Source organism: Hevea brasiliensis, chromosome 17, assembly GCF_030052815.1.
Source record: "Hevea brasiliensis isolate MT/VB/25A 57/8 chromosome 17, ASM3005281v1, whole genome shotgun sequence".
NCBI lineage: Eukaryota > Viridiplantae > Streptophyta > Magnoliopsida > Malpighiales > Euphorbiaceae > Hevea > Hevea brasiliensis.
Genome location: NC_079509.1, coordinates 58,940,092 through 59,084,270, shown reverse-complemented (window position 1 = coordinate 59,084,270; position 144,179 = coordinate 58,940,092). Strand labels below are relative to the sequence as shown.

The 144,179-nt window shown below is 35.5% G+C and overlaps 2 protein-coding genes across 6 annotated transcripts; one reads left to right on the top strand and one right to left on the bottom strand.

Annotated features, from left to right (window-relative positions):
- Positions 1-44,892: 44,892 nt before the first annotated feature.
- Positions 44,893-66,948, bottom strand: LOC131175340 (DNA replication ATP-dependent helicase/nuclease JHS1-like). 5 transcript variants are annotated; one of them, XM_058139158.1, is made up of 34 exons: positions 66,278-66,946; positions 65,921-66,088; positions 65,619-65,837; positions 65,382-65,444; positions 64,979-65,188; positions 64,823-64,876; positions 64,677-64,738; positions 63,300-63,432; positions 63,042-63,152; positions 62,800-62,896; positions 57,336-57,418; positions 56,862-56,927; positions 56,485-56,640; positions 56,283-56,338; positions 56,112-56,169; positions 55,920-56,030; positions 55,773-55,829; positions 55,546-55,680; positions 55,192-55,446; positions 54,020-54,094; positions 53,704-53,825; positions 53,521-53,593; positions 53,277-53,381; positions 52,985-53,152; positions 47,466-47,535; positions 47,234-47,385; positions 46,745-46,825; positions 46,560-46,652; positions 46,333-46,470; positions 46,054-46,093; positions 45,876-45,949; positions 45,569-45,706; positions 45,331-45,450; positions 44,893-45,251 (listed from the first exon to the last, which is right to left on the bottom strand). In XM_058139158.1, the coding sequence occupies exons 1-34, from the start codon at positions 66,839-66,841 to the stop codon at positions 45,093-45,095; spliced, it is 4,266 nt and encodes a 1,421-aa protein (XP_057995141.1). In that variant the 5' UTR covers positions 66,842-66,946; the 3' UTR covers positions 44,893-45,092. The 5 variants fall into 5 exon arrangements, 3 of the variants coding, with proteins under 3 accessions (XP_057995141.1, XP_057995142.1, XP_057995143.1); XM_058139159.1 differs by having other exon boundaries at positions 46,745-46,822; positions 66,278-66,945; XM_058139160.1 differs by having other exon boundaries at positions 65,736-65,837; positions 66,278-66,945.
- A 26,120-nt stretch (positions 66,949-93,068) lies between these two features.
- Positions 93,069-125,764, top strand: LOC131175326 (uncharacterized). Its single transcript, XM_058139061.1, has 2 exons — positions 93,069-93,473; positions 125,624-125,764. The coding sequence occupies exons 1-2, from the start codon at positions 93,069-93,071 to the stop codon at positions 125,762-125,764; spliced, it is 546 nt and encodes a 181-aa protein (XP_057995044.1).
- The last annotated feature ends 18,415 nt before the right edge of the window (positions 125,765-144,179 follow it).

Below are 144,179 nucleotides of genomic sequence, written 5' to 3'. Positions count from 1 at the left end.
AGTCCCTCACTAATTTGGCGAATCATACACTTTCAAACTAGAAAATGGACATCCCAATTAGGGTGGATTTCTAGTGAGTGATTGAATTCTCATACTTATTAATCATCCTCAAGTACATCTATTCTTAGATTCATAATAATTTATAAGTGAGTAATACTTTACTCTTCACATCTCATGTGAGGTTTAATCATTAATTTGGCTCATAATGCTCAAAACCTTAGGTACATTCATTCTTGGTTTATTTTGCATTAGTTAAGTTAAGCCCACTAAGCTAGTAAATATAAAAATTTGAACCTTAATGATCTCAGGTACATCCATTCTTGATCACTAAAGTATTTACATATTCACAACATCACATGTTTCAATATTTATTTTAAGAAAATCTCTTAAATCAAATGCATCATTCCTATATTACCATAACCAATAATGTAAATGTTTAAAATTTCTCAAATAATTGCCTTAGTGGAGAGCCATAATAAAATTTTTAAAATTACACAATTACTAACTTAATCATTTGATTAGAAGACTTCTTGGCCGACTTAATTACTTTTTGGTCTCACTGTGAACATTATCCATTTTTCATGCATATCCCATATACATTCATGAACATTTTCATCAATAAAAAATGTAAAATACATGATCATGGACTATTCTATGGAAATCTAATCCTAGCCACAAGGATTAGATTTAAAGGCATCCTAGGTTATCATCCATTTATTTGAAGCTTGATTATAAATCATCAACTCTTAAAGTCTTGTGCTCCCACAGATCTCCATCAATATCTTGAACTCTATTTCTTCTTGTAAATTCCATTAATGTCATACATTTATTTGCCTTGGCATACCAAGGTGAAATTACAAAGAAATGAGCTCAAAAGCCCAAATAAATAAATTATAATCTTTATGCTCTAAAATAAAATTAATTATTACATTAGAAATCAGTCACATTGGTCTCCTAAGTCCATGATCATCCTTCATGCCATTTTACACATCCAGCTCTTGAATATGAATTTTAATTCTAAATATCCAATATTTAAAATTAAAATTAGCTTCTTATTAATCTCATTCATAAACATGTTATATTTATATTGGGACTTAGATTAAACACTTAAACCACAAAAAAAAAACAAGAAAAACCATAAAAACAAATTTTGATCAAATATGTTCTCAACATGGCTGAATAGGGGCTGGTCAAGATTGATGATTTTTCTTGCTCAAACTTACATCTAATGCAATGTTCTAAAGTCTCAAACATGAATTAAAGTTTCTAATGGTAAATTAGGGTGGCTTTGATACAAATTGAAAGAATAATGCACCAAAGGGTGTAAAAATAGTAATTTTTAATAAAAAATTGTAACTCAATTGCTAACATGTCTAATTACCATTAGGAAACAAAAGCCCTAAAAATTAACAAGTTAAAGTTTAAGGATTTTATCCTTAGGCGCAAAATCAAATCCAATACCTAATATGGGTAGTGAAGGCCGCTAATTGTTGATCCTCTAGCTTGTCCACACAAACAAGATGACCAAAGCTTTTTTGAATAAACCAAATCTCCTTCCTTGTCCTTCATTTGATTTGGCCAAGATTTAAGAAAGTCGAGTTTAGGGTTTTATCTTGGTATAACTTTATGGAAGTGAAGAGAAACAATTTCTCAATCTTTAATTCAAGAGTAACAACTTTTAATTTCTCTTGAATTAAGCAATAAAGGAAGAAGATGAAGAATTGGTTATGGGAGAGAGAAAGGTTCAGCCAATATGGAAGAAGAAGAAAAAGACTTATCTTCTTTTTCTATCTCTTACCTTTAAATATTTTAATTTCCATAAGTAAAATTAGCTTAATAAGTGTCCATATCTAATTCAATAATTAAATGTGTTTTCTAGGGACTTTGTAATTTAATTGCAAACTAAAATATTAAATTTGATTAATTAACTAAACTATTTAATCAATTAATCAAATTAATTTTTGCTTTGGTCATGTTATTCTTATGTGTGTGACTTACTAGGTTCATTACTAATTGATAATGAGAATAATATTAACTCTTTAATATTATTGAAACTATTCTATACTTAAAATGAAATTACCTTTTCATTTATAGTTCTCATAAATAATGGTTGACACCTAGCATAGTATACCGTGATTACTCAATTAGTTATGAATTAATCCTTAACTCATGAACTTTAATCATGCATGCCATGCAATAAAATCTCTCCATTACAAAATCTCGATTCTAGTTAGAGTCATGGTATATGTCAAACTCTTAATGCTTAGAATCATATGTCCTCATTTTAATTCTAATACTTGATTAATAAGACTTTCTAATCAGAAACTCTTTTCTGACTAAGTCTATCTGTCCTGACTAGGAACTTAGCTTATCAAGAATAGTTTAAATGGACATAGGATTTTATTCCTATTTACTTAGGGTAACGAATTCTATCTTGACTAACACTTATCTCCATATATAACTAGTCAGAGTCAACACATGCCCATATACTTATACCTAATACAAGCATGAAAGCATTATTAAACTCAAACCACTTATATACAAGATAACGATGTTATCTTAGGTCAAGAGATTATGTGCACTATTATGATCTATATGACAATGTAGTGACAAGAGTAAACTCCATGTATATGTTATATTCGTATCATTGGTTCAGCTCACTTATCCCACAAGTACCCATCATGTTTGTCATATGACATGAGACTCACTGTTCCATCTCAATAATATCTCATACTAAACTATGGAAACAAACAAGGGTGACAATTTATCCGGATAAATCATGCTCAATGAGGTATCCTAGATTATGAACCAAAATTTATAACACTTGTACTAGAATATTTCGTCACTCATATTCTTAACACCTTAAAAATAGAACATCTAACAAGATGTTAAAGGACATTTTCAATTAAATATAAATAATTTATATTAAAAGAAAATATACTTGCCATTAAAAAGGGAATAAAATTTTACAAGATACAAATATGCTTTAGGGCATACTACTAATAGCTATCACATTCATCTTAAACCAAATGAACCAGCATGAACTTACCATTCCACCCATCAATAATTGGCTCCTTCACTTTAATATTTTCGTAACACCCAATTTTCAACAAACTCCACTCTCTGCATCAGACTAACCTATTCCTTCCTAAGACAAATATTCTGCCAAACCTCCTTAGCTAAATGACAATCCTTGAGCATATGAAGGAAGGGCATCAAGGAATGGAAGCGTGAAAACACAAGTTTATACCATTGAATTCAAAAATTTTCACCTAGGGTCACATGCATCATGCAAGATTTATTTTTATCTTTTGATTTCAATGATAAACAACATATTAAAACTCTTTTAATATGTTTTTGGATCTGTATTTGCCATTTAAGATTTTAAAATTAATCGATTAATTTTAGAATCCTAGATTAAATCAAGAACGATTACACTAATCTCTTGATGTAATCGCAATGTCTCGCGCTTTAAGATTCGTCTTCAGGATACCAGATGTTGTCCCTCTAGCTTGTCCACACCAAGAACACCTATGGCAGCCCTTGAAAATCTTCTAAAGCTTTTTTTATTAATTAGAAATTCAAGTTCTGCTTTTTAAGAGATTAGAGATGTAAACAGGACACTAGAAACAATTTCTAGTGTTCTTAATTCAATAGATTGATGGCTAATCTCTTTGAATTGATGAGAGATAAAGAAGATTAGATGAAAAGCCTCAAAGTGGCATGACAAAGGAGAGGAGTGGCTGCTGGTTGCTTTTCTTTTTCACAACAACACTTAAATAGCTAGGTTAACACATTAAACCCTTGCCACATGTCACCCTTTGATTAGCTCTAGGTTTAAGTGACCCAATCACATTGTGCCAAGTGTCAAACCTATATTTAATCTTGATTTTAATCATCTTACATGATTAAAAAAACATTTGGCAAGCTTATGTAATCCCATGTGTCACCATCTCATGGTGCCACATGTCACAATGTGAAATGACCAAAATGCCCCTGTGTCTTAATTTTGAGTTCTTAATCCAAAATAATTATTTTTCTTCTTCTAATTAATTTATATCAAATATAAATTAATTAATTAATCTCTATTAATTAATTTCTCATTAATTAAATTCATATTTAAACACTTTAAATATAAATTTAATTTATACTACACATCCAATAATCTAGATTTGGTTTCAAGTCATGCTAGGGACTTTGCAATTTAATTACAAACCAAACCTATTTAATTAATCAATTAAACTCTTTAATTAATTAATTAAATCATATTTAAATAGGTGATAACTTGTGTATGTGTGTGACTTACTAGGCTCATCACTAATTGGCAATGAGACATGATATCAACTCTTAATATCATCAGAACTCTTTCTTACCATAAATGATTTCTCTAAATCATTTTATGAACCTCATAGACCATGGTTAACACCTAGCATAGCATGCCATGGCCACCCAATTAGTAATAAGGTTTACCTTAAATGAACCTATAATCATATGTTACCATGCACTAGAATCTCTCTGTTACAAAATCCCAACTCAAGCTAGAGTCATGGTTTATGTCAAACTCCATTTGCTATGAATATTATATTCTCTTTTAATTCCAGTTCTTGATTAAAAAGATTTTCTCATCGTAAACTCTTTCGAATAAATCTATCTGTCTGCCAGAACTTGAAACATCAAGAATAATTAAATGAACATAGGATTTTATCTCTATTTACTTAGAGGAACAGATTCCATCTTGATCAACACATGCCCATATACCCATACATAATACAAGTATGAAAGCAGTATCAAACTCAAACTACCTATATACAAGATAACTGTGCTATATCAGGTCTAAAGATTATACGCACTGATATGATTTATGACAAAACATTGACAAGAGTAAACTCCATGTGCTTGTCATAAGTGTCACTGGTTCGGCCTACTTATCATTTATAAGTGCCTATCATGTTTGTTATATGGCATGAGACTCACCATTCCATCTTATTTATATCTCATATAAATAACTTGGGAACAAACATGAATACAATCTTTCTGGATAAGTCATGTCCTTATTATGAAGTATCCTTGATTGTGAACCTATTTATGATACTTTGTGCTAGAAATATTGTCACTCATATTCTTAACAACTTAAGAATAATATTTCTAATAAAATATCAATGGACCTTTTCTATTACACATAAATATATTATGTAAACGGAAAAGTGGAAATGCCTTTTATTAATAAAAATATGTACAAGATACATACTAAATGATATGCTCTAGGGCATACTACTAACAATCTCCCACTAGCACTAGAGCCATTCATTACAATATCTTAGACCTATCTTCTCAAGATGTCGGTCTAATCGAGTCGTGACATAGGCTTAGTGAATGGATCACCGGATTTTCACCGATGCTATTTTCGCATGGCTACATCGCCGCCCAACTATTTCTCCGATAATGTGGTAGCGCTTTCTATGTGTTTGGATTTCGTGAGACCTTGGTTCCTTAGCTCAGATGATCGCTTCCATTATTGTCACAGGTAGTAGAATCGCGACTCAATGGAAGGAACTACTGTAAGTTCACATGAACTTCTTTATCCAAACAACTTCCTTTGCAAAGATCCGATGCAAAGAATATACTCACCTCAGTAGTGGAATCTGCAATGTGCTCGCTTGGAACTCTTCCAACCGATCGCACCTCCATTACAAATGAACACATATCCAGAGGTAAACTTTCTATTATCGATATCCGATTGGAAATCGTAATCGATAACCATCCAATTGCAAGTCTCCACCACCAAAAATCAACAATAAAACCATATTTCTTATCAAGTACATAAGAATATTCTTAATACTATCCAAAGATTCCAAACCCGGATTGGATTGATTCCTTTCTAGTCAAACTAACAAAGATATGCAATATCCGCCTAGCACACAACATTGCATACATTAAAATTCCAATAGCCAAGCATATGGAATCTCGCCATCTTATCTCTTTCTTCGTGTGTCTTTGGAGACATCTCTTTAGAAAGATGGATACCATGTCTCACTGGTAACAATCCTCTCTTGGAATCAAGCATGTTAAACCTCTTTAACACCTTTTCCAAGTATAGACTTTGGGATAAACCAATTATTCTTTTCGCTCTATTTCTATAGATGCGAATCCCAAGAATATAGGTTGCCTCCCTTAAGTCTTTCATGGAGAATGTATTTGACAACCATACCTTTATAGTTGTCAACATACCTGTGTCATTACCCATCAACAGTATGTCATCCACATATAAGACAAGGAAAGTGATAGCACTGTCACTAACCTTCTTATATACACATGGCTCATCCTTATTTTTGATAAAACTAAAGGATTTAATGGCTTCATCAAAATGGATGTTCCAACTCCTTGAAGCTTGTTTCAACCCATAAATAGATCGCTTTAGCTTGCATACCTTGGAACCATCTTGGGATTCAAAACCCCTAGGTTGTTCCATGAAAATGTTTTCTTCAATGTATCCGTTGAGAAAAGCTATTTTGACATCCATCTGCCAAATCTCATAATCATAGTATGCAGCTATTGCTAATAAAATCCTAATTGATTTAAGCATGGCAACAGGTGAGAAAGTCTCCTCATAGTCGATTCCTTGCCTTTGGCGAAACCCTTTCGCTACTAGCCTTGCCTTATAGGTCTCTACCTTTCCATCATAACCAATTTTCTTCTTGAAAACCCATTTGTTCCCTATAGGTACAATACCTTCAGGTGGGTCAACAAGATCCCAAACTTGATTCTTATACATGGAATCAATCTCAGATTTCATAGCATCAATCCATTTTGAAGAGTCTATATCTGATATATCTTCTTCATAAGTAAGTGGATCATCTCCATGATCTACTTCTTCATGAGTAGACAACTCTTGTTCTTCTTCATGAAGAAAATCATATCTCACTGGTGGGTGAGATACCCTGGTTGTTCTACGAGGAACAGCTGTAGATGTTTCATCAACGGGTATAGGTTGACTAGATGGATCTATATCTATCTCGATTCGTTGGTTAGTCATAAGTCTCCAATTCTAACTCTATTTGCCTTCCTTTGCCTCATTCTTGAACAAACTGTTGTTCAAGAAATGTGGCATCTCTACTTATCACAACCTTTTGTGAAGTAGGCAAATAAAAATAATACCCAAAACTATCTTTTGGATATCCAACAAATCGACCTTTTTCTGATTTGGTCTCCAATTTATCGTTGTTCGCTTTTTGATATAAGTCGACAACCGCAAATCTTAACATGCTTAAGACTTGGTTTTCTTCCATGCCATATCTCATAAGGTGTGGAAGAAATTGATTTTGATGGAATCCTATTCGTAATATACAAAGTCGATTCTAATGCAAATCCTCAAAAGAAGATTGGCATATCAAGATAGCTCATCATACTACGCATCATATCCAATAGGGTACGATTTCTCCTTCTCGATACACCATTCGATTGTATGGCGTTCTCGGAGGAGTTAGTGAGAAACAATGCCATGTTGTCTCAAGTATTCATCAAATTCAAGATTTCAAATATTCACCTCCACGATATGATCAAGAGCTTTAATACTCTTTCTGCTTGATTTTCTACTTGATTTAAATTCTTTGAACTTTTCAAAAGATTCATGTTTGTATTTCATCAAATACAAATACTCAAACCTTGATTTATCATCGCAAAGGTAATAAAATAATGAAAGCCCTCTAGCCATTTCTTTAAATGGACCACATACATCACTATGTATTAGGTCCAAAATATTTTCACTCTTAGCCCTTGTCCAACAAAGGTTGATCTAGTCATTTTGCCTCAAGGTAAGATTCACAAGTTGGAATAGGCTCAGAGCCCAATAAGGATAGAATCCCCATTTTCTCCAGCTTTTCAATCCTATCTTTGCAACATGACATAACCTTAAGTGCCAAATATATTTTGAACTTGAGTTGGTTTTCACCATGGCATTGCATTCTTTTAGATCACTTGCATTCAATTTGTGTTTGTCATTATTATCCAAATAATAAAGACCATCATTCATATAACCGAACCAACATATTTATTTCCAAAATAAATATTGCAAACATCATCTGGAATAAATTCATAGCCATTTCTAGTCAAACTAGATATAGAAATGATGTTCTTAAAAGCATCAGTACATATAAAATATTATCCAAACACAAAACATGTCCAAACATGTAAAAAGATTTAGATCCTATGGCTAAAGCTTCAACAGTTGAGCCATTGCCAATCTGGACTCTAATATCTTGAGAACGCAAGCTGCTACTATTTGCTAGTTCCTGCATATCATTAAAAAAGTGAGAACTAGCACCAGTATCTAAAACCCAAGCTGTAGATGTACTATGAGTATCATCAGAATCTAAATAACAAGATATGGACATACCTTCTGAAGGTGTATCCTTTTTGTCCTTCAGAGAAGCAAGATACTCTGGACAATTCCTTTTCCAGTGCCCATTCTTTTGGCAGTGGAAACACTTTCCTTTGCCTCCATCAGCTTTAGTCTTCCTTTTCTGTTTAGCTATTTTCTTGGAAGGACCAGGAATCTAAGGTTTCTTTTTCTTATTGCCCTTCTTCTTGTTGGACTTTCTAGCAGAAGAAGATGCAACCAAAGCTACCTCTTTTCCTTTATTGCCTGGCATATTCTTTTGGGCAATAACCAGCATGTTGAGTAAACCAGCTAAGGTGCATTCCTGTTTAGTCATATGGAAATTTGTCACAAAATTCCCAAAAGACTCGTAAAGGGATCAAGGATCAAATCCATCTGTAGTTGGAAATCCATGTTGAAGTCAAGATGTTCCAACCGCCAATCACCAATCATCTTATGGACATGATCCCCAACATTTTGTCCCTCAGACATCCTCATGCGGAATAGCTTTCTAGATATCTCATACCTAGTATTCCTGTTGTGCTTACCATACAACTCTTGTAGGTGAAGGAGGATCTCACTCGCACTCTGCATGTTCTCATGCTGCTTCTATAACTCATTACTCATGGAAGCAAGCATGTAACACTTAGCTCTCATATCATGCTCCTTCCACTTGTCCAAAGTTTCATGTTCCTCTTGTGTGGCCTCTGGAGGTAAGGGACCAGGAACATTTGAATCTAGAACATATCCTATATGTTCAAGGTTCAGGACAAGTTTCAAATTTCTTAGCCAATTAGAGATTAGGTCTGTCAACCTATTGTGATCAAGTATGCTTGCAAGGATATTGGATGGTGGTGGTTGTTTTGTGCTCATTTTTATCGTAAAATTAATCGCAGAAAATAACCAGATTAATTAGTAAATGTATCATGTAATTAACCAAAATGATTATGGTCTTTTAATCAAATTGGTCCTCCCACTAACTTAGCAAATCCTACACTTCCAAAGTAGAAAACTGAAATCCTAGTTGGATGGATTTCTAGTGGGTGATTGAATTCTTATAATTATATTGATCATCCTCAGGTACATCCATTATTGGAATCACAATAAACTATAAGTGAGCAACTCCTTGCCCAACACATCTCATGTGAGGTTCAATCCTTTACCTAGCCACTAATGCTCAAAATCTCAGGTACATCCATTATTGACTTATCTTGAATTAGTTAAGTTGATCCCATTAAGCCAATAATTATGCAAATAATTTTAATGTCCTCAGGTACATCCAATATTGGCCACCAAACCATTTACATATTTACAACATCTCATGCTTAACAATTATTCTTAAGAAAATCTCTTAAATTAATTGCATCTTATGCAACTATTTAAAATTTCTTAAAATAATTGCCCCAATGGAGGGCCTATGTTATAATTACTTTAGCATTTCCAACTTAATCATTTGTTTGGAAGATTTTATGGTCATTCTAATTACTATTAAGGTCTCATTTTGCACATTATCCAATTAGCATGCATATATGATAGAATAGCATACATTCCCATACATCTCATGCATTCATGGATAAGCAATAAATATGGTATGATCATGGACTTTCTAAGGGATTCAATTCTGAGCCACCAAGAATTGAATCAGGGCATTCCTAGGTGCATTTCATTCATTCATTCATTTTACAAGAGTTGCTGAAGGAGTACATAATCAACACTTGATCTTCAATTCCTCTCACCGGTCCCATCAATGCTCTTGACCTCCTTGAACTTCTTGCAATCCATTGTTACATGGTAATCCTTGGCATACCAAGGCGAATTTATAAGAACTTAAATAAATAAAATTACAACTCAAAAATTATTACAAACTTAATAATACATGCCCAAAATAAATTAAAATAAATTAATTAATTTACAATCCCAAAGAAACATAAAAGAAATAAATCCAATCACATTGGTCTTTTATAGTCCATGATCATCCATTATGCATATCACTATTTAACAATTAAATAAAACATACATACTTAAATTAAATTGAATATCTCATATTCAACTTAAAAATCCAGATTTGAATATGATACAAACAAATTTAAAATTCAGATTTGAATCTCATTCAAACAAATTTAAAAATTCAGATTTGAATCACATTCAAACAACTTTAAAAATTCAGATTGGAATCACATTCAAACATTTTTTAAAAAATTAGATTTGAATCACATTCAAACATTTTTTAAAAAATCAGATCTGAATTTTATTCAATCAATTTTTAAAAATCAGATTTAAATATGATTCAAACAACTTTAAAATTCGGATTTGAATCACATTCAAATAACTTTTAAAATTCTGATTTGAATCATAATTTAATTGTGTGATTAAAATTACTAATTAAACACTTTAATTAGTCAAAGAATAGGCTTTAGATCATACAACAATTTCAGAATTAAAAACCAAACCTTGAACCACCCATGGTAGCCAAACCATGCGCACCATTGATGGTGTTTTTTTTGTAAATATGCCGCCACCTTGCTTTGCAACTAGCAATGATCTTTTGATCTCATGATCAAATACACAATTAAATCATATAATCAACAATCTAAATAGCAAATATAGTGGCTCTGATACCAATTGAAGGAACGGAAGCGTGAAAAACACAAGTTTATACCATTGAATTCAAAAATTTTCACCTAGGGTCACATGCATCATGCAAGATTTATTTTTATCTTTTTGATTTCAATGATAAACAACATATTAAAACTTTTAATATGTTTTTGGATATGTATTTGCCATTTAAGATTTTAAAATTAATCAGATTAATTTTAGAACCCTAGATTAAATCAAGAACGATTACACTAACCTCTTGATGCAATCGCACAGATCTGCGCATTTGAGATTCGTCTTCAGGACACCAGATGTTGTCCCTCTAGCTTGTCCACACCAAGAACACCTAGGGCAGCCCTGGAACAGCTTCTAAAGCTTTTTCTATTAATTAGAAATTCAAGTTCTGCTTTTTAAGAGATTAGAGATGTAAACAGGACACTAGAAACAATTTCTAGTGTTCTTAATTCAAGAGATTGATGGCTAATCTCTTTGAATTGATGAGAGATGAAGAAGATTAGATAAAAAGCCTCAAAGTGGCGTGACAAAGGAGAGGAGTGGCTGCTGGTTGCTTTTCTTTTTCATAACAACACTTAAATAGCTAGGTTAACACATTAAACCCTTGCCACATGTTACCCTTTGATTAGCTCTAGGTTTAAGTGACCCAATCATATTGTGCCAAGTGTCAAACTTATATTTAATCTTAATTTTAATCATCTTACATGATTAAAAAAATGCATTTGGCAAGCTTATGTGTAATCCCATATGTCACCATCTCATGGTGCCACGTGTCACACTGTGAAATGACCAAAATGCCCATGTGTCTTAATTTTGAGTTCTTAACCCAAAATAATTATTTTTCTTCTTCTAATTAATTTATATCAAATATAAATTAATTAATTAATCTCTATTAATTAATTTCTCATTAATTAAATTCATATTTAAACACTTTAAATATAAATTTAATTTATACTACACATCCAATAATCTAGATTTGGTTTCAAGTCATGCTAGGGACTTTGCAATTTAATTGCAAACCAAACCTATTTAATTAATCAATTAAACTCTTTAATTAATTAATTAAATCATATTTAAATAGGTGATAACTTGTGTATGTGTGTGACTTACTAGGCTCATCACTAATTGGCAATGAGACATGATATCAACTCTTAATATCATCAGAACTCTTTCTTACCATAAATGATTTCTCTAAATCATTTTATGAACCTCATAGACCATGGTTAACACCTAGCATAGCATGCCATGGCCACCCAATTAGTAATAAGGTTTACCTTAAATGAACCTATAATCATATGTTACCATGCACTAGAATCTCTCTGTTACAAAATCCCAACTCAAGCTAGAGTCATGGTTTATGTCAAACTCCATTTGCTATGAATATTATATTCTCTTTTAATTCCAGTTCTTGATTAAAAAGATTTTCTCATCAGAAACTCTTTTCTGAATAAATCTATCTGTCCTGGCCAGGAACTTGAAACATCAAGAATAATTAAATGAACATAGGATTTTATCTCTATTTACTTAGAGGAACAGATTCCATCTTGATCAACACATGCCCATATACCCATACATAATACAAGTATGAAAGCAGTATCAAACTCAAACTACCTATATACAAGATAATCTGCTATATATCAGTCTAAAGATTATACGATCGATATGATTTAAGACAAAACATTGACAAGAGTAAACTCCATGTGCTTGTCATAAGTGTCACTGGTTCAGCCTACTTATCATTTATAAGTGCCTATCATGTTTGTTATATGGCATGAGACTCACCATTCCATCTTATTTATATCTCATATAAATAACTTGGGAACAAACATGAATACAATCTTTCTGGATAAGTCATGTCCTTATTATGAAGTATCCTTGATTGTGAACCTATTTATGATACTTTGTGCTAGAAATATTGTCACTCATATTCTTAACAACTTAAGAATAATATTTCTAATAAAATATCAATGGACCTTTTCTATTACACATAAATATATTATGTAAACGGAAAAGTGGAAATGCCTTTTATTAATAAAAATATGTACAAGATACATACTAAATGATATGCTCTAGGGCATACTACTAACAATCTCCCACTAGCACTAGAGCCATTCATTACAATATCTTAGACCTATCTTCTCAAGATGTCGGTCTAAGCGAGTGACATAGGCTTAGTGAATGGATCACCGGATTTTCGGTGATGCTATTTTCTGCATGGCTACATCGCTCCCCAACTATTTCTCTGATAATGTGGTAGCGCCTTTCTATGTGTTTGGATTTACGGTGAGACCTTGGTTCCTTAGCTCAGATGATCGCTCCATTATTGTCACAAGGTAGTAGAACTGCGACTCAATGGAAGGAACTATGTAAGTTCTGTCATGAACTTCTTTATCCAAACAACTTCCTTTGCAGCATCTGATGCAGCAATATACTCAGCCTCTGTAGTGGAATCTGCAGTCGTGCTCTGTTTGGAACTCTTCCAACTGACTGCACCTCCATTACAAATGAACACATATCCAGAGGTAAACTTTCTATTATCGATATCTGATTGGAAATCAGAATCAGTATAACCATCCAATTGCAAGTCTCCACCTCCATAAATCAAGAATAAATCCTTAGTTCTTCTCAAGTACTTAAGAATATTCTTAACAGCTATCCAGTATTCCAAACCTGGATTGGATTGATTCCTTTCTAGTCAAACTAACAGCATATGCAATATCCGGCCTAGCACACAACATTGCATACATTAAAATTCCAATAGCCGAAGCATATGGAATCCTGGCCATCTTATCTCTTTCTTCAGGTGTCTTTGGAGACATCTCTTTAGAAAGATGGATACCATGTCTCACTGGTAACAATCCTCTCTTGGAATCAAGCATGTTAAACCTCTTTAACACCTTTTCCAAGTATAGACTTTGGGATAAACCAATTATTCTTTTCGCTCTATTTCTATAGATGCGAATCCCAAGAATATAGGTTGCCTCCCTTAAGTCTTTCATGGAGAATGTATTTGACAACCATACCTTTATAGTTGTCAACATACCTGTGTCATTACCCATCAACAGTATGTCATCCACATATAAGACAAGGAAAGTGATAGCACTGTCACTAACCTTCTTATATACACATGGCTCATCCTTATTTTTGATAAAACTAAAGGATTTAATGGCTTCATCAAAATGGATGTTCCAACTCCTTGAAGCTTGTTTCAACCCATAAATAGATCGCTTTAGCTTGCATACCTTGGAACCATCTTGGGATTCAAAACCCCTAGGTTGTTCCATGAAAATGTTTTCTTCAATGTATCCATTGAGAAAAGCTATTTTGACATCCATCTGCCAAATCTCATAATCATAGTATGCAGCTATTGCTAATAAAATCCTAATTGATTTAAGCATGGCAACAGGCGAGAAAGTCTCCTCATAGTCGATTCCTTGCCTTTGGCGAAACCCTTTCGCTACTAGCCTTGCCTTATAGGTCTCTACCTTTCCATCAGAACCAATTTTCTTCTTGAAAACCCATTTGTTCCCTATAGGTACAATACCTTCAGGTGGGTCAACAAGATCCCAAACTTGATTCTTATACATGGAATCAATCTCAGATTTCATAGCATCAATCCATTTTGAAGAGTCTATATCTGATATATCTTCTTCATAAGTAAGTGGATCATCTCCATGATCTACTTCTTCATGAGTAGACAACTCTTGTTCTTCTTCATGAAGAAAATCATATCTCACTGGTGGGTGAGATACCCTGGTTGTTCTACGAGGAACAGCTGTAGATGTTTCATCAACGGGTATAGGTTGACTAGATGGATCTATATCTATCTGATCTGTTGTTTGGTCAGAATTCTCCAATTCTAACTCTATTTGCCTTCCTTTGCCTCATTCTTGAACAAACTGTTGTTCAAGAAATGTGGCATCTCTACTTATCACAACCTTTTGTGAAGTAGGCAAATAAAAATAATACCCAAAACTATCTTTTGGATATCCAACAAATCGACCTTTTTCTGATTTGGTCTCCAATTTATCAGTGTTCAGTTTTTTGATATAAGCTGGACAACCGCAAATCTTAACATGCTTAAGACTTGGTTTTCTTCCATGCCATATCTCATAAGGTGTGGAAGAAATTGATTTTGATGGAATCCTATTCAGAATATACAAAGCTGATTCTAATGCAAATCCCCAAAAGAAGATTGGCATATCAGTATAGCTCATCATACTACGTACCATATCCAATAGGGTACGATTTCTCCTTTCTGATACACCATTCAGTTGTGGCGTTCCTGGAGGAGTTAGCTGAGAAACAATGCCATGCTGTCTCAAGTATTCATCAAATTCAGTACTCAAATATTCACCTCCACGATATGATCGAAGAGCTTTAATACTCTTTCCTGTTTGATTTTCTACTTCAGATTTAAATTCTTTGAACTTTTCAAAAGATTCATGTTTGTATTTCATCAAATACAAATACTCAAACCTTGATTTATCATCAGTAAAGGTAATAAAATAATGAAAGCCCCCTCTAGCCATTTCTTTAAATGGACCACATACATCACTATGTATTAGGTCCAAAATATTTTCAGCTCTTAGCCCTTGTCCAACAAAGGTTGATCTAGTCATTTTGCCCTGAAGGTAAGATTCACAAGTTGGAATAGGCTCAGAGCCCAATAAGGATAGAATCCCCATTTTCTCCAGTTTTTCAATCCTATCTTTTGCAACATGACATAACCTTAAGTGCCAAATATATTTTGAACTTGAGTTGGTTTTCACCATGGCATTGCATTCTTTTAGATCACTTGCATTCAATTTGTGTTTGTCATTATTATCCAAATAATAAAGACCATCATTCATATAACCCGAACCAACATATTTATTTCCAAAATAAATATTGCAAACATCATCTGTGAACTGAAATTCATAGCCATTTCTAGTCAAACTAGATATAGAAATGATGTTCTTAAAAGCATCAGGTACATATAAAATATTATCCAAACACAAAACATGTCCAAACATGTAAAAAGATTTAGATCCTATGGCTAAAGCTTCAACAGTTGAGCCATTGCCAATCTGGACTCTAATATCTTGAGAACGCAAGCTGCTACTATTTGCTAGTTCCTGCATATCATTAAAAAAGTGAGAACTAGCACCAGTATCTAAAACCCAAGCTGTAGATGTACTATGAGTATCATCAGAATCTAAATAACAAGATATGGACATACCTTCTGAAGGTGTATCCTTTTTGTCCTTCAGAGAAGCAAGATACTCTGGACAATTCCTTTTCCAGTGCCCATTCTTTTGGCAGTGGAAACACTTTCCTTTGCCTCCATCAGATACATGGTGACTTTAGCAATATGTAGACTTTTAACTGATAAGGAAAGGGCTTGAATACATATTGCTAAAGTTTCTACATGTGGTGTTTATGTTGCTAATGTAGAGGTGCCTGTTAGTAGTATGCCCTAGAGCATATCATTTAGTATGTATCTTGTACATATTTTTATTAATAAAAGGCATTTCTACTTTTCCGTTTATATAATATATTTATGTGTAATAGAAAAGGTCCATTGATATTTTATTAGAAATATTATTCTTAAGTTGTTAAGAATATGAGTGACAATATTTCTAGCACAAAGTATCATAAATAAGGACATGACTTATCCAGAAAGATTGTATTCATGTTTGTTCCCAAGTTATTTATATGAGATATAAATAAGATGGAATGGTGAGTCTCATGCCATATAACAAACATGATAGGCACTTATAAATGATAAGTAGGCCGAACCAGTGACACTTATGACAAGCACATGGAGTTTACTCTTGTCAATGTTTTGTCATAAATCATATCGATGCATATAATCTTTAGACCGAGATAGCACAGCTTATCTTGTATATAGGTAGTTTGAGTTTGATACTGCTTTCATACTTGTACTGTGTATGGGTATATGGGCATGTGTTGGCTCCTACTAGTTATATATGGAGGTAGGTGTTGATCAAGATGGAATCTGTTCCTCTAAGTAAATAGAGATAAAATCCTATGTTCATTTAATTGTTCTTGATGTTTCAAGTTCCTGGCCATGACAGATAGATTTATTCGTAAAAGAGTTTCGATGAGAAAATCTTTTAATCAAGAACTGGAATTAAAAGAGAACATAATATTCATAGCAAATGGAGTTTGACATAAACCATGACTCCAGCTTGAGTTGGGATTTTGTAACAGAGAGATTCTAGTGCATGGTAACATATGATTATAGGTTCATTTAAGGTAAACCTTATTACTAATTGAGTGGCCATGGCATGCTATGCTAGGTGTTAACCATGGTTTATGAGGTTCATAAAATGATTTAGAGAAATCATTTATGGTAAGAAAGAGTTCTGATGATATTAAGAGTTGATATCATGTCTCATTGCCAATTAGTGATGAGCCTAGTAAGTCACACACATACACAAGTTATCACCTATTTAAATATGATTTAATTAATTAATTAAAGAGTTTAATTGATTAATTAAATAGGTTTGGTTTGCAATTAAATTGCAAAGTCCCTAGCATGACTTGAAACCAAATCTAGATTATTGGATGTGTAGTATAAATTAAATTTATATTTAAAGTGTTTAAATATGAATTTAATTAATGAGAAATTAATTAATAGAGATTAATTAATTAATTTATATTTGATATAAATTAATTAGAAGAAGAAAAATAATTATTTTGGGTTAAGAACTCAAAATTAAGACACATGGGCATTTTGGTCATTTCACAGTGTGACACGTGGCACCATGAGATGGTGACATATGGGATTACACATAAGCTTGCCAAATGCATTTTTTTAATCATGTAAGATGATTAAAATTAAGATTAAATATAAGTTTGACACTTGGCACAATATGATTGGGTCACTTAAACCTAGAGCTAATCAAAGGGTAACATGTGGCAAGGGTTTAATGTGTTAACCTAGCTATTTAAGTGTTGTTATGAAAAAGAAAAGCAACCAGCAGCCACTCCTCTCCTTTGTCACGCCACTTTGAGGCTTTTTATCTAATCTTCTTCATCTCTCATCAATTCAAAGAGATTAGCCATCAATCTCTTGAATTAAGAACACTAGAAATTGTTTCTAGTGTCCTGTTTACATCTCTAATCTCTTAAAAAGCAGAACTTGAATTTCTAATTAATAGAAAAAGCTTTAGAAGCTGTTCAAGGGCTGCCATAGGTGTTCTTGGTGTGGACAAGCTAGAGGGACAACATCTGGTGTCCTGAAGACGAATCTCAAATGCGCAGATACGCTGCAGTGCATCAAGAGGTTAGTGTAATCGTTCTTGATTTAATCTAGGGTTCTAAAATTAATCTGATTAATTTTAAAATCTTAAATGGCAAATACATATCCAAAAACATATTAAAAGTTTTAATATGTTGTTTATCATTGAAATCAAAAAGATAAAAATAAATCTTGCATGATGCATGTGACCCTAGGTGAAAATTTTTGAATTCAATGGTATAAACTTGTGTTTTTCACGCTTCCGTTCCTTCAATTGGTATCAGAGCCACTATATTTGCTATTTAGATTGTTGATTATATGATTTAATTGTGTATTTGATCATGAGATCAAAAGATCATTGCTAGTTGCAAAGCAAGGTGGCGGCATATTTACAAAAAAAACACCATCAATGGTGCGCATGGTTTGGCTACCATGGGTGGTTCAAGGTTTGGTTTTTAATTCTGAAATTGTTGTATGATCTAAAGCCTATTCTTTGACTAATTAAAGTGTTTAATTAGTAATTTTAATCACACAATTAAATTATGATTCAAATCAGAATTTTAAAAGTTATTTGAATGTGATTCAAATCCGAATTTTAAAGTTGTTTGAATCATATTTAAATCTGATTTTTAAAAATTGATTGAATAAAATTCAGATCTGATTTTTTAAAAAATGTTTGAATGTGATTCAAATCTAATTTTTTAAAAAATGTTTGAATGTGATTCCAATCTGAATTTTTAAAGTTGTTTGAATGTGATTCAAATCTGAATTTTTAAATTTGTTTGAATGAGATTCAAATCTGAATTTTTAAATTTATTTGAATCATATTCAAATCTGGATTTTTAAGTTGAATATGAGATATTCAATTTAATTTAAGTATGTATGTTTTATTTAATTGTTAAATAGTGATATGCATAATGGATGATCATGGACTATAAAAGACCAATGTGATTGGATTTATTTCTTTTATGTTTCTTTGGGATTGTAAATTAATTAATTTATTTTAATTTATTTTGGGCATGTATTATTAAGTTTGTAATAATTTTTGAGTTGTAATTTTATTTATTTAAGTTCTTATAAATTCGCCTTGGTATGCCAAGGATTACCATGTAACAATGGATTGCAAGAAGTTCAAGGAGGTCAAGAGCATTGATGGGACCAGTGAGAGGAATTCAAGATCAAGTGTTGATTATGTACTCCTTCAGCAACTCTTGTAAAATGAATGAATGAATGAAATGCACCTAGGAATGCCCTGATTCAATTCTTGGTGGCTCAGAATTGAATCCCTTAGAAAGTCCATGATCATACCATATTTATTGCTTATCCATGAATGCATGAGATGTATGGGAATGTATGCTATTCTATCATATATGCATGCTAATTGGATAATGTGCAAAATGAGACCTTAATAGTAATTAGAATGACCATAAAATCTTCCAAACAAATGATTAAGTTGGAAATGCTAAAGTAATTATAACATAGGCCCTCCATTGGGGCAATTATTTTAAGAAATTTTAAATAGTTGCATAAGATGCAATTAATTTAAGAGATTTTCTTAAGAATAATTGTTAAGCATGAGATGTTGTAAATATGTAAATGGTTTGGTGGCCAATATTGGATGTACCTGAGGACATTAAAATTATTTGCATAATTATTGGCTTAATGGGATCAACTTAACTAATGCAAGATAAGTCAATAATGGATGTACCTGAGATTTTGAGCATTAGGGGCTAGGTAAAGGATTGAACCTCACATGAGATGTGATGGGCAAGGAGTTGCTCACTTATAGTTTATTGTGATTCCAATAATGGATGTACCTGAGGATGATCAATATAATTATAAGAATTCAATCACCCACTAGAAATCCATCCAACTAGGATTTCCGTTTTCTACTTTGGAAGTGTAGGATTTGCTAAGTTAGTGGGAGGACCAATTTGATTAAAAGACCATAATCATTTTGGTTAATTACATGATACATTTACTAATTAATGGTTTATTTTCTCAGCTTAATTTTCCGATAAAAATGAGCACAAAACAACCACCACCATCCAATATCCTTGCAAGCATACTTGATCACAATAGGTTGACAGGACCTAATCTGTCTAATTGGCTAAGAAATTTGAAACTTGTCCTGAACCTTGAACATATAGGATATGTTCTAGATTCAAATGTTCCTGGTCCCTTACCTCCAGAGGCCACACAAGAGGAACATGAAACTTTGGACAAATGGAAGGAGCATGATATGAGAGCTAAGTGTTACATGCTTGCTTTCATGAGTAATGAGTTACAGAAGCAACATGAGAACATGCAGAGTGCGAGTGAGATCCTCCTTCACCTACAAGAGTTGTATGGTAAGCACAGCAGGAATGCTAGGTATGAGATATCTAGACAGCTATTCCGTATGAGGATGTCTGAGGGACAGAATGTTGGGGATCATGTCCACAAGATGATTCGGCTGATTGAGCAGTTGGAACATCTTGACTTCAACATGGATTTCCAACTACAGATGGATTTGATCCTTCAGTCCCTTTCTGAGTCTTTTGGGAATTTTGTGACAAATTTCCATATGACTAAACAGGAATGCACCTTAGCTGGTTTACTCAACATGCTGGTTATTGCCCAAAAGAATATGCCAGGCAATAAAGGAAAAGAGGTAGCTTTGGTTGCATCTTCTTCTGCTAGAAAGTCCAACAAGAAGAAGGGCAATAAGAAAAAGAAACCTTAGATTCCTGGTCCTTCCAAGAAAATAGCTAAACAGAAAAGGAAGACTAAAGCTGATGGAGGCAAAGGAAAGTGTTTCCACTGCCAAAAGAATGGGCACTGGAAAAGGAACTGCCCAGAGTATCTTGCTTCTCTGAAGGACAAAAAGGATACACCTTCGGAAGGTATGTCCATATCTTGTTATTTAGATTCTGATGATACTCATAGTACATCTACAGCTTGGGTTTTAGATACTGGTGCTAGTTCTCACTTTTTTAATGATATGCAGGAACTAGCAAATAGTAGCAGCTTGCGTTCTCAAGATATTAGAGTCCAGATTGGCAATGGCTCAACTGTTGAAGCTTTAGCCATAGGATCTAAATCTTTTTACATGTTTGGACATGTTTTGTGTTTGGATAATATTTTATATGTACCTGATGCTTTTAAGAACATCATTTCTATATCTAGTTTGACTAGAAATGGCTATGAATTTCAGTTCACAGATGATGTTTGCAATATTTATTTTGGAAATAAATATGTTGGTTCGGGTTATATGAATGATGGTCTTTATTATTTGGATAATAATGACAAACACAAATTGAATGCAAGTGATCTAAAAGAATGCAATGCCATGGTGAAAACCAACTCAAGTTCAAAATATATTTGGCACTTAAGGTTATGTCATGTTGCAAAAGATAGGATTGAAAAACTGGAGAAAATGGGGATTCTATCCTTATTGGGCTCTGAGCCTATTCCAACTTGTGAATCTTACCTTCAGGGCAAAATGACTAGATCAACCTTTGTTGGACAAGGGCTAAGAGCTGAAAATATTTTGGACCTAATACATAGTGATGTATGTGGTCCATTTAAAGAAATGGCTAGAGGGGGCTTTCATTATTTTATTACCTTTACTGATGATAAATCAAGGTTTGAGTATTTGTATTTGATGAAATACAAACATGAATCTTTTGAAAAGTTCAAAGAATTTAAATCTGAAGTAGAAAATCAAACAGGAAAGAGTATTAAAGCTCTTCGATCATATCGTGGAGGTGAATATTTGAGTACTGAATTTGATGAATACTTGAGACAGCATGGCATTGTTTCTCAGCTAACTCCTCCAGAACGCCACAACTGAATGGTGTATCGAAGGAGAAATCGCACTTATTGGATATGGTACGTAGTATGATGAGCTATACTGATATGCCAATCTTCTTTTGGGGATTTGCATTAGAATCAGCTTTGTATATTCTGAATAGGATTCCATCAAAATCAATTTCTTCCACACCTTATGAGATATGGCATGGAAGAAAACCAAGTCTTAAGCATGTTAAGATTTGCGTTGTCCACTTATATCAAAAATCGAACATCGATAAATTGGAGACCAAATCAAAAAGGTCGATTTGTTGGATATCCAAAAGATAGTTTTGGGTATTATTTTTATTTGCCTACTTCACAAAAGGTTGTGATAGTAGAGATGCCACATTTCTTGAACAAATGTTTGTTCAAGAATGAGGCAAAGGAAGGCAAATAGAGTTAGAATTGGAGAATTCGACCAAACAACGCATCGAGATAGATATAGATCCATCTAGTCAACCTATACCCGTTGATGAAACATCTACACTGCTCCTCGTAGAACAACTGGTATCTCACCCACCAGTGAGATATGATTTTCTTCATGAAGAAGAACAAGAGTTGTCTACTCATGAAGAAGTAGATCATGGAGATGATCCACTTACTTATGACGAAGATATATCAGATATAGCCTCTTCAAAATGGATTGATGCTATGAAATCGAGATTGATTCCATGTATAAGAATCAAGTTTGGGATCTTGTTGACCCAATTCAAGGTATTGTACCTATAGGGAACAAATGGGTTTTCAAGAAGAAAATTGGTTATGATGGAAAGGTAGAGACCTATAAGGCAAGGCTAGTAGCGAAAGGGTTTCGCCAAAGGCAAGGAATCGACTATGAGGAGACTTTCTCACCTGTTGCCATGCTTAAATCAATTAGGATTTTATTAGCAATAGCTGCATACTATGATTATGAGATTTGGCAGATGGATGTCAAAATAGCTTTTCTCAACGGATACATTGAAGAAAACATTTTCATGGAACAACCTAGGGGTTTTGAATCCCAAGATGGTTCCAAGGTATGCAAGCTAAAGCGATCTATTTATGGGTTGAAACAAGCTTCAAGGAGTTGGAACATCCATTTTGATGAAGCCATTAAATCCTTTAGTTTTATCAAAAATAAGGATGAGCCATGTGTATATAAGAAGGTTAGTGACAGTGCTATCACTTTCCTTGTCTTATATGTGGATGACATACTGTTGATGGGTAATGACACAGGTATGTTGACAACTATAAAGGTATGGTTGTCAAATACATTCTCCATGAAAGACTTAGGGGAGGCAACCTATATTCTTGGGATTCGCATCTATAGAAATAGAGCGAAAAGAATAATTGGTTTATCCCAAAGTCTATACTTGGAAAAGGTGTTAAAGAGGTTTAACATGCTTGATTCCAAGAGAGGATTGTTACCAGTGAGACATGGTATCCATCTTTCTAAAGAGATGTCTCCAAAGACACCTGAAGAAAGAGATAAGATGGCCAGGATTCCATATGCTTCGGCTATTGGAATTTTAATGTATGCAATGTTGTGTGCTAGGCCGGATATTGCATATGCTGTTAGTTTGACTAGAAAGGAATCAATCCAATCCAGGTTTGGAATACTGGATAGCTGTTAAGAATATTCTTAAGTACTTGAGAAGAACTAAGGATTTATTCTTGATTTATGGAGGTGGAGACTTGCAATTGGATGGTTATACTGATTCTGATTTCCAATCAGATATCGATAATAGTAAGTATACCTCTGGATATGTGTTCATTTGTAATGGAGGTGCGATAGTTGGAAGAGTTCCAAACAGAGCACGATCGCAGATTCCACTACGTAGGTCGAGTATATTGTCGCATCGATGTCGCAAAGGAAGTTGTTTGGATAAAGAAGTTCATGATGTAACTTACAGAGTTCCTTCCATTGAGTCGCCAGTTCTACTACATCGTGACAATAATGGAGCAATCATACAGCTAAGGAACCAAGGTCTCACCGTAAATCCAAACACATAGAAAGGCGCTACCACATTATCGGAGAAATAGTTGGGCGGCGATGTAGCCATGCAGAAAATAGCATCACCTGAAAATCCACCGATCCATTCACTAAGCCTATGTCACGCACTCGCTTAGACCGACATCTTGAGAAGATAGGTCTAAGATATTGTAATGAATGGCTCTAGTGCTAGTGGGAGATTGTTAGTAGTATGCCCTAGAGCATATCATTTAGTATGTATCTTGTACATATTTTTATTAATAAAAGGCATTTCCACTTTTCCGTTTACATAATATATTTATGTGTAATAGAAAAGGTCCATTGATATTTTATTAGAAATATTATTCTTAAGTTGTTAAGAATATGAGTGACAATATTTCTAGCACAAAGTATCATAAATAGTTTCACAATCAAGGATACTTCATAATAAGGACATGACTTATCCGTAAAGATTGTATTCATGTTTGTTCCCAAGTTATTTATATGAGATATAAATAAGATGGAATGGTGAGTCTCATGCCATATAACAAACATGATAGGCACTTATAAATGATAAGTAGGTCGAACGGTGACACTTATGACAAGCACATGGAGTTTACTCTTGTCAATGTTTTGTCATAAATCATATCAAGTATAATCTTTAGACCTGATATAGCACAGTTATCTTGTATATAGGTAGTTTGAGTTTGATACTGCTTTCATACTTGTATTATGTATGGGTATATGGGCATGTGTTGATCAAGATGGAATCTGTTCCTCTAAGTAAATAGAGATAAAATCCTATGTTCATTTAATTATTCTTGATGTTTCAAGTTCCTGGCCAGGACAGATAGATTTATTCAGAAAAGAGTTTCTGATGAGAAAATCTTTTTAATCAAGAACTGGAATTAAAAGAGAATATAATATTCATAGCAAATGGAGTTTGACATAAACCATGACTCTAGCTTGAGTTGGGATTTTGTAACAGAGAGATTCTAGTGCATGGTAACATATGATTATAGGTTCATTTAAGGTAAACCTTATTACTAATTGGGTGGCCATGGCATGCTATGCTAGGTGTTAACCATGGTCTATGAGGTTCATAAAATGATTTAGAGAAATCATTTATGGTAAGAAAGAGTTCTGATGATATTAAGAGTTGATATCATGTCTCATTGCCAATTAGTGATGAGCCTAGTAAGTCACACACATACACAAGTTATCACCTATTTAAATATGATTTAATTAATTAATTAAAGAGTTTAATTGATTAATTAAATAGGTTTGGTTTGCAATTAAATTGCAAAGTCCCTAGCATGACTTGAAACCAAATCTAGATTATTGGATGTGTAGTATAAATTAAATTTATATTTAAAGTGTTTAAATATGAATTTAATTAATGAGAAATTAATTAATAGAGATTAATTAATTAATTTATATTTGATATAAATTAATTAGAAGAAGAAAAATAATTATTTTGGATTAAGAACTCAAAATTAAGACACAGGGGCATTTTGGTCATTTCACATTGTGACATGTGGCACCATGAGATGGTGACACATGGGATTACACATAAGCTTGCCAAATGTTTTTTTTTTAATCATGTAAGATGATTAAAATCAAGATTAAATATAGGTTTGACACTTGGCACAATGTGATTGGGTCACTTAAACCTAGAGCTAATCAAAGGGTGACATGTGGCAAGGGTTTAATGTGTTAACCTAGCTATTTAAGTGTTGTTGTGAAAAAGAAAAGCAACCAGCAGCCACTCCTCTCCTTTGTCATGCCACTTTGAGGCTTTTCATCTAATCTTCTTTATCTCTCATCAATTCAAAGAGATTAGCCATCAATCTATTGAATTAAGAACACTAGAAATTGTTTCTAGTGTCCTGTTTACATCTCTAATCTCTTAAAAAGCAGAACTTGAATTTCTAATTAATAAAAAAAGCTTTAGAAGATTTTCAAGGGCTGCCATAGGTGTTCTTGGTGTGGACAAGCTAGAGGGACAACATCTGGTATCCTGAAGACGAATCTTAAAGGCGCAGACACGCTGCAGTACATCAAGAGATTAGTGTAATCGTTCTTGATTTAATCTAGGATTCTAAAATTAATCTGATTAATTTTAAAATCTTAAATGGCAAATACAGATCCAAAAACATATTAAAAGAGTTTTAATATGTTGTTTATCATTGAAATCAAAAAGATAAAAATAAATCTTGCATGATGCATGTGACCCTAGGTGAAAATTTTTGAATTCAATGGTATAAACTTGTGTTTTTCACGCTTCCATTCCTTCAGTGCCCTTCCTTCATATGCTCAAGGATTGTCATTTAGCTAAGGAGGTTTGGCAGAATATTTGTCTTAGGAAGGAATAGGTTAGTCTGATGCAAAGAGAGGAGTTAGTTGAAAATTGGGTGTTGCAAAAATATTAAAGTGAAGGAACCAATTATTGATGGGTGGAATGGCAAGTTCATGCTAGTTCATTTGGTTTAAGATGAATGTGATAGCTATTAGTAGTATGCCCTAAAGCATATTTGTATCTTGTAAAATTTTATTCCCTTTTTAATGGCATATATATTTTCTTTTAATATAAATTGTTTATATTTAATTGAAAATGTCCTTTAACATCTTGTTAGATGTTCTATTTTTAAGGTGTTAAAAATATGAGTGAAGAAATATTCTAGTACAAGTGTTATAAATTTTAGTTCATAATCTAGGATACCTCATTGGGCATGATTTATCCGGATAGATTGTCACCCTTGTTTGTTTCCATAGTTTAGTATGAGATACTATTGAGATGGAATAGTGAGTCTCATGTCATATGACAAACATGATGGGCACTTGTGGGATAAGTGAGCTGAACCAATGATATGAATATAACGTATACATGGAGTTTACTCTTGTCAATACATTGTCATATAGATCATAATAGTGCACATAATCTCTTGACCTAAGATAACATCGTTATCTTGTATATAAGTGGTTTGAGTTTAATACTGCTTTCATGCTTGTACTAGGTATAAGTATATGGGCATGTGTTGACTCTGACTAGTTATATATAGAGATAAGTGTTAGTCAAGATAGGATTCGTTACCCTAAGTAAATAGGGATAAAATCCTATGTCCATTTAAATTATTCTTGATAAGCTAAGTTCCTAGTCAGGACAAATAGACTTAGTCAGAAAAGAGTTTCTGATTAGAAAGTCTTATTAATCAAGTATTAGAATTAAAATGAGGACATATGATTCTAAGCATTAAGAGTTTGACATATATCATGACTCTAACTAGAATCGAGATTTTGTAATGAAGAGATTTTATTGCATGGCATGCATGATTAAAGTTCATGAGTTAAGGATTAATTCATAACTAATTGAGTAATCACGGTATACTATGCTAGGTGTCAACCATTATTTATGAGAACTATAAATGAAAAGGTAATTTCATTTTAAGTATAGAATAGTTTCAATAATATTAAAGAGTTAATATTATTCTCATTATCAATTAGTAATGAACCTAGTAAGTCACACACATAAGAATAACATGACCAAAGCAAAAATTAATTTGATTAATTGATTAAATAGTTTAGTTAATTAATCAAATTTAATATTTTAGTTTGCAATTAAATTACAAAGTCCCTAGAAAACACATTTAATTATTGAATTAGATATGGACACTTATTAAGCTAATTTTACTTATGGAAATTAAAATATTTAAAGGTAAGAGATAGAAAAAGAAGATAAGTCTTTTTCTTCTTCTTCCATATTGGCTGAACCTTTCTCTCTCCCATAACCAATTCTTCATCTTCTTCCTTTATTGCTTAATTCAAGAGAAATTAAAAGTTGTTACTCTTGAATTAAAGATTGAGAAATTGTTTCTCTTCACTTCCATAAAGTTATACCAAGATAAAACCCTAAACTCGACTTTCTTCAATCTTGGCCAAATCAAAGGAAGGACAAGGAAGGAGTTTTGGTTTATTCAAAAAAGCTTTAGTCATCTTGTTTGTGTGGACAAGCTAGAGGATCAATAATTAACGGCCTTCACTACCCAGATTAGGTATTGGATTTGATTTTGCACCTAAGGATAAAATCCCTAAACTTTAACTTGTTATTTTTAGGGCTTTTGTTTCCTAATGGCAATTAGACATGTTAGCAATTGAGTTATAATTTTTAATTAAAAATTACTATTTTTACACCCTTTGGTGCATTATTCTTTCAATTTGTATCAGAGCCACCCTAATTTATGATTAGAAACTTTAATTCATGTTTGAGACTTTAGAACATTGCATTAGATGTAAGTTTGAGCAAGAAAAATCATCAATCTTGATCAGCCCCTATTCAGCCATGTTGAGAACATGTTTGATCAAAATTTGTTTTTATGGTTTTTCTTTTTTTTTTTTGGTGGTTAAAGTGTTTAATCTAAGTCCCAATATAAATATAACATTGTTTATGAATGAGATTAATAAGAAGCTAATTTTAATTTTAAATATTGGATATTTAGAATTAAAATTCATATTCAAGAGCTGGATGTGTAAAATGGCATGAAGGATGATCATGGACTTAGGAGACCAATGTGACTGATTTCTAATGTAATAATTAATTTTATTTTAGAGCATAAAGATTATAATTTATTTATTTGGGCTTTTGAGCTCATTTCTTTGTAATTTCACCTTGGTATGCCAAGGCAAATAAATGTATGACATTAATGGAATTTACAAGAAGAAATAGAGTTCAAGATATTGATGGAGATCTGTGGGAGCACAAGACTTTAAGAGTTGATGATTTATAATCAAGCTTCAAATAGATGGATGATAACCTAGGATGCCTTTAAATCTAATCCTTGTGGCTAGGATTAGATTTCCATAGAATAGTCCATGATCATGTATTTTACATTTTTTATTGATGAAAATGTTCATGAATGTATATGGGATATGCATGAAAAATGGATAATGTGCACAGTGAGACCAAAAAGTAATTAAGTCGGCCAAGAAATCTTCCAATCAAATGATTAAGTTAGTAATGGTGTAATTTTTAAAATTTTATTATGGCTCTCCACTAAGGCAATTATTTGAGAAATTTTAAACATTTACATTATTAGCTATGGTAATATAGGAATGATGTATTTGATTTAAGAGATTTTCTTAAAATAAATGTTGAAACATGTGATGTTGTGAATATGTAAATACTTTAGTGATCAAGAATGGATGTACCTGAGGTCATTAAGGTTCAAATTTTTATATTTACTAGCTTAGTGGGCTTAACTTAACTAATGCAAAATAAACCAAGAATGAATGTACCTAAGGTTTTGAGCATTAGGAGCCAAATTAATGATTAAACCTCACATGAGATGTGAAGAGTAAAGTGTTACTCACTTATAAATTATTATGAATCTAAGAATAGATGTACTTGAGGATGATTAATAAGTATGAGAATTCAATCACTCACTAGAAATCCACCCTAATTGGGATGTCCATTTTCTAGTTTGAAAGTGTATGATTCGCCAAATTAGTGAGGGACCAATTTAATTAAAAGGCCATGATCATTTTGGTCAGTTACATGATACAATAAACTAGTTGGAATCTTGTTATTTTCTATAGTTTAATATGATAAAATAATAACACAACCATCCAATGTTCTTACTAGTATACTAGATAATAATAGGCTAATTGGGCCTAATTTCTTGGATTGGTTGAGAAATCTAAAGATTGTATTGAATTTGGTGCATATAGGATATGTTCTAGATTTTAAAGTTACTAGTCCTTTACTAGAAGGGACACCAGAGGAACGTGACACTTTAGATAGGTGGAAAGAGCATGTCATGCGAGCCAGGTGCTACATGCTAGTTTCTATGACCAATGAGTTACAGAAGCAGCATGAGAAAATGCAATCTACATCTGAAATCCTAGATCACTTATAAGAGTTGTATGGTGAACATAGCAGGAATGCTAGATATGAGATATCTAAATAGTTGTTTAGGATGAGGATGATGAAAGGAATAGATGTGGGAGTTCATGTAGACAAGATGATTAGGATTATTGAGCAGCTTAAGGCACTTGATTTTACCATGGACTTTACTTTGCAAACAGAATTGGTCTTGCAATCCCTTCTAGAGTCATTTGGATCTTTTATCACAAATTTTTATATGACAAAATAGGAATGCACTTTGGCTGATTTGTTGAATTTGTTAGTCATTGCTTAAAAGAATATGCCTAGCAATAAAGGGAAAGAACTTGCATTAATTGCTTCTTTTTCCGAAAAGTCCAAGAAGAAGAAAAGCAACAAAAGGAAGAAAACTTTTGTCCCTATTCCTTCTGGTAGGATTGCCAACAACCAATCCCAAAATAAAAGGAAGACTAAAGCAATTGCTGATAAAGGAAAATGTTTCCATTGTCAGAAGGATGGGCACTAAAAAAGAAATTGCCCAGAGTATTTGACATCTCTGAAAGACAAAAATAATAAGCTTGAAAGAAAAAATGCACCTTAAGGTGCAAGGTTTAGCAATTTAAAATTTTTTAATACCTAGGGTTTCATGCATAGTGCAAACTAATTAAACTATTGAAAATTACATAATTTGATGATAACAAATTATGTTTCAATTGCTAACATGCCTAATTGTCATTAAAAAATAAAAACCCCAAATTTAACAAGTTTTGGTCTAGGAAAAATTACCCTTAAGGCACTAAATCAAATTCTACTACCAATCTGGGGAGTGTAGACCATCAAGTGTTGGCCCTCTAGCTTTTCCATATGAGCAACTTTGATCAAAGCACCTTGATTGAACCAAACCCTTTGATTCTTCCCTTTTGTGATTCGGCCAAGATGGGAATCAAGCAAGGAGTTTAGTTATTCTAGGTTTTTTTTTTATAGAAGTGATGAGAAATACTTTCTCAAGATTTAATTCAAGAGTAACAATACTTATTTCTCTTGAATCATGCAAAGGAATAAGAAAGAAATTCTTTGACTATGGTGAGAGGTGGGTCGGCCAAGATAGAGAAGGAAGAAGATGATAGTTGTCTTCTTTTCCTTTATCTCTTATATATCTAATTTCCTCAATTAAAATTTAATTAACAAGTGTCAACATTTAATTCACTAATTAAATGTGTTTTCCAAATCTTATTTGTCCACTTGTTAACTTGACATAATTAAGAAATTAAAATATTTGATTAATTAGTATTCATAATACTAATTAATTAACTAACTATTTTTCTCTCCATTTTTTACCAAGTCAAAGTAGTCAAAATTTGATCAAGTCAAACTTGTCAAATTTTGACTAAGTCTAATTTCCAAATTAATCAAATTAATTTTCTTCCTTATGCTTAGTTAATCAAGTTTATATTTAAATAATATTAACTTGAATACTTCATTGATAAATTTAGTTTCAAGTTATGCTAGAAACTTTGCAATCTAATTGCAAACTAAATATATTAATTTAATTAATTAATTAAATCATTTAATTAATTAATCAAATTAATTTTGCTTTGATCATATTGCTCTTATATGTGTGACTTACTAGGTTCATTACTAATTGATAATAAGAATAATATTAACTCTTTAATATTATTGGAACTATTCCAAACTCAAAATAAAAATCTCTTTTCATTTAAGTTCTCATAAATCATTGTTGACATCTAGCATTATGTACCATGACTAACCAATTAGTTATGAGTTATTCCCTAATTTATGAACATTGATCATATATGTCATGCACTAAAATCTCTCCATTATAAAATCCAGATTTCAGCTAGAGTCATGGTTTATGTCAAACTCTTATGCTTAGAATCATATGTCCTCATTTTAATTCTAATTCTTGATCAATGAGACTTTCGAGTTAGAAACTATTTTCTGACTAAGTCTATCTATCCTGGCTAAGAACTTCAATCATTAAGAACAATTCAAATGGATATAGGATTTTATCCCTATTTACTTAGAGTAACTAATGGCATCTTAAGTAGCACCTATCTCCATATATAACTAGTCAGAGCCAACACATGCTCGTATACTCATACATATAGTACCAGCGTGAAAGCAGTATCAAACTCAAATCACCCATATATAAGATAATTGTGTTATCTCAGGTTAAGGGATTATGTGCACTATTATGATCTATATAACAATATATTGATAAGAGTAAACTCCATGTACATATCATATTTATGTCACTGGTTCAGCCTACTTATCTCATAAGTGCCCACCATGTTTGTCATATGGCATGAGACTCACCATTCCATCCCATTAGTATCTCATACTAATCTATGGAAATAAATAAAGGTGACAATTCTTTCGGATAAATCATGTCCAGTGAGGTATCCTAGATTGTGAACTAAAATTAAAGGATAATTCTTAACAGCTTAAGAATAGAACATCTAACAAGATATTAAATGACATTTTCAATTAAATTTAAACCATTTAAATCCAAAAGAAAAGAATATTTGCAATTAATGAGAATAAATATTTACAAGATACAATACAATGATATGTATTAGAGCATACTACTAACAATCTCTCACTTGTACTAGAGCTAATCATTACAAAATTTTATACCCATCTTCTCAAGATGTTGATCTAACTGGTTTTGTGTCATGGCTTTAGTGAATGGATCAGTTGGGTTATCAATTGATTTTATTTTCTGCATGGCTACATCGCCTCTCTCAACTGTTTCTCTGATAATATGGTAGCACCTTTCTATGTATTTGGATTTCTAGTGAGATCAGGGTTCCTTAGCTTGAATAACAGCACCATTGTTGTCACAATATAAAGGAATTGGTGACACAATCGAAGGAATCACTCCAAGTTATGTAATGAAATTCTTTATCCAAACAGCTTCTTTTCCAGCATCAGATGCAGCAATATACTTAGCCTTTGCAGTGAAATCTATAGTTGTTGTCTGCTTAGAACTTTTTAAGCTAACTGCTCCTCCATTACATATAAACATAGAACCTGAGATGGACTTTCTATCATCCACATCTGATTACAAATCAGAATCTGTAAATCCATCTAATTGTAAATCACCTCCTCTATAGATCAAGCTTAAATTTTTAGTTCTTCTCAAGTACTTAAGGATATTTATGACAACAATCCAGTGTTCCAAAACTGGATTAGATTCAAACCTTCTAGTCAAACTAACGACATAAGTGATATCTGGCCTTGTACACAATATTACATATATAAGACTTCCAATTGCCAAAGCATATGAAATTCTTGCCATCTTATCTCTTTCCTCTGGTGTTTTTGGAGACATTTCCTTCGAAGGATGGATACTATGCCTTACAGGTAACAATCCCCTCTTGGAATTAAGCATGTTATATCTCTTTAACACCTTTTCTAAGTATAGACTTTGGGACAACCTATCATTCTTTTTGATGTATCTCTATAGATATGAATTCCCGGAATGTAGGTTACTTTCCCTACTTCTTTCATAGAGAAAGTATTAGACAAGCAAATTTTTACTGTAGTTAGCATGCCGACATCATTACCTATTAATAATATGTCATCCACATTCAAGACAAGAGAAGTGAGTGCACTCCCACTAACCTTCTTGTGCACACATGGCTCACCTTCGTTCTTGATAAAACTAAAAGATTTAATGGCTTTATCAAAATGAATGTTTTAGCTCCTCGAAGCTTGCTTTAGACCATAAATGGATATTTTAAGCTTGCATACTTTGGAACCATCCTTGGATTCAAAACTCCTAGGTTATTCTATGAATATGTTTTCCTCTATGTATCCATTAAGGAAAGTAGTTTTGATATTCATTTGCCAAATTTCATAATCATAGTATATTGCTATTGCTAATAAAATCCTAATGGATTTTAGCATGGCTACAGGTAAGAAAGTTTCTTCATAGTCAATTCGTTACCTTTGACAAAATCCTTTCGCTACTAGCCTTGCTTTATAGGTTTCTACCTTTTCATCAAATCCAATTTTGTACAATACCTTCAAGTGAGTCTATAAGATCTCAAGCTTAATTCTTATACATGGAATCCATTTCAGATTTTATGGCTTCAATCCATTTTAAAGAGTCTATATCTAATATAGCTTATTCATAGGTCATATGATCATTACCATAATCTATTTTCTCATGAACAAACAACTCTTGTTCATTCTCATAAAGAAATTCATATCTCTCTAGAGGATGAGATATTATAGTTAATCTCCGAGGAAGTGTTATGGATAAATCATCAATAGGTGTAGGCAGATTGGGTGGATCGATATCCATTTTATCTATTTGTTACTCAGAATTATCTAATTCTAATTGTATATGCCTTCCTTTGCCACCTTCTTAAATAAACTCTTTTTCAAGAAAAATAGCATCTCTACTTATCACAACTCTTTATGATGAAGGAAGATAGAAATAATATTCAAAACTATCTTTTGGATATCCACAAACCGTCCCTTCTCTAATTTTGTTTTCAATTTATTAGTTTTTAGCTTTTTAATATAAGTCAGACAATCCCAAATCTTAATATGTTTAAGACTTGGTTGCTTCCCATACCATATCTCATATGGGGTGGAAGAGACTAATTTGGAAGGGACTCGATTAAGAAGGTACAAAGCTATTTCTAATGTAAATCCCCATAAGGAGATTGAAAGGTCAATAAAGCTCATCATACTTCATACCATATCCAATAAAGTATGATTTTTCTTTTTAGATATATCATTTAATTATGGCATTCCTGGAGGAATTAATTGAGAAATAATGCCATGTTCTTTCAAGAACTCATTGAATTTGGTACTCAAGTATTCACCTCTTCGATCCGATCTAGGAGTTTTAATACTTTTTTCTGTTTGTTTATCTACTTCAGATTTGAATTCTTTGAACTTTTCAAAGGATTCATGTTTGTATTTCATTAAATGCAAATACTCATACCTTGATTTATCATCAGTAAAGGTAATGAAGTAATGATAATCACCTCTTGCCATTTCTTTAAATTGATCTCATACATCACTATGTACCAACTCCAAAAGATCTTTGGCCCTTAAAACTTGTGCAATAAATGGTGATCTAGTCATTTTGCCTTGAAGGTAAGATTCACAAACTGGAGTTGGTTCAGAACCTAATGAAGATAAAATCTCTATTTTCTCTAATTTTGTGATCCTATCTTCTGCAATATGACCTAATCTTAAGTGTCAATGATGTTTTGGACTTGATTTGGTTTCAATGATGGCATTAAACTCAATTTGATTGCTTGGAATTATTTTATTTTCATTATCCAAATAATAAAGACTATCTTGTAAATAACCCATGCCAACAATTTTATTTCTAAAATACATATTAAAAACATCATCTATGAATCAAAATTCATATCTATTACTAGTCAAACTAGATACAGAAATAATATTTTTAAAAGCATCAGGTACATATAATACATAATCTAAATACAAAGCATGTCCTTTTAGATACAATAATTTAGACCCTATAGCTAAGGTTACAACATTTGCTCCATTGCCAATTCGGAGTCTAACATCCTGTGCATCCAAGCACTCACTACTTGCTAGTTCCTGCATATTAAACATATGTGAGAACTTGCACTAGTATCTAAAATCCATGTTGTAGATAAACTATGAGTATTATTTGAATCTAAATAATAAAATATGGACATACTTTCTGAAGGTTTATCCTTCTTGTCTTTCAAAGACACCAAATACTCAGGGCAATTTCTTTTTCAATGCCCTTCTTTCTGATAGTAAAATACTTTCTCTTGTCATGAACAGCTTTTATTTTCTTCTTTTTCTGTGATTGGTTCTTGGCTATCCTGCTAGATGGACTAGGGACATAAGTCTTCTTGTTACTTTTTTTCTTCTTGGACTTTCCAGAAAAAGAAGAAGTAACCAAAGTAACTTTCTTTCCCTTATTGCCAGGCATATTTTTTTGTGCTATGACTAGCAAATTTAACAAACTAACTAGTGTGCATTCCTATTTAGTCATATAAAAATTTGAAATAAAAGATCTAAATGACTCAAGAAGTTCTAGATGTTTTGGTATAATCTCGCCAATTGGGCCAGAGTTGTGGGCTATTAAGGCTGGGTTGCAATTAGCAAGGCGATAAAGGATTTCTTATCTGGTGATTGAATGTGATAATTGTTAGCAGTATACCCTAAAGTATATCATGAAATTTGTATCTTGTAAAATTTTATTCCCTTTTTAACGGCATGTATATTTTCTTTTAATATAAATTATTTATATTTAATTGAAAATGTCCTTTAACAGCTTGTTAGATGTTCCATTCTTAAGGTATTAAGAATATGAGTGACAGAATATTTTAGTACAAGTGTTATAAATTTTGGTTCACAATTTAGGATACTTCATTGGGCATGATTTATTCAGCTAAATTGTCATCCTTGTTTGTTTCCATGGTTTAGTATGAGATACTAATGAGATGAAATAGTGAGTCTCATGCCATATGACAAACATGGTGGGCACTTATGAGATAAGTGGGCTGAACCAGTGACGTGAATATGACATGTACATGAAGTTTACTCTTGTCAATACATTATCATATAGATCATAATAGTGCATATAATCCCTTGATCTGAGATAACACAGTTATCTTATATATAAGTGGTTTGAGTTTGATACTACTTTCATGCTTGTACTAGGTATGAGTATATGGGCATGTGTTGGTGTCGCAAAGGTTTTGCGGTCGCTAGGAAATTCTCACATAAGTGGAAAGTGAGGAGTCATCACTTTAATTTTGAGGGAAAATTAAAGAAAATCATTTATTATTTAAAATTTGAAGATAGTGTTTACCACTTCTAACTTTAGAGGTTCAGGGTTCGAGGTCCATATACGTGTGAGGAAGGTGTTAGGCACCCCACATTGTCCCTTAATGGGCAGATAAAATTAAATGTGTACTCTCTATAAATTAATGCCAATAATTTTATTAGAGTTTAAGTTATGATACAGGTTTCTGTATTTGCTACATAAAGGATGGAATGTATAAACATAGGAACGCTCAATGTCTCACTACTAGAGTAGGCCCTAAAAATAAAGGTAAATGGGATGACCCTAAAAGTGAATTTTGACTCCATTTATTATTTTATTAAATTCCTTCCTTCTCAAAACTAGGACTCTAATTTTGAAGAGGTATCATTCGGTTCCTAGAAATTTATAACAAGTAATGAGGATTCTCAACTTATCCATCATTAATCTCATCATCAATGCCCAAACAATAGAGGGTATCATGTGTGAAATGACTATTTTATAAAAAAAAATGACAATTGAGAAAAATTGAATTAAGATGGGTTTAGATTTTCATTCTTTTTAATTGAGACTTCAATTTAAAAAGGAGTGTGTTGATTAAAACCTAGAGAATTTAATTCATTAATGAGAACCCTCAATTAATGAATTAAAATCCCATCATTGTTATGATCGACTGTTATTCTCTACCCATATGAACTCAATTTAAATTATTGATATATTTGTTACTTATAGATTTTAGAAAGGGTCATTTTCAAAATAATCTGCATAAAATGCCATTGTGGTCTGCACAGCAATATCTTCAGAAAAGTACTAACTAATTCCTAAATTCTAAACTAAGCGTCATAGGTAATTTTTATACTCTATTGATTACTTTCCTATTTGTATATTTAATTATCTTAAAGAGATGCCCTATATGATGTTTAAAATTAAGACCAATATGCTCATTTTAAAAAAGGATGATAGATATCAATTGGACAAAAAGACAAAAAGTACTTTTACATTAAAATTTTGAGAAGGGTCCGAAAAGGAGAACTCTTTCTTGAACCAATATGTATTGAATAAAATTGTTGGCATAAGTTCAAAGAAAAACTTTCCCGTGTGTAGACACCACATTTTGGGCAGATCTTTAATCACAACTCGCATTTCAACCAATCTCCCTTGTAGGCGTTTTACCCGATCTCTACCACTTAATTGATCTCAAATCATTTTCTTCGAACCCACAATAACTTGTTCCCAGATGAATAATAAATCCAGAGTCTATCCGATCTCATGAATACATTGAGCATTTTCCGATCTCTATGTTTATTCGACCTGTTTTGATTAATTGCCAAACCATCAGTCTGCATTTAGGTTTTCGATCCCCTAACCCCAAATTTTAGGTAATTCCAAGCAGTTTCAGGATCAGATCTCGCTCGCATTGTTCAAATATCTAACCAAGTTAATATCTTATCTGATCTCTGAGTGATCCTGAACCTAGCAAAATTGGACAGAGACTTGGTCTCAAATCATGTATTTTCAAAGGTTTCCTAATCTCATCTTTGCGCTTAATGTTTACCGAGCTCTTTAAGCAGTCATGTTCGATAACCAATCTTAAGATTTGTGATTGGACTTATCCAATTAATTGGGAATTGAATTAACGCTCATTCATTCTTAGTTTAGTATTTTTCCGATCTCATCAAGAACTGATCAATAAAGAAATAGAGAAATAGAAGGAGGGATCGGGAAGCAGGAAAAGATCTGATGGAGGAAAAGTGGATGAAGATCGGAATAAGAAGTCTCAAATCAGTCAACCATAATGAGAGATCGGGTAGACCGAGGAATGACCTATAGAGATCAGAGGTGCTTGAGGAGTCGAATCATTTCCAATCATGACCTTTAATTTATAAGTTTAACTCCTTGCCAAGCGGTTAAAGCAGCTTAGTACATCCCAATTTACACCGTTGATCATAATTGTAAGAACGGGTTTGAAACCCTTAGATCAAAAAGTGAATAACTAATTCGGCACCTTTTGTTCCCAGCCCTTAGATCCATTTTGTAAGGCGGGATTCCTAACCGTTGGATGAAAGGATGAAAGGACAGAGATCCTGAATGAAATCCTAACCTTCAATTTTGATTCTCTTTAATTCTAAGACGTAGGATCGTGTCCTTTTAGATCCAAACCCTTCATCTCCTCCTGTTGAAATCTTGACCCTCTATTTTTGAGCACCCATCTCCTATAAATACCTGCAAGCAATACTATAGAGGTGGTGGTGATTAATAAGGAAAAACCCTGAATTTTTGTTATAACTTTATTGTCTTTCAATCAGAAACTCCCAAGGTTTCTAGAGACTTTAGAAACAAGTTTTCTAAAGGATCTCGTTACTAAAGCTACAGGTCTTGCAATCCATATCCTTAACAACCGTGCACCATCTTGAAAACCCAAGCACAGTCCGTCAATAAGATCTCACTTTCATCACCTTCGATGCCTCAGAGTCACCTTACCGTCTCAGCTTTAGTAGCTCCGGATTTGCAAGGACATCGGTACCGGCTCACCCGTTATTTCAGCTCTTTACAGGTAAGCATTTAACTTATCATTCTTAAAGTATCACTAGCCTATGTTCATGACATGAGTATTTTTAAGGTTCTTCGTCACACCTAATTTTCAGAATAAGTTTACATCAAATTTAACTCATCTCACAAATATAACCTTTGTTTTTTATTGTGACGTTCGCGAGTTTTACTTTTATCATTACTTTATTCTTAATTTTCTTCATTTTATTTCGTATGAGAAATGACAGTTCAAGTCACTGATATTCCGTAAGTACTATAAGGAGTACAGATGGAAGTGACGATATGGAGATTCCCGATCTGAACAAAAGAAAATGATTAGGAAAAGTTCGGACAAATTGAGAGGTCGGCTACTTAGACTAGCTCGGAAAAGTAAAGAATGAGATCGGGAACCGAGACTAGCTCAGTCGGGCAAACTAAGAAATCAAAAAGATTTTAGACAATGAGCCGAGATTAGTTTGAATGACAAATTACGAGATAGGAAACCGAAATAAGCCCGGATGACTTAAGTTACGAAATTGGAAGCCGAGATGAGTTTGGAAAATAAATCATGAGATCGGAAAATAAGTAAGTTTGAATAACAGGAAGAGCAAGAAGTGACGCACACTATGCCTTCATTCTAGTTTTGAAGTAGGGTCGAAAAGAGTTCGGTTCCACATCCGAGACCTTTAGAATTCACCTTTAACAAATCAGGGGGACTGGGAGAGAGTCCTTTCTTGGAACTCCTGTAATTTAACCTTTTACAAAGTGTCCGAAACTAAATCAAAGAGACCAGGAGAGAGTCCTTTCCTGAATTCTCTTGGCCAAAGTTCTAATAAAAATGTTTTAAGAGATCAGGAGAGAGTCCTTTTCTGAATTCTCTTAGCCAAAGTTCTAATAAAAATGTTTTAAGAGATCGGGAGAGAGTCCTTTCCCAAATTCTCTTGGCCAAAGTTCTAATAAAAATGTTTTGTATAAATTAGGGGAGATCGGGAGAGAGTCCTTTCCTTTCTAGCCCAGATACTTTTGTTATAAAATTCATCACATATTCTAAACAATGGGTCTGCGAGAGAGTCCTTCCAAAGAATCTCGAATCTTATATTGAGGCCTGATGGAGAGTCCTCCTCAAGGCCCTCATATTTATATTATTAGGGTAGAGTTCTTCCTTCAGTTCGGCTTAATCAAAAAATATCGTAATTCCAAAAACATTATATTACTTTAAGATGAAATGATATGGGCAAAGGTTTCACTAGTAATTATGCCGATGATGGGACCTTTCTCTATTAACTGAGAGTCCTCATTAATAAAGGAAATTCTCTAGGTTTTAATTAACACATCCATTTTAAATTAGAGTCCTAATTAAAAGGAATGAAAATCTATACCCATATCAGTTCTCAAAGTATCCATTACACACACCACACCCTCAGTTATTTGAATGCCAATGATGAGGTACATAATGTGTGAGCCGAGAGTCCTCCTCACTCGTTATGAATCTTTAGGGACCAAATAACACCTCTTCGGAATTAGAGTCCTAATTCGATGAGAGAGGAACTTAACAAATACATAACAAATTAAACAAATACAATATCAATTCACTCTAGGGTCATCCCATATACTGGTGTTCTTGGGTAACCCAAAATAGTGAAATATCAAATGTCCCTTTTATCAATAATAAGGACCAACATCATAACACTAACCCCAAAATTATCAATCTTAAATTATAAAGAGCACATCGTTAAATCTGCTTGCCCTCATTGAGGGATGAGGTGGAGTGCCTAACACCTTCCCCACACGTACATAGACCCCGAACCTAGAATCTCTGTTTTAGAAGTGGTTTTATAAATTTTTATTTTTACAAATAGTTTTCTTTAATTTCCCTCAAAATTAAAGTGGCGACTCCTCACTTTTTCCACTTCAGTGAGAATCGTCCGGCGACCACAAAATCCTTGCAACACCATGAACCCAAGTATATAAAAAGAGTCATATACTCTAAAGTGAATATTTATCCTTGAACTCTCCCTTAAACCTAGGATTATAAAATATTTGTATAAAATGATCCTATGAGTTCAAGGAGGGACTCTCCCTTGAACATGCAAAACAAATTTGAAGGTTCAAGGAAAAACTCACCATGACCTAAAAATGTTGCGTTTAATAGAATTATAAGTTCAAGGGAAGACTTTCCCCTAAACCCAAGGACAAAAAAAGTTACACATTTTCTTACAAAAATACATTAACGAAGTGTTTGAAGAAGGGTAGACATGGGCAGTAGAGAGGTCCCCCCGCCCCGTTAGCATCTCTGATCCAAGATAAGGGATTGCTCCATTAGGTCTTTTCAGTCCGGAGCTGACCGATAATTGACCTACTTACCTAGAACTCAATGACTTTCTCAACTAGAAGTATCCTACTCATGTTTGAAGGGGAATCATAAAGAGGTTATGTTTTCAAGATATCATTATCATAAGGTCATTTTAAAAAATGGTGAGAATAGGTTTGCTAACCTTTGGGGATGATAATATGACCATTTTTTAATACTCTAATATATCAAGAATCACTAAAGCATATTAGAATATCAAATTAACAATTTCACCAAATAATGCTCGTTTTATAAAACTAGATAAACCATGTCATACCATGGATATTGTTTTCGAACTCTTTCATACTTATAATATAAGATCAAAAGTAATATTTGTAAAAAAAATGTGTTAATCAACAAAGTAATGTTCATGGAATAAAGCATTTCAACGAAAATGTAATATTTATAAAATAAAAAGTTTCAAAGAAAAGGTAATGTTTATGGAATAAAAATAATATTTCAATCATTGTCAATCCTAATCTTATACACCTAGGAGTTTGGCAGGATAAAAGGTTGGAGAAAACACGTCATGAAGATAATCAATGGAAATGCAGGAAAGAGAGATCGGATTTTAACCTATGGAGCTGCAAGGAAAAGCCCTATCGAATCAACCTTTTAAGATAATGAGCTATAGTGCGATCCTTTTGGGAGAAGATTGGGATTAGTTCTCTCAATGAGAAATGCGAGAGCTCTCGAGAGAATCCTTGTTTTAAGGGTGAAGAGATTCCTTAGAAAAACTAACTTCAAAGACCCCCTATCTACTTCTTTTCTACCCTTTTTCAAAAACTCTAGAAAAACCCCTTTAACAGTAAAACTTTAGTTATTTACAAGGAGTGAAAGCCCTAAAATGGAGGGTCAGGATTCAAGATAGAAAAAGAAAGGTTAAGATTTAAAAGGACACGATCCAAAGGTCAAAAATTAAAGAGATCAAAAATCAAGGGTCTAGATTAACTTAGGACTCTTTTGTCCTTTTTCTTTTTTGATCTAAAAGACAAGGTTTATACCTTACATGTTAGATCAAATGTTGGGATTTAAAAGTACAAAATTTATTTTTATTGCTTTTGATACCAGGGTCAAGAATTTATCCTTGCAAATAGCATCAATGGTAGATATTGAAAAGGTACTAGAATACTTTAACTAACTTAATCTAACGGTGAAAATTCAATCTTTAAAAGCTAAGGCTACGATTCAATGGTATACTTTATCCAGTGGCTAAGTAAGAACGTTCCAGTTTTTGAAGTTTAGCCTTGTTCGAGCTCTTTATTTGATCTCTGTTCTATTTTTTTTATGCAGTCTCTATCCGATCTTTCTTTATCCAATTTCTTTGTTTGGTCTCTTTATCTAATCTTTCTTTGTTCAACCTCTTTATCCGATCTTTCTGTGGTTGGCCAATGTACCTGAAATTTCTTAAGGCTGGGCGTTCTATTAGTTGAGATCGAATCTTGGTCAATCTCTTTTGTCATTGATTCCCTACCAAGCTCGTCTTTAAGTTCGGGAAATAAAATCTTCACAACCCATTCAAAAGTACATCTCCAAAATTGGAAAAGCATTAAATGTTTATTATATCTGAGACGTCGCCTCAAACCTCTTAACCATTAGTGTATGGGGCTATATATATCTGCTTCTGTATCTTACTCTCTCAATCAGTATGAACTCATTAACTTCTTTTTGTGTGCAGAAATGATGGGAGGCGAGGCCAAGAAAGCTATAAATAAGAGGAAAAGAGAGCTCGCCAAAAGAGTTTTCGAAAAGAAGGAAGCTGCTGCTGCTGCTAGGGCTGAAGAGCTGGAAGCCTAGAAAAGAGCTCAGGTCAAAGAGATGAGCTCACCAGCTCGAGCTCAAGACGAACCCGTTGCTTCAATCGCCGGTCTCTGTCACTTCCGAGGGAGGTTCATCCAGGGATGCAGTCTCATCTGGGCAACCAATCTCTTGAGGTGCTCGAGTTCTGCTAAAGTCCCTGGAGAGGAAATAATCAGTGAAAGGGAATATAGACTTAGCCCAAGTCACTGGTGCAACCATTTGCTTCTTGGAGGACAGAACTTAGATGGGCCCGAAAAGCATCGATGATCTCCTCAACCAATCTATGAGCCTGAGCTTGGAGGTGGTAGCTACCCAGTACATGGTGAAAGAAAAGGTGAACTTCCTGAGGAGGGAGATGTCAAAGGTGATCAACGATATCATCACTTACAAGGGCCACTTGACCCCTGACAATGCTCAGATTGAAGAACTCGAGCGGCAGGTGAAGTCTTCTAAGGAGCTCGTAGTTCGGCTACAAAAGGAGCTGGAGGATGCTAAGGCCAGCCAGGCTATTGATTTGGCTAAGTACTCTTTTGAACTCAAGGAGAAGGAGGACGAAGCCATTGAAAAGGAAGTCGGTGCGTATATGCAAGCGCATAGCGACCTGCTTGCCAAACTGCTAAAGCGATATCCCAACGAGGACTTTTCCTGACTTGAGAAGCTTGCCCCGGGTGCTGTTGCTAGGAGTGATAGTGAGGAGGGGGGACAAGTGTAAATGATGCTCAGGCTGGTGGAGATCCGCCTGCTGAATGATTTGTAATTACTAGTACAAAATAATAAAGTTCATTAATTTTTCTTTTAAGGTCGATCTTCTGGGTTAAGTAACAGTTCCACTTCTCCACTTTTCTAGAATTAAAACTTTATTGAGATCGGATGATTAACAAAACAGGATTGAAATCAAATTAAAACTTAGATAATCATAGTCAATTAAAACTTAAATGAAAATGAAATTAAAACTTCAATGAATGTATTAAAATTTGATCACAACCTAGATAGCATACAAAATTTAATTAAGACTTTCATGATCGTAAGAAATATAATTAAAACCTGATTAAAACTTAAATGAACATAGGAAATTAAAATATAATTAAAAATTAAATTACAACTTAAATGAACACGTAAAAGAACAATCACCCAATTAATAAAATTGCATATTATATATTTAATTAATTAAACTTTACTTATTATTTTTACAGAGCTAATCAAAATATAATTTTTAAATATTTATTAACCCGAACAAAATATGATATTCACAGTTAACTCCAACTACTTATATATGGAAATAAGTGTCAGTTAAGATAAAATTCATTACCCTAAGTAAATAAGGATAAAATCCTATATCCATTTAAATTGTCCTGAACACATCCTTCATCTCAGATTTGAATACGAAGCATTTTTTAAAAACAAGAATTTTTTTATAGACAATTTGTATTGGTCTATCTTGGGAGTCGAGTAGAAAACATAAAAATAAATAAAAATAAATAAATAAAAAAGCAGCAAATATGAATGGCTTTCACTTGCAAGGTGTTTATTAATGAAAAAGATATAAAACTTTATTATACGGGTACGATTTAATTTCTTTCATTTGCATTAAATGTTTTAGACAGTTGCAAAAATTTTGAGAATTATATACATATTTCAAGGGAAAAAAAATTCCATTTACTTTTGCAATGAGAAAATTAGCCGAAACCTATTAATCTAATCTAACAGCATCCCACTTGCTCTACATTGTGCTCTTCGAGCTTGATATCCTCGTGGGAGACGTTCAAGATGCCAGATTGCTCATTAACCTTATCAATGAGAAGCTTCAGTAGTGGGACGTTTGAAAGGGTTTTGCATGAGCCCACCAGTATCAATTTTTTCTGTACAAAAAAAGATAATACCGTGAGATTTATGGACAACAGAAAAACTACAGGACATAAATATTAATAAGTTGCCTACCTTAGCACGTGTAAGTGCTACATTAATCCTATGCCAGTCACCAAGCAGTGAGGAACTATAATTTCTAGGATTTTCACTAGACCTAACAAAGGATACCAATATGCAGTCCTTGTCTCTTCCCTGCCAAAAAGAACAGATATCACGTGAAAAATCTTAGAGATTATGAAAGCACAATGGGGCAAAAGCTCGAAATGAAAGCGCCGAAAATCACATTAGTTTCAGGAATGAGTCGGTCTACCTGGTACTTGTCAATGGTATTTATCTCCACAGAGATTATGCAAACAGCAGTTCTGATGAGATTTGCCTGCGAGTTATAGGGGGTAATGATTCCAATATCTTCGCTTTCAATTCCACATTTAATTAATTCCTTCGCGACCTATATTAAAAACAGAATGACGGACTGCCATTTAATTACAGCTTCAAGGTAGAAATATAGCTCACAACACATAAGAAATCACAGGAAAGAAAAATATTGTTTGTTCTTAGGTAACAGGTATTATTTACATCATGTGGGAATACGTGCATATCTAAGCTTCCATTATTACCTCTGCAATAATGTAAGCTTCCACTGGGTTATTGACAGTCTTGGAATCTTTTGACTCATGAGCAGGCAACATATCTAAGTTTTACAAAAATGAAGTGAGTGAAGAACCAGAGCCATAAGAAAGAAATTAACTCAGCAGTGAAGATGGCGAAAGGAGAAAGGCAAAACCTTGTACACACCTGTGTTAATAAATACAATGGGTTTGTGTGGATTCAAAACCTGCAACCATAAAAGCAAAGAAGCAAGTTTATGACCGAAACATCAATTCCCAAACAAAGAAGCATCTTTATGACCATAAAGAGCTCTACTTTTTAACTGACAAAATTATTCTTGCATCAAAAATACAAGAGGTGATTTCATTTCAATAGACAAAAACTAGAATTTTCAAATTTCAAGGTTATTTCTCAGGCCATAACAATATTTGCTTAGGACAGCTAATATTCAATACAAATGCTTACCTCATTGAGCCATGAGGAACAAGATTTTAACCTTGAAAATTTAAGTTTGCGATTAGCTATTTCAGGAGAACCACATCGCAATCTGTCACCATATATCAAAGCATTTGATAGTTCCATAATGCCTTGACACATACGATACTGCATATAAAGAACTTTCAGTAAATTTGCCTATCAAAAGAGTATCAGAATTAGGGGGGAAAGTGAATCAATTCAGAAATTAGAGAAACCTGGCTTTGCAAGGCTGAAATTGCCTGAGGATGTGCTTCAGAGAGCCTGCAAAACAAACTTATCCCCATTCCATTCTCTCGGGCCTCTGTACTCTAGAAATTAATTAGCAGAGGAGTTTCAATGAGGTTAAAATATGAAGCAGCAAAATTAAGCAATTGGATTCAAAGATGCATGCACTTTATACCTGGACAAGGGGAGGCAATTGATAATGATCACCAACAAGAACAAACTTTGAAGCAAACATCAAGGGTCCCAGGGATATCTGCTAGGGACAGAAATCAGAGTTTTACCCATATAATACTGTACGTAATATGCTTTCTATTAACTTTCTTGACACAACACATTACTCTAGCTCCAAGCAAATAGCTTGAATAACAAAAGAACTGCCATTTGGGTGTATCAACTAGCAAATATTTTAATCGAGAATAAGGGAAGGTGATTGTGACAAATATTTCAATTAATCAGTTCACATTTATAAAATAAAAATAAATATAAAAAATTTTTTAAAAATAAAATGAATGAAAAAAAAAGAAAAGAAAAATGCATGTTTTTTCTACCAAGTTCACTAAGATTGCATTGTGCAACCTAGAATAGAAGTCTTACCCAATCATTTCAATTCCCAGTCAATCAGAAATATTCGATTGATTACAGCACATCAAGAAAGAACACTTACTGGGAGAGTGATCTGCCCAGCTTCATCCATGATACATACATCAAATTTCTTGTTTGCAAGCAAGGGGCTAGTAATTCCCAAACAAGTTACTGCAACAACTTTGACTTGGTTGAATCTTAGTCTAATTTCTTCCACACTCTGTACATCCATTGCTGTCATTAAATCCTTGGTTATGAGAGGAGAAAAAAAAAACCATTACAATAACTGTAAGCAGATAGTCTTCTTATCTTACCTGAAAAGCAATTGGCCCTAACTTCTTCATGAACAGCTTCATGTCTTCCAATTCGTAGAAAATCAATACCCTGAAACTCATTGATTCAGTAATCATAAGCACTGCAGAAACAGTAATTTGGTGAGATACATAGATGCTACTTTTGTATCCGAACAATTTCTGAGATTCTTAATTTGATGCTCAAACGCTATGAACGGAATTTAAAAGCTGAATACCATGAGATTGGAAAGCATTGAACCATATACTGCTCAATTTAAATGGTAGAGAATGAGAAAAAAGATATGGCAAAGTGGCAGCTATAATCATGATTACAAATGACGAAATGTCAATTATTGTACAGGGAAAACTCAATGGAAATGTGAATACTTAACTCAACTCAATTAAGCCTTTATCCCAAAAATTTAGGGTCGGCTATATGGATTCGCTTTCTCCACTCTGAACGATTTTGGGTTAAATCCTCAGAAATATGTAATGCTTCTAGGTCATGTTGTACTACTCTCCTCCAAGTCAATTTAGGTCTACCCCTTTTTTTTCTTTCTATCCTCTAACCTAATGTGCTCTACTTGTCTAACTGGAGCCTCCGTATGTCTACGCTTCACATGACCAAACCACCTCAATCTCCCTTCTCTCAACTTATTTTCAATTGGCACCACTCCTATCTTTTCTCTAATACTCTCATTACGGACTTTATCTAATCTAGTATGGTCACTCATCCACCTTAATATTCTCATCTCTGCAACTCTTATCTTAGATGCATACGACTTTTTCAGTGCCCAACACTCACTACCATATAACATAGCCGGCCGTATGGCTGTACGGTAAAATTTTCCTTTCAATTTATTGGGAATCTTACGATCACATAAAACTCCCGTGGCACGTCTCCACTTCAACCATCCAGCTTAATCCTATGACTAACATCCTCCTCACATCCCCCATCTACTTGAAGGACTGAGCCTAGATATTTAAAGTGATTACTTTGGGACAGTATCACTCCATTCAAACTAACTCCTTCCCTATCACCAGTTTGGCCTTTACTGAACTTGCAATGCATGTATTCTATTTTCGTTCTACTTAACTAAAAACCCTTTGACTCTAGAGTACTTCTCCAAAGTTCTAGCTTTCTATCAACTCCTCGTGTCTCATCTATCAGAACAATATCATCCGCAAACATCATGCACCAAGGAATACTCTCTTGTATATGTTTCGTCAGTTCATCTAAAACTAATGTAAAAAGGTAAGGGCTTATGGCTGATCCTTGGTGTAATCCAATTGCGATCAGAAAATCTCGTGTCGCCTCCCATTGTGTGCACAATAGTAGTTGCTCCTTCATACATATCTTTCAATACTTGTATGTACCTAATAGATACCCTCTTTTGTTCTAACACATTCCATAAGATCTCTCTTGGAACACTATCATAAGCCTTTTCCAAATCAATAAAAACCATGTGTAGATCTTTCTTCACATCTCTATATTTATCCATCAAGCTTCTAATGAGAAAGATCGCTTTCATAGTTGAACGACCGGACATGAAACCAAATTGATTGAGAGATAAAAGTATCATGACGTAGTCGATGCTCCACAACTCCCTCCCACAACTTCATAGTATGACTCATGAGTTTAATTCCCCTATAATTTGAGCAACTCTGTATATCTCCCTTATTTTTAAAAATAGGTACTAAAATACTCTTCCTCCATTCATCAAACATTTTCTTTGAGTTTAGAATCTTATTAAATAATTTAATTAACCATGCCACTCGCATATCTCCCAAATACTTCCACACTTCAATTGGTATTTCATCGAGTCCACAGGCTTTACCCACTTTCATTCTTTTAAGTGCTTTCTTTACTTCTAAAGATCTAATCTTTCTAGTATAATTCACATTCTTTTCTATTGTTATATAATCTATATTCACGCTATTACCATTTTGATTATTATTAAAGAGATCATTAAAATAATTTATCCATCTTTCTTTAATGTCCTCATCTTTCACCAACACTTTTTCTTCTTTATCCTTAATGCACCTAACTTGATTGAGATCTTGACATTTCATTTCTCTCCTCCTTGCTAATCTATAAATATCTTTCTCCCCTTCTTTAGTTCCAAGTTTCTCATATAACTTTTCAAAGGCCTGTGCTCTTGCTTGACTAACTGCCTTTTTTGCCTCTTTCTTTGCTATCTTGTACTGTTCATATGCCTCATTATTATCACATTTAGGTAATTTCTTATACCATTCTCTTTTTCTCTTCACTGCCTTTTGTACTTCCTCATTCCACCACCATCTCTCTTTTGAGAGTGGTCCATGTCCTTTAGACTCTCCAAGTACTTTTCTAGCTGCTTCTCTAATCTTTGATGCCATCTGTATCCACATATCATTGACCTCCATATCCAGCTTCCATACTTCGGACTCAAGAAGCTCATTTTTGAACTTCAATTGCTTTACTCCTTTGAACTCCCACCACTTTGTGGGGCATAAGCACTAACTATATTTATTGTTTCTCCTTCTAGTACTAGCTTTACTAGTATAATTCTATTTCTTACTCTTTTCACAGCTATTACTGCGTCTTTCAATGTCCTGTCTATGATTATGCCCACTCCGTTCTTGTTTCTCTCATTTCCGGTAAACCACAGTTTGTACCCTGAATTACCCACTTCCTTACTTTTCTCTCCTACCCATTTAGTCTCCTGAATGCAAGCAATATTTACCCTTCTCCTTTCCAAGGTATCCACAAGCTCCATTAATTTTTCTGTAAGTGATCCAACATTCCAAGTACCAACCCTGATCCTCCTCCTACCCTGCTCCTTCCTAATTGGTCTCCTTCTATGATATCTTCTATTGTTTTCTATATCTATCTTGTGTTCTGTTCCACCATTTATTCTACTATCTGTCCTATGGACTAACTTCTTTACCCACACCCGTCCATGATGTGAGAACCCTTACTCACTTAACACCACACCCGGGCGCCAGCTAACGTGTTAAGACCAAGGGTATCCATATCAAGGGAAAATCCTCCTAAGGCCCATTAGAGACCACACAAGCGGACTTTAAATGAAACCAAATCCAAAACCTTAAGCATTAGGTTCACAAATCATTCCCACTCATATGTCCTCACTTACCAATGTGGGATACTTTTTATTCTCATTCAACAAACAACTCATACTTGCTATCCTAACAATTTCTGCCTCTAGTACGAGTCTCACCCATATTGAATTTATTGCCCACAAATCTGTCACCTTGCCTCTTCCTCATGGTGTAGCAACCATGGAATTTTTACCAACTATTGTATCCATACTCATTCCAATACCATCGCTGGTTCAAAAATCACTTATTGGACCCAAGCGAACCAAATTGTTAGAGAGAATGCTTCTAACACCTATGAGTAAGAGTGTAAACAAACCGAGCCGAGTTGAGCTTTAAAGAGTTTAGGCTTGGTTCGTTAAAATTTTTACAAACTCAAGCCGAACTCGAACTCGAACTCAACTCCTATCGAACTCAAACCGAATATTTATAAGCTCGAGTTTGGCTCATTTAGAAGACAAGCTCTAAATGAGACTAGCCAAAACCAAGCTTTTTATCAAACTCAGTATCGAGTAACTCAACTCATTTACATAATTTTGATTAACTCTCATATATATATATATATATATATTAAATTTCAATTACAAATAACTATATTTAATAAATACATTTTATACATTGATAAATTTCAATTACAAATAACTATATTTAATAAATACATTTTATACATTGATTATATCATAATTTTAAACAATATATTATTTTTAGAACATTTTTAAATAAAATAATAAATATTTATTATATAATAAAATACAATAAATAATATAAATATTTTTATAAATGAGTTTGTTCATGAACTTATTTAACGAGTCTACTCACAAGCTAGCTCGCAAGCCTGCAAATAAGCTGGCTCACGAATCTTAACTAGCCAAATACTATTAAGCTCGAGTTTGGCTCGTTTATTAAACAAGTCTTAATATCGAGCTCAAACTTGACTCATTCTCTCAACGAGTCGAACCGAATTGAGCTTTTATCGAGTCGAGCCTTGAGCAATTTGTAAATACTTTGGTTTGCTTACAGTCCTACTTATGAGGAATTCAAACAAGCAAGCTTCACATCGCATCCAACCCACTAAAGTCCAAGGATACTTTCCACTTATATGTTAGGTCTTTCTTATGTATGATTCATAGTTATTAAAGGCTTAAGTGCACTAAAGCGCTAAGGGCTCCTGGAGTCTAGGCGCAAGGCACAGGTGCACACCTGATTGAAGTGAGACACAAAAAAAAAAAGTCAAATAAACTTGAATATTTCATCAAACTTCAAATAACATAAAACAAAAAATAATAATAACTAATAAGTATTCAAGTACTAATATATAAAAAATTGAATCATCTTTTGATGTCTTAAAACTAAAGTCAAGTAATTATAAAATAACAACTCTTCAATCTTCATCAAGAGTAACATCATAATCTTCTTCGTCTTCTTCAATACCTTCATCATCTTAATACTCATCTTTAAAATCAATATTTTCATCACCTTCCTCATCTTTAAGAACTAAAGAACTATTATTTAGTTCTCAAATTAGTGGATGATATTTTTCCTTTTTCTTTAAGCGTAGATCTTAAAATAGGTTTAGATATAGCATTTTTTTTTTTTTTTGAAAAAGATAAGAGTGGTAGTATTGAAAATAAAAATTTGGGAGATTTGTAATCTCGGTGTGGTGGCTTGACGAGATTTTGGAGACTAGTTATCACCAAGATACTTATTTCAAAAACTTCTTAGTGCGTTAATATTGGATTATGGTAAATCGACAAATTTCGAGTTGAATGGTAGTACTTTTTGTCAATGGAAGTGCTCACTGAAAGTGGAAATAAAGAAGATGCGCCTTTCTAGAGCCTTGCGCTTGGAACAAGACACATGCCTATGTGCATAAGGCGAGGGTCTGGTGAATGTCACCCACCTTTCTCTTGTAGAGGCGTTAGGGTTGGAGCCTAATGAGCCTTGAGCATGCCTGAGGCATGCCTTTAATAACTATGGTGTGATTCTTTGCACTTTCAATTCAAACACAACTCATACTTGCTATACCAAAGTAAGGCAGCCAAGAGATGCTTTTGGTTAATTGATCTTGTGATTTAGAGCATAGCTAGTAGTGGTAATAAATGGAAAATCATTCCCAATCATTTAAAGCTATATTTAAGAAAATGATTTGTTACTATTTTTTTTTACTCCATAGTTTTGTTGATTAGTATGTTCTTCATTGAGTTACTAAAGCTCTCCCTTTCTACAAGACTGCAACCAGTGAACAAGTTCTGGGTCTCTGTAACAACTAATAATCAAAACCCAATATCTCCTATTCAAATTGCATATCTGTGTGTTATTTAGCTGAACATCTGAAGCCTAAAATACACTTACAAAATTGTAAAAGTCAAGAAATTTAGTAAATATGGAGAAAAGCTAATATTCCATTAGATCAATGAAATGGATAAAGCATAAGAGATAACCTGAGCTTTCAATTTGATTAGTAAATTATCAACAGCAGAGTTTGTATAGGACGTAAGCAAGATAGATGCACATCTCATCAACAAGGCCTTGACAGCATAAACCATAGTAGATGTCTTGCCTGTCCCAGGCATTCCAAGTATTAAAGCATAATCCTTAGCAGTAAGTATCTGAAACAGTAAATTTATTAAATTAGTGAAAATAGGCTCATTTTCATTGATTTCAGCAATGAATTAGCATCAACTAAGGGATATACAATAAGGCGAAAGGAAAAAATAAAAAATTGTTGCTAACCTTAAGAATTGCTCGGCGCTGATCACCATTTAAACTCTTCACTGACCAAATATAAGATATTGCTGGATCTTGGCTAAATACACACCCACTATCAAATCTAGGAGGCTGAAAGAAAAAGGGAAAATCAGAAAGTCAACCAAAGGGAGGAATGATTAGGATGGAACACACAAAAAGAAAGAAAGAAAGAAAAAGAAAGGGAAAATCATGAATTTGGAAAGAGTCCAAGATAACATTTAATGGTCACCTCAAGGTCAACAATTATATTCCTAAGATGAGAACTCTGCGCATTCTGTAAAAAAAGTTGTACAAGGTTGGACCTTCAGCAATAGACATGAGCATGCATTTAGCCAGGGTATGATACATCAATCTAACAAAACTGGTATACGAGGAATGAAATTTTTACAGGAAGATATGAGTCACAAATTACCGCATAACTGAAAATGAAGTCATGGTTTCATCCTTATCAATGCGCCACACCTCCTGAAGGAGATCATTTGCTTCTGGAAGAGAATTACTACTAGGAAGCCTTAAGCGCTTAGACAAGGAAACCTATGAGCATCACAGAAAATATACGAGTTTATATTTTGAAAATGAGAGTTCAAGAACTGGCATTGCTACTAATTTTCTCAGTGTATGATATAGAACCACTACAATGCAATGTGAACACTAATAAGACAATTTTTAAGGTTGCAGCCTTGCACAATAGCAGAGTACAAATAGTGAAAAGCAAATATTTCACTTACAGAAACATGAAATTGACCAATATCTGCTATGACACCACTTGCAACAGTCTGATGACCAGATTCAGTACTAAGAATCTAAAGAAAATAAGCAAACAATCAGTCATCAACAAAAAAAATAAATTTGAAAATGAAGTTAGTTTATTTAGATAAACTGCTCAATAAATGAAAGAATGATTAAAAGTCTGAGCATCTCTTTAGTTGTCAATTGTCAATCTGTCAAATTTGAGGAGATTAATTGGGGAACATAAATAGTCGTAATTAACATCCTCCCAGTACATTAAAATCAAAGTTGAATACACATATGCAGTTACACATGCAAATATAACTGGACATAAGCAATTATAACATTCATGGAATAAAATAAAAACAAAGCCAAAAAAAAGTTGTTAGGATATAAACTACCACAAGACCATAAGTTTGAGTACCAAATTAGACTCTATATGGAATAAGGATATAAATACTACAGAAGCTGATATCTTAGTAATTACAGAACAGGTTAGTAATTTAGGCAATCACACTCAGGGTGAATGGTAGACAATGCAGTAAATGCAGGGAAGTGAAGGTGATAAGGAATCACTTAGCTACAGCAAACAAGCTGCTCTAGGTTCTCCTGCAATGAATCTCATAACTGTGGAATAATAAATCAAAGCCACAGAGGAAAATTACTTGCAATTTCAGACTTAATCTAATAAAAATTTATATCATTCCTAACAGTAAAGTAAAAAAGGAAGGGAATTAAGAGAAACCAGAAACACAAGGGAGATTAGGAAATACATTTTAAATACGATTCACAGAAAGCAACGAACATGTAATTCATTTGACCCTTCAAGACATATAAAAAATAACTATTGTAAAAGAAAGATAAACTAACATAAAATGCTTAAGAAATTCTTCCAAAATATTGTAAAAAATCTATGATGCAGCAAGACCATAACACCAATAATAAGCACTTCATGTCAAAAGACCCTTTTTTTAACCTTTATTTAACAAGGAACACCTTACAAATAAAACCCAGGAGTCTAAGCCACCCCATGATTCCTAGGTCTCAAGTCAGTTCAAATTTCCAAAGCTTATGATCATTTCAAGTCACTTGTTTAAAATTTAGCTCTAGTTTATGTAATTCAATAAATTTGCACTACACATGCATGTTTAATAAATGAGAAGTATTGTACCACATAGTCTCCAATTTTAAGTGTACAATCTAAATCATTCACTGGAGGAGATGGAGCATCCAAAGAATCTCCTTTAGATGCATAGACATTGTGAGGAAGCAATATCCGAGGCACAAAACGATAGATGAATCGATTATCCTTGAGAGACTTTTGCTGTGAGAACCCATTTGAAGCATCAAGAACAATAGATGAAAGACAATTAGTGGAGCGATCACTCTTCATAGCATTTGAATGCCATATTTCACTCCTTACAAGCTGCAATAGCAGATAAAAAGGCTTTAAAAAAATGTAATTTTACCATGCATTAAAGTTTAGGGTCTCACTACTTATACAATATGCATAAAATGACCTCACTTGTGTCTCTTTAGCCTCTAAGTCAATCAACCGATCCCATTGTTGGAGGAAAGCACAATGAGCAGCAGTCAAATGGTAAACGTGTGAATCAAACACATCACCAAGCCCACTACTTTCTGTGCTTCCACCATGCACCTGGAGCATTTGAAATAGAAGCAAAAGATTAATTAGCCCACGGACTGAGAACAACATTCCACACTCCCTAAACTTAAGGACCGAAATGGTACCTTATGATAGATGGTACAAACAGCAAGATGGTGGCAATTTCTGCACATGCTTGGACTCTAGTATAGGAAAATTCAAAAAAAAAAAATAATAATGTAATTATTTATAAGCATCTGACTATTATTATTATACTTATGTAATAGTGATACCCGAAGCATTGGGGGCAATTGTTGCATTTTTGATGCCTTGAGTATGTCACTTGCAAGCTCATTACGACGCATAATTAACCCAACCACATCAGACCTTCGCACCATAATTCCCTTCAGAAAACAACAAAGATAAACACTTAATCACCTTCATATATAGAACAATTGATGGCACAAATGTAAGTAACTATATACCTGTGTCTGATCTGAATAGAGATAATGTAAAATACCAGAATCGATATGTCTCAAGTACCTATGGCATGACAGGTAGAAACCAAATAAAGAACAATTGCTCAATTATTCTGCAAATTTAGAGGCCTAAAAAGATTCTCACCCCCTTCCCTGTAGAAATGGATAAAACCATACCTCTCAGACATAAGGAGAGTGTACAAGATGACTTGAGCACAGTGTTCCAAAGATGACTGCACAAATGACAAGTATGAGCAAACAGGCAAATAACACTACAGTAGAGAATAATATTTGCATGTTTTGACAAATATGTTATGGTAATCCTCAGTATCATGGGAATGTATTCTGACATAATTTTTAGCAAAGACACTATACTTGCCTGTCCATTAGGAACTTTCCCAGTTTTAAACTCTAGCGGCAAAATCTTCTCATTTGCTTCATTTCCAGATGACTCTACTTTTACTCTAATAGAAGCATCGATTATTCCCTTCAACCCATACTTTGGGGCCCATGCCATCTCCTCAATATCAATGACCTATATTTAACATGGATAAATTTTGATGATTGTGTAAGAATGTTTAAATTGAAGCGAATTGTTTATGTGCAAAGAAAATTTATGATATGACTAATGTGTATACCATCAATACTAATATGCAGCTATCATTAATCATTATGCACATATCTGTGATGTATAGTTGGATGCATATTACAAAAATACATCAAATAATTTAAACAAGCAAAAGTGGGAAGCCTAACCTCAGATATTTTTAGGTTTCTCAATCCATAATCAGAACCAAAATCAACGACAGGGACTTTTGAATCCTGCCAACAACTTATGAAACATTATTCTCAAGAATGGTCAGAAGAAGAAATTTCTACATAAAAGGATGTGTATATATCATTGTGAGACATGCACATCGTCCCTAGCACACAAGCTTCATGAAAAGAAAAAAAAAAAGAAGAAATATTCAACAAACACATGCAGACTTCACTTAAAATGGAAATGAGGTGAAGAAAAGAGAAAGGTTATATGACAATATTATATATATAACTTCTAATAAATACAAATGTCACATTTCACACAAGATTCATGATAAACAAAAATAATGGAAATGACAATTTCAGAGTTCATGAAGAGCAAAATTGAGATGACCAAAGGGTGGCCTCATGCAACGCATCTCAAATATAAGAGTCAAACCAAGCCAAAAATCCTGCTGGGCAAATAAGTACCTGTGAACCTTTGAATGCGATAATCCAATTTAATATTTTTGGAATAGCCTCAACCAAGGTCTTCAACATATCATGTTCATTGACTGCAAAATTCCACAAGGTTGTGATTAGGACTTGAAAACAAGATAATATAAATAATTAATAATCTTGTTATCACGAAAATAATGAGCAGGAAATTTTTTTTATGAAATATGGTGAATTTAACTAATAACTCAGCCTAAGTAGTTTGTGCTTAGCCGGTCCCAAGCCTAGATAAAGGAGGAGGGTTGCGGTAGATGACAACCAGCGTAAAAATTTCGTCACACCCTATGATATGGATTCAAATAATATAAACGTTGGGGCGTCCTCTACTAACGACGCGCTACATCGGAGCCCGGGTGTAGTGATAAATATGCAAGGGTGTAGGGCGTTCACCGAAAGCGACGCGCCATGCCGGCGCCCGGGTGTGGTGTTAAGTGAGCAAGGGTTCCCACATTATGGACGGGTGTGGGTAAAGAAGTTAGTCCATAGGACAGATAGTAAAACAAATAGTGGAACAGAACACAAGATAGACATAAAAAACAATAGAAGATATCATAGAAGGAGACCAATTAGGAAGGAGCAGAATAGGAGGAGGATCAGGGTTGGTACTTAGAATGTTGGATCACTTACAGGAAAATTAATGGAGCTTGTGGATACCTTGGAAAGGAGAAGGGTGAATATTGCTTGCATTCAGGAGACTAAATGGGCAAGAGAGAAAAGTAAGGAAGTGGGTATTTCAGGGTACAAACTGTGGTTTACCGGAAAGGAGAGAAATAAGAACGGAGTGGATATAATCATAGACAGAACATTGAAAGACGCAGTAGTAGCTGTGAAAAGAGTAGGAGATAGAATTATACTAGTAAAGCTAGTACTAGAAGGAGAAACAATAAATATAGTTAGTGCTTATGCCCCACAACTAGGACTAGACAGTGAGAGTAAACAAAGGTTTTGGGAAGATATGGATGATTTAATGCAAAGCATACCGAATGAAGAGAATGTTTTCATTGGTAGAGATTTGAATGGACATGTAGGAAGTGATAGGCAAGGTTATGAGAATGTTCATGGAGGTTTTGGTTTTGGCAGTCGAAATGAGGAGGGAAAAAGCATCCTGGATTTTGCTATGGCATACGACCTAATACTAGCAAATACCTACTTTATAAAAAGAGAGTCACATTTAGTGACTTTCAAAAGTGGGCAACATAGAAGCCAAATCGACTTCCTCTTAACCAGGAAGACAAATAGAGCTCTATGCAAGGATTGCAAAGTCATTCCAGGAGAGGCTTTAACAAGTCAACATAGGTTGGTGGTCTTGGATGTCAAGTTTAGGAACAATTCAAGTAAGGTCAGAAGAAATAGTGTAGCTCGAACAAAGTGGTGGGAGTTCAAAGGAGTAAAGCAAGTGAAGTTCAAAAATGAGCTTCTCGAGTCCGAAGTATGGAAGCTAGATATGGAGGCCAATGATATGTGGATACAGATGGCATCAAAGATTAGAGAAGTAGCTAGAAAAGTACTTGGAGAGTCTAAAGGACATGGACCACCCTCAAAAGAGAGATGGTGGTGGAATGAGGAAGTACAAAAGGCAGTGAAGAGAAAAAGGGAATGGTATAAGAAATTACCTAAATGTGATAATAATGAGGCATATGAACAGTACAAGATAGCAAAGAAAGAGGCAAAAAAGGCAGTTAATCAAGCAAGAGCACAGGCCTTTGAAAAGTTATATGAGAAACTTGGAACTAAAGAAGGGGAGAAGGATATTTATAGATTAGCAAGGAGTAGAGAAAGGAAATGTCAAGATCTCAATCAAGTTAGGTGCATTAAGGATAAAGAAGGAAAAGTGTTGGTGAAAGATGAGGACATTAAAGAAAGATGGAGAAATTATTTTAATGATCTCTTTAATAATAGTCAAAATGGAAATAGCGTGAATATAGATTATAGAACAATAGAAAAGAATGTAAATTATACTAGAAGGATTAGATCTTTAGAAGTAAAGGAAGCACTTAAGAGAATGAAAGTGGGTAAAGCCTGTGGACCCGATGAAATACCAATTGAAGTGTGGAAGTATTTGGGAGATATGGGAGTGGCATGGTTAACTAAATTATTTAATAAGATTCTAAACTCAAAGAAAATGCCTGATGAATGGAGGAAGAGTATTTTAGTACCTATTTTTAAAAATAAGGGAGACATACAGAGTTGCTCAAACTATAGAGGGATTAAACTCATGAGCCATACTATGAAGTTGTGGGAGAGAGTTGTGGAGCATCGACTACGTCATGATACTTCTATCTCTCTCAATCAATTTGGTTTCATGCCCGGTCGTTCAACTATGGAAGCGATCTTTCTCATTAGAAGCTTGATGGAGAAATATAGAGATGGGAAGAAAGATCTACACATGGTTTTTATTGATTTGGAGAAGGCTTATGATAGTGTTCCAAGAGAGGTCTTATGGAATGTGTTAGAACAAAAGAGGGTATCTATTAGGTACATACAAGTATTGAAAGATATGTATGAAGGAGCAACTACTATTGTGCGCACTGTGGGAGGGGACACAAGAGATTTTCCGATCTCAATTGGATTACACCAAGGATCAGCCATAAGCCCTTACCTTTTCACATTAGTTTTAGATGAACTGACGAAACATATAAAAGAGAGTATTCCTTGGTGCATGATGTTTGCGGATGATATTGTTCTGATAGATGAGACACAAGAAGGAGTCAATAGAAAGCTAGAACTTTGGAGAAGTACTCTAGAGTCAAAGGGTTTTAAGTTAAGTAGAACGAAGACAGAATACATGCATTGCAAGTTCAGTGAAGGCCAAACTGGTGATAGGAAAGGAGTTAATTTGAATGGAGTGGTACTGTCCCAAAGTAATCACTTTAAATATCTAGGCTCAGTCCTTCAAGTAGATGGGGGATGTGAGGAGGATGTTAGTCATAGGATTAAAGCCGGATGGTTGAAGTGGAGACGTGCCACGGGAGTTTTATGTGATCGTAAGATTCCCAACAAATTAAAAGGAAAATTTTACCGTACAGCCATACGACCGGCTATGTTATATGGTAGTGAGTGTTGAGCACTGAAAGAGTCGTATGCATCTAAGATAAGAGTTGCAGAGATGAGAATGTTAAGGTGGATGAGTGGCCATACTAGACTAGATAAAATCCGTAATGAAAGTATTAGAGAAAAGGTAGGTGTAGTGCCAATTGAAGATAAGTTGAGAGAAGGGAGATTGAAGTGGTTTGGTCATGTGAAGCGTAGACATACGGAGGCTCCAGTTAGACAAGTAGAGCACATTAGGTTAGAAGATAGAAAGAAAAAAAGGGGTAGACCTAAATTGACTTGGAGGAGAGTAGTACAACATGACTTGGAAGCATTACACATTTCTGAGGATTTAACGCAAAATCGTTCAGAGTGGAAAAAGCGAATCCATATAGCCGACCCCAAATTTTTGGGATAAAGGCTTAGTTGAGTTGAGTTGAGTATGGTGAATTTAACTAATATAACGTCATTTATTATAGTTTGATAAGTCTTATAAACTGATAACTCTTTGCCTTTTTTTTATTCTTCTCATAAGTGGTGAATAATTGGGGTATCAAGCCTTGAGCTACCCAAAAAATCAGCCAGGTTCCATCCATAAACCTCCCTAGTCCCACACTAACAATTAGATTTGAACCAGTGTTATCAAAGGCGACAGAGGCGCCCAGGCGAGGCGTCAGGCGTGGCGAGGCGCCCCTCTGTCGCCTCGACTGGAACGCCTGACGCGGCTTGGAGGAGGCGACGCCTTCGGACGGAGAGGCGAGAGGCGAGGCAGGCGAGAGGCGACGCCTCTTCACAGCAACGGTAAGTGTTGTTTTTTTTTTTTTTTTTTTTAAATTAAAAAGTCAATAAACTGCGTACCTGATGCAGCCACCACCAGCAGATACATCTTTCTCCTCAACCTCACGAACCTCACGAAGACGCTTTCTCCTCATCGGCTCAACCTCGACTTCAACAACAGGACCAGGTACGCTCTTTCTCTCTCTCTCTCTCTCTCTCTCTCTCTTCTTCTTCTTCTTCTTCTTCTTCTCCTGCTTCGATCTCTCTCTCTCTTACGTCCCTTTCTTTTCTTTTTTTTTCTCCCTCTCCACCTCTGTTCGATCTCTCTGAGGTCTTTTTTTTTTTTTTTTCTTTTCCTGCTGGGCTGCTTGCCGCTGCTCTGTTCATCGCTCTCACGTCCCTCTTTTTCTTTTTTTTTTTTTTTTTTTTTCTCTCCTTCTCCACTTTTCTTCTGCTGCGCTCCTCTGTTTCGATCTCACTTTTCTTCTACTGCAGTGCACGTCCCTTTCCTCTGCTCTGTTTTTTATTTTTTCTTTTTTCTTTTTTTTTTTTTTTTCTCTCCTCTCCTTCTTCAGCAGTCCCTTTTTATTTTTTCTTTTTTTTTTTCCTTCTCCTCCTTTTAATTAATTAGTTATTATTATTTATTTATTTATTTATTAATTTAATTATTTTATTTTTGTTAATTAATTATTTAAATTTTATGGGTATTGATAAATTGATTATTTTACTTTATATTCTTGTTTAATTAATTGATTAATTAATATGGGTATTGTTGATTTGTTGGTATTTAGTTTAATTTTTATTTGTTATTTTTATTAATTTGATTAGTTTTACTTTTTACCTTGTTAATTAGATATTATTTATTAATTAATTATTTATTTTATATAGGTATTATTAATTTATTGTTAATTTAATTTTTTATCTTTTTATTATTGTTAATTAATTATTTAATTTATATGGGTATTATTAATTTATTATTAATTAGTTTACCACTTTACCTTTTACTTGTTATTATTGTTAATTAGTTTTAATTTGATTAATTTTACTTTTTTCTTGTTAATTAAATATTAGATGTTTATTTTATATGGGTATTATTAATTTATTATTAATTTGATTATTTTTATTTTTGTTCTTAGTAAGTAATTGTGTAATTTATATGGACATTATTACTTTGTTGTTAATTAGTTTACTTTTTACTTCTTATCATTGTTAATTAGTCTCATACTTTCACTTGTATCTTATACTTAAGCTGGAAATACAGGTATGCACTATTTTCAATTTCTCTTATTTTAGATATAAACATAGTGTAAATCATATTTTTTTTCTTTTTAATATGTTTTTTTACTTATTAACTATTTAAAAGTATATATATATATATATAATTTAAACAATTAAGGTTATGGCGCCTCGCTTCAAAAAGGCCCTCGCCTCGCCTCTCGCCTCTCGCCTAAGGCAATAGAATGCTCTATCGCCTTAGTGTCGCCTTTCGCCTTGATAACACTGATTTGAACCCAGGTCTCCGTTAGAACTCCAAGTTTTTAACCACTAGCGTGTCCTGTTGGAAATAGACCTTGATAATGCACCAAAGAGAGATTGAAAACAATAGTTAATTGACATTAATATAAATATCTACCTCCACATGCATACAAGCTGTCAATATTTTTCTGGAGAACTACTCTCGCATACCGCTCCAGAAATTTTACTGTAGGCTTCTCATCCATAAGTCCAGCCTGAAAAAGCCAAGAGATATCACAACAACAACAACTAAACCAAGAGATATCACGCACCATAAAAATTTATGACTCCCAGCTCTTAAGTAAAAGTATATTAAAAATGTCTAACAATTAATTAAGGGAAATTTTTAAATCATGAAACCTGAAATATTTGGTGCAGCAAGGTGCCAATTAATGCTGCATCTGAATGCTCACAGCATTTTAGCCTCTCATCAAGTACACTACGTCTGGGGCAACTGAAACTTGCAGCAACCTGAAGTTGTTATGATTTATTAGGAAAATATATGGGTGAAACAAGAAAAATCTTATTAACATACACCTTTGTAAACAATGGACCAGCACAATTACAATTAGGAAAGCCAAAACAGAATATCAATTCAGACAAATGTAAATGAATTACCCGAGTTCCAGAGAGTAGAATGTCAGGATGAACAATCAAAAGATTATGGTCATGGTCCACTTTACATTTTCCTTGGTCATCAAATTCACCAATCACATTTACAGTATCTCCGGGTGCAATGACACTGTGAAACCTGATAAAAATTGGAACACATAACATACTCTTCGTAGTGAGATCAATAAACTAAAGGGGAAAAAAATAAGATTCAAGTCCAAAAATGATTGGAAAGAACATATGAAGTAAATTCAAACACAACACTAAAATAGCACAGTCAACACCAAAAAGATTTAAATAGTTAGCACTTGAATGAGGAAGTGCCATATAATCAGAATACAACAGTGTCAAACCATCTGATACTATGTTGTTCAAATAAATTATGAATTTAATGGCATAAAGATTTTAGGATCTATGTTTCACTAAATAAAATAGCAAACCTTAAGAACTAAAGAAAAGTGGAACTTTCAACAAACTCTAGCAGAAGTAAAAATGGTCCAAGCAACAACAGAAACTGCTTAATGAAGAAAACAGGATATCATGAGGACTAGCTTTTAGTTCTCTGCACCGGTGCACCCTATATGAACTATGAATAAAAAGAGTTCTTTGTATCAATCTGGCATCTGAGATAACCTCAGGTTACAATTAATTGAATCAGCTTGGTTGAAGATCATCTACAGGCCAAATTCTTCACTTATGATTCAGTTAACTGGATCACCCCAACAACTTTAGGAATGAGGCTTTGTTGAGTCTAGTTAATTAGACTTGTTGGAGATAGAAATGGTGGAGTTTGGAGAGGTTCATGGGCTTCCTTAGCCTCCTATTTTTATTATGTTGAATTGCTGGCACTGTTAGTAATGGCATCCATAATATGAAATCCAGCATTGTCAATAAAGCCTTTAAGGCATTAACTCCTTCATTCCTATGTAGCTTTCACATTTCCCTTTGGCGTTCATGGATGTTCAAAAGAAAATCCATGGCTCGCTAGAGATGAGGTCAATTTGTTGTAGCAGCAGAGGAAGTATGAACAATGCACCCTAATTGATATTGGCATTAGAGTTTGGTTTTACGCAAACGCTATAGAATCTGATTCAATGATGGCTATCTTGACCATGAAAATGAACATTTAGTAAGGACTTGTGAGGAGTTACTAAATTCCAGATGGCATTGCTGAGTTCATCATTCTCATTATCCAGATAAACACTGTGCAGGCAGGCTTGTTAACTGTTGTTTGAAGCATGATTTTTTGTCCTGATTTGTGATGGTTGTATAGTTCTCATTCCTTGATTTATTTCCATGCACAAGGTCTTGGGCCAATGCACCCAATCCCATAAGAAATTACAATTTTTTCTTAAAGAAAAAAAAAAGGGAGAAGTTATTTACCACTCTCCATGCAAATAGACAAGTCTTTCTTCTCCACCCTGCTCATTCAACAAGCGAAGAACCTAAAAAAAATTAATTTATTACTTTTAGTACCCTGGCTATTGATAGAAGTAATGAAATCATTTTGACTAAGCCATACAAAAAACCTTATATGGGCAATAAGCACCAAAGGGATCACCAGGCCTATGCTTCTCAGATACCTAAAGAAAAGATAGATGGGAACATAATCATTATCCATGTAGTTTTCATTTTCAGTGCAAAGCCAGTAACATGATTATTTTCAGTACAGAACATTAGCATACCTCCAATATGAGAAATTTATGATTTGATGTTGACCTAGTTAACTTTTCTTGAGGACCTGGCGCCTCTCTTTGTACCAGAGGATTAGATTTGGGAGGCATCTCTTTTCCATTTACATGTTGAACCGTAGATGAATATGCTTTATTGCCAATCAATACAGAATCTTCAACAGAAATCACATCTTCTACTTGATCTAAAAGTTCAAGCAAGGCCTAAGAAGATACAAATAACAAACTGATAATCAGAACTACTACATACAAACATAAAAGTGAATCCACGCATGATTAAATCATTTTAAGTGGCAACTTATCAGCGAAAAGATCATGCAAAATGTTACGATCCAGAGCAATGAAATTTATAAAATTTGTTTAACATTGATGGAAAATAATGGTCCACAAGCAAAACCTTTTTGTGCTGTCTCAAAATCAGTTGATCCGACAGTTCATTGCATTGAACATCATTAGCAGCCTGCAGTTAATAGTAGAAATCAGAAATTATCACATGTCCACCATCAAGTACGTGCATTGCAAGAGAAAATTTTTCTTAAGAAACTAAGTTCAACATATTTTTCATAATTATCGAAGAATTCCAACAGAAGCATAGTTAATTTAGTAAGCATGCTCAAGCATAAGGCACAATCACCCTTTCATGACAATAGGATAGAGATGGTGGAGTCCTGAAAGGACTCTGTCGAGTAGCAAGGGAGCCATTCACTTCAGACATGCTTACATGGATTGCCATGTCCTGAAATGGGTTTACCCTTTCCAAGTTCTCTCTGTTGGCAGGTAAGATAGTTGTTTCGGTGGCCTCCCTTCTTGGTGAAGAGAACCGCTTGTCAATCTTTCCAGCTATGTGAGAAATCTGTACCACTAATCATTACTAAGCCAACAAAAAGACAAGTTTATAACAAGTTAGTGTAAGCAAAACTAAACACATGAACATGCCTGGTTTAATGAACACGGGCGCATGCTTAAAGAGTTAATCTTTAACGAATCTGTAGACAATTTAGCAACTTCTGGCATGTGCTTCGACACAGCCTGTAGTCTTTCATTCACTGGAGATATCCTCCAAGTGATCTCGTCACCCCCATCATCCTGACTTTGCTTTATTAACTGTTTTCAAAAAGTTGCACAAAAACCATTTTAAGAGTCAGCACATGTCCAACTTTTCCATACACAGAAAGAAGAGAAAGACGGGTAAAGAGAAGGAACTCATGGACACAATTGGTATAGCTCAAACAAAGACAAAAGTGATAATCCTGACCATAAAGAATGGATATGGGACGTGTATACTGAAATTACCATTCCAGGTGAGAATTTGAAGCGTTGGAGATCGAGAGAAACGGACTTGGAAATTTCGGGCGAGATGTCGGCGGGACTGTCGGCTGCATCCATGTCATTGCTTGTGAGATTCTGAGAAAGAAAAGCCTGAGAGGCATTTTCCGCATCAAAAATCCATCCATTGGATCCATTAGTGATATTAGGATGGATTGGTAGCGACGTAATTGGGGCTTTAGGGACTGGGAAAGCGGAAGCAGCAGAATTTGGAGCATTTCCATTCGCAGGGTCGTGAAGTGCTTGGTTGGCTGCATTACATGGGTTAAGGGTAGAAGAGTGGTGAGGGGCTTGTTTGGGAATATTGGGGGCAACAGGCGGGTTATGGGCAAGAGCAACGGAGGGAGAGGCTGAATGGGTGAGCTGTGAATGAGAAGATGTGCAACTTTGAGAGGCTAAAAGAGCGTTCTGGGTGTGGCGATGGAAGAAATGTTGAATGCCATGCTTGGCAGGCTGCTGCGAGCGTTGTTGATTTGAGTTCGATTTCTTCGTTGCTGGTGTTGAGTACTTCAATTTCTTTCTTGGACCCATTTCGTGCTAGGGTTTTTCTGTACCATCTGCAGGAGCAGGAGAAAGAGAGGCAAAAAGATATAGGCTAATTAGCAACGCTTTCCAATTCCCGCCTAAACTTGATGGCTATGTTTATAGGAACCGAACTCATTTATAATAGTGAACCAAAATTTTATGGTTTGATTCGATTTATCCATTTTCACAATCTATCAAAGTAATTTATTTCCTCCGAACTCTATTTGATGGGAAATAAGTTACCTAACTTAGGTTTCGTTTGATTCAACTAAAAGTTCACTTTCTTAGAAAGTGACAATACAAATTACATAAACTCTTATTTAAATATAAGCAGAATAATTGAAATATTTATTAGATAAAAATGCAATAAACTTAAAATCAATTCAATAACATATATTATATAATGTCCAACACTAAATTCACATAATAATTAACATATCATTTTTTATGACATAATAATTAATATTTTATCATAAATTTAACATCCAAAATACATATATGAAGTTGGCTACTATTACTTCACCTGCACATTATCATAATTTTAGCATTCAAAATATACATATATATAACTTCACCTGCGTATTATCATATTTTAACATCCAAAATATATATAACTCCTTCCAACCTTTAAAATCACCTATATGAACAACTACTACTTAACTCTTTCAATATCATTTAACATCATATTCAAAATAGAGTCCTAACAATAAAATTATATATTTTCAAGAATCAAAAAACTCAGTACGTAAGTCTTCACATAAGTCTTCTTATAATCCTCAGGAAGACTAAAAAAGTAATCAATTTTCATAGTGTTAAGTGCAATCTTCTTTCTTACCTTAATAATCTCTTGTTGATATAATCCTTCAATCTTTATTAACTCAGCATTAATAGTCGTTCCCCTTTCTACACCTTTAGGCTCATGCTTAAAACAGTTAGCAAGTGTTCCAATATGTTCTCCAGCAGCTACCATCAAATTACCTAATCTATCCATTTGATTTTTAATATTTTATTTAATCTAAGTAATAAGAAAATTGAGTGAAAAAGTAACATGCAAAACTAAAGAATTGAAAATAATTGAAATTAAATGTTCGATTGTCAAAATTATGGGCAATAATGGCTGACGATGTGAATAATTTTGCAAAAATTTGTGATAGAAATAAAGGAGTTCCTATAAGAACTTAAAGTTTTGAGAAGTCAATCAACTGAGCTTGAAGGTTTGACTGTCAAAATTATGAACAATAATGGTTGAAGCATCCGCAAAGATCCCGTGAACTGGGAGGTAAACATCCTTTCAATATCGAAAGGCAAGAATCAAGAGGCACACTCTTTGGCAAAATTGGCAGTATTAGGCAAACGAGACTCTATGCATCCGACACCATTTGAGGAGATTACTACACCAACAGTGGATGAAGAAGAAGATATGCCAATTAACATAGCTAGACATGGATGACTCCCATTTTCTATTACATTGAGCTAGGAACTCTGCTAGATGATTAACTAAAGGCAAAGAAAATTATTTAGAAGTCAGCAAAGTATAGCAATGACTGGCTCTACTGGAGATCTTACCTGCAATCATGGTTTAAGTGCATCACTTAATGTGATGGATTGCTCATCCTCACTAAGATACGTAAAAGACTATGCAACAACCATAAAGGAACTCAGACCATAGCCAAGAAAGCATTAAGGAAAGGTTAATTCTGGCCAAGCACAGTTCAGGACACCAAGGAGTTAGTTCAGAAATGCAAGAAGTTCCAAGAACATAACTTCATTCCTCGCTTTCTAGCAAAAAAGCTCATTGCCATTTACAATCCTTTGCCCTTCTTCCCGTGGGGAATCAACATCCTTGGGCCCTTCCCAAAGGCATTAAGGTCTCGGCAATATGTAATTGTTGCCATGAATCACTTCACCAAATGGGTTGGTGCTAAGGCAACTTAGTTTGTCACAGCAGACCGAGTTATCAACTGTTTGCAAGCTATGGCTTCCATCTCAAGGTTGATAGCTCAGATGGCAAGGTCTTCATCATACTTGAGCTCCAACCTTGCCCAATCTATAAGGAGAATGCATTTCTCCCAAACCAAGTCACAACTTTGTAGTTGTTAACCACAAATTAGCCGAAAAGGGCTCTAGTTTTCTATTGTTAGGGAGGACCTATAGCTTTTGTCTCTCTTGCCCCTTATTGGGTAGATGGCTTGGTCGATGGGGTAAAAGAAGTAAGCACTTGCTTTTTAGTAGAGGCAAGTGAGGTCAAAGGGCTCTAAGTTCTTCCATGCTTGGATGTTGATTTGCCCTCGTCGTTGCTAGTTTTGGCTTCACTCTTCTTCTTCTAGATAAAGGTAGTGACATCCTTCTTTCGTCCACTCACCATACCAAATATTCAAAAGATTGAAGTTGAGTTTTTTACCTTCTAAGGGCTCAACTAGGTAATCTCGGTGCCATAAGATCATTAGAAATGTTAGAAGAAAGAATACAAGTAATGAAGGAAATGATTGTGTATTTGTCTGTTTATTATTTACAGAGATATTATATCTATTTATACATGAGAATATAAGCTAATTTAGACAATAATAATAATTGCTATAATTATGCTATAAATCTCCTATAATCATGCTAATTGCTGTAATTATGCTACATAAATCTCCTATAATAATGCTAATTGCTGTAATTATGCTAACACCCTCCCTCAAACTCAAGGTGGTAGCACATGTGCCTACTTGAGTTTGCTTAAGAGATCCTAAAAGCGAGCGGGAGGATGCATTTTGGTGAATATATCAACGGTTTGGTTGACAGAGGAGACAGGAATCAAATATATGGTGCCATGAGCAACATGATGACGTACAAAATGACAATCAATTTTGATGTGTTTGGTACGCTCATGAAATACATCATTATGAGAAATCTGTATGGCACTTCTATTATCGCAATGAAGCATTGTGGCAGAAGAATGAGTGACACCCAAATCAGTTAATAACCACCGTAACCAAAGTAATTCAGATGTAGCATCAGCAAGAGCACGATATTCAGATTATTTGCTAGAACATGCAACAACAGTTTGCTTTTTGCTACGCCAAGAGATGAGAGAATTACCCAAGAAGAAACAATAACCAGTTGTAGAGCGATGATCTATCAGATCACCAGCCCAATCAGCATTAGAGTAGCCAGATAATACTAGGGAGGAGGTAGCGAAAAAGTGCAAACCATGAAAAAGAGTGCTTTTGATATAACGAAGGATTCGAAGTACCGCAGAGAAATGAGTTGAGCGAGGAGCAGACATAAACTGGCTGACCAGATGAGCAGCATATGAAATATCAGGTCGAGTAACTGTGAGATAAACAAGACTCCTGACAAGCTGTCGATATAAAGTAGGATCATCAAAAGGAGTGCCATCAAGAGGTGTAAGTTTGCAATTGAGCTCCAATGGGGTTGATACTATTTTATTATTAGTGATGCCTGCTCGAGAAAGGAAGTCGGACGCATACTTGGCTTGAGATAGATAATAGCCATCAGAATTTTGAGAAACTTCAAGACCCAAAAAATAGCTGAGAGAACCTAGGTCTTTCATTTCAAAATGCTGATTGAGATAATGTTGTAACTCTGAAATACCAGATGAATCATCTTCTGTTATTATCATATCATCAACATAAAGCAACAGAATAACAATACCACTGTCAGTTCGGCGAGTGAATAATGCAGAATCATGTGGACTAGAGAGAAAACCAAGTTGAGCAATAGTGGAACTAAATTTGGCAAACTAGGCCCTGGGAGCTTATTTTAATCCATATAAGGCTCGCCGAAGTTTGCAAACCTTATGAGGAGAATGATAACCAGAAGGAGGATGCATATAAACCTCAAAGCCTGGATCTTCCTCTTTCACTGCTATTGCTGCTACTGAGGGTTCTACTGCCATCACCATGAGTGATCTTGAGGCACTATTCAAATAGGTTATCTCTTCTAATTCTCCTGCTGCCATGTCTGCCACTCCGGGTAATTCTTATTGGCTTTTTGACTCTGCATGTTCTAATCATATGACCACTAATCTTAAAGTCTTGTCTTCTGCAAAACCTGTATCTTCCTTACCACCAATCCATACTACAAATGGTACTAAAATGAACATCACACATACTGCTCATGTGTCTACCTCAAAACTTCATCTCCCTGACACCTATTATATCCCTAATTTGGCACTCAATCTTATTTTTGTTGGTCAGTTGTGTGAAAAGGGACTAAATGTTATTTTTTCTCCCCATGGTGTCCAGGTACAGATCCACAAACGGGACAGATTCTTAGGGAGGGTCACAGAGTGGGTCGATTATTTGAGCTTAGATCTTTACATCTTCCTCAGAGATTTGTGTCTGCAGCTACAATCCCTAATTCCTCCATTCACCAATGGCATCTTCGTCTTGGTCATGCTTCTGCCAGTAAAATTCAACCTTTAATTTCTTGTGGATTATTAGGATCTACTAAGTTTGAGTCATTTAATTATTTAAATTGTCAGCTTACAAAACAATCTGCATTATCTTTTTCTCATAATAATACTACTTCAGACACTCCTTTTGGTTTAATTCATTCTGACATTTGGGGTCCTTCTCCTATTTCTTTAATGAATGGTTTTCGTTATTTTGTGATATTTATTGATGATTATTCTTGGTTTACTTGGATATATTTTTTGAAACATCGATCTGAGTTATCAAAAATTTACATCACATTTGCAAAAATGATTAAAACTCAGTTCTCTTGTGACATTAAAATTCTCAGAACAGACAATGCCATGGAATATCGGGATTCTTCTTTACTTCAGTTTCTTAGTCAACAAGGCACCGTTGTTCAACATTCTTGTCCTCACACCTCTCAACAGAATGGGCGAGCCGAACACAAGCATCACCATATTCTTGATTCTGTATGTACTCTTCTTCTTTCTGCCTCATGTCCAGAAAAATTTTGGGAAGAAGCAGCTCTTCATGCTATTTATATTATTAACCGTCTTCCTACCTTGGTTCTTCATAATTTATCTCCTTTTGAAAAGTTTTTTGGACAACCTCCTGACTATTCCATACTTAAACCTTTTGGATGTGTTTCATTTGTTCTTTTACAACCTCATGAACATACCAAATTAGAACCCTGTGCTCGTCTATGTTGTTTTCTTGGTTATGGTATTGAACACAAAGGGTATCGTCGTTGGGATCCTGTTTCTAATAAGTTACGCATCTCTCGTCATGTTACCTTTTAGGACAATACTATGTTTTGTTCTCTTTTCGAATTTTATCACTCTGTCAATACTGACTCTCTATTTTTCACTAACTCCTCCAAAGAGCTGTTTCCAAGTCCTGATCCAGGTGATTGTGATGTGCTCAATATTAGCCCAACTACACCTGCCCCTGTTGAATCTGCACCAGTTGTTGATCCAGTACCTGCGCCTGCAACTCCTTCTAGCACTACTCTTCGTCGTTCTACCCGTGTAAGAGAAACTCCTCATTATCTTTTTGATTTTCACTATTACTCTACTATTGCAACCCTTCATGAGCCTTGTTCTTATAGTGAGGCAAGTACTGACCCTCTTTGGTAGCAAGCTATGACTGACGAACTTCAGGCTTTAGAGAAAACTCATATTTGGGATTTAGTTGATCTTCTACCAAACAAGACCCCTATTGGTTGCAAATGGATTTATAAAATCAAGACCCGTTCTGATGGAACTATTGAATGCTACAAAGCTCGCTTAGTAACCAAAGGATACACTCAAGAGTATGGTATCGACTATGAAGAAACTTTTGCTCCAGTGGCCCGATTAACATCTATTCACAGTCTCTTAGCTATTGCTGCAGTTTGTAAATAGAAACTTTTCCAGATGGATGTAAAAAATGCTTTTCTTCATGGTGATTTAATATGAATGAAAGAATGAACCAGAACAGGTTGAAGAGAGAGAAGAGAGACCCCAGAAACTAGAAATAAAAGCTTTACGACTCTGATACCATATTAGAAGAAAGAATACAAGTAATGAAGGAAATGATTGTGTATTTGTCTGTTTATTATTTACAAAGATATTACATCTATTTATACATGAGAATATGAGCTAATTTAGACAAGAATAATAATTGCTATAATTATGTTATAAATCTCCTATAATCATACTAATTGTTGTAATTATGCTACACAAATCTCCTATAATAATGCTAATTACTGTAATTATGCTAACAAGAAACATCAGTGATGAACCACTAATCCATTTCTGATTGGATAACCAAGGGGATGGGCAACTTTCCCATTTTAGCCATATCCTTAACCTCGGTCATAGCCGCCTTTTCCCTAAATGTTAACTCCACCCTTCTTTTTCTTTTGTCAGCAAAACAACTCCAGCTCAAGGGAATGCCACCCCATCCCTTGTCCTCTTTGTTTTCCACCAAGAATAATTTATCCTTCTAGTTCTTCAAAGATGAGGGTAGGTTAGTGAAGAGGGAGCACTATTTCCAAGCATGAAATTGCTAGTATTCCTCAGTGTCTCTTATGTTTAATTAGAAGAAGCCCACGAACACTCAGCCATTCGCAAGCAGTCTCTTCCTTTGGTATATCACTTAGAAGTTGACTAGTAATCTGCATGAGTTTGTATGTAGCTAGGCCATGGACAAATAGCGATAACATAAAACCTTAATAAAGAAAGGGTCTAGAGGGATCCTCTACCCAACTTTTAATTATTCTTCATAGATAATTATTTGGATAAGCTAGAAGAACATCCCATCTGCTCTGCCCAATTCACCATCGAGTGACAATGTGAATGAAGACGTAGCGATGCCAACTCCTTGGCAGTTTGAAATAAATCCCACCCATTTAGTTGGGACTTTGTTTCTATCACTCCAGTAGGAACCACCACCTCCCCAATACCACCACCAACATCACCATCACCTTGAGTGGTGGCCACAGTTGACTCACCTATTTCTTTAACAATAACCCCAACCTAGTTCACTGACACAATAGATAAACCAACCTCTTCATCCTCACTAACGCCATTCCTACCATCAAAAGTTGAAATAATTGTCCTTATCATAACTCCAATTATAAACCACGATAAGAGACTTGGGAGCCTCACTAAAATCTTTCTCAATGCTACTCTCACTCATTTTATACGAAAAAGAAAATAATAGAAGTAAAAATGTAGAGAAAAGGAAACTAACTCAGGTCTTCATGTTGACAAAGATGAAGATGGAGAAGAAAGCAAAAGATAAAAGAAAAATGCAAGAAAGCAAATAAAATGCAAATGAAAAGAAACAAAAGATATTTATAAGAAGATGAATGATAGCATTCAATGAAAATTCAAAAAGTTAACCACCAAAAAGCAAGCCACTAGAAAGACATGACCTTTCACCAAATCGAGACAAATAGTTGTCCTATTTTACTGTGACCCATTAATGCTTACCATGTGTCATCTCAAGGAAGGATAGTCGAGCGATCAGCATTACAGCATAGTGATTCAAACCTAAAAATTTGAAGGACCAGAGGGGGACTAAAGATATAGGCCGCCTAGAATACTGAGTCAAAATAGCTCGGTTAAAGAGTCAAATGACTTAGTCTAATGGCTAAAGCGAAATATGATATATGACGTGGTCAACATGACTAAATAGAAGCACAAACTAGCATAATGGTCCACGTCGCTTGAAAAGCTCGGTAAAATAGCTCAAATAACTAACTGATGAGGATCATGCACCTAATCAGAGATATACTTGTCAAAAATCTTGGGATCATAACCAAACAACACTAAGATCCTCACAACCACCTATATATTACATCACCAAAGCATTACTTTATATATATTAGACCAAAGCTATAAATTAGGTACACTGACTTTGCTCATTCTACCACTAAAATTCTTTGCATATATTAGTCGTTCAAACAATTATCTAACTTGAGTGTTGGGGTGTTTGCTAAAGAACCACTGACCTCACATTTTTGCTTACTTACGGGCTTACAATACTTTTAGATATTGGTCAAAAGAGCTCCCGTTTATTAGCAATATATTATAGACATACAAACAATAACCTCAAATTAATTGTAATAGAGATAAAACACAGTGATACTTAAAATTTAACATGTATATTTAATGAATTTGAATTGAATATAACACAATTTTGTATATAAATTAATTAACTTATTATCTTGATATAAACATAATATAATAATTATTATTATTATTAAAAAATATTAATAATTTTAGAGCCATTTTATTCATAATATATTATTAAATAATATAATAAATATATTATATTTCCTAAGTTGCTAGTTAAAAAAAAAAAAATCAAAGAGTGATATTACTTAGAATATTTTTCTTTATACTTTAGGAATCTACGTGCGACAAGCTTATAATGGCATACAAACTTTTTGTTTTCTTTGGAAAACAATCTCGGCTATCTTATAGCTTACAGTTTGTAGGCATGCCAGATGTGACGCCCATTACCCGTCTACAGTGTAGCCGAGTAAGGCATGCCACATTCGGTGTCGGAGTATTCTATCTTTTCTTATCATGTACATTATTAATTTAAGTCTCATTTATTTTTATTATGCCGTATGTTGAAAATTTTTTTTATCACATTTTATTTTTGTGGAGACCCAGACAAAGTCTCATCTATTTTATTAGTGTATGGCAGGATTCATAATTTACCTGTTAAAAACTCATATCAATTTCACATTTCCATATGTCATATCATCTCATCATAATTCTCATCACATCATTGCTCATAATCATTTCAAGTAAATAAAATACTTCACTTTATTCATATAAAATCAAGTACAATATTTATAATTTATTTACAGTCTCAAAGTTTAATTACAAGTCCCAAAATAAACCTCATCTTTTACTTATGTATAATGAATAAAATGCAAAAATCTAGAAACATATGGGCCCTACCCAAAATAGACTGCTGAGGTAACACGTCCTGCTACTGTAAACCTATTTCACTCACTGTCTGGACTGGTCCTACTCACCAGTACCTACGCGATGGAAAAACCAACGCGCTAAGCATAACGCTTAGTGGTGCATAAATTAAAGTAAAAATAAATTAACTAATTAAAAATAATTATTTAACTTATAATTTCAATAAAATACGGATTTCATGAATTTTGAGTCAAGTACATGTTTATTGAACTTTGGAAGCAAATAAATTTATTAGGATTTTTTCTATTCATTTATCTCATATTCAGTCTTATTAAATTCATATCAGTGATCTCTTCATGTAATTATTTGATTTTTAAAGCTTATTAGTCATATTTGTGCTCAAGTAACCTATAACAGACTAAAGAGACTGGATACATGGGAGTATACTAGTTAGACATCCGTATGTCTATCATATATACATCGGTCATATTAGGCACAAGGCCAGCGGGCAGGCATAAAGCCAGAAATCATAATAGGCACAATGGCTAACAGGCAGGCATAAAGCCTGTAGAACAATCATATCAGACATATATTATATATCAATGATTATTCCTGTGGGCAGTAGTGCAATCTATAGTCTCTAATTAGTATACCAATCGATCAATGCTATACATAAGTTTAGATATACTTTGGGCAAGGTAGTATTATTAAGTACTTATAGTTTCATTACTTCATGTTATGTACTATTTGTGTTTCATAGCATTTTCATGTTATTTGTGATGGGAAACATAAGTCCCACATATTCATGGCACTTTTATGTTTAGCAAATCATTTGGTTAATTTCATATCATATGACAAGTCATTTTATGAACCTTTCTTAAGGTCCAAATTTGGTGTCTTAAATTCACCTAGCAAATTGATCAAGATGTGGCTACTGTTTGACCACACTTCCTTCATAGAAGTTGTTCCTCTATGTTTTATCTTTGTTTTTCTTTTTGAATCATGTCCTTTGGAGTTTTAGAACTCAAGCTATGTTCAAATTACCAAAACTGGTTCATTGCCTCTTTCTGGTTCTAGAACCAGATAGATTCTAGAGTCAATCTTTATTTAGTCATTTGGGCATGCTACAGTCATTTTTAGACCTAATGTCCTGTTCTCCTATGTCTTAGGGTCACTCAGGTTCAAGACTCACAACTTTTCAGGTTATGTAGGGTGAGTTATAGCCAATTAATTGACCTGGACTCATGAACCCTGTGCTTTCAGGATTTCAGGTTCAGGTCAGTATATTTGGTTCCAATTTTAGGGTTCCTACACTCAAAATTTGAAGAAAGTTTCTAAATCAAAGTTGGAGTCCTGTTTCTTAGGTTTTCAGAACAGTTTGGATCATTCTAATTGGAGTTTTCTAGTGGGAGATATGATCTAAATACTGTTTTGGAGTCAAATGACTATTTAGTTCAATTTCAGGTTTTGGCATGTTGAATTTTCCTAGCAAATTGACTAGGTTCCATTAGGTTCTGGGTTTTGGTCAAAACACCAAAATTGTAGCTCTAGATCTTATAAAAATTTTGGCTTTGATTTCATTATATTTTCAATTTTGTGGATCAAGTTATGACATTTTTGCCAAAACTAGTCAGGTAGGTCTAAGTCCAGAATTTCAGGTTAATTTTTAGTTCTGGTCAGAATTATTAACCTAAATTTTTCTAGCAAATTGGTTGGGTTAAGGGAAGAATTAGGCTCTGTGCTCTTCATGAAAAATGTGCTCCTATAACTAACCTTTTCAATGGTTCAAAAATCAGGTCATTCTGACCTTCCTAGAGTAAGTTATGGCCATTTGAACATTCACTGTTCATATGGTCATTTTTTCTCGGTCCAGCATATGGTCACCCAGATTCAAGCCAATTTTAGGCCAAGTTAGTTCAATTTCTGGGCAGGGTCTCTACATAAAAAATGTGACAAATTATCCTAGATTTCATCTCTAATTAGCCTCATACCAATTAAAGCAACATAACTCTACTTATGGCCATGAAAGTACACTAGACTCAAGGTCCAAAATTCTTACATGAAAACAACACTCTCAATTTCTCAATTCCACCCAACTCCCAAACTTCCATTATATTCATGGCATTTCAAATAGTCAACAAAGGGTCTCAACAAAGTCAATTAGTCATCAATTCACAAAACCCTAAATTTTGGGTCAAAACCCTAACTTCAAGATCACAACCTCGTACTACCTTATGACAATCAACATATAACTCATGTATATTTGGTAATCTACATTTGTAAACACAATTATTATCATCAATTCATCAAACTTCTACCTCCCTTATGGTAACCGAAACTTAGGTTCAACCAACCATGCATACTTTTCATCATTTCCTTTAAAATTTCTATGCATCTCAACTTAACTTCAAGAAATATCCAAGAAATTAAAACTAACTTGCACATACCTCACTTGTGACCCAACTTGACTTGCTAAAACTTCAAGTTTCTCTTCAATTCTTAGCTGCCAATAGATTTCCCAAGGTATAGGATTAAATTTTAGTGAAGGGAAATATAGATTTTAAGGTGAAATTGGAAGGGAAATCAAGCTTTGAAGCTTGAAAAACAATGGTGGAAAGAGGGCTATGGGGTTCAGCCAAGAGAGGAGAAATGAAGAAATGATCGATTTTTTATTCATTTAATTTAATTTGTCCCTTTATATATGGTTGTCTAAATTTAATTGGTTATAATTTTTAATGATGTCATTTTAACATCATGCTTATGTCATTATTCATTTGTATTTTTATTTCTTTCTTTTCCTTTTCTTTTCCCTTTTCCATTACATAATTCATAATTTTAATTTATTTTTAATTATTTTATTCTCACCCATTTTGATTGATATTTAGGTCAAAATTCAACACTGAGAGTGAAATGACCAAAATGCCATTCGTTGGATTCATCGAGTTATAATTGTCTGTACCAATTGACTAAATTTTATTGTATTTTTTTTTTGCATTTTTATTATCATTTAAACCTCATAATTCCTTCAATTAAGTCCCAATATTTATCTTACAGGGTTTCTCCACGAGTCTGGGGTTGGCAACTGTATTCACAGTCGTTTCTCATTAGGGTCACCCATTGCCATGCCCCCGGCTCATTTAACCGAGTTGCACTTCCCTTCTTTTATTTTTTCTCTAGTTTTACTTGGTCTTTATTCAATCAATTTATGCCTCCTCACTCTAGTTTAAGTGTAGTTCAAGACATCCTGGTTGTCCGAACATGCGTTAATCATCGAAATAGTAGAATGTACGGACTACCTAAAGTGAGGGCGTTACACCAAATACTTAGTATATCTCTTAATTTGCACTTCGACTTCTAAACCAAATGACTGTGAGAACTGGCTCTACTGCAAGCAGTTTCATCAATCTCACAAGTAATCGAAACTAAGTGAATTGGAATTGAATGCTTTAATTGAATAATTGCAAAAAAATAAAATAAAATACAAGGCTTGAAATTAAATGCCAAAGTTTGGAAAATAAAAGATAGATAAAAATAAAAATAAAAGACTGTTTGAGTTTGATTTGTGTTGTTTGATTGAGTTGTTGAGGGTTTTCACGTTACTGCTCATCTAATATTTATAGTTCTCCTTATAGGTACCTAAAAGATTCTGAAAGACCCATCTTCACTTTATACAATTGTTAGCAGCTACCAGCCCACTCCCTTATAACTCCTTGAAACTACTGCTAACCTCATTTATCTTAGCTAACCACCAGATAACTCCTAAGATATTTATTTAATAATTATCTGAGGCTATAAACTCAAATTAATAAAAATAAAATTAATTTAATTAATTTTATAAATATTTAATTTAATTAATTCTTATGCCTAAAAATAATAAATAAATAAATATTTTGGTGTAAATAATTGCCCCCCACACCTGGATTGGCTGACTAAGGAATTTTAGATGGACAAAAATACTGGACTTGGCTTATTTTCTTGCTATTTAAAATTTGTAAAAGATTCTCCACTATCTCCAATGCTTCTCTTGGGAACTTAAAATTTAAATTAACTGTATCTTAATGACTTTCCCATTTTCCAATGAGTTCTAACTACTACAAATCACACTTTCCCATGGCATTAATGGCATTTAAAGCCAATTTCACTTTATCTTCTCTACTTTCACCTACTTACTTTTATAACCATCAACAAATTAAAAGAAACCATCATCTTACTTCTATGTCTTTCTTTCGCCCTCTCTTTTTTCCTTTCTCGATTTGCCTCATTAGTGCGCTACCCATTCATTGTTGATTCTCTTGCATGTCCATCGTGTCGACTCTTCTCCTCACCGGCGACCTATGTGCTATACCCATCATCATTCAGCTCTTGTTTTGGTCATTATCACATGATTTCCTTCTGTCACAATAGGTTTTTTTTTTCTCTCTTCGCAACTGCTGCTATACTTGCTCAGTGTTTTGACCTTGCCATTGCTCTTCCACTGGCAGTGCTATCCCTTGCTAGCTAGCACTCCTTCCTAAAGCTCCAATGTTAGACCACCCTTCTTCGCAGCATGCATTTTTCTATTAACCTTCATTTTCGGGTACCATTTCTACCATACACCACTTATTTGATAGTAATTTTGCCATGGATTAGTTGAATCTTGAGCCTTGTTGATTTTTGCTGAACCTGAGAAATTCACAGGTACCTATTTATTGCTTAGGTACCTGCACTAACTATAGTATGATGTTAAGTACCTATGTATTGAATTACACGTTGGCACCTGTATTACTTGCTTGACTAATGTTTAGGCATACATATTTAATATGTCCTTTTGTACTTATAGAGATGGCATCAGGTGACCCTCCCAGTAGCTTACAAGTACCTGCCAGTTCCTAGGTACCTACTGGTTCTTAGGTACCTACTAGTTTACAGGTAACTATAGCTCTGTAGCTACCCTTGATACTATCGCAAGTCAAACCCATCAGTAGTAGTGTCCCTAGACTGAGTGCTACTCCCCCCACTATTGACTTGTTTGTCTATACTCCGCCAGTCTTTTTCTATGCTCAGTACCAACTCTTTTTCTTGCACTACTAGAGGTAATTTCTAGACTTTGTTGCTATAAATGTGAACTTTTTGCAGGTTGTATTTGATTATTGGTTGTAACGTTCTCACTTTAGGTAGTCCGTACATTCTACTGTTTTGATGACTAATATCTATTCGGACAGCCAGGATGTCTGGAACTACACTTAAATTAGAGTGAGGAGTCATGAGATGGTTAAATAAAGATCAAGAAAAAGTAAAGAAAAGTAAAAGAAACGAAGTACAACTCAGTTAAATGAGCCGGAGGTCACGGAGATGGGTGAACCTAACGGAAAGCGATTGTGAATACAATTGCCAACCCTGGACTCGTGAAGAACCCTGTGAAATAATTATTTGGAATTTAATTGAAGAATTTATAAGGTTTAAATGACAATAAAAATGTCAAAGAAAAATCCAATAAAATTAAGTCAATCGGTAAAGACAAATATAACACGATAAGTTCAACGAAGTGCATTTTGGTCATTTCACCCTCAGTGTTGAATTTTGACCTAAATGTCAATCAAAATGAGAAAGAATAAAACCTTAAAATAAATTAAAAATCATGAATTATGTAATGGAAAAGGGAAAAGAAAAAGGAAAAAAAAGAATTAGAAATATAAATATAATTATGACCTAAGTATGATGTCAAAATGACATCATTAAAATTTATACCCAATGGAAATTAGACAACCATATAAATAGAGACAAAATTTACTTAATTAATCAAAAACTCATCTTCTTCCTCCTTGACCACCTAGAGAGGAGCTCTTCTGTAACACCCCATTTGCATAGCTTGGTGTATTTCATTATTCCGGTGACCAGTGTTAGTCCGGACAAGAACCATACTTAAGACAACTGGAGAAGCCATAAACACAAATAATTAGTAATGTCCAATTAGTTAAGTATAAACAAGAAAAATAGAACATAAGAAGTTAAACGAGCCGAGAGTCACAGCGATGGGTGACCTTCTCGGGAACGACTGCGAAGTCGTTTTAAACACAAATTTCGAACCGTAAAATGTGATGCCGCGGTCCTTAGGACCCTTATAAACACAGTGAAAAAGAGAAAATCACGAAAAATAACTGTTAAGCCAGTCAAATAATTAGGTCAGGGAGCCGGAAGAAATATGGAATTATTTGCAAACCGGATTGAACCGGCGAATGGCAATTTGGTCAATTGACCCCGAGAGCTGACTCCTGACCTAACTGTCAAATAAAATCGGAGAAAAGAAAACTTCGGGATCAAGAATTAAATTAAAGAACTAATAGAAAAAAAAAGAAGAGAAAATGAAAAAGTTAAAAAGGTGTAGAAAGATGACATCATGCATGATATCATGCATGATGCCATAAGTCATATAATTAATAAATTAATTAAATGAATTTTTTGGGTCTTCCATAAGACAAAATAAATAAAAGAAAAGAAAAAAAAAATTCATTGTCTTCTTCTTCCCTTCCAAGACGTTTTCTCTCTCCCTTAGCTCTCTCTCTCAAACTCCATTAGAGCTCTTAAGTCAAGCTTCATAAACCTTCAATCCCACCGTAAAAACCTTACTCTCCAACATTAAATCTTGTAGTTAGACCTAGATAAGGAGCTTGACAACAAAAAGAAAAAGAAAGGAAGGAGTTTTGAAGAGGGAGAAATTCAAAAAAAAAAGGTTAGTAAGCAAACTTGATGATTTTAGTTTGATTTCTACATTTTTAACTTATTGAACTTGTAAATAAATTTTAAATAAAAGAAAATTTTATTAAGGGACCATGAGTGAAATTCGGCCAGCATGTGTATAGGGGTATATTTGCATGGTTTGATAGATTTAAATACATATGTGAGCTTGTTTGAGATGAAGAAACATGTATGTATGCATGGAATCAATCAAATGCAACAATTTAGTGTGGTTAGGGTTTGGATACTTAGGGTTTAGAGACCAAAAATGTGAAGAAGTGCTAAATGATGTCTTTGACATAGTTTAAGGAAAGAAATGGTCATTTGTTACCTAATTAAGTGTGTTAGAAGTGTTTGAATCAAAGTCAAATTCGGATTGGGTATGCACCATGACCAAAAGTCAACTTTGAGGGACCAAAAATAGAATTTTACAAGTCCAATGGATATGGGACCAATTGGGGATGACAATAGGCACTAAATGACACAATTTTCATTTAGGAAGGCTGCCCAAAAAGTGACTAAAACCTAGTGAACAAAGTGGCCGAAGTTGGAAAATCGCAGGCTGCCTCTGCACAAACTGACCAAATGAACAGTGTTTGTTCATTTGATCATAACTCGAGCTAGGTAGGTCAAAATGACCTGAAATTTTACCAGTAATTAGATAAGATATATATCTAAAACTTTTATGAATAACACCAATCCAAATTATGCCATTAACCCAATAAAAATACTGAGCAAATTTGGTGACCTGAATCTGTAGAACTGCAGATTGCCATATGAACAGTAAAGTTTCAATGGCTATAACTCTCTCTAGAAAATTCCGATTTAGGTCATTCTTGAACCGATGGAAACCTAAGACATAGTAGAACATTTCATATGAAGAAAATTAGACCAAATTATAGACCTAACTTGATCAAATTGCTGAATGAAGTTAGAATCAATAATCTGCCAGAATAAAATTCTGCAGCATGAACAGTAAACATAATTTGCTTATAACTTGAGCTACAAAACTCCAATTGGGGTGATTCAAAAAGGAGAATAAACTTAAGACAATAAGGAACATTTTCTATGAAGAAAGTTTTGCCAAATTCTAACAGTAAACTGACCAATGAAACAGTACAATTAGGGACACCAAAATTGAAAATTTGGCAATTTTGCCTAAAAGGCCTAAGTTTTGAGAAAATGACCAAAACCAACAAGTTTAGTGACCAAAATGTGGTTTGTGGGTGAAGTTGGAATTCTCATACCTATTAAGCCTTAGAAAGACAATAATTTGACTTGAATAGTGCAGTGAATAGTAACCCGAAACACAAAATTTCAAGAACGTCGAATTTAGCACGTCAGAGCTAGGTAAAAGTGAAGTTAAATTTATTATTGGATTTATGCTAAGTTATGGTACTGAAACACTGTGAAATTGTGTGTTTCAGTAGAAAAGAATACAGGGACAGAACCCGAGGAGTCGAGTCAAGGCCAACAGGCGACTCGTTTGAGGTTTGTGCACAACGTATACTTTTTATAATCATCTTTTGCATACTGTTTTGAATAATGTGAAATATTGAATTATGGCATTCTTATGATGTTTTGATTTAAATTGTTGAAAGTTATTATGTATATTGAAATGACAATGTTTAGTAAATTGTTAAGATAAGTTTTGAAACCACAGTGTCATGACCATATATTTGAACACCTCACTAGCACGACTAGTGGAGGTAATTAGTTTCGAATTTTGATTCCTTCTCTGAAGAAGTGTTGAGGTGTGCCAGTAGAAGAGGATGTGAATGGATATCCATATATTTGAGCTAGCTAGCCTTGTGATGTGATTTCTCTTTAGCCTCTGGCTATTGAGATTCTATTTGTTTCGAATGGCATGATTTAACTGTGGGTTTTATGAAACGTGTTTTGATACTTCGAAATGAACTTGATTTGCATTAAAAACTCATAATTCATGTTTTGTGTTTAATGCTCATGTTTAGTCAAATTTTTGAATAAATGTGATTTATATTTTGCATAAAGATTATTTTAGTATATTGTGCACCACTGAGTCCTAGTACTCAGCGATGGCTTCTATTGCTGTCGCAGATACAGAGACTAGAGGAGCAGCAGACTGAGCTGCTGAGCTGTGAGGAGCTATCAGCTTAAAGTCATCGGGTATAATTTATACCCTAATTGTAAATATTTCTTTTCATGTATGTATTGCATATAAATGTATGGACATGCAAATGGGTCTTGAGCAGCTTGTACAAAAATTTGTATGAAATTTGTAATAAAGTTTAGTTTTTTTTTTATGTAAATTTTGTAAGAATGTATATAAATTATTTTGTCTCTAATGAAATATGAGTACAACTATTTTATTTAATTTAAATGAAATGTATTGCTAGTATACTAAGGATTATTGAATTTTTGAACTTGAGAAATTTATTAAAATGATTGTGAAATTGATTGAGTTTGATTGTGAAATTGAAGTAGTGGTTGAGAAAAATTTTTAGAATTGCTTTTTACAGGTATTTGAAGAACTGTTTTCTTAAAATATAGAGGGAACTCTGTCAAAATTTTTATAAAATTTGCGTAAAAATAAAATGGGCCAAAAATATTAACTAGTTTTAAATTTTAACTAAATATTTTAAGTACTTATTAGAAAATGCTCACCACTTATCAAAAATAAGAAAATTATTTTAAAATCCCTTGTAGGGTACTTAATGAGTTATCGGTAGGTGAAGTTCGGTAGTTCATTAGGTATTCTACAGGATCATGTTATTCCTTACAGAGGGGTAAGGTGTGACATATTTTAGTGGTATCTGTAGACCCTTATTTTGTGATGAGTATGTGCATTGAGGTCGTGGGAAACCCGATGATGAAAAATTATATGACTGTAAGATGTAATTGGAGGCATTGAGCTGAATTATTAATTTCGTGGCATGATCTTGAAAAAAATAAAAATAATAATAAAGTTTTGGAAAAATTAATTTAATTAAATTTAAATAAAATTTTATTTTGTTTAAATTTAATATGGGTAGTTTTTTAAATGGATCTAATTAAGTTTAATTGGGCTCCATGGGCCTAGGAAAGCCTAGTTAGGAATTTTAAATGGGACCCATTTAATTATTTTCTAAAAATTAAAATAACAAAATATCTCTCTCCTCCTTGGCCCCACTCTCTTTCTCACTCCCTATTGGTGCCTTCCATTTTTTCCTGTCTTCCTATTGGTTGAAACATCTCACCTATATCCCAGTCTTATTCGAATTCTGCAATCGCAGTTGTTTAAGTCATCTAAACTTTATCACCCTAAGACTCCAAATCCTACCACACCTCTTCCTCATTCCCTATTGGTGCCTTCCATTTTTTCCTGTCTTCCTATTAGTTGAAACACCTCACCCATATCCCAGTTTTATTCGACTCGCAATTGTAGTTGTTTAAGTCATCTAAACTTTATCACCCTAAGACTCCAAATCCTACCACACCTCTTCCTCATTCCCTATTGGTGCCTTCCATTTTTTCCTGTCTTCCTATTGGTTGAAACACCTCACCCATTTTCCAGTCTTATTCTAATTCTACAATTGTAGTTGTTCAAGTCATCTAAACTTTATCATCCTAAGACTCCAAACCCTATCACACCTCTCTCCCAAAACCCTATAAATACCCTACTAGAGAAGAGAAGAAGGGGATGATGGGAGGAAAGAGGTAGAGAAAATTCAGAGCTATAAGAAATTTAGAGATATTTAAGACTCTTTGAGTTCTTCCTTATTTTGTTTTTTTTCTTCAAGAAGATTTTCATACAAGATTTCTGGAAGGTCAGTTTTTATTGTTTTCTTTTCAAGATCTATGCCATACAATCTTTTAATTCTATTCTCTTTGTCTTCAATTTATTTTATATGTTCATATAGATCATGTAATCATGTTTAATTTGAGGGGATACACAACTCTGCACATGTTTAGTTTCTGTCTCTCGTACTTTTATTATTTTTCTTTATTTTCTTTATTTTTTTTATTTACAAACAAAATTGGTAAGTAGCCCTAAGGTAAGTACCAAATAGGGCATTTCTTGTGAGCTTATATGGAGCTAAACGGAGTAAGCTGTGATATCATTGCCATACTAGAAGACCCTTTTTTAAGGGTAGCTTGCCCCAATGGCAACTGCATTTACCAACAAGTAAGTAGCTCTAAACTTCTCGAATAACCATTGGCATGAAATTGTAGTAATAATAGAACTTTCATTTGGTAAATTAAAATTAACTTTGTTTTTAATTTAACTGACTTTTGCATGTAATTAATTTAAATAAATACTTTGTAAATTAAAATTAATCTTGTGTGTAAATTAAACTAATATTGGCATGTAAAATAAATTTAATTTAATACTTGGTAATTGTAAAATAAATTTGCATGTTAGAAATCTTTATTAGGTTGTGATTGTTTGGGACTTATGTGATATTAGAATAAATTACACATGTACATAATTAACTTAGTTCAATTATCCTTAGGGTAACTTGGTGAAAATTAATTAATTAGGTTAAATAGAAACATAGGGTTATTTGAAATTGAATTTGTTTGTAAATTAAATTCCCAATAATAAATTAATTTTAGTCATCCGTAAATATCATTTAAATAATTAGCAACCCCATAGATAGCAATTACTTGTGCATGAAAATTGTGTGTAAACAACAATGCTTTTGTGAATTACTTGCGTGCGTAGGATTAGAATTGCATTTTTTAGGATAAATTTTAATAAAGGAATAATAAACAAGACTTCTAGAAACATTAGTAGAGGACTGGCACTCGAATTAACGAGGTTAGACCAGGCGTAAGGGGTGCCTAACACCTTCCCCTTACGTACCCACTATCCCGAACCTAGACATTGGGCTATGGTAATGACTGCCAGGAAACTCGCAAGGAGTAAGTTGCCATCCATGACCCTCGGAAGAAACACTGAATATGTCCCGGTTATTACCCGGGTGGCGACTCCTGTCTATCTATGCCTTTGTGGCATAAATCCTTAGTACCGTGGTAGTGTTATGGAAAGACGGTACTTACCAGTGGTTTGATTCTATTAGGATTGTATGAAGTGCATGTCTAGGAAATGCTGTCTAAGGAGGTGGTACTTAAGTGAGACCATTGTGACTCCACCATCTTTCCCGGCATTACAGTGCATTTTATATAATTCTAATGGATGATATTTCGCCTCACGCCCCACCCCTACAGTTTGGCGACTCCACTGGGGACTAAATGGATAGTTACTCCAACATGTTTCTATTAGTCTAATATTATTCCTTTGTTAAACTTTTTGCATTGCACTACACTATGACACGGATCACCCTTACCCTTTTAGCCTCGTTAGTACTAGCCAAGGAGACCATGGTTCTACTCGAGCTATGACGAATTGGTGAATGCTAGCACCCCATGCCCGTACCTTCGAGTATATAAAAGAGCCACAGCTCCGGCCGTTGTGCTTAATGGACAAGCTCTCGCATGGGTGACCCTTTTCCTACCCAATAAAGCCCATGAGCCATAGATTTCAACCCTAGGTACCCCGTAGATTTTTGTTGTGCTGGATTCGTATCCTTACTGTTCAAACCATAAGTTTTAGTGGTAGTTGAGATGAACCTAGGCCTATGCATAAACCCAATGTGTGTATAGGCCCAAGTCCATTTTAAAACCCATGTTAAGCAAGAGGATGCTTACTTATGGTTAAACTTTAAGGATATAAATCCTTTGTTTGTGAGGGAAGGATCGTCCTGGACCACCCCCTGTTGGTGTGACCACTGTACCAGAGCCTAGGATAGAATTTTTCTTACCTGCACGTGAGAGTTGAAGGTATAAGGCGAAGATTCAGCCTGAGACATTCTTTTCGGTTTATCATTTAGTCTTTGGTCCGATTTTAGTTCGGTTTATACAGTTCGGTTTTGGTTCAGTTTTGGTCGTATTAGTACGGTTCGGTTTTGGCTTTGTAAAGGCAAAGGTAAAAATGAAAGTGCATATTCATGCATTCATGCATTGCATTTGTACAAAGCATAAGATGTTAAAACCTTGTATTTTTTTTTTTGTAGTAAACATAGCTTTAGAACACATCAAGAAGACTTCTAATCAGGTCACTTGGGTTAGGGAGGGAAAGAGATTAGTAAGAGTTACACCTGCACAAGCTAAAATGGAAGACACTAAGGTCATGTTTAGACAGATGCTTGAAGAAGCTTTGAATGCCAAGATGGCTGAGCTTGAAGGAAAAATCATGGCCAACTTTGAGAAGAAGTTAGAGATGGGTGGGCCTAGTGATGTTCAGGTAAAAAAGCCCGAAGAAGAGACTAGTAAAAAGAAGGCCTTTGATGACGTTTGGGATGAAGAAGATTATCTCCAAGACAAGGCCAAAAAGAAAGAAAAGGGGACAAGTGAGGAGATTAGAGTTGTTACTGAGATGATGGAAAAACTTCGTGCCGGTGTGAAAAAGCAAGTCGAATTTACTGGAATGGGGTCATTAGATGCAGATGACTTTGACATCCAGCTTGATGGAAATCTACTTGAAAAATTCAAGATGCCCGATTTGGCTAAATTCGATGGTACCGTGACCCAAAACCCACCTCAGTCTTATCTTATAGTCATGAAAACAACTGGTTTGACTAAGAACCAAGTCACTCAGTTCTTTTTTATGTCACTAGAAGGGGTTGCATCTTCATGGTATCATGGGCTAGAAGCCACTGTGAGAAAAGATTGGGAGGAGCTAGTTAGGAGATTTGTGCAACAATATTCCTATAATACGACTTTAGATGTTACCCTGAGAGACTTAGAGACCACTAGGCAAAACCAAATGAAACCTTTTCAGAGTATCTATTGAGATGGAGGAAAAGGCCATGAAGATGACCAATAGGCTCACTAAAAGGATCAAGTGCGATTGGTAGTGAAAAGTCTCAGACCTAGTTATTATGAGAAACTTTGTTATTATCCTTGGCTACCTTTGAACAGCTATATGATGTCAGTATTAGTGGAGGATGTATTGAATAATGAAAAGAAGAATTATCACCCAAGAGGGGAGGATACCACCACCGCAACATTACTGGGAAAACAAAGTCATTGAGGTTCAAACCGTGTCCCGCACTCCCTAGAAAGTTCTCTCAATTCAACCAACCTCTATCTAAAGTCTTCGAGCGACTCAAAGCTCTGGGGTCTCCTCCAACCCTTGGCACCTAGACCACCACCAAACCCATCGCCACCCAATTACAATGCTAACCTATATTGCCAATTCCATCAAACTCATGGCCATGACATCGATAGATGTTTTCGCTAAAACACGAAGTTCAGGACTTGATCGATGCTAAGAAAATAGTCGACCTAAAATCGACCCAACACACGCACCAACCCAATGCCCAACCATAATGTTCCACCTCCACCAGACTTTACATGATTTCCACCACCTCAATTGACTACGACCAAATTCTCAACCTTATCCAACCTATCCAAAAGCTTGATGAACCTCGATCCAGAATGACAATTGATATTTGGGATAGTTCCAGTGATGAGGAAGGTTTGTTAGATGTTTGGGTTGACTCGACGAGAGGAAAAGAGTAGGGTGAGCCACATGACCAAGAGTGGTGGATATTATCCCGATCCACCCATGGAGAAGGACAACGTGAGAGGAAAGCCAAGGTGTTGGGTGAAGAGGACACAGATGAAGAGGATGATCAGTTCCTTAGGCAATTGAAGAGGACTCGTGCTAGTGTAACGGTGCGGGAATTGCTATTGGCATCGAAAAACACGTAATCAAGATCGACCAAGGCCCCGAGTGTACTCAAGGTCTCCACGAGATAACTCCAGAAGAGATTGCCAAAGTTGTGCTTATAGAAGATGGGGGTCATATTACTTTCTCTGATCATGATCTCCCAGCTGAGGGGAGAAACCATAGTAGGGCTCTGTTCGTGACCGCCGAGGTTAGAGGGTGGAAAGTGCCTTGTGTGATGATAGATGATGGGTCAGCCATCAATGTATGCCCTCTGAAGATTCTGCCAAAATTAGGAATTTCTATGTCTGAGCTAACTGGTTCTGATTTGGTTATCAGGGCCTATGATGATTCAAAGAGAAACGTGATAGGGGTATTCAAGACTATGGTTAAGGTGGGGCTCAGAGAGACCGAAGTTGAATTCATCGTGCTAGACATCCCCATGACATTCTCTCATCATGGGTAGAATCTGGTTCCATCCCTTAGGTGGAGTCCCCTCTACACTCCACCAAAAGATCAAGATCCCGTATCAAGATGGTATAATCACCGTCAATGCTGAAAGAGATGGGGAAGTAGCTATGCTGCAAGTGGATGGTTCGGTACCACTATTGTCTGGTTTCCAAGTTGCTGGGATCTATGAAGACTGGATGGACCCTAGGGTGGCCACTATGATGAAAGAGATGAAGTTTTTTCCTGGCATGGGTCTGGGAAAACGAGCTAATGGCTTAGTGACTTTTCCAGAAATAAAGGGGCAAATCACTAGATATGGGCTGGGCTATCAGCCAACTGAAGATGAAGAGAAACTCAAGCCCACCAAGTTTATCAAGGAGGGTGCAATTACATGGACTGATGACCAGGAGCTGCCGCATGTTGAGGAATTAGAACAAGAGGTCAATGCCATCAAGTTAAGGTCTGCTTGGAAGCCAAGCACTTGGACCTACACCCCTAAGTTTGAGTCTGTCTTTTGTAATGCTCATAATAGTGATACTGATATTGTTATTTCTGATGTACTTGATGATGATTTTGAGGCAAAAATAAATAATATGACTAGTCCTTTTGCTTATTTGTTTGATGTTCTTCCTAATGGCTACACGCATAGCATTCATAATTATTTAGAATCTATTTCTGTTAATGCATTAAAATCAATCTCTATTAATTTGGGTACACCAGATGATCCTAAAGACATTAAGTTAGCTGAAGATTTAACCAAAAAAGAAAGAGATAAATTTATAGCCTTATTAATAAAGTACCAAGAAGCATTTGCCTGGTCTTATAAAGATATGCCGGGAATTGATCGAGACATAGTACAACACAAGATCCCCACAGACCCTAACATGAGGCCAGTAAAACAAAAGAAACGTCGGCTTAGGCCAGAATGGGAAGAAAAGATAGCTCAAGAGGTGAAAAAGCTTATTGAGGCTGATTTTATTGAAGTAATTGAGTATCCCGAGTGGTTAGCCAACATTGTGCCAGTCCCCAAGAAGGATGGGCGAGTTCGGATGTGTGTAGATTATAGGGACCTGAATAAGGCTACTCCTAAGGATGATTTCCCATTGCCTCACATCGATGTGCTTGTTGACAGTGCTGCTTGCATGGCCATGTACTCTTTCATGGATGGTTTTTCGGGATATAATCAGATCCTCATGGATTTGATAGATAAAGCAAAGACAGCTAAATGGGGGACTTATTGTTATAAGGTCATGCCTTTTGGGCTAAAAAATGCTGGTGCAACTTATCAGAGAATGGCTACTATGTTATTTCATGACATGATGCACAAAGAAGTTGAAGTATATGTGGATGACATGGTGGTAAAATCCCCAACTAGGGAGAGACATTTTGAGGCATTAGAGAAGTTCTTTCAGAGAGTCATCAAGTATAAATTGAGACTGAACCCTAGCAAGTGTGTGTTTGGGGTCACTTCAGGCAAACTGTTAGGGCATATGATCAGTAGGAAAGGGATTGAGGTTGACCCAGATAAGGTGAAGGCACTCCAGGAGATGCCACCCAGAAATGTAAAAGAGATTAGAGGTTTCTTGGGCAAATTACAGTACATCAGTAGGTTCATAGCTAGGCTCACAACGACCTGTGAACCAATTTTTAAGCTACTAAGAAAGAATCAGCCAGTGGTGTGGAATGAGCAATGTCAAGAGGCATTTGAAAAGATAAAGCAGTACCTGAGCAATCCACCAATTTTGTCACCACCCATACCTAGCATCCCTCTAATCCTCTACCTATCAGTGGAAAACATGGCCCTGGGGGCAATGTTGGCACAAGAAGTAGAGAATCTGGAGAGAGCCATTTATTACATCAGTAAGAAACTCCTTGCTTATGAGGAGAATTATTCACTAATAGAAAGAACCTGTCTGGCTGTAGTATGGGCAACTAAGAAGTTAAGGCACTACTTTTAGACCCATCGAGTTATTGTAGTATCCCGGATGGATCCTTTAAAGTACCTATTTGAAGTACCGACACTAGTTGGAAAATTGGCCAAATGGTTGGTCCTACTGTCTGAATTTGATATTGTGTATGAGACTCGAAAAACCATTAAAGGGCGTGTAGTGGCCGAATTTCTTTCTGAAAATCCAGTTAATGAAGGGGAAGAAGTCGAAACAGCCTTCCCGGATGAGAGTCTCAAGCTAGTAGAGGTCCAGCCATGGAAAATGTACTTTGATGGGGCCATGAATAAGAGCGGAGCCGGTATAGGGGTAGTTTTGGAAGCACCAAATGGAGAACAATTGTTAATGTCAAAAAGGCTATGTTTCCCAACCACTAATAATATTGCAGAATATGAGGCTTGCATTTGTGGCCTGGAGGCATTAATAGCTGTTGGGGCTAAAAAAGTGGAGGTGTTCGGAGATTCAATGCTAGTGGTTTCCCATGTTAAAGGTGAATGGGAATTGAAAGAAGAAAAGTTGAGGCCATACCTGGAGTATGCTAAGAAACTATTATTTAGCTTTGAGGAAGTGACAATGAAGCACATGCCTAGAGCTCAGAACCAGATAGCTGATGCTCTAGCCACGCTGGCATCCTTATGGGAAAAGGGTGATCAGAAGCTGACCCAGCCAGTTATCTTGATGAGGAGTAGAATCCCATGCTATGAAGGGTTAATAATAGCACATTTAGATCTAGAAGATGAGATGAAATGGTATGAGGACATAAGAAGATATTTAGAGGTAAGAGAATACCCACAGTCAGCCAATAGTAGGGATAGAGCTATAATTCGTAGATTAGCCACTCAGTTCACTTTGGCTGGGGGGCAACTCTACAAAAGGTTCTTCGAAGGACTATTGCTCTTATGTGTGACGAAAAAACAGTCTGAGCAGATAATGGAGGAAGTACATGCAGGAGTGTGTGGTCCTCACATGAACGGAAGGGTATTAGCAGGCAAAATTTTAAGATTGGGCTATTACTGGTCTACCATGGATACTGACTGCGCTAAATTTGTGAAAAGATGCCATGAGTGCCAAATCCATGGGAATTTGAATCACCTACCGTCCAGTGAACTCTACAGCATGACTTCACCGTGGCCATTCTCAATATGGGGCATAGACATTATTGGAAAGATTTCTCCCACGGCTTCTAATGGCCATAGATTTATTATTGTGGCAATTGACTATTTCACCAAGTGGGTTGAAGCTGAATCTTATAAAGTAGTAGGGGCTAAGCAGATAAGTAAGTTTGTGCGAAAGAACTTGATTTGCAGGTTTGGGGTACCCTATGAGATAGTATCAGATAACGGCAGCCAGTTCAAAGGTGATTTCTTAGAATTAATTACCGAATTCAAGATTAAGCATCACAAGTTCTCACCATACAGCCAGACTAATGGAGCAAAGAGAAGCAAAGAATAAGAATGTGAAAACCATTCTGAGAAAAATGGTTGAAACCTATAAAGATTGGCCTGAGAAACTCCCTTATGCTCTTTGGGGTTATCGCACTACTACAAGAACATCCACAGGGGCAACTCCATTCTCTTTAGTGTATGGGACTGAAGCAGTGCTACCCATTGAGCTAGAGGTCAAATCCTTGAGAGTGACACTAGAAGCTAAGATTCTGGAAAATGAGTGGGCCCAGAAAAGATATGAAGAACTAGCTTTGATTGATGAGAAGAGGATGCGAGCCTTGTATCATATGCAGGCTTATCAAAGGAAGATAGCAAGGGCCTTTAATAAGAAGGTGAAGCCAAGAAAGATCAAAGAGGGAGACATGGTTTTGAAACAAGCTCGGCCCATCCCTTTTGATCCAAGAGGAAAGTTTAAGCCAAACTGGGATGGTCCATACATAGTCAAAAAGATCTTGTCAGGAGGTGCTGTAAGAATATCAGACCTGGATGGGAATGAATTTCAAGAACCAGTCAACTTAGACAAGCTCAAACGGTACTTTGTGTGAGATAGGCCCGCTAGGCTGAAAATTTACAAGAGACGGTCTAGGCAAAAATAAGGGTCAAAGAAAAAAAAAAAAAAGAAAAAAAATGCTAGATTGAAAACCTGCAAAAGGCAGTCTAGGCAAAAGGAGAGATGAGAGAAGATTTGGATGGAAAACCTAAAAAGGCCATTCGACAGGTTATAAAGCTTATTTCTAACTTTGGAAGGATAGAAATTTGGCAAAACTAAATGTAAGAGGGAGTAATGGTGTACCTAAATAAATAAAGAAATTTTTATTGCATTGACTAGGAATGGGTTTTATTTAATTATGATCGTGAATGTTTGTGTCTTGAGGGATACATTAAATGATTAAGTAATTGAACTGCGTTGTTTTGATTTAATCTATGTCTTCTGAGCATGACAAGATAGGTGCTTGATATGAATGTCCTGGTAATTGTCTAATTTCAAAAAAAAAAAAAAAAAAAAGAAAGCTTGCTAGGTGGAAAACCCGGAAGGGCCACTTAGGCAAAAGTTAGAGCAAGCCCGCTGAGATGAAAATCCGAAAGGACATTTCAGGCAAAAGTTAGGGCACAGAGAATGGAGTTCATGGAAGAGAAATGAGTCAAGGCAGAAACCATGGGGGGAGAGAAGAAAAAGAAAAATCAGAGAGAAATTGTATTGTGACCTTAAGGAAGTCTTTTTTGGTGAACAATTCTTCTAAAAAACTTGGAGGCTAATAGAAAGTTTTTGTAAAAAGAGGTCCCTCAGAGGACTAAGTTTTTTTAGAATCTCTAGCAAAATCAGCATGCCCATGATAGGAAGTAGCATACAAGAAGCACAAAAATCACAAAAAGAGTTATGAGACCTAGTCATCCTAATTTTTCAAATCATGAATTAGATATTTTTTTGTAAGTCCTTAGACGTTGTTTAGGGCGCATGACATAGTTGTGTAAGGCATAGAAGAACATGCATCAACATGTCACCTGTGGGTGTGTAAGGCGTAGAATAACATGCATCACCACAATTTCAATTATCGAACTACGAGGGGGTCTGATTCTTCCTTAGGATAGCGAGGGGGATACGTAGGTAGTTTAGGACCGCGGTCCTAAATACGAACCCACAACATTTCATGAAAGATATTTTTTTGGTAAGTCCTTAGACGTTGTTTAAGGCATATGGCATAGTTGTGTAAGGCGTAGAAGAACACGCATCAATATGTCACCTGTAGGTGTGTAAGGCGTAGAAGAACATGCATCACCACAGTTTCAAGTGTCGAACTATGAGTGGGTCTGATTCTTCCTCAGGATAATGAGGGGGATACGTAGGTAGTTTAGGACTGCGGTCCTAAATACGAATCCACAACATTTAAAATCACACAGTTGCCATTGTCATGAGACCATAGCTAGTTTCATGACACAGAGTGTATCGACAGAGCAAGATGCACTCAATTTTCACATGACACAGTTATCACTGTTATGAGACCGTAGCTAGTCTCATGATGCAGAGTGTATCGACAGAGCAAGATATAATCATTTTTCACATGACACAGTTATTACTGTTATGAGACCGTAGCTAGTCTCATAATATAGAGTATGTCGACCGAGCAAGATATACTTGATCCTCATAGCCAATGTTTCATAGTTATTAGAAATTCGAGTTTCACTTTGACGAAACTTGAGCAATGCTTTCGCATTGATTTCAACTTTCGCCAAAGTGGGGGGCAAACTGTAGACCCTTATTTTGTGATGAGTATGTGCATTGAGGTCGTGGGAAACCCGATGATGAAAAATTATATGACTGTAAGATGTAATTGGAGGCATTGAGCTGAATTATTAATTTCATGGCATGATCTTGAAAAAAATAAAAATAATAATAAAGTTTTGGAAAAATTAATTTAATTAAATTTAAATAAAATTTTATTTTGTTTAAATTTAATATGGGTAGTTTTTTAAATGGATCTAATTAAGTTTAATTGGGCTCCATGGGCCTAGGAAAGCCTAATTAGGAATTTTAAATGGGACCCATTTAATTATTTTCTAAAAATTAAAATAACAAAATATCTCTCTCCTCCTTGGCCCCACTCTCTTTCTCACTCCCTATTGGTGCCTTCCATTTTTTCCTGTCTTCCTATTGGTTGAAACACCTCACCTATATCCCAGTCTTATTCGAATTCTGCAATCGCAGTTGTTTAAGTCATCTAAACTTTATCACCCTAAGACTCCAAATCCTACCACACCTCTTCCTCATTCCCTATTGGTGCCTTTCATTTTTTCCTGTCTTCCTATTAGTTGAAACACCTCACCCATATCCCAGTTTTATTCGAATTCTGCAATTGTAGTTGTTTAAGTCATCTAAACTTTATCACCCTAAGACTCCAAATCCTACCACACCTCTTCCTCATTCCCTATTGGTGCCTTCCATTTTTTCCTGTCTTCCTATTGGTTGAAACACCTCACCCATTTTCCAGTCTTATTCTAATTCTACAATTGTAGTTGTTTAAGTCATCTAAACTTTATCATCCTAAGACTCCAAACCCTATCACACCTCTCTCCCAAAACCCTATAAATACCCTACTAGAGAAGAGAAGAAGGGGATGATGGGAGGAAAGAGGTAGAGAAAATTCAGAGCTATAAGAAATTTAGAGATATTTAAGACTCTTTGAGTTCTTCCTTATTTTGTTTTTTTTCTTCAAGAAGATTTTCATACAAGATTTCTGGAAGGTCAGTTTTTATTGTTTTCTTTTCAAGATCTATGCCATACAATCTTTTAATTCTATTCTCTTTGTCTTCAATTTATTTTATATGTTCATATAGATCATGTAATCATGTTTAATTTGAGGGGATACACAACTCTGCACATGTTTAGTTTCTGTCTCTCGTACTTTTATTATTTTTCTTTATTTTCTTTATTTTTTTTATTTACAAACAAAATTGGTAAGTAGCCCTAAGGTAAGTACCAAATAGGGCATTTGCGCGGAGCTTATATGGAGCTAAACGGGAGTAAGCCAGGGATATCATTGCCATACTAGAAGACCCTTTTTTAAGGGTAGCTTGCCCCAATGGCAACTGCATTTACCAACAAGTAAGTAGCTCTAAACTTCTCGAATAACCATTGGCATGAAATTGTAGTAATAATAGAACTTTCATTTGGTAAATTAAAATTAACTTTGTTTTTAATTTAACTGACTTTTGCATGTAATTAATTTAAATAAATACTTTGTAAATTAAAATTAATCTTGTGTGTAAATTAAACTAATATTGGCATGTAAAATAAATTTAATTTAATACTTGGTAATTGTAAAATAAATTTGCATGTTAGAAATCTTTATTAGGTTGTGATTGTTTGGGACTTATGTGATATTAGAATAAATTACACATGTACATAATTAACTTAGTTCAATTATCCTTAGGGTAACTTGGTGAAAGTTAATTAATTAGGTTAAATAGAAACATAGGGTTATTTGAAATTGAATTTGTTTGTAAATTAAATTTCCAATAATAAATTAATTTTAGTCATTTGGTAAATATCATTTAAATAATTAGCAACCCCATAGATAGGAATTACTTGTGCATGAAAATTGTGTGTAAACAACAACCCTTTTTGTGAATTACTTGCGTGTGTAGGATTAGAATTGCATTTTTTAGGATAAATTTTAATAAAGGAATAATAAACAAGACTTCTAGAAACATTAGTAGAGGACTGGCACTCGAATTAACGAGGTTAGACCAGGCGTAAGGGGTGCCTAACACCTTCCCCTTACGTACCCACTATCCCGAACCTAGACATTGGGCTATGGTAATGACGGTTGTGGAAACTCTGCAAAGAGTAAGTTGCCATCCATGACCCTCGGAAGAAACACTGAATATGTCCCGGTTATTACCCGGGTGGCGACTCCTGTCTATCTATGCCTTTGTGGCATAAATCCTTAGTACCGTGGTAGTGTTATGGGAAGACGGTACTTACCAGTGGTTTGATTCTATTAGGATTGTATGAAGTGCATGTCTAGGAAATGTTGTCTAAGGAGGTGGTACTTAAGTGAGACCATTGTGACTCCACCATCTTTCCTGAGCATTACCTGGTGCATTTTATATAATTCTAATGGATGATATTTTGCCTCACGCCCCACCCCTACAGTATCAGAGTAAGTTTTTGAAGTATGTTTTAAATTGTGAATTTGTGTCTTTTCTTTATTAAGTATAACTGCTCAATATCCATAATTGTTACATACAGTGCATTACATCATGAATATGAACTAACGGAGGGAAATCTCCATGTGTTACTTGTTCAGGAGATACCCTAACTTCAGCCTGAAATGGAAGAAGGGGATCGCTCAGTTGAGCAGTCTGTTGAAGCTGAGGCACAAGGGGAAGCCCCAGCTTTACCGAATGTCAGTGGGTTAGTAGCACCAGCCCCGCAAATGCCGCAGTTCCCTGCACAGTTTGCACGGCAGATGGCAGCAATATTTCAACAAATGGCTGGGGGTATGCCTGTTCAAGCTCCACCCCAACCACCTGTGGCACAACCATTGCCTCCAGCTAGACAGTATGATAAGTTATTGAAGTATGGGGCTGCAGAATTTAAGGGTACAATGGACCCTTTGGAGGCAGAGCAATGGCTTGAAAGAATGGATAGAGTATTTAAGAAGCTGCACTGCCAAGATGAAATGAAGTTTGAATACTCTGTGTCGCTACTGCAAGGGGATGCGTATGATTGGTGGAAGACCATCCCCCACAGCTTGGTTGAACCACCAGTGCTGACTTGGGATGACTTCATCAGAGAGTTCAGACAGAAATACGTCCCAGATGCATATGTTGATCAGAAACTGCAAGAATTTTTGAGTTTGAAACAAGGAAATTGATCAGTGGCAGAGTATGAGAGGGAGTTCTCCCGCCTGAGTCACTATGCGGGGAGTCTCCTTACTACCAGCAAGGCAAGGTGCGAGAGATTTGAGACGGGTTTGAAGCCCAGCATAAGGATACAAGTTGTGGGATTTCGACACAGCAACTTCTCAGAGCTTATGTCTCAAGCACTTGAACTGGAGAGAATTGAATCAGAATCAACCCTAGTGAAAGAAAAATCAGAAAAAGCTGAGAAATCAGAAAAAGACAAGGGGGAAAAATCAGTTGAACAGAGTTCTGGTGCTACCTCTGGAAAGAGAAAGAAGTTTAGTGGACCCAGCAGGGGTCGAAGTGAAAGATTTGGTAGGGGCCGATTCTCCGGACAGAGACCCCCTAGGTCTGGTCAGCAGTTGAGCAGGGGTTCACATTCCGCCCGCCCCTGTGAGACTTGTGGCAAGATTCATGGGGGAGAGTGTTATTGGGCCACTGGAGCCTGCTTTAACTATGGAGGCAAGGGTCATTTAGCAAGAGACTGCACTAGTGCTCCGTCTTCGAGATATGGTCTAGCTCCTACTACTGCCGAGGGATCTATTCAGAGTCCTGCTCCCAGAGGTTCACAGTCAGTTGACAGAGGAAGAGGCAGAGGTAGAGGCACTGCTTCAGGCAGTCAGGGCACAGTTGGTCAGTCAGGATAAGGAAGTGCTTCAACCAGAATCTACACAATGAGACAGTGAGAAGAGGCTGAGACTTCTAATGTGGTAACTGGTACATTCTCTCTATCTCTTATCAAGAAGTATTTGTATTGTTTGATTCGGGTTCAACCCATTCATATGTTAGTGCTAGCATAGTCAGTTCACTTGCTGTTCCATGTGTGCAAATGGGTTTTGAAGTGCTAGTAACTAGTCCGTTAGGACAGGAGGTCCGGGTCAACAGAATTTATAGAGACTGTCCTTTGGTGATCCAAGGACATGTTTTCCTGTCAGACTTGATTGAAATGCCCTTCAGAGAGTATGATATCATCTTGGGCATAGATTGGTTAGCCAGGCATTATGCCATGATTGACTGTAGACTGAAGACAGTCACTTTTAGTCTCCCTTTGTACGGTGATGTGGTAATACATGGGGAGAGGCATTTACTGCCATCAAACATCATTTCAGCTGCACTGGCCAGAAAAATGATTAGGAAAGGGTGTGAGACGTACTTGGCACATGTGATAGACACCCAAGTGGGTAGTCCAGCATTAAGGGACATCCCTACTGTATGTGACTTTTCGGATGTGTTTCCTGATGAATTGCCAGGATTACCTTCAGAAAAAGAGGTGCAGTTTGAGATTGATGTTATGCCTGGTGTGGACCCAATCTCTATAACGCCATATAGAATGGCACCTGCAGAATTAAAAGAGTTGAAAGTACAATTGCAAGAGTTGCTTAACAAGGGCTTTATCCGCCCTAGTGTGTCACCTTGGGGAGCGCCAGTATTGTTTGTAAAGAAGAAGGATGGCACTCTCTGGTTATGCATTGATTATCGGCAGTTGAATAAGGTGACAATAAAGAACAGATATCCATTGCCCCGCATTGATGACTTGTTTGATCAGTTGAGGGGTGCAGCTGTGTTCTCCAAAATTGACTTGAGATCAAGTTATTATCAGTTGAAAGTACAAGAGCAAAGTATTGCTAAAACTGCCTTCAGAACCCGTTATGGCCATTATGAGTTTTTGGTTATGCCATTCGGGTTAACTAATGCTCCGGCTGCTTTTATGGATCTAATGAACACTATCTTCAGACCATACCTTGACCAGTTTGTTGTGGTATTCATAGATGATATATTGGTCTATTTGAGGAATGCAGAAGAGCATGATAGACATCTGTGGATTGTACTGCAGACTTTGAGGGAGAAACAGCTGTATGCCAAATTGTCGAAGTGTGAATTTTGGCTAAAGGAAATATCTTTCTTGGGGCATGTAGTATCAGAAGAGGACATTAAAGTAGATCCAAGTAAGATTGAAGCTATCCTTAATTGGAGGCCACCCAGAAATGTCACAGAAATTCGTAGTTTTCTGGGTTTAGCTGGATACTACCGTAGATTTGTGAAGAGATTCTCCATGTTGGCATCTCCTTTGACCAAGCTGCTTAGAAAAGATGTAAAATTTCAGTGGATGGACAAATGCCAGCAGAGTTTTGATGAATTGAAGAGATATTTGACTGAAGCTCCAGTCCTGACTTTACCTACTCCGGGTAAAGAATATACAGTATATAGTGATGCTTCTCACAATGGGTTAGGCTGTGTATTGATGCAAGATCGAAATGTCATTGCCTATGCATCATGCCAGCTAAAACCCCATGAGAGGAATTATCCAACACATGATTTGGAGCTTGCAGATATTGTGTTTGCTCTTAAGATCTGGAGGCACTATTTGTATGGGGAAAAGTGTTACATCTACACAGATTATAAGAGTTTAAAGTATTTAGGCACCCAGAAAGAGCTGAATTTGAGACAGAAGAGATGGTTAGAGTTGATAAAAGACTATGATTGTCTGATAGACTATCAGCCAGGGAAAGCTAATGTTGTGGCTGACGCCTTAAGTCGCAAGACTATGGCAAGTCTACGGGTTACTCCTTTGTCTTTGGTACATGAGTTGAGATCATTACATGCCAACTTAGAGATTAATGATGATGGGCAGACAGCAGTTGCATGGCATGCATAGCCAGTGTTGATTGATCAGATTAGAATGGCTGCTCAAAATGATCAGAAGTATCAGAAGCTGTTGGAAGAAGTCCGGCAGGGCAAGAAACCAGAATTCTCAATCAGAGATGATGGTCTACTGCTACACCAGGGCAGAATATGTGTTCCTAATGATGTTGAATTGAGGAAGATCATTTTGAAGGAAGCACATGAGTCTCCTTTTGCCATGCACCCTGGTGGCACAAAAATGTATAGAGGGCTAAAGGAGCATTACTGATGGATGGGTATGAAAAGAGATGTGGCAGAGTTTATTTCTAAATGCCTAACTTTTCAGCAAGTAAAGGCAGAGCATCAAGTATCCGCTGGGTTGTTACATCCACTACCAGTACCAGAGTGGAAATGGGAGAGAATAACGATGGATTTTGTGATGGGACTTCCGAGGACACAGAAGAGTCATGATGCAGTTTGGGTCATTGTTGACAGACTGACTAAATCTGCTCATTTTCCGATTCGAATGGACTACACTTAGAAAGATTGGCCAAGTTATACATCGATGAGATTGTGAGGCGCATGGAGTGCCGATCCATCGTGTCGATGCAGAGATCCTAGGTTCACTTCTAGATTCGGGTATTCTTGAGAGAGCCCTAGGAGCTAGATTGAACTTCAAGATCGCATTCCATCCACGCATGCATGGCCACCGAGAGGGTAATTCAGATCTTGGAGGACATGCTACGGGTTTGTGTGATTGAGTTTGAGGCGCTTGGGATACACACTTGCCTTTGATTGAGTTTGCTTACAACAAATGCCTACCAATCAAGCATTGGGATGCCTCCATATGAAGCTTTGTATGGTAGAAAATGTAGAACCCGTTGTGTTGGGATGACGTGGGTGAAAGAAAGATGATTGGACCCAAATTTTTCAACAAATCAAGAGAAAATCGTGGTGATTCGAGATCGACTTAAGATCGCATCGGGCCGTCAAGTCCTACATTGATCCAAAAGAAGGGATATTGAGTATGCAGTGAGTGAGAAAGTTTTCCTCAAGGTTTCTCCTTGGAAGAGAATTATGAGATTCGACAGAAAGGGGAAACTGAGTCCTCGTTTCATTGGGCCATATGAGATTCTGGAAAGATTGGGTCCTTTGGCATATCGGTTGGCACTACCTCAAGAGTTGGAGAAGATACATAATGTTTTCCATGTGTCTATGTTGAGGAGGTACCGATCAGACCCATCTCATGTACTACCAGTAGAGGAAATTGAAGTGAATCCAGACCTCACATATGAAGAAGAACCCATAGGGATTCTGGCTTATGAGGTGAAGCCGCTACGGAACAAGTAGATACCGTTGGTGAAAGTGTTGTGGAACCATCATTCGGGCCAGGAGGCTACTTGGGAACGAGAGGAGGACATGAGGAGACAGCACCCACAGCTGTTTAGAGATTGATATCAGGTAAAATTTCGAGATAAAATTTATTTTAAGGGGGGAAGAATTGTAACACCCCATTTGTATAGCCTGGTATATTTCATTATTTCGGTGACCGATGTTGGTCTGGACAATTAAGGGGATTAGAACCATACTTAAGACAACTGGAGAAGCCATAAACACAAATAATTAGTAATGTCCAATTAGTTAAGTATAAACAAGAAAAATAGAACATAAGAAGTTAAACGAGCCGAGAGTCACAGCGATGGGTGACCTTCTCGAGAACAACTGCGAAGTCATTTTAAACTCAATTTTCGAACCGTAAAATGTGATGCCGCAGTCCTTAGGACCCTCATAAACACAGTGAAAAAGAGAAAATCACGAAAAATAACTGTGAAGCCAGTCAAATAATTAGGTCAGGGAGCCGGAAGAAATATGGAATTATTTGCAAACCAGGTTAAACCGACGAAGGGCAATTTGGTCAATTGACCCCGAGAGCTGACTCCTGACCTAGCTGTCAAATAAAATCGGAGAAAAGAAAACTTTGGGATCAAGAATTAAATTAAAGAACTAATAGAAAAAAAAAGAAGAGAAAATGAAAAAGTTAAAAAGGTGTAGGAAGATGACATCATGCATGATATCATGCATGATGCCATAAGTCATATAATTAATAAATTAATTAAATGAATTTTTGGGGTCTTCCATAAGACAAAATAAATAAAAGAAAGGAAAAAAAATTTTCATTGTCTTCTTCTTCCCTTCCAAGACGTTTTCTCTCTCCCTTAGCCCTCTCTCTCAAACTCCATTAGAGCTCTTAAGTCAAGCTTCATAAACCTTCAATCCCACCATAAAAACCTTACTCTCCAACATTAAATCTTGTAGTTAGACCTAGATAAGGAGCTTGACAACAAAAAGAAAAAGAAAGGAAGGAGTTTTGAAAAGGGAGAAATTCAAAAAAAAAAGGTTAGTACGCAAACTTGATGATTTTAGTTTGATTTCTACATTTTTAACTTATTGAACTTGTAAATAAATTTTAAATAAAAGAAAATTTTGTTGAGGGACCATGAGTGAAATTCGGCCAGCATGTGTATAGGGGTATATTTGCATGGTTTGATAGATTTAAATACATATGTGAGCTTGTTTGAGATGAAGAAACATGTATGTATACATGGAATCAATTAAATGCAACAATTTAGTGTGGTTAGGGTTTGGATACTTAGGGTTTAGAGACCAAAAATGTGAAGAAGTGCTAAATGGTGTCTTTGACATAGTTTAAGGAAAGAAATGGTCATTTGTGACCTAATTAAGTGTGTTAGAAGTGTTTGAATCAAAGTCAAATTCGGATTGGGTATGCACCATGACCAAAAGTCAACTTTGAGGGACCAAAAATGGAATTTTACAAGTCCAATTGATATGGGACCAATTAGGGATGAAAATAGGCACTAAATGACACAATTTTCATTTAGGAAGCCTGCCCAAAAAGTGACTAAACCTAGTGAACAAAGTGGCCGAAGTCGGAAAATCGCAGCCTCTCAAGATAAACTGACCAAATGAACAGTGTTTGTTCATTTGGTCACAACTCGAGCTAGGCAGGTCAAAATGACCTGAAATTTTACCAGTAATTAGATAAGATATAGATATAAAACTTTTATGAAGAACACCAACCCAAATTATGCCATTAACCCAATCAAAATACTGAGCAAAGTTGGTGACCTGAATCTGCAGAACTGCAGATTGCCATATGAACAGTAAAGTTTCAATGGCTATAACTCTCTCTAGAAAACTCCGATTTAGGTGATTCTTGAACCGATGGAAACCTAAGACATAGTAGAACATTTCATATGAAGAAAATTAGACCAAATTATGGACCTAACTTGATCAAATTGCTGAACAAAGTTGGAATCAATAATTTGCCAGAATAAAATTCTGCAGCATGAACAGTAAACATAATTTACTTATAACTTGAGCTACAAAACTCCAATTGGGGTGATTCAAAAAGGAGAATAAACTTAAGACAATAAGGAACATTTTCTATGAAGAAAGTTTTGCCAAATTTCAACAGTAAACTGACCAATGAAACAGTACAATTAGGGACACCAAAATTGAAAATTTGGCAATTTTGCCTAAAAGGCCTAAGTTTTGAGAAAATGACCAAAACCAACAAGTTTAGTGACCAAAATGTGGTATGTGGGTAAAGTTGGAATTCCCATACCTATTAAGCCTTAGAAAGTCAATAATTTGACTTGAATAGTGTAGTAAATAGTAACCCGAAACACAAAATTTCAAGAACGTCGAATTTAGCACGTTAGAGCTAGGTAATGGTGAAGTTAAATTTATTGTTGGATTTATGCTAAGTTATAGTACTGAAACACTGTGAAATTGTGTTTTTCAGTGGAAAAGAATACCGGGACAGAACCCGAGGAGTCAAGGCCAACAGGCGACTCGTTTGAGGTTTGTGCACAACGTATACTTTTTATAATCATCTTTTGCATACTGTTTTGAATAATGTGAAATATTGAATTATTGCATTCTTATGATGTTTTGATTTAAATTGTTGAAAGTTATTATGTATATTGAAATGACAATGTTTAGCAAATTGTTAAGATAAGTTTTGAAACCATAGTGTCATGACCATATATTTGAACACCTTACTAGCACGACTAGTGGAGGTAATTAGTTTCGAATTTTGATTCCTTCTCTGGAGAAGTGTTGAGGTGTGCCAGTAGAAGAGGATGTGAATGGATATCCTTATATTTGAGCTAGCTAGCCTTGTGATGTGATTTCTCTTTAGCCTCTGGCTATTGAGATTCTATTTGTTTCGAATGGCATGATCTAACTGTGGGTTTTATGAAACGTGTTTTGATACTTCGAAATGAACTTGGTTTGCATTAAAACCTCATAATTCATGTTTTGTGTTTAATGCTCATGTTTAGTCAAATTTTTGAATAAATGTGATTTATATTTTGCATAAAGATTATTTTAGTATGTTGTGCACCACTGAGTCCTAGTACTCAGCGATGGCTTCTATTGCTGTCGCAGATATAGAGACTAGAGGAGCAGCAGACTGAGCTGCTGAGGTGTGAGGAGCTATCAGCTTAAAGTCATCGGGTATAATTTATACCCTAATTGTAAATATTTCTTTTCATGTATGTATTGCATATAAATGTATGGACATGCAAATGGGTCTTGAGCAGCTTGTACAAAAATTTGTATGAAGTTTGTAATAAAGTTTATTTTTTTTATGTAAATTTTGTAAGAATGTATATAAATTGTTTTGTCTCTAATGAAATATGAGTACAACTATTTTATTTAATTTAAATGAAATGTATTGCTAGTATGCTGAGGATTATTGAATTTTGAACTAGAGAAATTTATTGAAATGATTGTGAAATTGATTGAGTTTGATTGTGAAATTGAAGTAGTGGTTAAGAAAAATTTTTAGAATTGCTTTTTACAGGTATTTGAAGAACTGTTTTCTCAAAATACAGAGAGAACTCTGTCAAAATTTTTATAAAATTTACGTAAAAATAAATTGGGTAAAAAATATTAACTAGTTTTAAATTTTAACTAAATGTTTTAAGTACTTATTAGAAAATGCTCACCACTTATCAAAAATAAGAAAATTATTTTAAAATTCCTTGTAGGGTACTTAATGAGTTATCGGTAGGTGAAGTTCGGTAGTTCATTAGGTATTTTACGGGATTATGTTATTCCTTACAGAGGGGTAAGGTGTGACATCTTCCACCATTTTCAAGCTTTAAAGCTTGAATTTCCCAAGTAGTCCCACCCCAAAACCCCTAAGTGCCTTCATTAAAAATTGTCCCTACTCCTTGAGGAAGCTTTAGGTAGCAAAAATTTAAAGAAAAAATTGAAGTTTTTACAAGTCCAAGTTGATCCTAATTGAGGTTAGTGCACTATCTATGCCTTTTTCCTACTCAAAGTATGGTTAGCATGTTAAATTAAGTGAAAATTTCATGAAATTAAAAAGTCACGACCCAACCTATGGGTCGGACCGGCACTAGGACCTGGGCCAGCCTAAAGCCCCCGAGGCCCATAGTAAGCCTAGCTGTTCATTAATCCCAACTCTAAGGCCCATTTGGGCCCAAATTCAAGAAACCAAACGGACAGAGTCCGGCCATAAAATGAACTTTCCAACGGGGAGTTTTCAACTCACCCGACCTGTAAACACAATAAATACTCAATTGGGGAGCTCAGCTCACCCTCCACATACTCATCAGCATAAAAATAAATGGGATCTCAACTCCCTCATCCAATCCATCAAACATGCATAGAATATTAAGTTTACAGGTCCAAAATAATAATTTAGTTTACAGGCCCAAACCAAATAAACATTCTAACACATGCGGAAATTTCTAAGATTTAACAAGTTTATACAAACATTAGTAATCGACCTGCGAGGGAGAAAGCAGGTTAACCTCAAAAAATATCCTCCTGTGGCCTGGAAAAATTTTGAACAGGAGTGAGCGTTCGACTCAGAGAGTAAAATATCAATTTTAACCATAATCTCTATAACTATCTAAAACTAATGCACCCTGTAGAGTGAAATGCAACATCAACAACATTTTCACATCATAACATCAAAAAGGTAATTTGGAGCACTCACGCACTGTAACATCAATCATAATATATGGGAGCCGATCCTATCTGACTCTCTTAAATCCAACTCGGTGCTAGCGAAGAACTCATTTCGGACTTCCACTTAATAACCAAATCGGGTCCCTGAAAAACTCAAGCCGTGTCTACCCCAAGGACCCGGTCCCAGCGAAGATCTCAAGCCGTGTCTACCCGTCCTATCCATAGTCCACACCACATCACACGCACGCCAACGCACGCACACTGCTCCAAATTACCACAACAACATCCATGGCACGCTAACAGTTATGAATGCAACATAAATCGTGCCTAGAGTTTAACTACATAAATATATGCATATAAGTGATGCATGGGCATGCTTGAACATATAATAATATCGAAATTACAATTAAAATTAATATTTTACTCACAGACTTGACTTGGTCACCGAGTAGGGCGGAAGAAGAAGGTCATCGGCTCACGACAATTACATTACAATTTTTAATATAAATGACTCGATACAATCAAGAAAAGACCAAATACGCCCTAAGTTGTGCGAAAATCGTGCAGTCTCCCTATACCTAGGACATACACAAACTGCAAAATGGCTCAAAACGCACTTCTATATTCACAATCCATATATCCACAGCTCAATCATATCACACAGCCCCTCCTGGGCCCATCAAATCAGTCATCCATCACAATATGTAAAATTTCAATTTAGTCCTTATAATTGATCATTTTTGCAAAAACTACCCAAACAAGATCTAAAAATTTTAAAACTTTGCCCCGCTATCCTTAGCCATATTACTAGGCTATTGCAAAAAGAATCATAATTTTCTAAGCTACCACAAATATTTTATGGATTTTTAATCCTATTTAAGCACTAGAAAATTACGAAAAAGAAAGGTTTGGGTTTACCTTTGCCTATTCCGACTTCTAGGACGCACTCGGGACGTCTGACAATGGAGGGGTAGCCAAAACCTTGGTCTAATTCGGAGACTTTTCCGGTAACGGGTCTGTCTGGCCGGAAATTCATAGACCCGGACAACTGTCGAATTTCCGGGAATTGAGGATACCTACACGAAGCCCATAACACGGGGGTTAGTACATAAATTTTTCAGAATTTTCTAAGCTCATTTAATGCTCGGAAAAACACTACGAATTTCCGTGGGACCCATCGAAAAACGGTGTCGGAAAAATTCGAAATTTATGTCGCCGCGAAGCTCTCGACGAGTGGAGCGCTCGGGTACTCTCGGTTTTCTCTTGGGGTTTACGATTTGTGAGAAATTCAGCCCAAAAGTCGAAATGGGCTAAAAACTTCCCGAGTAAAAATCGGACAAACCGCTCGATGGATCTCGGTGTTCTTGGTGTCTATGGAAAGCTCTCGTCGAGTAGATGATTTTAGACACAAGACCCGATTGGATCAGTGGCCGGATTTTGGCCGGGAAGTCGAACGCCATACCGCGAGGGAGGGAGTTTCCGCCGCTTGGGGCGGCCGGCTATCGCGAGGCTGGGAGGCGCGCGCCACTACCGGGGGTGGCAGGGGAGGTGGTCAAGGCAGGGGCAGGAGGAGAGAGAAAAGAGAGAGAGAAGGAAGAGAGGTCGACGCGCGCGGGGAAGGAAAGAAGAAAAAGGAAAAGGCCGGTCCGATTCGACCGGTTCGATCCGGTCCGGTTCGATTCGGCCGGTCCGATTCAAGATACAAAATTTTGAATTTTTACTCTGCCTCGGGACCGAAAACGAGGTCCAAAAATTCCGAAAAAATTTCAGAAAACTCAGAAAAATACGTAGACTCCAAATATATTTTTAGTTTTGCCACGTGGTCTTTAAATTAATTTTTAAAAATCATCAAAGTTTATATTTTCGGAAAATCGAACCCGATTTTTAAAATCCGAAAAATCTAAAAAAAATTCCTAAAATTTAAATAAAATTAAAATACCAAAAATGCTCATAAAATTTAAAATTTTGGGGTGTTACAAGAATACTATGAGTAAATTGAACTCTAAATTTCAGCAGCCATGGAAATTGATAGGAGTTTGATGAATTGATGATCTTAATTGTGGATATTAGTGTTGATTAACAAATAAATCAGAGTAACAGGTTGATTACATGTGTTATGCATGAATTGGTAATTTAAAGTTAGGGTTTTTGACCTAATTTGGGAACTTTGTGTTGTGGCTTGAAATTGATGTTATTGAGGCTATTTATTGACTATTAGAAGTGCCATGAATATGAATTGAAGTTTGAGAGTTGGGTGAAATTGAAAATTGGGAGTGTTATTTTCATGCAGGATTTTTGGACCTATGACTCCAGTATGGTTTTAAGGCTATATGTCACACCTTACCCCTCCGTACGGCATAACATGATCCCCTAGAATACTTAATGAACTACCGAACTTCACCTACTGATAATTCATTAAGTACCCTATAAGGGATTTTAAAACGATTTTCTTACATTTTGAAAGTGGTGAGCATTTTAGTGAGAATTAAAAACCATTTATTCAAAGCTTAAAGACTAGTAAAAATTTATATCCATTTAAATTTTGCCGCATATTTTATAAAAATTTTGACAGAGTTCCGTTTGAAACTGGAGAAAACAGTTCTTCAAATACCTAAAAAAAACACTTCCAAAAATATTTTCACAACTCCCAACCTTCAATAACTCAATCATCTCAATTCAATGCACTTCAAAATAATTTCATAATACAAATCAAGATTTCTCATCTCAAAATATTTAAAATCTCCATTCACAAAGCATAAAACAGGAAATTCCATATGAACAAATATTAAATTTACAGAAGAGAATCCAAAATAATATTGTTATAATTTATTTACTACTGCTCAACTACATTGATACATACAACATTTTTATATTTACATCAAGATTATCTACAAGGGTATAAAATAATAGTACATAAAATGATCAGTAGTCCTCGATTTAACAATGACTCACTCTCGCTTTCTCCTTGCTCTTATCTGCGACAGCAAAATAAGCTATCGCTGAGTATAAAAATACTCAGTGGTGCACAATAAAAATTTAAAATATAACAAATAAATCATTCATTGCTAAACACAATTTCAATATTTCTCAGTCACATTTTGCAAATATCAAAGTCCATAATGACACCATTTTGTCAAATAATCTATTAAACACAGTTTAGTCAAACAATTTCATAAACACAGTGTTGCCAGAGTCATACACAACTTAAGTCATGACACAAAATTTCTGATCAATGCCGTGTTGTACACCACGACAAAGCAATCTACAACCCCATTAATCGAAATCAATGAGGGAGGTGGCTAGCTAGCTAATGAGTACTCATCCGATCTACAACCTCAACTGGCAAGCCAGAGAGGGAGGAAAATAAATGATCTCAACCCCATAAATGGAGGAGGAAATGTGGTACTGTCATGCTAAGTGTGAATCCAAAATCAATTTAAAACAATTATTTTCAATAATTTATGAGAGATCCTAAACAAATTTCAAAGTCATTTTTGTAGTCACAAAGTGGCAACACAATTCATAAATAACACAGCGATTTCATAAAGTATAGCAATTCAAATTTTCAATTGGAAAACAATTACATAAATTTATTGTGCACAAACTCGATCGAGTCGCCTCTAGGCCTTGACTCAGTCTTTCAGGGCTTCCAAGTCTTTTTCAGCTGAAACACATAATTTCACAGTGTCTTAGTACCATAACTTAGCATAAATCCAAAAATAAATTTCACTTTATTTTAACTAACTCTATTGCGATAAATTCGACGTTCTTGAAGTTTTTGTATTTCGGGTTACTATTCACTGCACTATTCAAGTCAAATAGTTGACTTTCTAAGGCTTAATAGGTATGGGAACTCCAACTTCACCCACATACCACATTTTGGTCACCAAACTTGTTGGTTTTGGTCATTTTCTCAAAGCTTAAGTTCTTTTTGAAAAATTGTCAAATTTTAGTTTTGGTGCTCCTAGTTGCACTATTCCATTGGTCAATCTACTGTTGGAATTTGGCAAAACTTCCTTCATAGAAAATGTTCCTTATTGTCTTAAGTACATGAGATGGTTCTGATTGATACCTCCTCAACATAGACACATGGAAGACATTATGTATCTTCTCTAACTCTGGAGGTAGTGCCAAACGATATGCCAAAGGACCCACTCTTTCCAATACCTCATATGGCCCGATAAAACGAGGACTTAGTTTCCCCTTCCTGCCGAATCTCATAATTCTCTTCCAAGGAGAAACTTTGAGGAAAACTTTCTCACCCACTGCATACTGAATATCCCTTCTTTTCAAATCAATATAGGACTTCTGGCGGTCTGATGCAGCTTTAAGTCGACCTCTGATGACCCTGATTTTCTCTTTAGTCTGTTGAATAATTTCGGGTCCAATCATTTTTCTTTCACCCACATCATCCCAACACAACGGGGTTCTACATTTCCTGCCATACAAAGCTTCATATGGAGGCATCCCAATGCTAGATTGGTAGTTGTTGTTGTAAGCAAACTCAATCAAAGGCAAGTGTGTATCCCAACTACCCTCAAACTCAATCACACAACCCCGTAGCATGTCCTCCAAGATCTGAATTACCCTCTCAGACTGGCCATCTGTCTGTGGGTGGAATGCAGTACTGAAGTTCAATCTAGTTCCTAGGGCTCTCTGAAGACTACCCCAGAATCTAGAAGTGAACCTAGGATCTCTGTCTGATACAATGGATACTGGCACTCCATGAAGTCTCACAATCTCATCAATGTATAACCTGGCTAATCTGTCCAAACTGTAGTCCATTCGGACTGGCAGAAAATGAGCAGACTTAGTCAGTCTGTCAACAATGACCCATACTGCATCATGACTCTTCTGTGTCCGCGGAAGTCTCATTACAAAATCCATCGTTATTCTTTCCCATTTCCATTCTGGCGCTGGTAGTGGATGTAACAACCCAGTTGGTACTTGATTCTCTGCCTTTACTTGCTGACAAGTTAGGCATTTTGATACAAACTCTGCCACATCTCTCTTCATACCCATCCACCAGTAATGCTCCTTTAGCCCTCTATACATTTTTGTACCACCAGGGTGCATGGCAAAAGGAGACTCATGTGCTTCCTTCAAAATGATCTGCCTCAAATCAACATCATTAGGAACACATATTCTACCCTGGTGTAGCAATAGACCATCATCTATGATTGAGGACTCTGGTTTCTTGCCCTGTCTGACTTCCTCCAACAGCTTCTGATACTTTTTATCATTCTGAGCAGCCATTCTAATCTGATCAATTAACACTGGCTGTACATGCCATGCAACTGCTGTCTGCCCCTCATCATTAATCTCTAAACTGGCATGTAATGATCTCAACTCAAGTACCAAAGACAAAGGAGTAACCTGTAGACTTGCCATAGTCTTACGACTTAGGGCGTTAGCCACAACATTAGCTTTCCCTGGCTGATAGTCTATCAGGCAATCATAGTCTTTTATCAACTCTAACCATCTCCTCTGTCTCAAATTCAACTCTTTTTGGGCGCCCAAATACTTCAAACTCTTATGATCTTTGTAGATGTAGCACTTCTCCCCATACAAATAATGTCTCCAGATCTTAAGAGTAAACACAATTGCTGCAAGCTCCAAATCATGTGTTGGATAATTCCTCTCATGCGATTTCAGCTGGCGTGATGCATAGGCAATGACATTTCGATCTTGCATCAACACACAACCTAACTCATTATGAGAAGCATCGTCAGAATCGTATATTCTTTACCCTGTAGGTAAAGTCAAGACTGAGCCTCACAAACATCTTTTCAATTCATCAAAACTTTCTTGGCATTTGTCCGTCCCATCGAAATTTCACATCCTTTCTAAGTAGCTTGGTCAATGGAGATGCCAACATGGAGAATCCTTCACAAATCGATGAGTACCTACTAAACCTAAAATCGTGAATCTCTCGTGACATTTCCGGGTGGCTTCCAATTAAGGACACTTCAAACTTGCTAGGATCTACCTTAATCCTCTCACGATACTATGTGCCCCAAAAAGGATATCTCCTTCACCAAAATTCACATTTCGACAATTTGGCGTATAGCTATTTCTCCCTCAAAGTCTGCAGTACAATCCGCAGATGTCTATCATGCTCTTCTGCATTCCTCGAATAAACCAATATATCATCAATAAATACCACAACAAATTGGTCGAGGTATGGTCTGAAGATAGTGTTCATCGATCCATAAAAGCAAATGAGCATTAGTTAACTCGAATGGCATGACCAAGAACTCATAATGGCCATAACTGCTCAAGGCGCTTTAGGAATACTCGCTCTTGTACTTTCAATGATAATAACTCGATCTCAAGTCAATTTTGGAGAACATACCGCACTTCAATTGATCAAATAAATCATCAATACGGGCAATGGGTATCTGTTTTTATTGTCACCTTATTCAATCGCTGATAGTCAATGCATAACCGAGAGTGCCATCTTTCTTTTTACCAAACAACACTGGCAATCTCCAAGGTGACACACTAGGGCAGATGAAGCCCTTATCAAGCACCTCTTGCAACTGCACTTTCAATTCTTTTAGTTCTGCTGGTGCCATTATGTATGGCGTTATGGAGACTGGGTCCACACTTGCATAACATCAATTTCAAATCGCACTTCTCTTCTCGAGGTAATCCGCAATTCATCAGAAACACATCCGTAAAGTCACATACTGAGGAATGTCCTCGCCTTTGGACTCCCACTTGGGTGTCTATCACATGTGCCAAGTACGCCTCACACCCTTTTCTAATCATTTTTCCGCCGCAAATTGAAATGATGTTTGAAGGTAATAATCGTTCTCCCCATATATTACTACATCACCATCGAGGAAGACCAAAAGTGATCTTCGCCTACGATCAATCATAGCATGATGCTCGCTAACCAATCCATGCCTAAGATAATGTCATAATCTCTGAAGGGCATTTCAATTAAATCAGACAGAAAAGTGTGTCCTTGGATCACCAAAGGACAGTCTCTATATAGCCTATTTACCCTGACCTCCTGGCCTAATGGACTAGTCATAGTCCATTGGTACACACTGAATAGCAGTAGAACACATCACACTAGCACTAACATACGAATGTGTGGAGCCAGGATCAAATAACACATACACATCTTGGTCAAGGATGGAGAAAATACCAGCTACTACATCTGATGTTTCAGCCTCCTCCTCTCTGACACATGGTATACACTCGACCGTGCGCCATCGATACCGGGCCGTTAACAGTGCTTTGACTTCCAAGAGTGTTACCAGGACCCCTACCTCTGCCTCTACCTCTAGCAACTGACGGTGACCCTCTAGGTGCAGAGACTTGGGTTGATCCTTCAGATATGGCAAAAGATCCAGACCGGCGCAGACTAGTGCAATCCTTAGCGAAATGTCCGCTTCCTCCACAGTTAAAACATGCACCAGTAGCCTTGAAACAAAACCTACCATGAGTTCTACCACACGTTTCACACTGCCGGACCGATAGAGATCCTCGAGAAGCTTGTTGGCCTACCGACTGCATCGAGGTGGTCTTTGGCCAGAAAATCTGCCTCTGTCTCTACGGGAGCTAGATCCCCCAAACTGTTTCCTCTTGCCAGAACTACTTTCAGATGCTTGTCCAGTAGTCTTTTCAGCCTTCTCTTTCTCTTGTGAACCCTTTTTCACTGCCCCTTCGGATTCTATCCTTTCTAATTCCAAGGCCTATGAAATCAATTCAAAGAAAATTCGATGTCCAAAACCCACAACTTGCATTCTCAAACTCGCCTTAGCCCGAACTCAAACCTCTTGCATCTGTCTGGGTGGAGACTAAGCTTCCAAAGATAGTGGCTTAGCCTTGAGAAATCTCTCTCATATTCTCGCTGCCTGGTTCCCTTATTTCAAACTCAAGAATTCTTGCAACTTCATGTCCACATATGCATCGGAACCCATTTCGCCTGAACTCCTCAAAAGTCTGTCCATGTCAAGACAGTGGCTCAACCAGCCGTGGGGATGGTCTTCCACCATTCAAACGCATCCCCTTGCAACAAGGAAACAGAATACTCAAACTTCAGCTCTTCCGTACATTGCAGCTTTCTGAAAACTCATTCCATTCTTTCCAACCACTGTTCTGCCTCCAGTGGATCCACAGTGCCTTTAAACTCGGTGGCCCCAAATTTCATCAACTTTTCATATTGCCGAGCTGAGGGCTGTGGTTGTGCTACAGGTACTAGCATCTGAGCTTGGGGTGGCACATTACCCGCCATTTGTTGGAAGAACGTAGCCATCTGCTGTACAAATTGAGCAGAAATCGCAGTTGGCCGAGCAGAGCCGGAGTGGTCGACCCACTCACGCTCGAGTGTCAGCTTCCTTTGAACCTCAGCCTCAACAGATTGTTCTTCGGAATGATCTCCTCCTTCCATTCCGTTTTCTCAAATTTCTACTTCCTGAGATTAAACACAAGGAGGTTGACCTCCGTTAGTGCATATTCATGATGTAAATACGTCATATGTATCAATTTAAGACACTTAAGCAGTTGTACTTATTAATAAAATGTTCATACACATAGTCAAAATTTATTGAAAAACCATGCTCTGATACCACTAAAACATGTCACACCTTACCCCACCGTACGGCATAACATGATCCCGTAGAATACTTAATGAACTACCGAACTTCACCTACTGATAATTCATTAAGTACCCTGCAAGGGATTTTAAAACGATTTTCTTACATTTTGGAAGTGGTGAGCATTTTAGTGAGAATTAAAAACCATTTATTCAAAGCTTAAAGACTAGTAAAAATTTTTATCCATTTAAATTTTGCCGCATATTTTATAAAAATTTTGACACAGTTCCGTTTGAAACTGGAGAAAACAGTTCTTCAAATACCTAAAAAAAACACTTCCAAAAATATTTTCACAACTCCCAACCTTCAATAACTCAATCATCTCAATTCAATGCACTTCAAAATAATTTCACAATACAAATCAAGATTTCTCATCTCAAAATATTTAAAATCTCCATTCACAAAGCATAAAGTAGGAAATTCCATATGAACAAATATTAAATTTACAGAAGAGAATCCAAAATAATATTGTTACAATTTATTTACTACTGCTCAACTACATTGATACATACAACATTTTTATATTTACATCAAGATTATCTACAAGGGTATAAAATAATACCCGTACAAAATGATCAGAGTAGTCCTCTATTTAACAAGACTCACTCCGCTTTCTCCTTGCTCTTATCTCATGAAGAAAATAAGCTATCGCTGAGTATAAAAATACTCAGTGATGCACAATAAAAATTTAAAATACAACAAATAAATCATTCATTGCCAAACACAATTTAAATATTTCTCAGTCACATTTTGCAAATATCAAAGTCCATAATGACACCATTTTGTCAAATAATCCATTAAACACAGTTTAATCAAACAATTTCATAAACACAGTGTTGCCAGAGTCATACACAACTTAAGTCATGACACAAAATTTTCGATCAATGCCGTGTTGTACACCACGACAAAAGCAATCTACAACCCCATTAATCGAAATCAATGAGGGAGGTAGCTAGCTAGCTAATGAGTACTCATCCGATCTACAACCTCAACTGGCAAGCCAGAGAGGGAGGAAAATAAACGATCTCAACCCCATAAATGGAGGAGGAAATGTGGTACTGTCATGCTGAGTGTGAATCCAAAATCAATTTAAAACAATTATTTTCAATAATTTATGAGAGATCCTAAACAATTTTCAAAGTCATTTTTGTAGTCACCAAGTGGCAACACAATTCATAAATAACAAAGTGATTTCATAAAGTATAGCAATTCAAATTTTCAATTGGAAAACAATTACATAAATTTATTGTGCACAAACCTGACTGAAGTCGCTTCTAGGCCTTGACTCAGTCTTTCAGGGCTTCCAAGTCTTTTTCAGCTGAAACACATAATTTCACAGTGTCTCAGTACCATAACTTAACATAAATCCAAAAATAAATTTCACTTTATTTTAACTAACTCTATTGCGATAAATTCGACGTTCTCGAAGTTTTTATGTTTTTGGTTACTATTCACTACACTATTCAAGTCAAATAGTTGACTTTCTAAGGCTTAATAGGTATGGGAACTCCAACTTCACCCACATACCACATTTTGGTCACCAAACTTGTTGGTTTTGGTCATTTTCTCAAAGCTTAAGTTCTTTTTGTAAAATTGTCAAATTTTAGTTTTGGTGCTCCTAGTTGCACTATTCCATTGGTCAATCTACTGTTGGAATTTGGCAAAACTTCCTTCACAGAAAATGTTCCTTATTGTCTTAAGTGTATTCTCATTTTTGGATCACCCCAATCGGAGTTTTGTAGCTCAAGTTATAGCCAAAATACAATTACTGTTCACGCGCACTGTTCATACTGCAACTATGGTTCTGGCAGGTTTTTGATCCAACTTTGTTCAGTAATTTGATCAAGTTAAGTTCATAATTTGGTCTAACTTTCTTCATATGAAATGTTCTACTATGTCTTAGGTTTCTATGGGTTTAAGAATCACCTAAATAAGAGTTTTCTAGAGAGAGTTATAGCCATTGGAACTTTACTGCTCAATGGCAATTCTGCAGAGTTACAGGTTTAATAACTCAACTTTGCTCAATAATTTGAATGGGTTAATGGCATAATTTGGGTTGGTATTCTTCATGAAAGTTTTAGATCTATATCTTATCTAATTGCAGGTAAAATTTCAGGTCAATTTGACCTGTCTAGCTTGAATTATGACCAACTGTTCATTTGGTCAGTTTGGTGCAGTGGCAACCTGCTCTCATTTCACTTTGGTCAATTGGTTCACCAAGTTTTAGTCAGTTTTGGCCATGGTTCCTTAATGAAAATTGTGCTATTTTATGTCTATTTTCATCTCCAATTGGTGGCATATCAATTGGACTTGTAAAATTTCCTTTTGGTCCTTCAAAGTTATTTGGTCATGTCGCCAGCAAAGATGACCATGCAACCTCCGAATTTGGCTTAACTTCCAACAATTCAAACACATCTCCTTTGGTCATTATTGACCATTTTTCACCTCACACTAGGTCAAACATGCCATTTACTCATTTCTCCAAATTTTGGTTCACAAACCCTAACATTCAAACCCTAATTTCTAATTTATTAAAATTCATCAAATCAAAGTGTGCCAATCACATCTACTTGCTCAATTAGGCTTGTACACACATTTACTTGAACTAAAACACATCAACACTTCACAATCCCATGGCTGGCTGAAATTTACATCTTTGTTCTCATACATAATTTTCTCAATTTTTCATGTTATTCTATCCATTTCTACTCTAATTCAAACATTTTTACTTAAAGAAAAGGTTGGATCAACTTACTTCATTTGAAGTTTTTCCAAAAGCTCCAATTCTTCTAATTTCTTCTTTCTTCTTGTTCTCAATAAGCTTGTTAAGATCCAACAATAAGATTTACATAAGAAATTTGTGGGATTTATGGGGTTGATTCAAGCTTTAAAAGCTTGATTTTTCATGGCTATGGAGGAACAAAGGAGAAAAGAGAGAGAGAAAGAGTGTGGACGGGAAAGTGGGAAGATGACCATTTTTTTTTCTTTTCTTTTATTTTATAAACTTGGCTTATGGAAGACCACAAATCAATTTAATAAATAATTTAATTAATTTATTTATGACATCATGCATGATGTCATCACCTTTTTACTTTTTGATTTTCCTTTCTTTTTTATTTTTATTTTTTTCTATTAGTTCTTTAATTTAATTCTCTATTCGGAAATTTTCTTTTCTCCGATTTTATTTGTGATTAGGTCGAGTCACTCTGGGGTCAATTGACCAAATTGCCCTCGCGGCTCAACCCGCTTGTAAATAATTACAAATTTCTTCCGGCTCCCTGACATAATTATTTGACTGGATTAATAGTTCTTTTTCGTGATTTTCTCTTTTCCACTGTGTTCATAAGGTTCCTAAGGACCGCAGTCACTACTTTACGGTTCAAATTTGAGTTTAAAATGACTTCAGATGCGTTCGAGGAGGTCACCCATCTTTGTGACTCTACTGCTTAACCTCTTATGTTCTGTTTTTCTTATTTATAGTTAACTAATTAAACATTACTAATTATTTGTGTTTATGGCTTCTCAAGTTGTCTTAAGTATGGTTCTAATCCCCTTAATTGTCTGGACCGATACCGGTCACCGAAACAGTGAAATATACCAGGCTATGCAAATAGGGGTGTTACACTATAAGTAGAGTTGTGTTACTCCAATTGGTATGAGACCAATTGGAGATGAAACTAGGATTATAATGACACATTTTTCATGGAGAGATCATGCTCAAAAACTGACCCTAACTTGGCTTAAAATTGGCTTGAATCTGGGTTACCACATGCTAGACCTGAAAAAATGACCATATGAATAGTAAATGTTCAAATGGCCATAACTCACTCTAGAAAGGTCAGAATGATCAGATTCTTAAACCATTGGAAATGTTAGATATAGGAACACATTTTTCATGGGGAACACAGAACCCAATTCTGACTCTAACCCAATCAATTTGCTAGAATAATTTAGGTCAACAATTCTGACCATAACTAAAGCTGACTTGAAATTCTGGGACCTATCCGACCAGTCTTGGCAAAAATGCCATAACTTGGATCACAAAACTGCAAATGCAGTAAAACTAAAGCCAAAAATTTTATAATACCTAAAACTACATTTTTGGTATTTTGTCCAAAATCCAGAAACTAATAGGACTTGGCCAAATTGTTAGAACAAGTCAGCCACTCAAATCCTAAAATTGAACTAAATAACCACTTGACCCTAGAATAGTCTTCATATCATATCTCCTACTAGAAAATTTCAAATGGGACGAACCAAGCTATTCTAGAAACCTAAGAGACAGGGCTCCAACTTTGATTCAGGAACTTTCCTTAAATTTTGAGTGTAGGAACCCTAAAATGGGAACTAAATACACTGACCTGAACCTGAAATCCTGAAGGCACAGGGTTCATGAGTCCAGGTCAGTTAATTGACTATAACTCACCCTACATAACTTGAAAAATTATGATTCTTGAACTTGAGCGACCTTAAGACATAGGGTAGCAACTTATATGAAGAACATTAGGCCTAAATTTAACTGTAGCATGCCTAAATGACTAGGCAAACATTGACTCTAGAATCTGCCTGATTCTAGAACCAAAAAGGGCCAATGAACCAGTTATGGTAATTTAACCATAACTTGATTTTTAAAACTCCAAATGACATGATTCAAAAAGAAAAACAAAGATAATACATAGAGGAACAACTTCTATGAAGGAAGTATGGCCAAACAATAACTACAACTTGACCAATTGGCTAAGTGAAGTTAAGACACTAATTCTAGATTCATGAAATCCATTACAAAATGACCTAAGTTGTAAATGTTATTCACCCTACGTGAGTTGATGAACATATATGAGATGTTATTATATACTTGGGACTTATGTTTTCCCATTACAAGTAACATGAAAATGCTATGAAATGCAACTAGTACACAATACGAAATAATAAAACAATAAGTACTTAATAATACTACATTGTCCAAAGTATACCTAGACTTATGTATATAGCATGGATCGATTAGTATACCAATTAGGGACTACAGATTGCAGTACTGCCCATAGGAATGATCATTGATAGACAATATATGTCTGATATGGTTGTTCTACAAGCTTTATGCCTGCCCGTTGGCCATTGTGCCTATTATGATTTCTGTCTTTATGCCTGCCCGCTAACCTTGTGCCTGACAAGACTGATGTATACATGATAGACATACAAATGTCTAACTGGTATACTCCCGTGTATCCAGTGTCTATAGTCTGTCATAGGTTACTTGGACACAAATATGAGTAATAAGTTTTAAAAATTAAATAATTACATGAATAAATCACTGATATGAAATTAATAGGATCGAACATGAGATAAATGAGCAGAAAAGATCCCGATAAATTTAATTGCTCCCAAAGTTTGATAAAAATGTAAAAGACTCAAAATTTATAAAAGTACACATGAAATAGAAATTTTTATTTATTTAGTTATTTTTACTTTACTTTATACACCACTAAGCAAAATTGCTTAGCGCGTTGGCTTTTACTACGCGTAGGTACTAGAGACCACTAGCAGCAGCAGCAGCAGTAGGGACAGATAAGAATTGCATCAGATCTACCATTGTGTGGTTGTCACCTCAGCAGAGTAGTTTTGGTAGGGCTCATGTATATTTAGCTTTTATAATTTGATCATTGTATATAAGTAAATGATGTAATTTATTTTGTGACTGTAAATAAATTATAAATTATTGTATATGAATTTTATATAAATGAAATGACATGTGATTTCTTTTTCAATGAATTTATGAGAATTTGATGACATGATATGGTACATGGATAAATGGGATGGTTATAAAACTTTTTCTAACAGGTAAATAGTGGAACCTGCCATACGCTAATAAAGCAGAGGAGACTCTACTTGGATTTCCATAAAAATGAAATGTGAAAAAAAAAATTCAACATATGGGATAATACAAATAAAGGGAATTTAAATTAATACAGTATAAGACAAGACAAGATAGGGTGCTCTGGCACCGAATGTGGCACACCTTGCTCGGCTACACTGTAGACGGGACACTTTAAACGGGTAAGGGAAGTCACATTGGTTGTGAAAATTGGTTCATAATTGAGGACCAATTTTCTAAATGTTTATTTTATAGAGGAAACTTTATTCGAATTCGATCTCACTATGGACCTACCATTGCTTTTGCAGGTACCACTATCTTAGAGACAGTAGGTACCAACTCTAGGAGGTCCAAGGTTATTCCTCCTCCAAGTCCTGTAACACCTCTAATTTTTTAAATAATTATTTTACATGTAAATATTAATATTTTATTGTATTAAATATTTTGAAAATTATTTGAAATTTTTTGAATTTTTAGAATCGGGTTTGATTTTCTAAAAATATTAAACTTTGATGATTTTTTAAAAATTTATTTAAAGGCTACATGGCAAAAATAACAATATATTTGGACTCTACAAAATTTTTTGAGTTTTTTGAAATTTTTTTCGGAATTTTTGGGTCTCATTTTTGGTCTCAAGGCAAAGTAAAATTCAATTTTGGGTATTTCGAATTGGACCGACCGAATCGAATCAGACCAGCCCTCTCCTTTTTCCTCCCCTCCCTTGTCGTGCCCAACACCCTCCCTTTCCCCTCATGATTTCTCTCTCCTCCCTCCTCCCCTTGCCAGCCAATAGCCAACCCTCCCTCCCCAGCTCACTAGCACACCTCCAGAGACCTCCCCCACCGCCAACGGTCACTCAAGTGGCCAAAAAAGTGCGCACGAAGCCCCTTCAACATGTCGCTCGACTTTTCATTTTCTCGGTAAAAATTCAGCTCAACGGACTACCGATTGGACCTGGTCTTATCCCAAAACCCATTTACACCTCGAGAGCTTTTCATAAACACCAAAAACACAAAAATCCATCGAGCAGTTTGTCCAATTTTTGCATGGGAAATTTTAGCCCATTTTAAATTTTGGGCTAGATTTCTCACAAACTGTAAACCCCACGAAAAATCCGAGAGCACCAGAGTGCTCCCCTCGACGAGAGCTTTGCAGCAATGCCCATTTCAAAATTTTTTGACACCGTTTTTTGGTAGGTCCCATGAAACTTCGCAGTATTTTTTTGAGCATTAAATAAGCTTAATAAATTCCGTAAAAATTATGTACTAATCCCCGTGTTATGGGCTTCACGTAGGTATATTCAATTTGAGAAAATTCGACTATCGATCGGGTCTGTATTTTCAAGTCGAACAGACAGGCGACCGAAGCTACTTCAGAACCGGGTCAAGATTATAGGCTACCCTACTATTTTTAGACGTCCGGATACATTTTCAATATCTGAATTGGCGTAGGTAAGCCCGAACCCTAAGTTTCCTTAATTATTTAGTTTCAGGTTTAGATTAAAAATCCATAAAATATTTGTGGATAGTTAGAAAATTATAATTCCTTTTGTATTAGCTTAGTAATATTGCTAAAATCCACAAAATTTTAGAATTTTTAGAGCTCATTTGGATAGTTTTTGCAAAAGGGTTAGTTGTAGGGACTAAATTATAATTTTTCAAAATTGTGCTTGTTGACTATTTGGATGGGCCCTGAAGGGGCCATGTGATGTAATTGAGATATGGTTGTGTGACTTGTGGATATAGAAGTGTATTTTAAGCACTTTGCAGGTTGGGTAAGTTCTAGGTATAGGGGAAACTCTGTCGAATTTTTTGTACAACTTAGGGTGTCTTTGATTCTTTTTAAGCTTGTATTGAGTCAATTATATTAAATAATTGTAGTGTAATTGTCAGGTGAGTCAGGACAGCCTTCCTCCTTCGCCCAGCTGCCATAGTGATCTCAGTTTATGTATGTGAGTAAAATATTAATTTTAATTATAATTTTAATATTATTATATATTTAGGCATGTCCATGCATCACTTATAAATATATATTTATGTAGTTAAATACTAGGAACGATTTATATTGCATCTTTATTTGATGAAATATTATGGATGTTATTTTATGATAATTTGAAGCAATGTGCGTGTGTTAACGTGCGTGTGGTGCGTGATATTGGATATGGACAGGACAAGTAGACACAGCTGGAGCTTGACTCGTTGGGACCCGATCCTTTTATGGATAAGTCAGGGCAGGCACGACTCAAGATGATCTCGCTGGTCCCCACACTTGGTCTATTAAGAGAAAGTCCAGCTTGAGATATACTCACTGGCAGAGGTTGGATTAAAAGAGTTGTATAGGGGATCAGCTCCCATATATGTACTGTTTGAATATTTTATGGGTGTGTGAGTGCTCCAAATTACCTTTTTGTTGTTTATGATGTGATTTATGTATGAAAACTATGAAGGTGTTGCATTTCACTCTTTTGGATGCATTAGCTTTAGATAGCTATAGAAATTGTACTTAAAATCAGTATTTTACTCTCTGAGTCGAACACTTACTCCTGTTCACCTTATTTTTCCAAGATACAGGAGATTTCTTGTTGAGTTTTAACCTGTCTCTTCTTCGCAGGTCATTTAGTAATATCTGTTATGTTTTGTATAACTTTATTAAATTCTAGAACTTCGCATATGTTAGAAGTATTTTATTTAATTTGGGTCTGTAATATAATATCATGTTGGATCTGTAAATCTATTAAATGTATGTATGATTGGATTGAAAGAGGGAGCTAAGCTCCCATTTGATTTTATGACATGATGAGTATGTGGAGGGTGAGCTGAGCTTCCCAAATTGATATATATTGTGCTTACAGCTTAGGTGAGTCAAAAACTCCCCATTAGGTGATCCATATTATGGCCGGACTCTATCCGGTTGATTTTTTGAAATTGGGCTCAATATGGGTCTTAAGATTGGGTTAAGAAATAGTTAGGCTTACTACAGGCCTCATGGGCTTTGGGCTGGCCTAGGTCCTAGTGCCGGTCTAACCCATAGGTTGGGTCGTGACAAGTCCACTCTCATTAAGTATTCTGCACTATCATTGCTTTTCCCCATTCTTACAAATGCTTGCCCAAGTTCCTAACTCCATGATTTCTTTTCTTGCAGGGTCTTGTGTCAGAGGTTGCCACCATTGGTCCCTTGGCCCTTCCTCATGCCATTCCACTACCTTTTTTTCCCTCTGGGAGAGTACTAGGAAGTACTGATCAACCGCAGTCTCTCCCTCACCTCAATGACATCAAATCCTAGCTTAGATAGTCTTTTAATTGGGAGGCATGGATAGACAAACTCCAGCCTCACTTTTCTACCACTTGGAAGCTTCTTGACATTTATGACTTTATCAAACTGACCAGATATGCATCGCTTCTCTGTCCTGGGTTAATGTTAGCTCTTTAAGGCTTTAGTCCAGATCTTACAACTCTTTCATTTTGCTAATGGGGCCTATGTCAGTCATTCTAAAGGATATTAAGGCTCTCACAGGCCATCCTATTATTGGCAGAGAGGTGCTCAGTTCCTTCACAGAGTTTCCTTCAAGGTTCAAGAAGCTAGAAGAATTTTCCTCCTATAGTGCCCTGATTGATTATGGCACCGACACCAGTCAGTTTGACCACACCTTATTTATCTAGTGCTAGATCTACAAGTACATTTTCTATCCTTCCTCTTGATGTTCTTCTACTGAGTACCTGCCTCTAGTTCATTCTCTTACCATGGGCTAATCTTGCACTCTTGGCACCATGTTGTTGACTTCTATTTTGGTATGTCTATTATGGTATCTGATACACTGCTGAGCAAGGTGAATGATATTTTTAGGATTGTGTAATTGTGGTTGTTCTCCTATTTTCCAGAATTATCAGACACTCCACCACTTTCTATCGATAATGTTTTTGGCAGGAGAGTTATGTCTTTGGCCTGTACTTGGGATGAGGGCCAGGTGTTAAAGTTCCTAGTTCAATTACTTGCTCACAACTTCACTGGCTTCACACCCTTCAATGATTCTGAGGCTTTTGAGTCTATTAGCATCTCCTCCTAGCTCATTTAGTCTAAGGCTTCTTTTTCTGATGACTTTGCTAGCCACTAGGCTTCTATTTTAGTTATCAGGCACCTGCATACTGGTAGTACTTTTAGCACATGTCTAAGCATAGTTAAGCCTAGACTCGAGCTGCACATGCCTTTTCTCGGATTCCATTGGTTTAGCTTTCTTGGGTATCCTTTCTGATATTTTCAATCATGCCAACCCTACTACTAGTACCAGGATTGCCTAGTCCTCTCTAGTAAATATGGTCTGTTACTGTTTCAAGCCTAAGCAGCATGTGTGCCAGATGATTCATCTAGAATTTATTGATCATCTCTTTCCCACCTTCCAGAGCTGGTGGTCTTTTAAATTCCATGAAGCTATTATTAGACCCTCAGCTATAAGTACTTGTTGTTTTTTACCTCTCATATCATTTTATACTTATACTCTTCCTAACTTATGCTTTTCCTTTTAGGTTCTTTGGGACGCACTCCTTCTATTACCACAGTACAGAAGGCGGCCTCTCCTAGGCCCATGCCTCTTTTCAAGAAATAAAAAGGTGTTCCATCTGAACCAAAGCCACCTCTAGTGAAGAAGATGAAGACACTAGCTAAGAAGTACAAGCCCAAGATTAGGAAATCTCCTCTACCTTAGAAGAAGCAGTAAGAGAGTTCTTCTATTCCTCCTGCCAGGCATTCAGGCCAGTATGTGCCTAAGGCCAAGAAGCCTCAGACCTCTTTTGCTGTACTAGTAGAGGTCTCTGATACTAGCAGTGCTAATCCAAAGACTCCTTCAGATGTCGATATTACTTCGGCTAGAGTTACTTTTTCTTAGCAGTGTTCCAAGACCCATGAAGAGACACAGGGCATGGCTCGCACTTAGAGTAACCATGCCACTAAGGAGATAGTAGATGTTGGAGATGATGATCCTCCTGGGGATATTCCTTCTTTTACTTCCCCTAAGGTACATACTGTGACTTAAGCCGGTACTTACCTTACTTCCTATAGGTTTCTGCTTCTTGTGCTCCAGCTTTAGTGACTTCCTTCACTCTTAGCTCCTCTGTTCATGAGCCAGAGAGTTGCCACCTTGGTTGATATGGTTGATCCTCTTCAGGATCTTAACTTCTCCTTTCTGACCAAGTTCTCTAGCAGCTCCTCCAATTCCCACGTTGCAGTTAGGCCCTCTGATGCCACGGTCACAGTGGTTAAGAATCAGTTACGCTACTTGCTATCCATAGAGCTTAGTTCTTATACAGAGGATTAGAGGTCTTCATTGCTTTCAGCTTTGTTTACTTTAGTTGCAGTAGGGGCGCATCTCTAATATGCCTAGACACAGGTTGCTGAGATCTTTCTTGCCTACACAAGGAAGAGTCAATCTTTTGCATTACTCTTTGCTTCCATTATTGCCTTCACCACTCAACATGCTGAGTTTAGGGAGCTTGTTTAAAAAGATCAATCCTATGTAGCCCAGGCTAGAGAGAGAGGAGATAAGGTGAAGGCCATCTTGGATAAGGTGGCTAGCCTGAAAGAGCAGATAGCTCATCTGAAGACAGAGATTATAGAGTTGAAGACAGAGGGGACCTCTCTTAGCAGTTGGAGGAGGATTTGCTACTTGATCACTTGATTAACAAAGGCGTGATCTTGTCTAAGGATGAGGCCTTAAGGGAGTTGACTGTATGTATAGAGACTATAATCTAGGAGCACTAATCATGCTTAAAGTTCTTAGCTTCTTGTCAGAGCTGCTAAACGACCCTTTATGACTCTATCTTATCTCTCTTGTAGACATTTGATACCTAGTTTTTATAACTAATGCACTAACTTCTCCTGTAGTACATTTATATATTTTTATGATATTATTGATTTGGATGGCTATACTACGAGTGATGAGCTATTTATTGGCTTTATTTATTTATATATGTTGTAAGTGGCCAAAAAAAGTCAATTTTGATTACAAAGCTTGTCTTATCTGCATGTGATTACATTGAATATCTAGCAATTTTGTTGACTTTCATTACATTATTTTATGCAGGAATCCTATGTTAGCTGTGGAGTTGGCTTTAAAGAAGTTGTGGGTCAGCCTTAACTATTCTCTTTTATTTATTTTTCTTGCATTTCCCACATAGTGGGAAAATATTTCTTTAGTTACCTGCCATTGATCGACTTCATAGTGACTCTCTTACAAGACTTACTAACCAATAAGCATTATCTATGAGTATTCGATGAACTAGGAAGGCTCCTTCCTAATTTGGAAACCATTTGCCAAACTTACTATCTTTGGCACCAATAGGTAAGACAATTTTCCATACCAAGTTTCCATGATGAAAATCCTACCTTTGATTCCTTTTGTTGTAGATCCTTGACATTTTCTTATTCTATGCAGCCATGTGATTGAACGCCTATATTCACACTTCATTTAAGTCCTTCAATTCCATGGCCATAGCCTGAGTGTATTCATTTGGAGTGAGGCCATTTTACAAAGAGACTCTAAATGAAGGAACTACTGCCTTTATGGAAAGTACTGTGTTGTGCCCATAAGACAAGGCAAAAGGGCTTATTTGTGTTGCATCTTGCTTTGAGGTCCTAAATGCCCTCAAGATCTCTAACAAGAGCAGGTGCCATTCTCTAGGGTTCTGGTCAATCATTTTCTCTGGTATGCTAATTAGAACCTTGTTGGATGCTTCTGCTTGCCTACTAGCTTAGACATAGTATGGAGTTGAGGTAATAGCTATATCCCATAGTCTTCTATAAAGTCCCTCATATCTTAACCAGTGAACATCATTCCCTAGTCAATTGCAATGGTTTGAGGGATTCTAAATCTGTGGATGATGTGCTCTTTAATGAACTTAATCATGTCACCTTGTTTGACCTTTTTTATAGGTACTGCCTCTACCCACTTATTGAAGTAATCTATAGCAACAATAGTGAAAGTATGGCCCATTGAAGATACTAGATGAATTTTACCTATAAAGTTGATAGCCCAACCTCTGAATGGCCATGGCTTCAGGATAGGATGCATCTCCTCTGTTGGTCTCCTCTTCACTACACCATTTCTTTGACATTGCTGGCAACCCTTGGCATAAGTTATGCAATCCTTAAGGATCTTCGGCCAGTAATTGTCGTGTCTCTTAATGAACCATCTCATCTTGATACCTGCTTGGTGTGCTTCATAGATCCCTTCATGCACCTATTGCATAACTCTCATAGCCTGAGAAGAACAAAGGTATCTGAGCAAAAAGGCATCAAACCCCTTCCAGAAAAGCTCACATTCAAGCAGCAAGTAGTTTATGGCTTGGACCTTAATGCAGTGAGGTACTTTAATTGATGGAGACTCCAGGTACCTCTTCAACAAGCTTCTTCAATCATCTGTAACAACCAAGTCAGTATTAAATAATTTAATGGGTATAACTCTTTCTTCTAGGGGCGGATGCTTCTTCTTTCTCACTAGAATCATCCCATATGTTAACTCCTAGAACATCTTCAAAACAGAAGCTAGTTCAGTCAACTCATCAGCTTCCTAGTTAGTTTTCCTTAGTAAATGTGTGAATGAGACTTCCTTGAAGCAATCTAAGATTTGCATAGCAATAGCAAAATAAGGAGTAAAGGAGAAGTTGCCACACTTGTATTCTCTAATACGCTATTTAATGACCAGCTGCGAGTCACCAATGATGTGTACTTCTTTTGCTCCTAATTCTTTAAGGATCTCCAAGCCAATGATCAATGTTTCATACTCGTTTGGATATTTGTGCACTGAAACTCCAGACTGAAGGAAATAATGGTTCTGGTACTAGTAGTGAAACAATAATGATCCCCACACCTACTGAGGTCTCTGTACTAGAACCGTCAAATAATAAGGACTAGGGTACCTTCTCAGTATTATAGACATTTAACCCTTGCTCCACTGAGTCAGTTGACTCCAGACACAAGTGATCAACCAAGAAATTTCTAAGTGCCTATCCCTTTACAACTTTTTAAGGGAAATAAGTCAAGGTAAATTCTAATAAGCCTAATTAGCACTTCTAAATTCTTCTAGTAATTAGTGGTCTAGATAACATGTGTTTCATTAAATCTGTCTGAGAGACTACATAGACCCTAGAATTTATTAAGTAATGTCTTAACTTCATACAGGAAAAATACAATGCCAAGCAAAGTTTATCAATTGGAGAATACTTGGTCTCTGCATCTGTTAGGTTTTAGCTCAGGTGGTACACTGCCTACTCATGTCCCATTTAATTGTCTTGTGCTAGTAGACACCCAATAGAGTTAAAGGCGGCAGACAGATAAAGCTTTAGTGATCACCTTACTTTAGAGAAACAAGTACTGGCAGCTTGGTAAGATACTCATTGATTTTGTCAAGGGTCTGTTAGTGCTTGTTTTCCCATCTAAACTCATTCTCCCGCCTAAGTCTCGGTCGGTCCAAAAATTCTTTTGCTTTACATGTAAGATTAGATATAAATCTTCTTAAGTAATTTACTTATCCTAGGACCCTCTGTAGTTGTTTCTTAGTATGGGGCAGTTTTGCTTCCTCTATGGCTTTGGTTTTATTCTGATCCACTTTTATTCCTCTTTGATGTACTAGGAAACTAAAAAGTTTCTGGCTTTGACACCAAAGGCTCATTTGAGAGGATTAATCTTTAATTGATGTTGCCTCATTCTTTGGAAGTTCTTCCTCAAATGCTCCACATGTTCATCAAACTTTTCGGACTTCACCATTATATCATCAATATAGACTTGCATGAAATGCGCCAGCATATCATGAAATATTGTATTCATGGCCCTTTGGTAAGTTGCACCTATGTTCTTTATGCCAAAAGGCATGACTAGCCACTCAAATGTCCTAATGGAACCAAGACACCTGAAAGTGGCCTTTGACACATCTTCTGAAGTAATGAATATTTTATTGTAACTTGAGAAGCCATTAAAAAATGACAACAGTTCATTCTTAGCTACAGCATCAATGAGCATATCTGCAATTGGCATCACATACATGTCCTTTAGCTTTGCAACATTCAGGTCCCTAAAATTAATATAGACTCGCAACTTCCTATTTTTCTTAACTATAAGTACAACGTCTGATAGTATTGACTATACTTGGTTGGTCTAATGAATCCTACTTTTAAGAGCTTTTCTATCTCTTCTTTCACCTTCAGGATTAACTCCCTTGATCCTAAGTTCTTAGTGATGAGGTTTATACTCAAGTTTGATTAGTAACCTATTCTCTACCAAGCTTCTTTGAAAACTTAGCATCTCATGGTAATCCCAAGAAAAGCAACCTTTGTATTCATGAAGCAAAGAGATTATTTCTTGCTTTAAGCCTTTCCTTAATAGAGAACTGATATAACTTACCCGTGGTTCCTCAAGTGAGCAGAGGTTTACTTCCTCCAGTGGATCTTGCACACTATTTACTGTCATCAAGCTTTACAAGTGCTGGGTCTAGGTCTTAAAGTTGCAATTCTCTTGGTCCTTCCTCTTTTGGTTCTTCTTCTTATATGACATCAGCTTCTTCAGTCTCTAAGGTCTCTTCCATTTCCATTTTGTTAAGGAGTCACTGGATCTGTACTCTAAATGTGGCAGTTGCAGCTACTACATGTCCTCTTGAGTATGTTTATTACTCATTATGGAGCACTTTAACAAAGGGCTCCTTCATCGGCCACTAGTAAGGCATAATTTTCAGTGACTTTTCATTTTTCTTTGTTAGCTCTTCTGACTCCTCGCCCTACTTCTCTTTTTTAGGTGAGGAAGTTATTGTGGCCTTGGCGCACACCACATGACTTTCTCCAAGGGAGTCATGAGTTGATGCCCTCTGAGCTTTCTTCTTGAGAAACTGAATAAGACTCATATCTGTATCATAGTACTAAGCCTCAATTACTTCTAAATTAGCCACAAACGGCTTTGCATATGCCCATACTACCTCCACATCTTTTCCTTTCCAAAACAGTAAAAATTGGTGAAGAGAGAAAGAGATGCACCAATTTGCATGTATCCAGTCCCTTCCCAATAAAGCTTGATGTATGTTAACTACCAATCATTATTAATCAACACCCTAGATGTAGGATGGCCATTAAGACGAGTCATGATATACAAAGGATGCAGGCGTCTAGTCATCATTTCAGATGGTTTGTCAATTATGACATTCTTTGGCTCCTCTGGCTTGGTACACTATAGTGTAACTCCACTACGAACTTTAGTTTCCAAGGGATCTGCTAGTTTCTTAGGATCCTCCTCAGGTACCTCTACCACCACTTTATAAATAGTAAGTAGCAGTAAACAATTAACAAGTAATTTCTTACCTATCTTTTCTTAGTTTAGTACCTCTTTTGAACTTTCTATTGATTCTAAGTCCTTTGTGGCTTTTTTGTTGAATTTGCTTTTTAGCACAGGCTTTTATTTTTCATTTTTTTCTTGTCTTCCTTTTTGCATCTCTCTATCTTTGAAGCCTTATTTTTTGTGTACAGCTTAGTGGCTATGCAAATTTGGGATGTCACTCCACTTGCCATTTTCTGTTGGGTTGTACATGAGGTGGTGCCATGAACCTGGATTGACTCTTTTGGAATTTTATTGTAGGTGCAGCAGGTGTGGCAAGTGCGAGATTTTTAACCTTCAGAGGAAAATGATCTGGCTGGTGACCAGCTCTCTTATTGACTTCCTTGGTACCTAAGTTTCTGTTGGAACTCCGATACTTGTTACCTAAGTACCTATCTCCTAGGTATTTGTCACCTGACCACCTATTAAGTTAAAGATGTCTCTTGACTGAGCTCCTAGCAACCCTAAGAAAAGTTCCATAGACTGAACATATGTGAGGGCGACCTCTAGATTTCTTGACTATCTCAGTTTCAATTTACAGTCTTCTTAATTCATTAATGACACCCTTAAGGTCCACAATGCCTGTATTAATAGAAGCCATAGGAGGAAATGGATCTTCATCAATTAGCATCGCTTCTTTCTTCTTAGGGAACTTCAAGACACCCTTGTTGATGTGATCCAGGATCACTCCCCTAAGAGCCTGATTACTGTTAGTGTTGTACAAAATCTCGCAAGTGCATGAATTATAACCAGCAATAAAATAGTAAGTAGAGTATCATTTTCATAAGGAATCTAGTTTGAGTGCCAAACTACACAGTAATTGTAATTATCTAGATTACCAAAATTAAAAGAGAAATTAAAACTAAACTGATTATGGCTAGAGAGTGACTAAAAGCAAGTTAACTAAACTGAGAATATCAAATAATTAAGGCATTCCAAAATTAGGGGTTCACACTTCAATCAATTATGGATTTGCCTAACTTATTCAACAAATTAGGAATTGCTACTTTGAATGATATTAATCCTAAATTACCTCAAGTCCTCTCTCAAGATACTCAAGTTGTGTTTTAGTTGACTTAAACCCTACTTTCATGATGATTAAATTAATTAAAACCTTTTAAGATCTTTGACTAATTATAAACTCCATATAGAATCTCAACCTAGCTCTAGGTCAAAAACCCTAAATTCAAAATCTTGATTATCCAATATTAATCTTCACCTTTTAGTCCTTCAATTAATATCTAGAATCACTAATAAGTGGAGCTCAATACATAGCATGCATTAATAACGCAAGAAATTGAATCAAAGAATGAAATCCTAAATTTATTAAACAAAATAAAATAAAACGTATAACTGAACTGAAAGTGCTACACCCCTAATTCCAGAATAAAGAAAACTACTCACTTATGGTGAGTTCTACAATCAAACTTAAAATAATAAAATATGAAAAACACATTAAAAGAAATAGAACAAAGAAACCCAGAATAAAAATTTTGCTGCCTTGAACTTTTAGAACTTCAGCTGAGAATCTCTTTCAAAAATCTTGTTAATGATCTCTCTTGAGGTGGAATTGCTATGCTTAAATGTAAAGGAACTAATCCCTGACTTGTTTCTAACTTCTTGTATTTATATCTGGTGCAAATAAAGTCATTTCAGAGTCTTAGAGGCTTAAAAAGTCTTTTCAAGTTAAGCAGATAGGGGGAAAAATCGAATTGAGAGTCTCTGCTAGTGCACATTACACGACCTATGTAGTACTACACAGGGAAGGGCTGTGTAACTCTCTAGCCATTTAAAACTTGCATCTTATGGAGGAACAAAACATTACACAGGGTGAGGATTATTGCACGGGTCTTGGTATACAGCCCGTGTACTGGCTCTCTCACTTAGCTATGCTGCACAAGTCCCTCTTCAGCATTACACAGCTTATATAGTTTTTCTAGCATTTTAATTTGAACTTTTTGACTTCCAAACTTGATTTAGGCCTTAGGATTGCACAAATCACCTGATATAATATAAAAATCAAGAAATTAAGTATGTCCAACTTAAAATCCTAAAACATATTGAAATTAACTAAAAATCTTGTAATTAACTAATAAAATATAGATGAAATGCAACAAATAATAAGTGCATCAAATACCCTAAACTCAAATATTTGAAATTCAAAAACTCATAAAGGTTTCTTATCTTATAAAATCACAAGAAAATAAAAAATCCTTTGGCTCCTAATTGGACTATCAATCTTCAAAATTCAGTTGCTTTCTCTCAAGGCACAAGGAGAGTAATGGTCACTTGAAAAATTCATCTCCCCTATGAGAATTCAACTAATCATTCCAATTACAAGCATTATTAGCAAGTCACAAGGGATCTGTCGAGCTTAAATAGATTCAAAGAAACAATTACCAACTCAAAGTGCCTTAATTGCAGTAAGTGTAAGAAGAATGAAAGAATGTACTTCTAACCCCATAGGCATACCTCAATTCTCTATCTTCACGAATGAAACATACACTTTTAAAAGGTTAAAAGGTCTTTCTAAATGTTTGTAATGGGGTTAAAGGATAATAATGAGGCAATCAAAGAAAAAGGATATAAGGTAACTAAAGTATGAGAAGAAATATCCTGCAACAGATCAATTCACACTAAATATTATGCTCATCATTTTTTTTATTACAAATATAGAGAGAAGAAATTTTCTGAAATTTAATTTTTTTAGTGTTTTGGTATGCTTTCCTTGATGATCAAATAGGAACTTATTGCATTTCATCATCTTACTTAAAGTTTTTGTTCTATTTTGGTGTCTATCCCTAACCTCGTTCTTTTACTAGTTGAGAGTATTGTAGACACCTTGCACTTTCTGTGTTTCTAATTTTTCTTCATATTTCTTTTCCCTTTTCTTTCTTATACACCTAGTGTGTTTCTCATGCATTTTAGTTCTTCTCATTGAGTTGGGATTAGTGTTTAGGCTAAAAGCTAGGTAAATTTGGATAACAAAGAAAAATTCATAAGATTAATATAGGCTTAAATTGGCTACAAAAGATAATTTTAACTGAGGGTGGCTTAAGGCTATAATGAGGTTATGATCAAAAAATGCCTAAATCATCTCTTAATCAAATGTATACTAAGATTTCACCTTGATAGATTAAAGAGGACTATTTTAAGGTTGGTGAGACTTGCCTTAATGGTTTCAAGTTCCAAGAATTTTCTCTAAGCTATCAAAATTACTTTGTGACAAACTAATAACTATGAATAGGTTTAATTAGTTTTATCCCATTAAGAAGATTAAATTTGTACAAATAAACCATCTAAGTCTTTATGTTTGTTTAGTATATTTAATTTATTTAAACGAGAGAGAACAATTATTTCCCATTAGAATTTTTTTAATTATGGTTCTAGAGATAAGGACAAAGCTTAAAATTTGATGCAAATGTAAAATTAGGTGTAAAAGGTAGTATAATTATATTGAAATGCATGGAAAAAAAATTTGTGCACAAGAATGGAAAAAACAAGTAAAAGTAAAACAATAAAAAAAAAAAACAATTGAAAGTGAAGCAATAAGAAAATAAAAGAAAAGCAAAACTTTGTTATTCCTTCAAACTCATTCTTAACGTTGTCCTCAATGTCAACTATAGACATTTGCATGCTTGTAACTAGAAAGATAACACACACTGAAAGTTGAAAGCAATGCATTTCAATTAATATTTGCAAGAAGCGAGATAGACAAAATAGAAATTAAGCTATGCTACTAATGATAGGCTTTACATTCCTATAAGGCTTTACATTAAGTCAAAAGATCAAAAAGCGAAAGCCTAAATCTAAAAGTCTTGGGAGAGGGAGGATGGTCCACTGTCTTGGTGCTTCAAAAGCATATCCAATTTGTTATGTGCTTCTTAGAGGCTATCCTCAAGGATTCTAAACCTCTGTACAAAAGTTGTCTTCATGCCTATAAGTAGGCAAGGATAGGGTCTGCAGGTGTTGGTGTAACTGGTGGAACACGAGCTGGCAAGGACTGTAGGATGGGGTTTGCTTCCTCTTGCAGTTACTCTCAAAGTTATTGGGATGTTTCTCCCTGCTATGGTGGAAAGGATGGCCCTCTTTACTACAGTGGCCTTACTCTTAGTATAATTTTGCCATCTTCATCCACCAAAAAGCACCAGTCTCCTACCTTTTTACATAATCCCATTGATATGACAATGATTGTGTCGATCCTTATTGTCCCTGTAATAGGATGTAACCTTACATGGCCCGGTACAAAACCAAAGTGGATGGCAATAGCAAAAATGAGCCTCCATTGACAATGTGTCCTGTTGTTTAGTGGGAGATGTGTTTGAAGTGTTAACATAGGAAGAACCGTATGTTAAATCTTTTATTGTTCAGCATGCACCAAAGAAAGAATAATTCATTGGCATTTACCACCCCCAAATTATCCCCTCTTCCCATAATGGTGTGGGCTGACAAGTAGTGGAGGTATCTCAATACTAGGTTTGTGAGGCCCGAGGATTTGGATCGGCTGGGTTGGTACTCAGGGGCATTAGAGGCTATGGTCCTTCAGAATGTGAATCATTATAAACTATCCTATTTACGAGGATTTCTTGGAACTTATCCCTATCAAACCCAAAAATGGCGTTAAACTCATCTATGTTCATTGCCTAATCTTACCCCATCAGTCTAAACTCTATTTGTCCCCTTTCTTATCTATTTCTCAGCCAAAGGGTGGTCTTGAAACTCCCTAGAAACTCTAATGTAAGGTCTCTATAGGTTGGGAATCAGAGTGTGATAAACTTAGTCCACCCAATGTTGTCCAAATATTGATTTACTTGTGCCCTTAACTGTAATTAGTCTAATAACTCTTCATCAAGATACTTGGTGGAGATTGCCTTTCTCTTAGAAAGGTGAATGTATGAAACTTTATTGGTAGCATCACAAAATGGCCATGCCAATTTTAAATCTTACTCTTACAGTGGTTATTGTTTGGCGACCATGGGTTAGGTTTGGGGAGCGACTTCCTCTCTTTGTGAATAGCAAGTTCTTTATCTTTAAATCTTACTCTTATGGTGGTTATTGTTTGGCGACCATGGGTTAGGTTTGGGGAGCGACTTCCTCTCTTTGTGAATGGCAAGTTCTTTATCTTTTTAGGGGAGAAGGAGTTGGTTCCCTTGCCTTTGATGATGATACATGGTCTACTGCTCTTTTGGTGGGTGCCATTATTGAGGAAAAAGTGATTTATAGGGTGATGTTTTAGAGGGATTTAAGTAAGGGAAGGAGAGATTGAGTGTTCTTGAGAGAGAAGAGTTATGTTTTTGGGAGAAAAGAAGTGCATTTTGGTGTTTAAATAGGGGTTAGGTCATTTGGATAGGGGTGGAAGTGTTTCATGCGAAAAGGTATTTCAAAATTATAACCTACATAAAATTACATGGTGGGGTCGTGCAGTGGTGCAAGGGTCACCCCTTGTAATACTTTACTCGAAATCAACTTCCATTATTTAATTGCTTTATAAGTTACGCGAGTAGTGCAATGTTGCACAATTCACCCCATGTAATGTTCTATAGCCACTTTTAAATTTATCTAATTTGATTTGGTTGCACAAGCCATGCAATCTTGCACAGGTCACCCCATGTAACTTGCTGTAGCTACTTTTCTCAGGGGCTTAAGGTTCTTCTTACTACACAGCTCGTGTAGTGTTACATAGGGTACCTCGAGTAACCTACTATTTTCAATCTTTTTGCTTTTTAGGTGATTCCTCATTACCTTTCTCAAGAAAATTCATTATTTTAGTAATTAAAATGCACAATGGTATCCTTTTTTGACTCTATTCCTATTTTGATGTGCATCCTAGGAAAAAAATACTTGTTAATTTTACATGTGATGCACAATTAATGGACAGGACAACACAAAAAGATACATATATCAAGTAAAGTTAAGGGAGCATCCCTGTTTGGAATTGACTACCCTTGTGTGGTTTTTCTTGATTGGTCATTCCTTTTTTGCTTTTTCTTGCATCATGCCTTTTAACCTAAAATATTTCGAGCTTAGAATTCGAATAGTATAGCAAAGTGAAATTTAAAGTAAAATTTTCAAAATTAGAAAAAAGAAAACTTGGGTTATTTCCCAATGAGCGCTTGTTTATAGTCTTTTGCTTGATTGTACCATTTAATTATTATAAAGTAGGTGGATTAGCAAAGGGGTGTGTTGCTCCTTTCTCAATAGGTTCAGCAGAGATGTGTGGCTTTAAGCATTGACTATTGACCTTGTATGCTCCTGATGATTCACTCTATACTTATACTGCGCTATGAGGAAATACTTATAAGAGTTTGAAAGATCCGGACCATTTAGATCTTGAAGCAGAAGGAAAAGGTTTTATTTCTACCTGGGGTGCTTGTTCTTTACTAGTTGGAGCTGACATGGTTGGAGTTTGTTTCAACTCCTCCACTTATAGTACTTAGGCTAGTGATAGTGATGGGCTAGCTTCCAGTAGTTGTGCACAGGTTACTATCTCTTTGTTTTCATCTTCAACGGTATTACTATGCACAATACATGCTTTCAGAGGATCTTTTAGATATTTCTTTCTGAAGTCCTTTTTTACTAGCTCATCGATAATGTCTACCCTTAAGCATTCATCCATGTTTAGCTTTTGTTTCATAGCTTAAAATAGGTTGCATTCTACTTTCTCTTCTCTTACTTTGAGAGTCAACTACCCATTTTTAACATTAATGATGGCTCCTACAATTGCTAAGAAGGGTCTTCCCATGATTATAGGAATTTAGACATCTTCTTCCATTTCTAAATCGACGAAGTCAATAGGTATGAAGAATTTGCCAACCTTTATTAGAATGTTTTCTAAAATTCAAATCGAATACTTGACATATCTATTTTCCAATTGCAAAGAGATAGTAGTTGGCTTCAGTGCTCCGACATTTAGCTTCTGACAGATAAATAAGGGCATAAGACTAACACTTGCTCCCATATCGCAAGGGCTTTATCGATCTTCATACTGCCTATAAGACAAGGTATGGAGAAACTTCCAAGATCTTTTAGCTTCGGGGCATCTTTGGTACAATATTGCACTATATTCTTCAATTAGAGCCACTGTCTCATAGTCATCTAATTTTCTTTTCTTAGAAAGTATCTCCTTCAATAACTTAGCATAGGATGGCATTTGAGATAGGGCTTTTGTGAGAGAGATGTTGACATAGAGTTTTTGCAAAACCTTTAAAAAATTTCTAAATTGCTTATCCAATTTATCTTTTCAGAATCTTTGAGGAAAAGGTAATGGTGGTTGATAGGGCGTTGATAGTTCCTTCTTCTCTATTTTCTTTTCTCTTACTTCTCTGTAGCCTTGTCGATATGTGCTTCTTTCTTCTTTGCTTAAGCTTCATTCTCACCAGAAGTTTTATCATATTGTTCTTGTTTGTCTGTTGGTTTCTGGTTTTCCAACATCTTGTGGCTCCTCATAATAATGACCTTACTTTGCTCCTTTGGATTAATCTCAGGTTGACTAGGTAGTTTACTAATAGCTTTGCTTAAAGAACTAGCTTGCTGAGCAATTTGATTTTCGAGTATTTTGTTATGAGTGGCCAATTGGTCCATTCTGGAACAAAGCTACTTGATCATCTCACTTTGTTATTTTTATGCTACTATAAAGCTTTCCATCATGGATTCCATATTCATCTTCAGTTCAGGCTATTATGGTTGAGGAGGTTACAACGGTGGAGGCTAGTTTTGATTTTGTTTTGAAAGCATTATAGTGTTGGTTTGTATTCTTATTGTCTATTGATTGGTTGATTTTATAGGTTTTGTTGGTTGGACCATGAGAAATTTGGCCGATTCTCCATCCAAGATTGTAAGTTTTTGAGTAATGATTTCCGTTCACTCTCTAGTTGAAGTTCCTATTGTTATATAGTTCACCTGTTATGTAGAGGGCTCATTATAATTGTTGCATTCTAAGGTTTTGTGTCCTCCTCCACAGTGGTCACAGAATTGATTATCAGCTCTTATTGCATTGGCTTACATTCTGTCAAGCCTCTTTGACAATTGGTCAAATTAAGCATTGATCATACTGAGTGCATCCAGTTTTAGTACTCCAGTCGTGCTCCTTATGTCTCTTCTTTCATTCAACCATTCAAAATTGTGGTTGGCAACTCTCTTCAAAGGCTCAAAAGCTTTGGTAATGGTATTTTCCAATAGGTGTCCACCAGCTGCTGATCAATCTATAGTGCTCTTTGTTGATGGTAGTAAACTATTATAGAAGTTTTGGATGAGGAGCCAATCCTAAATTCCATGGTGTGAGTGCTCCTTCTGAAGATCTTTATACCTTTTCCATGCATCATAGAGAGATTTATTACCTTTTTATCTGAAGGTGTTGAGTTCAGCTCTTAGTTTAGCAGTTTTCCCAGGTGGAAAGTATCTTACTAAAAAAGTTTATGACAAATTAGCCCAGTTGGTGAATGATCCTACAGGTTGAGATAATAGTCACTTTCTTGCTTTATCCCTAAGAGAGAATAGGAATGCTCTTAATCGAATGGCATCTTCAGAAACACTAATCATCTTGAATGTATCGTAGTGTAACACCCTCACTGTAGCAATTACGTACATTCTACCGTTCCGGTGACCGGTGTCGGTCCGAACAGCTAGAACGTCTGGAAAAATAATTAGACTAGAGTGAGGAGTCATAAATAACTCAAATATTAATAAGAAAAATTTAGGAAAAATTTTAGAAATAAAATACAATCAAGTTAAATGAGCCGGTGCTCTAGCGATGGGTAACCCAGTGGGAAGTTGTGATTCTCGCAACTAGGAGCCCTAAACCCTGGAGAAAATTCATAAAATAATTTTTGGGACTCCAGAGAAGAGTCATTGAGGGTTCTATGGCATTCGAATGCCAAGAAAAGGTTTAGAAAAAATTTTCAATCGGTACAGACAATTTTAGTCTGTTAAACCAAACGGAGGGCATTTTGGTCATTTCGCCTTCAGAGGTGATTTTTGACCGACTTGTCCAGTTAAGTAAATAATTATTATGATCTAAAATGTGAATAAATATTGTTAAAAATTGAATTGAAAATGAGTAAAAAAGAAAAGAAAAGAAAAATGAAAGAAATTGGGAATTATGACATCACATGATGTCATTAACATGCCCCCACCCAATCACAACTTGACAAACTAATTAAAAGGGATAAAAACTAAATAAAAAAGAGACAAAATGAAAAACAATATGCACTTATCTTCCCCAATCACCCGTAACAAAGGAAAAAAGAGAGAAAAAGAAGAAGGAAGACCACCATTAAAGCTCCAAATGAGCTTGATTCCCTAGCCAACTACACCATAAAACCTCACCCTCTCTTCACAAAAAATTTCCCTTACCACTAGAGCTAAACTTGGGTAGCCATTAGAAGAGAATAAAGTGAAGGAAAGTGAAGGGTGAAATTCATCCAAGAGGTTAGTGCTAATTTTCTTGCTTCCATTCTTTTCTAAGCATGAATTTAAGTTGAGTTAAGTTGAAAATTTGATGAAAAATGAATTAAAGATGCATGAACTTGCCCCATGAAATTTTGGCAGCCTTAGGGTACCTAGGGTTTCAACAATTTGATTGCATAATAGTTATGTATGGCTTCCATTAAACATGATTTTGGTGTTTTAATTCATGGATTGTATGTATATAGAGAATTGAAATTGTTGGAGTTAGGGTTTGAGCATGAAATGGAGACTTTGATCATGTAATGATGAAAGTGAGTTTTAATGGTCAATTAGTGACCATTTGGTTATTGTTAAACAAGAAATGAAGTGTGTTTAGTGATGGGATTTAGGTTTAGTGTGGCTGCCCTAGGTGACCTGGAGAATTGGACATGAGTCCAGCAGGTTTGGGCAGCCATAACTTGAATTGTAGAGGTTCAATTGGTGTTTGGCCAATTGGACATGAAACTAGACACATAATGGCACAACTTTGGTGAAGAAACCATGCCCAGAAAACCAAACCAAGTTGACCAAAAGTTTGCCCTAATCCGGGTGACCTGCAATCTGCCTGGGCAAAATGACCAAATGAACAGTATTTGGTCATTTGGCCATAACTCAATGTAGAAAGGTCCAATTGACCTGATATTTTACCAGCAATAAGATGAGATATAGACCAACAACTTTCATGAAGAAACCTGACCCAAATTATGACCATAACCTAGTCAAATTGCCAACCAAACTTAGGTCACCAAATCTGGCAGAACCAAATTGCCCAGAAAATCTGGGTACAGGTCACTCCGACCAGTTATGGTAAAATGACCATAACTTGAGTTACAAAACTCCAAATGGAGTGATTCAAAAAGGGAATTAAAGAAGACACAATAAGGAACAACTTTGATGAAGAAAGGTTAGCCCAGTTTCCACTCTAAAATTGTCCAATGGAACAGTAAACTTAGGTAGTAAAAACTGAAAATTTAGAAATGCATCTAGGGGACTTTAAATTGCAATTGGCAATTAATACTAGCAAATGTAAAACTCAAAATGTGGGATCTTGGTGTAATTAGAATTAATATATCCATTAAGTATAAAAAAAGTTAACATTTTGGTTGACTAGTAAGGTGAATAGTAATCAAAATGATTAGTAAATTAAGATGAAGACCTAGAACCAATTTTAAGCTTAAATGCTTAGAATTGTATGACAAATATGGACTATGCATCCTAGTCAAAATTGTTAAAAAGAAATTAAGGCCATAAATTTGAAATCCATGAAATATTCATGGATTACTTGAAACATGAAAAATAAGTCACCTAATTGATGTGAATAGATAGTTAGGGCTTATATGCCCATCACAAATGGAATTCATAAAATATTAGTAACTCAACTTGAAATATAAAATTTGTAATTACATAAGTAGATTCTTGAATGTATAAATGAGATAAGAAAAATGTTTTGAATACAATGGTACATGTGAACCATTATTTAGAATTGTGATCAATACGAATAACATAATGAATGAATAAATGAACCATATTAATTTATGAATGAGACATTAGTTCTCATTATTGTAGAGAGGAGAAGTATTTTGAGTACAATGGTATAAAAGGATAATTGATGTGAATTGTGATCATATAAATGATCAAATGAATGTATGAATTATAATTGAAATTTATCATGAAATAATGAAGTTTTAAAACACAATATATTAATATTTAATGATATTATGTGCCCTTGTATTGCCTAGACATGTGTGTCAGATTGGATAGTTTGGCATGCCAATAGGGTATTGTTTTAGCAGTACTGCGAAAACAATACCCTATTGGCATGCCAAACTATCCAATCTGACATACATGTCTATAATTGATGTGAATTGTGATCATATAAATGATCAAATGAATGTATGAATTATAATTG

Coding starts and splice junctions, on each gene's coding strand:
- LOC131175326 (XM_058139061.1), top strand. CDS start 93,069: ATGAAGCACATGCCTAGAGCTCAGAACCAGATAGCTGATGCTCTAGCC. Junction 93,474..125,623: donor GTCCTCACATGAACGGAAGG/GTATTAGCAGGC, acceptor CTTTTCTTGCAG/GGTCTTGTGTCAGAGGTTGC.
- LOC131175340 (XM_058139158.1), bottom strand. CDS start 66,841: ATGGGTCCAAGAAAGAAATTGAAGTACTCAACACCAGCAACGAAGAAA. Junction 63,153..63,299: donor TTCTACTCTCTGGAACTCGG/GTAATTCATTTA, acceptor TAACAACTTCAG/GTTGCTGCAAGTTTCAGTTG. Junction 55,681..55,772: donor TTTGTACCATCTATCATAAG/GTACCATTTCGG, acceptor CAAATGCTCCAG/GTGCATGGTGGAAGCACAGA.